General features: G+C 53.1%; 35 protein-coding genes across 35 annotated transcripts, besides 1 other annotated feature; 16 read left to right on the plus strand and 19 right to left on the minus strand.

The window, feature by feature from the left end:
* Nucleotides 1–3,182: 3,182 nt before the first annotated feature.
* On the plus strand, nucleotides 3,183–4,412 carry CORC01_01979 (uncharacterized protein; the record flags this gene model as incomplete). Its single annotated transcript, XM_022613632.1, has 4 exons — nucleotides 3,183–3,258; nucleotides 3,442–3,616; nucleotides 3,986–4,274; nucleotides 4,344–4,412. The coding sequence occupies 4 exons, from the start codon at nucleotides 3,183–3,185 to the stop codon at nucleotides 4,410–4,412; spliced, it is 609 nt and encodes a 202-aa protein (XP_022479723.1).
* A 274-nt stretch (nucleotides 4,413–4,686) lies between these two features.
* Nucleotides 4,687–4,758: a sequence feature (Short protein (CORC01_01980, OHF02584.1) was converted to a misc_feature.).
* Nucleotides 4,759–8,092: 3,334 nt separating this feature from the next.
* Nucleotides 8,093–10,444, plus strand: CORC01_01981 (dual specificity phosphatase; the record flags this gene model as incomplete). The annotated part of the gene is made up of 1 exon (XM_022613633.1): nucleotides 8,093–10,444. The coding sequence occupies one exon, from the start codon at nucleotides 8,093–8,095 to the stop codon at nucleotides 10,442–10,444; it is 2,352 nt and encodes a 783-aa protein (XP_022479724.1).
* Nucleotides 10,445–12,468: 2,024 nt separating this feature from the next.
* On the minus strand, nucleotides 12,469–13,923 carry CORC01_01982 (UAA transporter; the record flags this gene model as incomplete). Its single annotated transcript, XM_022613634.1, has 3 exons — nucleotides 12,469–12,701; nucleotides 12,813–13,606; nucleotides 13,694–13,923. The coding sequence occupies 3 exons, from the start codon at nucleotides 13,921–13,923 to the stop codon at nucleotides 12,469–12,471; spliced, it is 1,257 nt and encodes a 418-aa protein (XP_022479725.1).
* A 1,541-nt stretch (nucleotides 13,924–15,464) lies between these two features.
* On the minus strand, nucleotides 15,465–16,732 carry CORC01_01983 (KH domain-containing protein; the record flags this gene model as incomplete). Its single annotated transcript, XM_022613635.1, has 3 exons — nucleotides 15,465–15,602; nucleotides 15,657–16,267; nucleotides 16,324–16,732. 3 exons carry the CDS (start codon nucleotides 16,730–16,732, stop codon nucleotides 15,465–15,467), a joined length of 1,158 nt encoding a protein of 385 aa, XP_022479726.1.
* Nucleotides 16,733–20,544: 3,812 nt separating this feature from the next.
* On the minus strand, nucleotides 20,545–22,755 carry CORC01_01984 (uncharacterized protein; the record flags this gene model as incomplete). The annotated part of the gene is made up of 1 exon (XM_022613636.1): nucleotides 20,545–22,755. One exon carries the CDS (start codon nucleotides 22,753–22,755, stop codon nucleotides 20,545–20,547), a length of 2,211 nt encoding a protein of 736 aa, XP_022479727.1.
* A 1,173-nt stretch (nucleotides 22,756–23,928) lies between these two features.
* Nucleotides 23,929–25,644, plus strand: CORC01_01985 (DEAD/DEAH box helicase; the record flags this gene model as incomplete). The annotated part of the gene is made up of 1 exon (XM_022613637.1): nucleotides 23,929–25,644. One exon carries the CDS (start codon nucleotides 23,929–23,931, stop codon nucleotides 25,642–25,644), a length of 1,716 nt encoding a protein of 571 aa, XP_022479728.1.
* A 512-nt stretch (nucleotides 25,645–26,156) lies between these two features.
* Nucleotides 26,157–28,067, plus strand: CORC01_01986 (uncharacterized protein; the record flags this gene model as incomplete). The annotated part of the gene is made up of 1 exon (XM_022613638.1): nucleotides 26,157–28,067. One exon carries the CDS (start codon nucleotides 26,157–26,159, stop codon nucleotides 28,065–28,067), a length of 1,911 nt encoding a protein of 636 aa, XP_022479729.1.
* Nucleotides 28,068–28,596: 529 nt separating this feature from the next.
* On the minus strand, nucleotides 28,597–29,625 carry CORC01_01987 (uncharacterized protein; the record flags this gene model as incomplete). The annotated part of the gene is made up of 2 exons (XM_022613639.1): nucleotides 28,597–28,719; nucleotides 28,873–29,625. The coding sequence occupies 2 exons, from the start codon at nucleotides 29,623–29,625 to the stop codon at nucleotides 28,597–28,599; spliced, it is 876 nt and encodes a 291-aa protein (XP_022479730.1).
* A 1,702-nt stretch (nucleotides 29,626–31,327) lies between these two features.
* On the plus strand, nucleotides 31,328–32,338 carry CORC01_01988 (uncharacterized protein; the record flags this gene model as incomplete). The annotated part of the gene is made up of 1 exon (XM_022613640.1): nucleotides 31,328–32,338. The coding sequence occupies one exon, from the start codon at nucleotides 31,328–31,330 to the stop codon at nucleotides 32,336–32,338; it is 1,011 nt and encodes a 336-aa protein (XP_022479731.1).
* A 1,097-nt stretch (nucleotides 32,339–33,435) lies between these two features.
* Nucleotides 33,436–34,748, plus strand: CORC01_01989 (uncharacterized protein; the record flags this gene model as incomplete). Its single annotated transcript, XM_022613641.1, has 3 exons — nucleotides 33,436–33,531; nucleotides 33,603–34,574; nucleotides 34,632–34,748. 3 exons carry the CDS (start codon nucleotides 33,436–33,438, stop codon nucleotides 34,746–34,748), a joined length of 1,185 nt encoding a protein of 394 aa, XP_022479732.1.
* Nucleotides 34,749–35,076: 328 nt separating this feature from the next.
* CORC01_01990 (peptidase M76 family protein) lies at nucleotides 35,077–36,000 on the minus strand (the record flags this gene model as incomplete). The annotated part of the gene is made up of 2 exons (XM_022613642.1): nucleotides 35,077–35,304; nucleotides 35,398–36,000. 2 exons carry the CDS (start codon nucleotides 35,998–36,000, stop codon nucleotides 35,077–35,079), a joined length of 831 nt encoding a protein of 276 aa, XP_022479733.1.
* A 1,187-nt stretch (nucleotides 36,001–37,187) lies between these two features.
* CORC01_01991 (glutamate 5-kinase) lies at nucleotides 37,188–38,858 on the plus strand (the record flags this gene model as incomplete). Its single annotated transcript, XM_022613643.1, has 5 exons — nucleotides 37,188–37,236; nucleotides 37,291–37,478; nucleotides 37,537–37,647; nucleotides 37,701–37,971; nucleotides 38,068–38,858. The coding sequence occupies 5 exons, from the start codon at nucleotides 37,188–37,190 to the stop codon at nucleotides 38,856–38,858; spliced, it is 1,410 nt and encodes a 469-aa protein (XP_022479734.1).
* Nucleotides 38,859–39,102: 244 nt separating this feature from the next.
* CORC01_01992 (uncharacterized protein) lies at nucleotides 39,103–41,003 on the minus strand (the record flags this gene model as incomplete). Its single annotated transcript, XM_022613644.1, has 4 exons — nucleotides 39,103–39,753; nucleotides 39,821–40,360; nucleotides 40,427–40,649; nucleotides 40,978–41,003. The coding sequence occupies 4 exons, from the start codon at nucleotides 41,001–41,003 to the stop codon at nucleotides 39,103–39,105; spliced, it is 1,440 nt and encodes a 479-aa protein (XP_022479735.1).
* A 409-nt stretch (nucleotides 41,004–41,412) lies between these two features.
* CORC01_01993 (uncharacterized protein) lies at nucleotides 41,413–41,595 on the minus strand (the record flags this gene model as incomplete). Its single annotated transcript, XM_022613645.1, has 1 exon — nucleotides 41,413–41,595. A coding segment is annotated over one exon (183 nt), but the record flags the coding sequence as incomplete, so codon positions are not given.
* A 1,282-nt stretch (nucleotides 41,596–42,877) lies between these two features.
* On the plus strand, nucleotides 42,878–43,899 carry CORC01_01994 (helix-loop-helix DNA-binding domain-containing protein; the record flags this gene model as incomplete). Its single annotated transcript, XM_022613646.1, has 2 exons — nucleotides 42,878–43,514; nucleotides 43,568–43,899. 2 exons carry the CDS (start codon nucleotides 42,878–42,880, stop codon nucleotides 43,897–43,899), a joined length of 969 nt encoding a protein of 322 aa, XP_022479737.1.
* Nucleotides 43,900–49,888: 5,989 nt separating this feature from the next.
* On the minus strand, nucleotides 49,889–51,896 carry CORC01_01995 (uncharacterized protein; the record flags this gene model as incomplete). The annotated part of the gene is made up of 5 exons (XM_022613647.1): nucleotides 49,889–50,625; nucleotides 50,676–50,912; nucleotides 50,972–51,460; nucleotides 51,516–51,717; nucleotides 51,771–51,896. The coding sequence occupies 5 exons, from the start codon at nucleotides 51,894–51,896 to the stop codon at nucleotides 49,889–49,891; spliced, it is 1,791 nt and encodes a 596-aa protein (XP_022479738.1).
* Nucleotides 51,897–53,778: 1,882 nt separating this feature from the next.
* CORC01_01996 (uncharacterized protein) lies at nucleotides 53,779–54,340 on the plus strand (the record flags this gene model as incomplete). The annotated part of the gene is made up of 2 exons (XM_022613648.1): nucleotides 53,779–53,875; nucleotides 54,141–54,340. 2 exons carry the CDS (start codon nucleotides 53,779–53,781, stop codon nucleotides 54,338–54,340), a joined length of 297 nt encoding a protein of 98 aa, XP_022479739.1.
* Nucleotides 54,341–55,312: 972 nt separating this feature from the next.
* CORC01_01997 (uncharacterized protein) lies at nucleotides 55,313–56,011 on the plus strand (the record flags this gene model as incomplete). Its single annotated transcript, XM_022613649.1, has 2 exons — nucleotides 55,313–55,347; nucleotides 55,756–56,011. 2 exons carry the CDS (start codon nucleotides 55,313–55,315, stop codon nucleotides 56,009–56,011), a joined length of 291 nt encoding a protein of 96 aa, XP_022479740.1.
* Nucleotides 56,012–56,443: 432 nt separating this feature from the next.
* Nucleotides 56,444–57,116, minus strand: CORC01_01998 (uncharacterized protein; the record flags this gene model as incomplete). The annotated part of the gene is made up of 2 exons (XM_022613650.1): nucleotides 56,444–56,656; nucleotides 56,790–57,116. Coding segments are annotated over 2 exons (540 nt in total), but the record flags the coding sequence as incomplete, so codon positions are not given.
* An 11,399-nt stretch (nucleotides 57,117–68,515) lies between these two features.
* CORC01_01999 (ABC transporter transmembrane region) lies at nucleotides 68,516–73,815 on the minus strand (the record flags this gene model as incomplete). Its single annotated transcript, XM_022613651.1, has 6 exons — nucleotides 68,516–68,850; nucleotides 69,181–69,249; nucleotides 69,391–71,898; nucleotides 71,953–72,568; nucleotides 72,623–73,429; nucleotides 73,504–73,815. The coding sequence occupies 6 exons, from the start codon at nucleotides 73,813–73,815 to the stop codon at nucleotides 68,516–68,518; spliced, it is 4,647 nt and encodes a 1,548-aa protein (XP_022479742.1).
* A 3,945-nt stretch (nucleotides 73,816–77,760) lies between these two features.
* Nucleotides 77,761–78,933, plus strand: CORC01_02000 (uncharacterized protein; the record flags this gene model as incomplete). The annotated part of the gene is made up of 1 exon (XM_022613652.1): nucleotides 77,761–78,933. One exon carries the CDS (start codon nucleotides 77,761–77,763, stop codon nucleotides 78,931–78,933), a length of 1,173 nt encoding a protein of 390 aa, XP_022479743.1.
* A 1,537-nt stretch (nucleotides 78,934–80,470) lies between these two features.
* CORC01_02001 (uncharacterized protein) lies at nucleotides 80,471–81,532 on the plus strand (the record flags this gene model as incomplete). The annotated part of the gene is made up of 1 exon (XM_022613653.1): nucleotides 80,471–81,532. One exon carries the CDS (start codon nucleotides 80,471–80,473, stop codon nucleotides 81,530–81,532), a length of 1,062 nt encoding a protein of 353 aa, XP_022479744.1.
* Nucleotides 81,533–82,256: 724 nt separating this feature from the next.
* CORC01_02002 (uncharacterized protein) lies at nucleotides 82,257–82,769 on the minus strand (the record flags this gene model as incomplete). The annotated part of the gene is made up of 2 exons (XM_022613654.1): nucleotides 82,257–82,655; nucleotides 82,722–82,769. The coding sequence occupies 2 exons, from the start codon at nucleotides 82,767–82,769 to the stop codon at nucleotides 82,257–82,259; spliced, it is 447 nt and encodes a 148-aa protein (XP_022479745.1).
* A 5,709-nt stretch (nucleotides 82,770–88,478) lies between these two features.
* On the minus strand, nucleotides 88,479–91,018 carry CORC01_02003 (stress-activated map kinase-interacting protein; the record flags this gene model as incomplete). The annotated part of the gene is made up of 3 exons (XM_022613655.1): nucleotides 88,479–88,595; nucleotides 88,666–90,937; nucleotides 90,996–91,018. The coding sequence occupies 3 exons, from the start codon at nucleotides 91,016–91,018 to the stop codon at nucleotides 88,479–88,481; spliced, it is 2,412 nt and encodes an 803-aa protein (XP_022479746.1).
* Nucleotides 91,019–91,404: 386 nt separating this feature from the next.
* Nucleotides 91,405–92,613, plus strand: CORC01_02004 (uncharacterized protein; the record flags this gene model as incomplete). Its single annotated transcript, XM_022613656.1, has 1 exon — nucleotides 91,405–92,613. The coding sequence occupies one exon, from the start codon at nucleotides 91,405–91,407 to the stop codon at nucleotides 92,611–92,613; it is 1,209 nt and encodes a 402-aa protein (XP_022479747.1).
* A 292-nt stretch (nucleotides 92,614–92,905) lies between these two features.
* CORC01_02005 (uncharacterized protein) lies at nucleotides 92,906–94,424 on the minus strand (the record flags this gene model as incomplete). The annotated part of the gene is made up of 2 exons (XM_022613657.1): nucleotides 92,906–93,710; nucleotides 93,775–94,424. The coding sequence occupies 2 exons, from the start codon at nucleotides 94,422–94,424 to the stop codon at nucleotides 92,906–92,908; spliced, it is 1,455 nt and encodes a 484-aa protein (XP_022479748.1).
* A 5,444-nt stretch (nucleotides 94,425–99,868) lies between these two features.
* Nucleotides 99,869–108,063, minus strand: CORC01_02006 (ubiquitin carboxyl-terminal hydrolase; the record flags this gene model as incomplete). The annotated part of the gene is made up of 9 exons (XM_022613658.1): nucleotides 99,869–99,966; nucleotides 100,043–100,099; nucleotides 100,151–103,143; nucleotides 103,196–103,928; nucleotides 103,977–104,334; nucleotides 104,387–105,006; nucleotides 105,058–107,087; nucleotides 107,139–107,304; nucleotides 107,355–108,063. 9 exons carry the CDS (start codon nucleotides 108,061–108,063, stop codon nucleotides 99,869–99,871), a joined length of 7,764 nt encoding a protein of 2,587 aa, XP_022479749.1.
* A 3,374-nt stretch (nucleotides 108,064–111,437) lies between these two features.
* Nucleotides 111,438–112,358, plus strand: CORC01_02007 (uncharacterized protein; the record flags this gene model as incomplete). The annotated part of the gene is made up of 3 exons (XM_022613659.1): nucleotides 111,438–111,502; nucleotides 111,554–111,604; nucleotides 111,734–112,358. 3 exons carry the CDS (start codon nucleotides 111,438–111,440, stop codon nucleotides 112,356–112,358), a joined length of 741 nt encoding a protein of 246 aa, XP_022479750.1.
* A 1,440-nt stretch (nucleotides 112,359–113,798) lies between these two features.
* Nucleotides 113,799–115,395, plus strand: CORC01_02008 (uncharacterized protein; the record flags this gene model as incomplete). Its single annotated transcript, XM_022613660.1, has 2 exons — nucleotides 113,799–113,988; nucleotides 114,038–115,395. 2 exons carry the CDS (start codon nucleotides 113,799–113,801, stop codon nucleotides 115,393–115,395), a joined length of 1,548 nt encoding a protein of 515 aa, XP_022479751.1.
* Nucleotides 115,396–116,153: 758 nt separating this feature from the next.
* On the minus strand, nucleotides 116,154–118,265 carry CORC01_02009 (nucleolar complex-associated protein; the record flags this gene model as incomplete). Its single annotated transcript, XM_022613661.1, has 1 exon — nucleotides 116,154–118,265. The coding sequence occupies one exon, from the start codon at nucleotides 118,263–118,265 to the stop codon at nucleotides 116,154–116,156; it is 2,112 nt and encodes a 703-aa protein (XP_022479752.1).
* Nucleotides 118,266–118,702: 437 nt separating this feature from the next.
* On the plus strand, nucleotides 118,703–119,430 carry CORC01_02010 (60S ribosome subunit biogenesis protein NIP7; the record flags this gene model as incomplete). The annotated part of the gene is made up of 3 exons (XM_022613662.1): nucleotides 118,703–118,928; nucleotides 118,999–119,087; nucleotides 119,176–119,430. The coding sequence occupies 3 exons, from the start codon at nucleotides 118,703–118,705 to the stop codon at nucleotides 119,428–119,430; spliced, it is 570 nt and encodes a 189-aa protein (XP_022479753.1).
* A 936-nt stretch (nucleotides 119,431–120,366) lies between these two features.
* CORC01_02011 (uncharacterized protein) lies at nucleotides 120,367–123,401 on the minus strand (the record flags this gene model as incomplete). Its single annotated transcript, XM_022613663.1, has 5 exons — nucleotides 120,367–120,725; nucleotides 120,788–121,431; nucleotides 121,488–122,230; nucleotides 122,285–122,830; nucleotides 122,883–123,401. Coding segments are annotated over 5 exons (2,811 nt in total), but the record flags the coding sequence as incomplete, so codon positions are not given.
* Nucleotides 123,402–127,033: 3,632 nt separating this feature from the next.
* On the minus strand, nucleotides 127,034–127,150 carry CORC01_02012 (uncharacterized protein; the record flags this gene model as incomplete). The annotated part of the gene is made up of 1 exon (XM_022613664.1): nucleotides 127,034–127,150. One exon carries the CDS (start codon nucleotides 127,148–127,150, stop codon nucleotides 127,034–127,036), a length of 117 nt encoding a protein of 38 aa, XP_022479755.1.
* A 1,484-nt stretch (nucleotides 127,151–128,634) lies between these two features.
* Nucleotides 128,635–130,446, minus strand: CORC01_02013 (Pro-kumamolisin; the record flags this gene model as incomplete). Its single annotated transcript, XM_022613665.1, has 1 exon — nucleotides 128,635–130,446. The coding sequence occupies one exon, from the start codon at nucleotides 130,444–130,446 to the stop codon at nucleotides 128,635–128,637; it is 1,812 nt and encodes a 603-aa protein (XP_022479756.1).
* Nucleotides 130,447–131,814: 1,368 nt separating this feature from the next.
* CORC01_02014 (uncharacterized protein) lies at nucleotides 131,815–132,772 on the minus strand (the record flags this gene model as incomplete). The annotated part of the gene is made up of 5 exons (XM_022613666.1): nucleotides 131,815–131,832; nucleotides 131,893–131,942; nucleotides 132,019–132,167; nucleotides 132,263–132,494; nucleotides 132,592–132,772. 5 exons carry the CDS (start codon nucleotides 132,770–132,772, stop codon nucleotides 131,815–131,817), a joined length of 630 nt encoding a protein of 209 aa, XP_022479757.1.
* Nucleotides 132,773–135,563: the final 2,791 nt, after the last annotated feature.

Raw genomic sequence — 135,563 nt, forward strand, 5'->3', positions numbered from 1 at the left:
AAGCCTAAGTTTTTTTCAAAATTACAAAATGATCAGTAATAAAGTCTTTGGCCCTATATGACGGCCCTACAAATAACTATTATATATTTAAAAATACATGATACCTATTTTTAAACTTTGCAACTTACTTACTGTAAGTATAATAATATTTAATATAACACTTACAATGTTAATACTACTAGGTTTTCTTTTTGAAGACCCAAATAATCAAATAGTAATTCCATCGGATTATCTATTTAAAGGAACAACACTTAGCCTATATTTAGGTATACAATATTTTTATTATGTACACCATAATAAAAATCCATCTCTTTCTGGGTATAGTATTTTAATTTTAAAACAGATTTGTCGTATTATTATAATATTCTCAATACTAAATATTATAAACGAACAAAATTATCTAACTATAAAAGACGATAATTCATTACAATACGTATGTGCATTTATTAGCTTTATATTTATTGCTTGTTTATTTTTTATTAAAGTCCAAAGTTATGGTTTAAATAAAGCATTATTTTACCTTTTTTTTCAGCTATTAACATTATATCTTCTTCGTTTAAATTTAATTTTATTTATACCGATGATTTTACCTTTAGCTATTAGCCAACCAGTTATTAATATACTAAATACCCAGATTAATTTAAGAACATATATTACTGAGGATATTTGTAATCTTAAATTATGATCTTGAATTAAAATAATTTTATTCTCCGTAGTACAGGATCTTAAAATTTTACCTTCAGGCGCAAGCTCTAAATTAATTCTTCAGGATATTCATCGGATTTTAGTTAGCTCAAGCACTTTATATTCACGTATCAGGACCCCAGAGTGAACTGATCACATAGAAAAGCAGGAAGTAAGTGTTGATCGAACTAAATCGTTAAAGGATATTAATTTTAACCAAAGTTATATTCTTGGAGCTATGAAGAATTTCGTAGTTGCGGAACAATTTTATAAAATGAAAATTAACACGGAAGAGATGAAAGCTCTACTTTTTTTACTGGAAAAGAGGTTTTACTCAGATAATATTGTGACTTTAATGTGCAGTAATGAGCGAAATCTGGATGTTCTCCCTATGGCGTATAATAGAATTCTACCCTCTTTTAATCCAAAAGATGATTACTTCCACGATTTTCCTTTTCCATATGCAAAAGATTTTAAATTAGCTACTTTTAAGAAGCTAGGTAAACTTGATTATGCTGAGGATATATCTTCTTTTATTAGCAAAAACTCACTAGCGGAAAAATTTAAAGAATATCTAGTAATAGGGCTAGTTGTGGATGGAAAAGGGTATAAATGACCGGAGGCTTACCATCTACATCTTTATGGTTTTGAGGGACATGTCAAACCTTTTATAGTAAATAATTGAAATTTCAATGACTTAATTTACATAAAAATTCAAGATGATGTATTTGTTAAATTTAATCCTCATAATATAACTAATGAAATGATAGATAAAAAAATTTGCTTAAAAACACCTGATGGTAAAATGGAAGAGACCCTTATTAATGTACGGAATTATGCTAAACCTTTTAAAAATAGTACAAATCCTGCAAATATTGAAAATTCGGATTTAGCTTCGTGTGGAAAAAATTGTAATATACGATATGCTAAATTAGTATTACCTATTTCAACCGATTTAACCTGAGATAAAATGGATTGAGTAGCTTCTAGCTGTAGTGATCCGTCAAAGGTTCAAAGTAGTTAATATAGAATTGGTTCTTCTATTTTTATTTTGATAGTGTTAATTGAAATGAGATAAACCTAGGGTAACCTCAATATACCAAAATATCTCATTTCAAAGTGAATTTTCTATAATTCCTTGCCGCTTGCCGAAGTCGCCGCAAACGTGGTCCTGCTGCGTCCAACCCGTCGAGGGACGACGGGGGGGAAAAAATAAAAAAAACATACAACGGGTACCGCCTGGGTTTAAGCAATGATCCAACAGTTCAAGCAGGGGGAAAACAGGAGGCTCTGCTTGTCGTGAATCCAGGGAAAAGATGTTGTATCAGCATCCGAGCGTCTTATTTCTCCGTTCCCCATGTGACCAACGCGTCCAGACTGCGGCGTCAACGTCCATCTCCAACTTTAGTCGCGATGATGCAAATGATGACGCCGGCGTTCCCATTCCCACCATCAATTCTATTGTGGGATGGGGCGTGATGAGTCAATACATGGGACGAAGGGCAGTGGATATCCCATCTATATCGAGAGAGATTGACGAACGGTGAGTGTAGGCAAATAGAGTACCTCACATATACGAGCCATCGGCTATAGCGTTCCTAATTCTGGCAGAAAAAGAGATGATATCGATCGTTATGGCCGTCCTCCGTCAGGTGAAGGTATCATCCATGGAGGAGCACGATGGCTCTGCCCTGCCTCGGCATATCCCATACGAGGACGCGCAGGGATCGGCTGGGAAGACAGGAGGAGGGGTGTCTCTGGTTGTCAAGGACGGAATTTCGTCCACACGCAAATGTTAAACGAGCAGTCAAAGAACAGGTTCCCTGACAAGACAACCCTTCCCCCCGTCTGTCCCCCCCTCCCTCTTCGGTTTCTCTTTCTTTCTGGCCGCCCGACTATGTAGAGACTCTGGAATGTTGCCTTTAGGTGTGGCTTGTCAATCTTGTCTCTGGTTCCTGGTATTGCCACGAGGTTGGGGGAGGCCGGGGAGGTTCGATTACCTAGCCGTTTTCAACCCTTCGAGCGGATACCTTGGGTGTCAGCTGGGAGATTGCCTTGTTTTTCCCTTTTGAAGATCAACCCACCGAAAGAGAGGATCTTCTCTGTGATGGGGCCCTTGGGCCGAGGAAAGATGCAGCGAGCCGTCATCAGTGTAAAATGTGAATGAGTGACTGACGGCCTGATCCCTGGCACAACGAGGGTCCCGGAATGGAGACGAACGTTGAATTTTCCCATGGACGGGCTGCGACGCGTCTTCCCCTTACTCGGTCAGCTGCCGACAAATGAAGCCTGCGCCGACAGAGGGGACAGCTCTTTGTACGCAGTAGTATAGGTCAAACTGAGCCTCAAGTCGGACCTCCAGTCTTTGTCCAAAGGTCCCTTGTTTGAGGAGAATGGGGAGCGGAAATCCAGATCGGGTACAGCTCCATATTGTCTCTTACCGAGTTTGGCAGGCCCATCACTCTACTGAGTCTCTGTACCTGTTTCCGGCAAATGAAATGAGTCTCCATCCGCGCGCAACTGAACACCGCAATTGGGGGTCCGACGGCGAGACCGACAAACTTCGACTGACAAGTAAGAGAAAGAGAATGGACTATGGAGTGAGTTGATTGATCCATGTTCTACAGGCGGCCGCAGCGTTTCGTTGCCGCCGACGCAGCTTGAGGCTGGGGCAGCCACAAAGAAGGCTGTGCTGAGCTATTCAGAAGGGCAAAGATGCGAAGAGAAGAGGTGTGCTGAGCTTGTTTGGCGGCTAAGGCCGAGCCGCGGGCACAAAGGGCGGCGGCGGCTTTTCGAAGATGGTGGTTCAAACTGAAACCGGTGGTTGGCTGGTAACGGCCGCATCGAGAAAAGGGCACGAACGGGCAAACGCAGCCAGTGGCAGGTCGCTCAAGGCCATCGCCGGCGGGCGGGAAGGAAGGGGTTTCTGGTTGTGAGTGGTTGAGAAACATCATGTTCTAGACTGTGCTCACAAGGTCCCTTGTTTTACGGTGGATGGTGAGTGGTGGGTTGCGTTGATGACTGAGACCCAATTGTCGGTAGGGATATTGTCTGATTCACAGATTGGCTACACGTCAAATGAGAAGCACGGTCGGTGGTGATGGTTCTCTAGTGGGCGGCTTGGAATGATGAAATGATCTGCAATCGACACATTTGCAAACTGACTCTTGACGAACCCACGAAATCCACGAAATCCACGAACCCGGCCGAGAGAGGGAGATTTCGGCCTACATAATTTGAGCGGAGGATATTTTGGGTTTCATGAGGAATGTGAATGTGGGCTGAAATGCTGACTATACAGACCACCTGAGCAAGGAATCCTGAGCACAGCACCAAGCAGCACCATAGTCTCGGTATTTGGTGCAAGGATGGAGGGAGCAAGCAGGGAAAGACAAGAGAAAGCACAGGACACCAAGAGGCTCTCGCCTCAACATGAGCCAACCGCCGCAGCCCCAGGAGGCCAGAGACACTGGGAACAGCTAGGGGGGCCCCAGGGCAAAATCTGGCAACCGAGAGGCGAGGCCGTCAATGAGGGACAGGACGACGGCGGCTGTTCGGTTCCAGAGTTCAGACTCTACAGCCTCAGTAAGGTAGAGAGAGGCAGAGGACAGGGGTTGCCCAGCAGAATGGAATTCGCGCTGACACTCGGGTAGTAACAGGAAACGTGGCGGTGGTTGGGCGTCGCACACCACAACTTGCGCCTCAGCCCAGCGGCGTTGAGAACTTGAGCTTTGTCTTTTTGACATGCCTGTCATTTTCCTTTTACTCTCTGATTCCCGTATCAACTATTCGTATTACGGGTACACATGGTTTGAGAACCGTGTCCGAGTGTTGGTTATAGTGTGTATGATCGCTGAGACCTATTTGTATGTGTGTGTGTGTGTGTGTGTGTGTGTGTGTGTGCGCGTACGTGTGATTTGGGGGTTTGCTCGCCTTGTGTGATGTGTAAACATGGCACTGCATATCGCCGGTAACCCAGCTTGATAGGGTGGTTCGTAGCTCTCAGGTCAGCAACTTCAAACACATGGCGTTCTTTTCGTAATGAACTGGAACAACCAACGCACAACTTACCATGAAGGAGGACGTGCAAAGAGTGAACCGGAAGTAAGCTGCCACTGCTCGAGGCCGACTCCCGCCACTGCGATGGCGAATTCCCATTTTTGCGAGTCTGCGACGAGAGAAGAGAGTGTTCCCCTGGCAGATTCATTTCCGTCTTGGGATTGAGACGCAGCACCAACGCCGGCAGCAGCATAAAGACCAGCTTTAATCAGGGACAAGAATCCCAGCAGTGGCCATAAATGACGGAAACACCTCATATCTGCAGCAGGCCAGCAGCTTTAGTGTTGAATAGTCTCTGGTCAACAACTCTAGATGCGCGACTATGACTTTGAGTGAAGCAAGCAACCGCACGAGCCAAATAGACATACATATGTCCCTACGATTAAGTCAGTCGGGGCATGGATAGAAATCATGAGACCAGCCAGGGTGAACTGGCAAAAGTAGGATAAAATAAAAATGAAATGAATCCAGCAAACCGATACGTACCCAGCCTGCACGGCAGGATTGACCAAATTGGAACTCCCCGATGTTCCATTGGTCCAGAATTGGCGCCGACCTCTAGACGACGGGCGACTACGAGGCGCATGCACGCGATGGACCAACATGGGACTGCGGACCTTTTTTTCTTCTTTTCTTCCTGTCCTGGGCTGGCTATTAATAGACCCCGGTCGTGTTTCGTAACGTGCGCTCCAGTCACGACGCAGTCCCAATGCCCCAGTGGCCCCACCCCTGAGGGGAACCCAGGGGATCACTCGCACCAAGCCAAGAGTCCACTTTTTCCGTCCTGGGAGAAGTCTTGATGGGGTTGGCCGGCTCCACTTGCGCTGGCGGCCCCTCCCCAATCCTCTCTCTTTCTCTCAAGACTCTTGCACACACCACGCTCTCTTACTGGCTTTCTTAATCGCGGGGGACCACAGAAACTTGGAAGACAGACAGAAGAATTGGTGAATCACACACAAGCTGACAGAGATGTTAGAAAGAGGAGAGAAAGGCCTAGAAGGCCGATTGGACCAGTCATTGCCGTTCGTCTGCATCTTGCAGCACAGCAGCCAGCGGCAGCGGAACACCGGATTCTCGCCTTACCCCTCCACCCCCCATTTTGCCATTAGTAGCATCAGCCAGGCCAGTCAGTCAATCTAGCCAGCGTGCTGCTGCTTTTCGGTTGCTTCTGTGCTGCTTGCTCTCTGCATATTGCAAGTGTCAGGTCAGAGTCACCACATTGTAATTGGTGTCTGTCCGTTGTTGCGTATCCACAACAGCCGTATGTCTGGAGCACGGGGGTTGGCCATGGCAGAGCGGGCAGTCGATACAGAGTAGGTATCTGTTATGCCACTGCCCACGGCTCTAAAACAACAGCAAAATCAACCCAAGGACGGGCACCAGTCCAAGTCCTCTTCAATGGCGGCGGGCTAGTCGACGGCTCGCGCGTAGTTACCTCCGGCCACGCCCTCAGGTGCTGGAGCTAAGGGGGTAGCGCTGCGCAGACCAGGCCGTAGAGGAGGCCGCACTAACAATTCCCGATCCGACCCCCAGCCAAAGTGTCGAGATGGGTTCCAGTTTGTTGCCTGTCTGTGTGCCCGTGCCTTGCCATCTCTTTGCCATGCCTTGCCTTGCCTCGCCTTGCCCCTCTAGCCTGCCTGAGCTCCCTCCTCTGTCTAGGTATCCGTACGCGCGCGATGGGTTCTGGACAACAATCTGTGACGAAAGGTGCTGGCCGGTGACCAGACAGGGAACTCTGTCGCTTGCATGGCGTCTTCTCCAGTCCTCTCCGATTCCCTGCTCTCTCTCCACTACCTTACCACTGCGGATACTTGCCATCGTTGCTGGTATTTGCTCTTCGCCATCGTACGTCGTGTCGTGTGTCTACTACTATGCCAGATACAATGGTGAGAACGACATAGGTAAGGTAGGGTAGTCACTTTGCAGCGATGCTGGGTGTTCTATTCGTAGTATGCTACGGGTACATGCTTGGTAAAGCACCTTGGTGCCAGAGCGAAAAAGCAGAGGGAATAAAAAGGTACGTACCTCGGTCACCCTTACCACCCAGACACTTTGCCAGGTGAACCTCAGACAGAAGGCGACAGAAAGGGTGGACGAGGCATGGAAGGTACGTATTTCAGTACCAGCCGCAGAGGAGGTGTAAGGCAAGGTGTAAGGTACCTCGTGCCGCATGCTTCTCTCCTGCGGTACCTTGGCCACTAGCATCCCAGGGAATGGGAGGAAGGACCCCTGCCCTGGTCGCCCTTCGCCCTCAGCCAGCGACTGATCCTGGGGACCCTCCCACCACCCGTTGGCCTTGACCAGCATCTCCAGGCCAAACCCAGCCCGTCCATGTTCGACGAGGGCAACTGACTGGGCGACCGACGACCTTTCACTCCAGTCGCTTGCGTGCAGGCCTTCGGCCCTCTAGGTACCACCCACCCCCAGTCTCCTTCGTTCCCATTCCAGTTGGCTCATTCCCAACTCTCTCGAACCCTTCCCGTCCACCATTCACCTCAACTTTCGACCACTTCACGTCTCTCTTCCACCATTTTCCCTTCTTTTCACTCCAATCCAACCACCACCCCCCTCTTCTCTTGTTCCCTACCTCTCCTCTTCTGAGATTCTACTCTGGCCTTTTTCAAAGCAAGAACGCTGCAGTATCTTTCTTCCTTCAACTACCTTTGCCCGCCTGGCCATACCATGCATCCGTATTGACCGGACCGTGCCACATCTCTTCCCACCAACAGCATGTGCTAACCCCGAGCCGCCGTTTTCGTCGAGACCACTAGCCATTCTTTTCTCTCTTCCCCATTCTCTTCCATCACCAACAACTTACTACTCTTCTTCCCCTTCGTCCTCCTCTACCCTCTTCCTACCTGACGACCACGACGACGCCTCTACTACTCTTGTCCAAAACCCACAAGGCCCCCCGCCGCATACGAACACTCTTCGTCGACTGATCTATTCCTGTCGCGAGACTGGTCACCTGCCCTGCGCACCCTTCGGCAGCGCCCCGAGTACGAGGAGGAAAGAGAACAGAGAGGATTCGGTCCTGCCGAGAGATTTGGACCACCAACCCGCCGACGACAAGGACTAAAGCATCCACGGGATTCAGCAGCGCTGTCCTCCGATCTACAACCAATCGCCCGCCCACCGGGTTTTCCCTTCCGTTCTTCCAACATCAATCGCGACTCCCGCTCCCTCCACACCAAACGCCGCAACCATTTCTTTAATCATTACGCCAACATTGCCCCTCGCGGCCTATTCAGTCTCGCCCCCCGAGACTGCCGCCAACACGTTTCCCTCGCGCAAGAGAAGAGAAAGAGAGAAGGGATTCGGGCAACCCATTCAAAAGGTACACAGAACCATGCCTTCCGCCGCGGCAAGAAGGATCTACGAGGATCAAATACCCTCTTTCATGTCAGTCTTCGACCTCGACGCAGAGACAATCGCCGCCCAAGAAACCGTAACGCTCGTCGACCCCAAATTGATTGAAATGGAGGCCACTGGGAAACCCTTGGCCAACCCGGTCCAGTCCTTGCGACCGACCATGGATCACTCCCACAAGCACCATGATAGTACCTCTACTCAGGCGTCTGAGTCTGCCGAATCCTCGCCCACGACGACCCTTTCAACAAGCGATTGCTCCCCGCTGTCGGACCCGTCCCCTTCATCATCCCCGGATTCTCCCGTCAACTTGATACCCCTCAATTCTTTTCCGGCCACCTCCTTTGGCGGTCTTGGCCCGTTGTCTTCGATGAACACCCTCTCAGCCACAGAAACCACTAGCTTCGGTCGTCCGATGACGTCTCCTTCGCCGCGCCGCCCCAAGAACATGAAGGGACTGTCCATTCAGCCGCCGTTCATGGGGAACAGTGCCTCAACACTGGTTTCCGAGCCCGCATCCCCCTCTTTTATTAAGCCCACAATTCCAGCAATGAAGCGCAAGCCCAGTCAGCTCAGCCTCAAGACGCAGACGTCAGATCTGGTCATGCGAAACACCCTCGAAGTTCCCAGCACCCCTGGTATGGCACCTATTCTGCAGAGACGAGCTCTCAAGCACTCGACTTCATCCCCCCATATGCTACCCTCTCTGAAGTCTGCGACTTTTGGCCCCCCGGGTGGAATGACTTTCCCCAAGGTGTTGGAAAGGAACGAATCGGGCCTTTCAGAGTTTTTGAGGCCGACAAAGACTGGCATGGGCCAATCGTTCGACACCACAATCGTCGAAGAGGATTCCCCCATCAGGACTCAGCTCGCGAGCCGCGCCGCCCTCGACTTCGAACCGTACCACGAGAACGAGAACAATGAGGACCAGAAGACGCCGGGTTATCCGGATGGCCCCATTGCTATCTACGAAGACAATGTCTACCTTTACTTGGAGCCGACAGCAGATGAAGCCTCCAAATTTGACACCGTCATCAATGTTGCGCGGGAAGTCAACAATCCTTTCAATTTCTTGCCCAAGTCAGACGAGGTCATGTCGGATTCTCCAGTTGTCCTCAGCCCAATCCCCGATACAGCTGTGTCAAACGCCAGCTTTTCCACCGCCTTCGAGTTCCCGACTAACGACAAGTCGGAAACACCGACAACGCCCAAGGCCATGTCATTTTCAATTAAGCGCCCAGAGTACATCCACATGCCATGGGACCACAACACAGATATTGCGCAGGATCTGATGCATCTCTGCGAGACAATTGAGACACGGACGAAGGAGGGAAAGAAGGTTCTCGTCCATTGCCAGCAAGGCGCAAGTCGATCCGCCAGTCTCATTATTGCCTACGGCCTGTACCGCAATCCTGAGCTCAGCGTCAATGACGCTTACTACGCCGCCCAGGAAAAGAGCAAGTGGATCAGCCCTAACATGAAGCTCATGTACTGTTTGCAGGACTTCCAGAAGCAGATGTCTAAAAAGAAGACTTCGCCTGGATTTGCCTTCCGCCCGCGAACTGGACGCAGCCCCACGAAGCACCGCTTGACACTCTCTGCCGATGCGGCCATCGATATTGCACCCAAAGAGCCTCTGACGGCTCCTTTGCCAGGGGAGAAGGAGGGAAGCTCTGGTAGTGCGAGCCCCAAGAAGGGTAGCCCTACCCGCGCCAGGGGCCATTCGACACCCAGCAGCCAGCCAATCTCACCCGGACCGTCGTCAGCGCCATCGAGCTTCTCCTGGTCAGAAAAAGAAAACGACGATTCTGCCAAGTTTGGAAACTTTGATGTTGATCGCTTGATGCCGTTCAAGCCGACGCCGCCAGTTACGGGGCTTGCACCAATCTCATCATCATTCTGTGGCAAGCCGCCGCCGTCGCCTGGTCCACCCCCTTCGCCTGGATTTGGAGCCCATCGGTTTGGCCCTGCTGCTGGCTTTGGATTTTCCAGTTTGAATCTTGGTCCATCGCTGGAACGCCGAGAGGAAGTTGCACCCTCCAAGGATCGACACTTCATGGTTGGCGCGATTCCCGACGACGCGGCTCTCCTGTCCCCTCGAGCCGAGACGATGACGAAGAACCCGCTGCACAATACCAACCACGAATTTCCAGGCATGCGATTTGTCGAGGTTCCGCCAACTCCAAGCGAAGGTCTGTTCTCGCCTCGAGAAACAATGTTCCCTAGGGATCCCTTCTATCCCTTCGGACGCCCCACCCAAGTTGCCGACCCGCGCAGTCCGCCTACAAAAGGTGAAACGCCAATTTTGAGGTCTATTGACGAGCTGCTATGACCGCAGCCAGGACGGGAAACACCGCCACTAGCGACTAGCACCAAACGCCCCGGGACCGAACTACCTCGGCGCTACTTGGCCGATCTTTGACCATTGTTGCTGTTCACTGCGACATCAACTAGTCAAATACGCGTGCCCTGCGCAACAAAGCATTAACGCCGACTATCGACCCTCGTTGCGTTCAATACGAGGTTTACAGACTTCGGAGGCTGTGGGCGATTTTTGAAACATGCGCACGCCAAGCGAGCCAAGTGTTTCTTTCAATTCGTATGGAACGTTTACAAGGCATTTACAGGCGTTGCATCGTCCATGGCAAAGCACCAAAAACACAGAGATTCTGCGAAGCAAAGTTCGGCAGCAGGAAATCGCCAACGACCATAAGGAGGTGAATGGTTCCCAAACCACGCCGAACACCAGCTGAGCTCAATGGTACAGCCACCTTGAGCTGGCTTCTCTTTTGTCATTTTCGAGCCTTCTTTTCAGAGCGCAGCGAGTGGCGAAACAATGACGGGTTTCGCCACATCACCACTTTGCGGAAAAAAGTACCTTACAACCATAAACCAAAATGTGTAATCTAGAATTGCGTGCTCACAACGCAAGTACTGAAACGGAAAAGGTGGGAAACGACTTTCTCATCACTTGGACATGGACAGTCAAGGAAACAGGGGATCGGCCATCTTTCTTGCAATCGTTTACTTGGCACGCCCACGTTGGACGAGGGAGTTGGAAGGGATTTTGGCACAGGCTTTTCATCTCATGAGGCACTTTCCCTATGGGGGCCAGCTCACTTGGAAAGAGGGAACGGTCGTCAGGGACACTATCTCTCATCACAAAGACACCGTTATGCTATTTCTTGTGTCTGAGCTTGGGTTTTTCTTTTATTCTTTAACGCGGGTCCATCTACGGATGAGTCTGCCGCGACGCACATGGAGTCCAAAGGAAAGCAGGAGAGGCATCGGGAGAGGATGAGACGAGGATACCATAACTGCATGCATGGATGGGGTGGAGGATGAGCGAGGTAGATGACTTGTAAAAAAAACAAAGCGCCATACTTTGTATGCGTCAACAACGGATTGCTGCTCCTGCGTGAAGGTGATCAACCCTAGAACAATCAAGTGGCCGGATACTAGTTCAACTTCTCATCTTGCCTTGGTATAGGCAAAGAGGTGGACGAGTCTGTTGTTCGACATTGGACCAAACTTCACGCTACATCATCATTACACGTGAACTTGACCTGGACATACCTAGTAGCACTCCCTATGTGTACCTCACAGTCTATCTAGTGATATTCATCTGCTGCCTAGTTCCTGTTGGTGAAGGAACAAGCTTCTCGATATCGGATTCTCCCGGTGAGATGGTGTAGATAAAGGAGAGAGAAACCAATTGAAAAAAACATACACATACACACCAACAACCTCCAGCCTCAGAAAGGAGCAGAATCATCATGATGAAGACTTTGGGACTTGACAACCGGCCGAGGACGACAGAGCCAAAAAAAAAAAAAAAAAAGAAAAAAAAAATCGACTTGCAGAGTGAAAGACAGATGGGGATGGGGAAAGAAGGACGTTCCATATAAGAGTAGTTTCAGAATTTGGTGTATATTGTTCTGTGTATGTCAATATCTGTTTTGATCTATATGAGGGAAACGCCAACCAACGCCAGCCCAACTTGAAGGCTACTTTGTTCGTCTTTTTATACGGGGGTTGTATTTACGTCGTGAGACGTGTCCTTTCTTATTCGGGCCCCAAGAAAGGAAATGAGTGGCTTTGTGTCAAGGTGCCACCTGATTAACAGCAAATGTGTGGATATCTCAAGAAACAAAAGAGAAAAGAAGGGGGGGAGGGGGTTGAAAGGAAACAGAGTTTGAAGAATTTCAACATAGTACCAAAGGTGTGATGAAAAGAAGAATAGCACGTTGTTGTCCTAGTCAAGAGTCCTTCAAAATAAAGGAGCCATACAAAGTCAAGCAACTTCACTTTCAACGTCCCGAGCTTCCAAGGGGGCACTCAAAGACGGCGCCTCCCTTACTGCGTCTTCCCAGCAGCCGCCGCGCGCTTCGCAGCCTCCTTGGCCCTCTTCTCCTTGGTCGCGATCTGGGCCTCGGCGCCAATGGCACCAAAGACGAGGGAGACGCCGGCCCACTGCATGCCCGTGAGGCTGTGACCAAAGGCGAAGACGGAGAGGGCCATGGTGACCATCTTGCGGGTGACGGTGACGGTAACGAGGAGGACCGAGGAGAAGGTCGACAGGGTGTAGACTAGGAGAATCGCCGCGTTAGCTTATGGGATCGTTGACGCAAAAGAGCGTGTTTGGGGTGAGACACTGGGCTGTACGCGTTTTTGGGGGGTAGGGGGAAGAGAAAACATACAGATAAAGACCTGGCCGACGGCGCCGCACGCCGCAAAGCCCAGCACATCCCACCAAACGGCGGGGTACCGAGCCATGAATCCCAAGGCGGCCGTCAGCTCGCCCGCGCTGCCGGCGACGTCCATGCCGAGGTACTCGCCCAGGCCAGTGTGAACGAGCCAGGGGCTGAGCACGAGGTAGCCCAGCGTCACAGCCGTGCTCATGAGGTTGTTGGCGCACATCATCTGCGGTCCGGTATACCCCTTGAACGTCGTAAAGATGTAGTCCTGGGTGCTATTGGTGAGGCCGTCAAAGAGCAGGTTGATGCTCAGCAGGAGCATACCCCAGGGCATATTGGCGTCCGGGTTGACGACGGACTTCTTCTTCTTGCTGCCCGAGTGCAGCGTGAAGACGGCGACGCCGGCCGTGACGCCCGCGACGACGAGGTACTTGTACAGCGGGTAGCGCTTGCCGAACAGCGTGGTGTGGAGGAGCATGACGGGGACCAGCTTGCAGGACTTGGCCAGGAGGAAGGTGATGTAGTCAATGTGCGCCAGGGAGGCGTAGCCAAAGGGCGAGGCGAGGGAGGAGGTGACGGCGACGAGGGCGAGGGGCATGACGATGCCGCGCGAGGGGAAGACGGGCGGGAGGGAGGCGGCGTTGCGGGAGGAGAACCAGAGGTAGAGAAGGCCTGTCGTCGCGGCGAAGAGGGACTGGATCGTGTTGAGGAAGACGGGGTACTTGAAGACCTCGGGCTTGGACGTCGGCCCGTAGGGCGTCGTCGTGAGCTTCTCTTGGAGGTAGGCCCATGTCAGACTGCGCGACGAATGAGATGTGGTGTCAGCCAAAGCTTCGGGCGAGGATTTTCAAGGAGGAGAGGAGCGAAGACAGTCCAAAACGTACAAGGAGGCGTAGATACCGCCCACGGCAATCAAGATCTGAAGTGCGCCGGCCTCCTTGGCCTCAACAGGCACAGGCGCAGGTGTAGCAACCTTGCCGTTGGCCACCTTCGTAGTCACCGGCGTCACGGCTCCATTGCCGTGGCTGGGCGTCCGCTTGAGGGTGTCCGCTTTGCTAAAGTACTCGGAGGATGTCTGCCGACGGATGGGGGTGGCCTGCTTCGAGCGCGCCATTGTATCGCGATCTTTTTTTTGCTGAAATTCGATTCGCTCGATGAATGCGTAGTGTTGCGCAAGCTGGCGTCGATAGACGGGAAAAGAATGTTGGAGTGTTGCGCGACTCGATGCCGTTGAGCGCGAAACGGAGACGCGCAGCTATGGGGGAAAGGGAGGAGACGAAATACTGTAAGGGAGCGGCAGCGACTGGATGCGCGGCTTTCAACAATGCAAACTCAAAAGAAAAGGTGTAAGTTGAAGAGACAGAAGTACCACAAGACCCCAAGTTTGAGCACAGGAAGACAGAGAGACCAAGATGTGGACACGGAGACAAGCGAATGCAGACAGTAAACGTCAAAGAGCAGCTGGGCAAATGACAGGTTGGCTTCATCCCAAAATAAAAATAAGGTGGAGAGCTTACCCGTTGCATCTCCCCCGAACCACCACCCACGCTGCACCCGTTCCGCCCAAGCCTCTTCAGGGTCCCTCCCCTCCACTGCTTGTTTGCCGCCGCCCTAACCTTATCAGGAATCCGCCCAGCCCGGTGTCTCCTCTCCGGATCGGCATTACAAACAGGTCCCCAAAACCCCGCCTGACATTGGCCAATCACAATATGATCGCATCTTCATCCTGGAAGAGATTCGAGACCTGCCAACGGCTCAAACCCGAAAAATTCACTTGATTGAACTTCTTTAGAAAATGAACAACTCGGGCTATGGGAACCTGGGTCGATGAATCAAATCATACAGTGCTCATCTGTCACTCCCCGTTTTTCCATTTTCAACCATTAGACTACTGAAAAGTGAGCTTCGAATAACAGACTCTCCCACAGTCTACGGTTTCGACAATTTTCACAGCAAGTTTTAAGAACACAACGGCAACAAGACATGAATTTGTGAGCGGCCTTGCTCAAACGTGTTCATTTGCCTAGCTATGGGTCGGGTATACTATCTAGAATCCTCCTGGCATTGGATGTCAATACCAAGAGCGTAAGAAGTTCCATAGCCCAAAAAGCGGCTGAAGAACACAGGCCGCTGAGGATATCTTCGGTCCAGTTGGAAGTCGTGGGGATTGGGGATGAGTAAACAGGGTCGGGTGTAGAGTTGCTGGCCGATTTTCATTACTAATGTTTTTGAAGCAAGCAACTCTGCTTCAAAGAGGTATCCGCATGAGGTAATCATAAGTCGTGCCGTATGTTCGGTTTGGAAAGGCTGAATACAATCCCTGTCCGTAGACCTAGGGACCTCTGATGCCTGCCCAAACGTAGACCGGAGGACCATCCTCCCAAAAAGCAACTTAACGTGTTCGAGAAAACGGGAAAGTGAAAGTTGTTGTGGTCCCACCCCGGCGACCATTGTTGTGCGCACGTCTGGGGATCCTAGGCCCAGATATTCGAAAGTTGGAAAAAAGCAATTGAAAAAGTGTTTTGTCGCGTCCCAGAGATGATGTTTTGAAGTGTGACACTTCTCATCTCAGATAATGGGCCTTGCGGCCATTGTCTGCAAGTACCAGCACCTTAGGCCTGACGAACTGAAAAGGGACGATTCTGAAAACGCTTTTTACTCAGGAGAGTTAGCCGTCTGGCGGCGCATCTTCTCCGCCTCGAGGTTCTCATAGAGAAGGAAGAGAGCGGACTCGTTAGCCTTGGCAGTACCCATAATGGTGAACATGCGTTCGCCACTCTCGTCATGAGGAGCCTGGACAGGTCAGTTATCTTGGGCACGGACGTGTGTGGTAAGGAGGTGTCGTACCTTGGCAATGGAGATGCGGGCTCCAGAGGTCTTTCTGATCTCAGAGATCTTGCTGCCAGCACGGCCAATGATGCAACCAACCATGTCAGCAGGAATGCTGATGTTCTGGGTCTGAAGCTCCTCGCCATTCTCATCGTGAGTGGGAGGGCCGCGGGAGGCAGCGTCAGAGTCGGAGCGGCGGCCGTAGGGACGACCGCCACTGCCGCCACCACTACCACCGTTGTTGGTGGAGCTGAAGTCGGCACCGTTCCCAGTGCGCATAACGCGAGGAGTAGAGTACTCCGAGTTGCGACCGCCACCGGAAGAGTAGCTGGTCGAAGTGCCACCAATGGTGGAGGTTGTTCCTGGCTGGGTGCGCACAACCGGGTTGTAGAGGACAGTGCCAGTACCTCTCTGCCAATCATCAACCAGGCACTTACAAATCTCCCAGATGGCTCCCTTGATGCCTTCGGGAGTGCCTTGAACCTCGACAATGCGCTCGGTAGACTGAGGAAGCATCTCTTTCTGAGCGACCATACGGACGCCAGAGACATCCTGGATGTGCTTGATCTTCAAGCCTTGACGACCGATGATGGTGCCCATCTGGTTGTGAGAGATCAAGAGCTTGATAGCTGAGATTACAACGTTAGCGACATTCTCTTATGCGCACCACAAGAAACAAACTTACGATGAGTGCCGGTGTTGGAGACGACACCTCCCATACCCATAGCGGGAGCACCCTCAAGAAGAGCGCGAGCGACAATCGCGTAGGCCTCAGAAATGGCTTGGCAACCACCGGTGATAGTGAGAACACGGTCGTGAACACCCTGGACAACCTTGCTGACACCAGCCTTGACGCCAGTCTCGTCGCGAAGTTCGGCAACATTCTTGCCCGCCTTGCCAATGATGACACCGGCCTCCTTGGAAGAGACGATGGCTCTCAAAGTGAGCTGAGAGCCGGCGTACTCCTCATCGGTGCGAGGAGCAGGCTCTCCATCAGGGCCGAGACGGGTCTCTCCATCATCGAGCTTGAGTTGGTCAAGGGAGCCGACAAGGTCGTTGCCGTTGGAAGCGATGTTATCCTGGGTAGCAGACATCTTGAGTGATTCGAAAATGCGATTGGAGAGAGTGGTTTGGACGAGGAGTCTGAAAACAAGCCGTTAGTACTCGTTGCACATTAACCCAACATGACACAAAAATGGGTCAACGTTAGAAGTTCTGTGGCGGAAACAATCAGTGCAGGGCAAGGGAGGGTAAAGGTCCGCAATATTGCAGAAGTTGTGTTTTTCGACCCATCCCTAAGGACGGCCAAAATAAGAGGGCAAGCGCAATGATTTCCACACCAGTGGACGTCTTGTAGTCAATCGATAAGATTGCCCAGTGACATCCCACAAGACACCATGGCCATGAGCGTATCTCATCTCACCCATGGCCGCGGCCATGACACTGGAGATGGTGTCCGGTAGAAGAGCTCTTGCGGACAGAAAGTGGGGTGGGGGAGCACTGGTGGTGCGCGGGGTGGTTTTGTGTGGTGCTACTTACCTTGGTATTTTCCTGAACTTTTAAGCGGGAAGGCGCAGGCTTGAAGTGGTAACAGCCAATGTAGAAGTGTGAGATTTGTGGAAATTCAGCTGTCGAGCAATAAAGCAGGACGTTAGTGAATTGAAGCGGTAGAGTAGCAGCTGCAGTCTCTAGAGGTTGGTATGTTGGAATGCTTTGGTGCAGGTCGTTCGCGGCGGCGGATGTAGTTGCGCGGCGGCGGGGAGGATGTGGTGGATTGAAGTGGGTGGTGGATCGGGAAAGTTGGGAGATGGAGGGGTAGAGGTGTAGATGGGTGAGGTAGAAGAGCTCGGGTGGGAGAGCGGATGGGAGTTGGAGTGAAAGAGTTGAAGAGGCCGATGTGAGAGGAATTTTTGTGGAAGAGTTGGTGAGGTGAAGAGGTGAAGAAGAGGTGAAGAGTTGGGGGCCGGGAGAGAGAAGTGAGGTCGGTGGTTCGTGGAGAAGTGAGGTGAAGGAAAAGAAGAGTGGGAGTGGAAAATGGGAGGAGAAAAAGTCGGTAGGTAATTGTGACAGAGATGGGAGGGAAAGTGCGCCTCAGTATTTTTTTTTCCCTACTTCTCTTCTGGCTGGGCTGGGAAAAGCAAAGGTAAGGTAGAGGGTACTTACGATAATGTGAGGTGAAGGAGTAAGACAGGTGTACCCGGTCTGGCTGTTGAAGGTCTTAGGTGCTGGCCGTTTGGCTGTCCACCAGTGGTGCAAGTAAGTGGTGGTCGAGAATGGGCCCTGTAAGTGTGCAGGGGAAAGAATTGGGGGAGCTCGATGGTGGAAGAAGGGACTGTCTGTGAGGGGCTTGAGTGGGCGGGAAGACAGGGCAGGTACGAGAGTGAATAGAGGCAAGCCCGTCCAGACTCCAAGGCTGGCTACTCTTGACCCCACCCGGACGCAGCTGATCACGTGTACCTCTCAGGCGGAAGTTGGCCGTAGTAATACATCTCGCAACGCTAGGGCCATCGTCATGGCAAGTATCTTGCCCCTCCTGCACATGCTTCCCGAGCTGTATCTGGCCTGTACACCTTACTTTACCTTGGACGGGACCCCTCCACACGACATGGAGCTTACCCAGCACTTGGGCTCCTTCCTCCCGAGGGGCACTCTCATTCTCCCGTCCGGGCGGCGTTAAGAAACTGGAAACACATTTCATTGCGATTTCTTCCCTGGGACTCACGGATGCGACTTTGGACATGCGGCAAAGGCCTTGTGAGGTCGCGACTGGAGAAGGAGGAGACGAGACACCAAGCAGCTGCATCCAAGCTCTCCCCTTCAAAACCCCTCGACTGTCTCAATCTTCCGTCACCTACCTTGCCTTGCCTTACCGGCCACCACCGCTCCTACGATGACCGAGATCCTTCCCTCAGCACATGAGCGTGAAGATATCTATCTCTCCCTCTGCTCTCACACCATTTACACCTCATCGAGGGTGGGGTGCAAACTTTGGATCAGGGCCCTTACTTCAGGCGGCCTCTTGGAGTACATGTCAGTACCCTTATTGTAGCCCTCTGTCGGACTGACCCCCGTCAGGACATACGACAGGGAAGAAGCATTCCCGACCGTCTCGAATCGTCTTCCATTCCAGGGTTGGGTCTTCCAACGTAATGCGCATTGCTAGCCTACCCGGGATCTGGTGGTGCCTGACCCGGCCGCATCGGGGCTTTCGCTGGCGAGCATCCAGATCGAACAAGTGTCCAATCGAAGTTGCCATAGTTTGCCCAACTTGCGACACGCGACATGCGACCAGACGGCTCTTGTGGCCCTCAGTCATCTCGCTCGGATCACAATCGCATCTGCACCTCAATGACATATAGTTCCTCAGGGCTGTCGCAGGCTCCAGCCGCAGCGCATCAAGCGTCCCAAGCTCCAAGAGCTGACCAATTCTCCAACACCTCGGAACGCCCCGATCAACAAGGGAACTTTGCTGCTCCACCCGTCACCGCGCTACAGCGTGCGTCAACGGTGATCCAGCGCGGGTACAAACGATTTTGATTGCTTGGCTCCCCGCCATCTTTTCCTTATTGACACGCCGCGCGGGCGGCCGGTCAAGTTAGTGCGGCCAACAGTTTGGCGAAACGGTACAGATAGTTCCAGCCTCCCCCTCGTCCCGGTCTCAAAACGCCACTCGTCGCCTGTCAAAATGGCATGTCAGAAATCCCATGGGAGCCTGCGCCGTATTGACTCAGCGCACACAGAGCATCCGTACATAACACCGGTATACGGATATCCAGCAAGTTTTTTTCTTCTTTTTTTCTTTGGCTTTCCTGTCGCTAAAGGAGAACTCTTTGTAGTACGTAACTCGATGCCGCATCCTCCGCTGTCCGGACTACGCGGGAAAAGCAATCACGACAGATTCGCTTAAAGAGGAGAGCTGCAACGTGCCCTCACCCTGTGCCAGCCTCCCCGCTAAATCACCACACGATGCCGTCGCAAACATTTGACTAGTTCCCGGCCATCCGTCGCTGCTGGGACCCTAGCCCTCAGAACCGCGATACCAATGGGCAATATTCGAAGACTTTACGTCTTCAGCATTCCGGATTGGCTAACAGAGGCACCCTAATAGCGGGGTCAAGCGTGCCATCGACAAATTCACGAGCAACCCTTGCGTAGCATTTGCCTCGAGGTGGCCTGTTCACTGACCATTGTCCCTCCTCCTCTCATTTGATAAGCTTTGGCTCGGCGTTGATTAGATGGGATTCAATTTAGAGAGCTGGCTCATCAACGGAGCCGCTACAGAATTTCGGCCTGAATCCTATCCCGCAGCCCCTCGCGTGCAACCCTCGAGAGCCACTTCACTACTACCGCAAAGATAAATTCAACCTCTTGCGCCTTTGCAAATTTAGGCGTCGTTAAGCTCGAGTGCTCCGCCAAGTGATGATTCAACACCGGTTGACGTATTGCACGCGACCATTGCCGCGGCCGGGATACCCTGATGTCTGATAGGCGACACTGGCGGGAGACGCGCATAATGGCCAAAGAGACTTAGCAAGCGGTAGAACGTCTAAAGGGACGACGTGGAGACCGCGAGGTGAAAGATTTCCAAGTTCCTGCGGGTAACGATTTGCCCTGAAAGGAACCCAAGCAAGTTGATATTCACAACACTTCATCGCGTAGAAGACGTGTCTTGGCAGTTGGCGCCTGTTGAAGCGACGTGGCTGTGGGATCATGAAATGGTGACACTAACGTTATCTTTGGTTGCTTAAGCTGAATGCTCTTGACATTGAAAAGATGGCCGCCCGTTCCATGCAAATGAAGAACTCGAGGTATCATGTATGTGCAGCGCAGTATGTACAAGATGTGGACTAAATCCCGTCGGCCACTCCAATAACGTCTCTCTCCCTCTCTCTCTCTCTCTGTTTCTTCACCTCTGCCGCAACTTCTTCTCGTGCTCAACCCAAAAGTTCTTGCAGGCCCTGTGGCCCCAATGCTCAACCCACCATTCCCCAAAGCTGTCCTCGACCTCAAAGTCCACCTTGCTCACACGCTCATCCCGCTTCAGACCGCAGATCACGCACGGCTTGGGCGCCGTGGGCACGACCTTGGCCGTGGAGACGGGAATCGTCTCGTTGAGTTCGGGCACGCGGAGCTGGTCCCGCGGATTCTTGGCGGCGGCGCCGGCAGAATTGGCCGCCGCGACGGCGGACCGCAGCCTGCCGACGTGCTCCCTCCACACGCCCACCACGTCCGTCGCCTCGCGTTCCTCGCGCGCAGCCTGCGCCTTGTCAACGCCCGCAAGTTTCATGCCCTTTGCGCCTGCGGCGGAGATGGCCATGCCCTGAGACAAAAACTTGTCGCGGTGCCAGCGGAGCTTGCGACCGGCGATGACGCGAGCGGCAACAGTAGCGAGGAGGAGGTAGCCGCGGAGGAAGGTCACCGTGCTCGGGTCTTCGAGGATACGTTTCCTGATGGGGGCCGCCATTTGGGATGTGGGCTTGAAGAGTGAGGAGTTTGCAAGGTCGAGGAGCTGGGGGAAAATGGAGAGGATGACGGAGGGAGGGGGAATGTTGATGGGTGGCGGGGCGTCGTCCGGAATTTCTGAGAGTGGTGCTGGTGATGCTTCTTTCTTAGGTTTAGGGGCTTGTTTCTTGTCGTTTGTGGTGGTTTTTGGAGCCGGAGCTGGGGTTGATGACTTGACACCGTCGATTGCGTCCCAGTCCCAGCTCTCCGGGGGTCTCGACGAGTCAATCGCCGAGGGCTCGTCGTCGGGGAAGTCTTCAAAATCTGGCCAGTTTTCCTCCTCCTGCGTCTTCGGAAGGTTAGTGGTAGCGGTGGGCTTCTTGGCGACGGCGGCAGTGGACGGCTTCGTGGGCGAGGTCTGTCCGAAAGCCGGCCAGGCCGTGACGGGCGTGGGCGACTCAGGCTTCTTGTCCTTCTTGTCCTCCTTGAAATCGCCATAAGTCGGCGTGGTGAGGCCAAGTCCCGGAAAGGGGTTGCGTTCCTGGAAGGAGGGGGACTTGGGCGCCTGAGGATACGGTGAGGCGGGTGCGTTGAGGCTCAAGGAAGAAAGCTGAGGCTTCTTTGGCGGAGGCTGCGAAACGGGAAAGGGTTCGTCGGAGAGAGAGAGGAGGTCTATGGAAGGCGGCTGCTGCTGTGTGGGTTGCGGCGGCGGCTGTCGTTGAGTCGGCGGCCTTGAGTCTAGAGTCGGGCTCATGTTCGCGCCTGGGAAGGGGGTCTGAACAGTTTCGAAATCCCCAAATTCGTCATCATCGTCGTCGTCGTTACCCCCCTGAAGCTCGAATTCCTCCGCATCAAAGAGGATGTTGGGATCCGACTGTTTAGCCGGCTCCGGGCTCGGCTTCTTCTGAGACCCATACATCTGACTGGAGAATCCAGGGCTCGGCTGCGGCTTTGCAGAGGGCGTCTGGGATGAGAATCCTGGGCTGACTGGAGGCTTGGTGCCTGCAGCCTGCCACGACAATCCGGGGCTGGGTTGACGGTTTGTCTGCTGCCATGATGGCCCTGAGCTGGCCGCGGGTTGCTGGTTCGGTGACGGAAGGCCGGGACTGGGGATGGGCGACAGGCCCGAGCCATAGGGCATGTCGACAACGTTGATGAGGTTGTTAGTCATAAGATCAAACGTCGAGGCGCGCGCGATGCGGTTCCGAGGCGGCGGTGACGACCTCGCCTTGTTCGTCTGTGGGGGCATCACGAATGAGCGCTGGGTCGGCGTAGGTTCCGCAACCTCGAATTCACCCCAGCCGTCGTCGTCCTCAGCAATCTGCAGAGTCTGCTTCGGCTGCTGCTTCGCGGTCGACGAGGAGGTGAACCCCGATGAGAATGCGCCGAAATCACCCCATCCACCGCCGCTGCTGCTGCCGCCACCACCACCACTTGGCTGCTGCGGCTCAAAGTTGGGCCATGGTACGGTTTGCTGAACCGGAGCCGGAGCGGCCGTGGGCCTGCTGCTGACGTTATTGCTGGTAAAGGAGGCAAAGTCAAAGAGGTCCGTCGACGATGCCGTAACCTGCTGCGGGCGTTGCGGCTGTAACTGGCCCTGCTGGCCCCCCGTTTGGTTTTTTTGTGACGGAGGGCTTTGATAAAAGCTGTCGAGGTCCAAGAGATCGGCGCTCATTGCATCGGCTTCGTCACCTCTGGATACGCATGCTTTCTGACCCAAGCTGATATTGGGATGTGTCCTCACAGGACCCGAGGTCCGAGTGTGAGAGAGAAAAAAAGGAAAGCAACGGCGAGGGTTGAGAAGACGCTGACGTTGGACGGGTGACGATGGGGGAGACAAAGGACGAGAAGTCTAGATAGGGCCGACGGGATAGATGACCTCTGAAGATCAGGTTAATCAAATAGGGGATCGCCCGCTCGGCAAGACTGACTGGTCAATGGGGCTGAGAGACCAAGGGAGGTTCCACGGGGCCGGGATCGATTGGGCGGATGACCTGAGCTGAAGTGCCGGATTGGGGGGTTCACGGTGACAGAGGGCCTAAAATGCTTGGGAAGTTCCTTGCAGTGCGCCACAGCCACAGCTGCTGGTAGTACCTATGCGGGACGTCCCTGGCCAAGACGTCTACATTGTACGGCGAGTCCGTTCGCTAGGGACGGCAAAGATCGGACAGCTGCCCAGCCTTACAACATGGCATGCTCTTCCCTCGTCACATAGTATGGATAGTTGGTCTTGCTCTTAGATTGCTTCAACTTATAGGTATAGTCAACTCCATTGATTGTGGTGAAATCGATCACTATGTATACATGTCTTTTTTGGCTTCATTGCAGACTGTGATGGAAACCAGGAGCCAACAGCTTACTGCTGTTATACTTTGATATAGAAAACTTCCTATTTGACCAAGATTTCAAGGTTGTCGACCGAGCTGTTCATCATTCGGCAGTTGATTAAAAGGCGTCGCCAAGTCGATGTGACGAGAAGAAGACGCTCAACTCAAGCCCAAGCCCGATGCCTATGGGACGACCCTCCAGGCAGTTTGGGTGGCGCTGCCAAAAGTCGGCGCGGAGCTTAGACCACGCCGATTACGTGGGGGTCGGGCGCAGAAAACTCCAACTGAGCTCGTAAAATTTCATGACAAGGGGATGGAGTCTGTCGGTCTCCCATCAACAAGCTTCAGCTCCAATTTCGATTCCTTTGCGATCGCTGACCATGTCGTCGCGAACGCTGGCATCGCTATGCCCCAAATGTCATTTGACATTGCGACCGCAGCCCTTCCCTCGCCTGACGACTTCGCCATGGTTTACCCAAAGCGCCGGGTTGCGCTCACTGGCTAGGGGGAAGCCATCACGGATGGTCCTCTCAGACGATGTTGCACGACCCCGAAACCGAGACGCGAGGCCACCGCGACGACAAGTTGAAGGGCCTTTTGGTGGCATGAATCAGAAATTTGCGAGAGTTCCGGAAGGCCCAAGGCGCACGGCACGTCCACCCAACGCGAGGGATGCGAGGGATTCGAGGTACTCGAGAGGCTCTTCAACCAAGTTCGGCAAAGGCGATTCCCAGACCTCATCCGACCCGAGAAAGGCTTTGAAGATGCAGCGGTCTCTGGCAGGGGTCTCATACGGAAAGAGAAACGTTCTTAAGGATAAGATGCAAGAATACGAATCGTTCGACCAATTCAACCTCCTTCCCCTTATCAAGGATGGCATCAAGGACGACCTGCTACGAGGAATGGTGGACATCAAGCCAACGCCCGTCCAGAGACTTGCGATCCCGGCCATGTTGGGCCAGTCTAGCGCATTCAAGGTCAGGGGCGAGAAGAGGCAGGACTTCCTCCTTGCAGCCGAGACGGGTTCCGGCAAGACGCTGGCGTACATGCTGCCGGCTGTCAACGCCATGAAGATCGCCGAGCAAGCCAACCCTGAGATCCGGTCCTTCATGAAGCGTTTCAAGGAGGAGAGGGCCAGAGAGGAGAAGGCCAGAGAAAAGTCATCCAAGTCGAAGAAGATGTCTACCTTCGACGAGCCACACCCAACCATGGCTAGACCTCGCATAATCGTCCTGGTCCCTTCGGCAGAGCTCGTCGACCAGGTTGGAAAGGTGGCAAAAACGCTATCGCACGCTGTCAAGTTCAAGTCGGAGAAGCTCTCGGCCAGCCTCAATGCGCTGACGATCCAGCGCAACTTGTACTCGCCTCGTGGCGTCGACATGGTGATTACGACGCCTCACCTGCTGGCGTCGATTGCCGACTCCGACCCCAACATCCTCTCCCAGGTCACCCATCTCATCGTTGACGAGGCGGACTCGCTCTTTGACCGAAGCTTTGCCCCAGTTACCACGACCATCATCGACAGGGCGATGCCGTCGTTGAAACAATTCATCCTCTGCTCAGCAACAATCCCCAAGAGACTGGACAACTACCTCGCAAATAACTTCCCCGACATGACGCGAATTACAACGCCGAACCTTCATGCTATCCCCAGAAGGGTTCAACTCGGTGTAATCGATGTTGTCAAGGACCCTTACCGTAACAACAAAAATCTGGCCTGCGCCGATGCCATCTACACTATCGGCCGAGAAGCTTCCAAGCATGAAGGTCCCATTCAAGGTGAAATCGACGTCCGCCGAATCATGGTGTTTGTCAACGAGCGCGAGAAAACAACGGAGGTTGCAGAGTATCTTCAGTCCAAGGGCATCGATGCCATTGCTTTGAACCGAGACGCAGCCGAAAGTCGCCAGTCCGAGATGCTGAACGCATTCACTTCACCAGAGCCCTTGCGCTCTGTGTCATCGCCAGAGACCCCTGTATTAGGCAAGCGATCGCTGCCCAATACCAAGGTCATTGTTGCCACCGACTTGGCTTCCAGAGGTATTGATACGTTGGCTGTCCGCCACGTTATTCTTTACGATGTCCCACACACCACAATTGACTTCATCCACCGTCTGGGAAGAGCTGGTCGCATGGGGCGACGTGGAAGAGGTATTGTGCTCGTTGGCAAGGATGACAAGAAGGATGTCGTTGCCGAAGTCAAGGAGAGCATGTTCATGGGTCAAGCGCTCATTTAGTGAGTACCCAGAACAAGGATAACAAAAGCCACTGTATAACAAATATGTAAAACACCATGTATATTGAAAAGGATACAGTCGAGGTACGAGGATGGGATGATACACAGATAGCTAATGAAACAATTCCTACCAACCAACAGATCAAGCTTGCACCAGCAACACCCCCTTTGGAAGGCTTGGATAACGTTCGATAACGTCATGCAAACTTGACTGCTAATTACTGCTTGTTGACAGCCTCTCCAACGCAAAGTGTGGCTGGTGCTGTGGCGCCAGCTCTCTGCTCTCAATTTGGGAGTGGGTCGCGAACTGGGTCCGAGTTCGCGACGCGTCCCGCCTGCAGGCGTTTCCCTCCCACACCACATCAAAATATCACAGACCCTCCGCCGTCCCATCCCTATCTCAGCCTGACGCCCCGGCCTGAAATTGTACAAAATCCTTCACGTCAAATTATACAGTAACAAATAGCTGTTACTCAGGGCGTTTGGTAGATTCCCTCGACGACAATCCCCGCCATGCCACGACCCAAGCGAGCGCGTCGCGCACCAACCCAGCCGGTCGCAGCTGCAGCTGAAGTAAGATCGAGCCCCGCGCCCGCCTCGGGCAGCGACATCTACAGCCACAGCGATCGCGAACATTCTGTCATAAGGAAGGAGCTCGAACAGGGAGATGGAAGCGGAGACACATCTCTTTTCCAGGAAGGCCCGTCTACGCGTCTAAGCAGGAGTTCCAGCCTGCGCCAGAGGCAGGTGCTAGACAAGGCGGGTCACGCATGGGACGAGACCACGAGTAAGCTGGAGGACGCGGTCGAAACGGCGGCTTCCAAGGCAAAGACCTCCAGCGAACAGCAGAAATCGGATTCTTCGGTCGAGTTGGGACGGAAGACACGCGCGACGCCGGTTCAGCAGCGCAGAGACACGACGGGGTTGGATCTGGACGACGAGATGTTTACGGGGCTTGACACGACTCTCGGCGACGACGAAGATGATGCCGCTGCTCCTCCGAGTGCGCCGCGGTCCGAAGCCTCGACTTTCAGCGTCAGCCACTTTAGACGGAGGGGTCGCGCGCCGAGTATCAGTATCAACAAGGACGATGCGCCCATTAGACCAAGCAGTCGTGGGGTCGGTGGTACCCCGAGTATTAGCTCGACCTTCAACATTGGTCTGTTCAAACGCCGTCAAAGAGAACCAAGTATTCTGGGTACGGCACAGAAGGAACGTGCACAGCGGCCGATTGAGTTATCATCCGGATCCGAGTCCGATGAAGATGGTGAAGACTTTGAACCTGAGGCGGAGTCGACGCCTCTCCAGAATCGCCGCAGAACACAACCTCCTCCCGCGACTGAGCTCGAATCAGAGTCCCAGCAGGTTCTGGCGCCGGATTCTCAGCCCACAGAGAAGGATGCTGAGCCAACAAGCGCTAGCTCACGAAAGCGGAAGAGCATAGAAAGCCACGAGGCGACTGAGCGTCCGGGAAAGGCGTCACGGACTGAATCTGAGCCCGCGCCTGAGTTGGACGATGACGACGACAGCGACTCGGAGCTCTCTGAGCTGCCTTCTCCTGTTCTGACTCCCACACGGCCTTCCGCTTTCCCGAGGCCAGTCACCCCGAACCAAGATGACATCATGGCGCCTCCTGAAAGCAGCGACTCGGAAGATAATAACGAGGCGTGGCCCGACATCCGCACACTTGCAAAACAGCGCCGGCGCCAAGCGCCGGCCACACCTACGAGAGATGGCAACATCTCTGATGCCTCCTCACCGCCCTCTCTCACCCATTCGCCCAATTTCCCGGCGACAAGGAATAAGTCGAAGCAGAAGAAGCAGGTCAAGGCGCCCAAGGTCACGACCGCGGATTTGACAGGGCTGCTGCCGCGCAGACGCGCCAAGAAGAATCGAGATCCTTATGGTATGGATGACTCTGAGGATGAAGACGCGCACAATTCCGACACCGCCCAGGACGACGACGAGCTTTCCTACGCGGATACTAGGACTCGTTCTCGGCGGGCAAAGGCGACGCCGCTCAACCGCAGCACAGCCAATAGACCACCATCCCGCGGTGGTCGAGCAGCGGCAGCAGCGGGAAAGCCGAAAGCAACGCCGCCAAGTACTCGCGCCTCAACGCGCACTTACAGCCGCAGACTATCGGACAAGGAGAACGAGGGTGAGGGCGAGGGCGAGGGCGAAGGCGAAGACGAGACTGAGAGCGCCGAAGCAGAGGCAGGAGCGGAGCCCGAAGCGGGATTCGAGGGTGACAGCTTCGCTCCCATCCGAGACGACGTTCCCGAGAGCCAAGAGAGCAGCGATCCCGCGCGGAGTGCCGACGAGCTGAAGAAGGCAACGCGCAAGTTCAAGGAAGTTGATCGCTGGGAGCTTGAGTTTGAAGAAGTGACTGAGGGATCATCGCCTCAGCGAGATGCGCGGTGAGAGGAAACAGGAGGGCAAGATTGTCTTCAACATGGGTATTTGACTGGGTTACTAGCTTGGTGGAATAAAACGGATGGCACGGTGTTTCCAAGGGGAAGGACGGGAGTTTTTTGCGCATGTTTATTTCATGAAGCCGGCCAGAACTTGTACCGATGGGGTTGGGAGGTTTTCTTCGTGGCTTCGCTGATATTGAGCTTTGGCGTACACGCTGTGTTGTTGTCTTTGCTGAATAGCTGGCGTTGATGTCCGCTTGTCATCATTTTACAACTCTCCAAGAGGGACTATAGTCAATTGACAGCAACAGAGCTTGATTCATATTTCGCAAGAAGTAGAGTATGTTTCAACTCTGTTCATGATGGTGGTCATTGATTATCTCTCCAGGCACCGTGATGCCTACCTACGATGCCGTAAGACTTTTTGCCCTCTTTGTCCGAAACGCCTTTCCTTGACCTAAAACGCCAGCCAGCCCCCTCACGAGGGAGGAGGAATGGTCATATGAAGCAACACGCGAGGAGCTTAGAGTTCTGTCTCATTGGTCGAGGAATACGCTCTGTACTGTCTGCTCGACCGTCGGCAGCAGGTTGTAGAGCAAGTTTGGGTCCCGCAGCGCAATGACGATGTCATCCGGCAACCTTCCCTCCATAAACAGCGACTACACAAAGGGGTATTTCTGTTAGCATTTTCAAATTTCACATCGAGGTTGACTTCGTATTGCCTCTCATAGAAGAGAGAAAGAGAGAGAGAGAGAGAGAGAGAGAGCCACCAAAAAAAGGAAGGAATAAATAAAATAAAATAAAAAACTCACCCGCTTGACGCTGTCAAAGCTATCCTCCTTGGCCGTGTACTCCCGAATAACCTCGTCCGTCTCAAAATCGACGTACACCCTCGTATCCCGGATCCGCACGATAACATTGTCGAGCCGCATGAACAGCCTGCAAAGAAGCAGCATGCGCTTCTCGTGCACGCGGACCTTGACGCTGACGATGGAGATGCCGTTGTCGTCGAGCTCGCTCTCGAAGAGCACCACGTCGTCAAAGAAGAGGATCGGGTCGCGGCGTTTGAGAAGCTCGAGGGGGATCTGCCTCGTCGTCGTGTCTTCTAGCCTGTTCTTGTTCCCGTTCTCGCCCTCCTCCGCACCCGCACTGGCTGTAGGCTCCTTGAGGGTACCGCGATACTCGGTGGAGTAGGACCAGTCGTACGGCTTGACGACCTCCTTGATACCCGCGCTCGTCTTCTCGCGCGACGAGGACCAGTCCCGCGCATACGCGACCTGCAGCATCTTTTTATCCGTCTTGTCGACGGCGTCGAGCGCGTCATAGGCGTTGAAGGCGATGGACCAGCCCGTGGGGACGTGGGATACCGAGACCAGGTTGTCGCCAAAGATCATCTCGGGTACGGGGATGCCGAGGGAGGCCGTCATCTCGTCGATGGGACCGGCTTTGGAGATGGGGAGCTTGCGGGAGGCAACGCGGAAGTTGCGCTGTGTGTGGGTTGTCGTCGCGGCGGCTAGGCTGGAGGGGGTCGGGAAGGGCTCGTTTGGGTTGGTTATGTGATTCATCTTGGGCGAACTTGTCTCCAAGTTTTTTCTTTTCTGTGTGAATTTTATTGTTTCGGGTTGGTAAAATCTAAAGAGCGATCGCGCAGGCGGTGTTCGCAGTGAGGCAAGGTGATGAGGATCGCGAGAGGTGGAGGTTGGAATTGCAGCTCGGATCGGAGGTAAGGTTGCTGCTGACTTGCAGTTGGAGCTCTCATTCAGTTGGGGGAGAGAGAGGTGGTGATGGTGGGGTTGGCGGGGAACACCTAAGAGTCTCGGGACCCGGATCCCTGCTTGTCTCGGTGACGAGAGGGGACTCGACGTCACTTTGGCTGATTCACCGAATCACACAAAAACCGTGTGAGCACAACAGGCATTGAAACAGTGAAACGGGTCAGTACCCTAAGATGGATATCATTGTAACTAAACATAGGTTTTAAAGCTTCAACTTTCAGCATCTAGAGATACTTAGATGTAAGTTCGACCTATCAATCATGTTTTCTGCAGTCGTATGTCACTTTGGTCAATGACTTACCGATTGAATGGATTGTGCGGTACTTCAGGTATGATGAGAGACACGAATGTATAACGTATGTACCGCACCGCATTGAATGATTATACATATACAATTGAAATAGATACAAAAATTGGTTCCTTTGCGCTTGATAAGAATTCTCTTAATGTTGTCTTCTCCGTAGTGTGCATATATATAGCTATCGTACGTTAGCAAGGTGATGAGAATGGAGAAGCCATCTATCTCAGAAGGGTGCCTTGGGTTCCTCCGATGAGACAACAATGAACGTTTATGCTCTACTTGTATCCGTAATTCAACGAGTCTGCAGCGCTGTGGTACGCTTAAACTCCGTTCTCACCGTTGAAGCCGGGAATTGTGTAGCAGGCTGGAGGTGACGTTCCCGTATCGCGATCCATAATCCTAAGACTGACGCCGGTAATCAACACCTAGAAGCTTGCATTCGGCTTGTGTAAAGTCTAGCTGTCTCCTTATCATTCCAAATGAATAATTAGAGAGTGATGGGAGAACATAGGCTTGACATCTTTGACAACTCAAGTAGGATTACAAACTGCGTGGAAACCATTCCGACCATTAAGTCATATCCATCTATTCACTTAAATTCAAGACGTAAGCCCTACTACCGCTCATCTTCCGATCCAAACACTAGAAGTTGGGACTTGTGGAAATATGGTCTGTTCTTGCAAGAGCATCCTTCGCTGGAAGGACTGAATAGGTCGAAGTCGACCATAGCCGCAGATCAGCAGGGGCTGCTTGACGGACTCAAACGAGCCATGAGAATAGAGATAAATGAGCTAATTGGACGAGTCATGGTTTAAATAATTCTCCTCGAGTCTTAAATTTGACTTTTGAAACCCGATCTCACGGCAGTCATAGACCAGACGTATCTCCGGTAAGCCACCCTAGTGGTGTATCAAGACGCCCAGCCTTTAGATCAATTCGTTTACCCTTTTTATCATCGCAACCGATACCATTCGAATTCCAGCAGCATATTAAATTTCCCGAGGACTTTTACAAATGGCCTACTCGCACAAGCAGCACAGAGGTCGACGCCCAGCTCCGTCCCAACCGCGATTCAACAGCCACTTGCCATGGCGCCATGCTGCTCCCATCACGACAGCTGCTATAACAACAGCAAATGGAAGGACCATTAATACAGCGAGTGTCTCCGACCATCGTCCCTCGCCTTTAGCAATGTTCATCGAGAACGCCGCACGGACAGGGTGCAATGTGACCATGCCAGCCAAGTGCGACAGATGCGAGCGGGTCATTCAAGTTCCCGTGCCCCAGCAATGGCTTAGCAAGTTGGATGAATACCAAGGCCGATTCCCTGTGCGTTCAGGTCGCTCCCATCGATATTGGAGCGACTACGTAGGAGATATACCCCTCCGTATCTCCTTGCAGGTTTGCCCTGGTAACGAAGACGGCAGCTGTCTTGCAATGCGCACCCTCGAGGACACGAAGACTTGGTGGGAACTGAAGGAGCTACCGGGAACATTTGCAGCGGACCAGACATGGCTGCAACTTGGCCTCCCATCCGATGTGGGACTTTTAGCGGCTCCAGGCTGGCAAGAGAAACTCCAATCCGCAGTGGAGGATGCTTTCAGAGACGATCCTCCCCACCTCAGGTTGAACAACTCCTGGGTTATTTACTTCCACTGGCGATGTGCTTGGCATTTCTTTTGCCTGCGCAAAGGAGGTATGAGGCACGAGAACGCAAAGCTTCAAAGGATGTGGGGTAGTATTGAGGCGGACCTATTGCTCTGGCAATTCGGTATGCTCGAAGATGCAGATCTAGAGGCGCTGTACTGTACGAGTATCAAAAATCTCATGGGATTGATATCTTGTCGTTGGGACTACGGACTGACGATCCTCGAGATGTTCTTTGGGATCAGGCGGGATATTAACAAGGATCAGTTCAACCCCCTGAAGATGGCTGTCCAGCACGCTGATACGGCCATGAGAAAATACCTCTCGGCCTGCGTCAACAAGGCCGAAATGGAGCGGCACGTTCGACGGCGTGTTGCTTTCGCTGCGTTCAGGCACGTTGAGCAACACTTGCGCCGGTACGCCAACCCGCAGCAACTTGGGCTGTTCAACAGCCTGCGCAAGTGGCCATCTTTGCCCCTGGACGAGCTGCGCGAGGTATGCGTGGTTGAATACGACAAAGGCGTACTCCAGCAAGAAGTGCTTCAGAAAAAATGAGTCCAACGAGAGTGGCAACAAGTCTAATTGGCGATTGAGTCAAGTCCAATGAAACAGATCGGTATCAAACTCACTGCCGGAGTTGGCAAACACTAGACGATTCGGACTGACAGAAGTGCTCAACCATCCTTCTGGCGAGCTTGCAGCGACAACCACCAAAGCCTTCCAGATGGGTTTCTGTCGATCTGAATCACGCTTAAAGCCAAAACACTCAGAGCTTGGAAAGGCATCACCTATTCGAGCGAGCTACAGGTCGTGCTTCTGGGTTCCAGTAGAAAGTTCATGGAGAAGCTGCGGAAGGAACTTTCTCAAGGTGCAAGGGAATAACTGTCGTGAAGATGGCCTTGAGTTCACAGGGTACGAGTACAGAAGCTTAAGACCTTCATTGAGGAGCATAAGTCCAGATATCGATGTTGGACTACAGTCAGTGTTAGTTGGACGCAAAATTGATCAATGTTAGGTATGCACAGCCTAGTCTTGGTGGCTCACTTGCTTCTCTCTCTTGTTTACCTAGGCACCGTCCACTCTTCGTATTTTCTGTTCCCGATTTCTTGAAGCGATAGAGACACGAACATTTGCATTTTGGAGAGGTCGTCATTTGAGAGGGTTGAGAATCAACATGTTGAATCTTGAGCATTCATAAGTGAGGGAGGCTGAGTTTGGTGCCTCCAAAACAACCTGGCTCAACCAAGCCAGGTCTGGAGCCACGTGCACGACGTGAAACACGACAGAGCGAAACGAGTGAATAGCTTAGTTGGATCTTGGATGAAGTGGGAAATGTGTCCATGTCAGACCAAAGCTGACAGCGGCTAGCTAAGTTGAGGCGGTCGTCCAGGGAGAAAGATGGGAAGTGGGGGGGATCTGAAAGAGCGGGGCGGGTCGCTGCCCTGGCGCCGGCGCCGTCGTTCCCCTGGCAACCATCCTCACCCCCGTTGTTTAGCTTCCACATCTAGCTTGTCCATCGTTACCCGAGAACCTTTCTTATTATCCTAACAACCAACTCCAGGTTCCTTGATTCAAAAACTCTCCAGTGCACTTTTTTCTAACCAACAGGGAACATTCGACTTGATACATCTCCATCACCAAGGCAAAGCAAGATGGCGACCCGGACGTTGGAATCGCGCTTTGAGCGCATGTCGGTAAACGACGAGAATGAGCCTGTCGACGGCGGCAAGCTCTATTCCAAGACTCAGGTTGGTCTCGTCATGCAGGCGCATGCACACATACTCGCCGTCTGATATCATGGCTGACGGTTGTCCCCTAGACTTTGGTGAAGACATCACAGCTCTCCCAGAGCTCGAGCAGACCGAACCTCATCAAGGTTGCCCTCCAGTCCCAGAGCACCAACGCCGTCGCCTCGGTAACGCTGCCATCTCAAAACGTACAACGGCAGGCCAAGAATCCTGCATCGCCCGCCCGAAAGCCCCTGCCGTCCAGCTCCTCGAGAACGTCCGACGAGGTCGTCGAGGTCGAGCGCAAGTCCGGCGTCTCCATCGTCCTCGAACCCTCAATGCCCAAGGTTTTCCACCTGGGCATGTTTGAGATCGGCCGGCCCTTGGGCAAGGGCAAGTTCGGTCGCGTGTACCTCGCGAGGGAGCGCACGAGCGGCTTCATCTGCGCCCTCAAGGTCCTGCACAAGAACGAACTCCAACAGGGCCGCGTCGAGAAGCAGGTCCGCCGCGAGATCGAGATCCAGAGCAACCTGCGCCATCCAAACATCCTCCAGCTGTACGGCCACTTCCACGACAGCAAGCGTGTCTTCCTCATTCTTGAGTTCGCCGGCAAGGGCGAGCTGTATAAGCACCTGCGCAAGGAGAGCAGGTTCCCCGAGTGGAAGTCGGCGCAGTACATTGCTCAGATGGCCTCGGCGCTCCGCTACCTGCACCGCAAGCACGTCATCCACCGTGACATCAAGCCCGAGAACATTCTCATGGGCATACACGGCGAGATCAAGATTTCCGATTTCGGCTGGAGCGTCCATGCCCCCAACAACCGTCGCAACACGATGTGCGGTACCCTCGACTACCTCCCCCCGGAAATGATCAAGCCCGGTAGCTCGGACAACTACTACAACGAGAAGGTTGACCTCTGGAGTTTGGGCGTCCTGACGTACGAATTCCTTGTTGGCGAGGCACCATTCGAGGATACGCCCGTGATGACCCAGCGGAGGATAGCTCGGGCTGACATGACTGTACCGTCATTTGTCAGTCCCGAGGCGAAGGACCTGATCAAAAAGGTTAGGCGGCACGAGTCCAATTTTTTCTTGAAGAGCAAATGCTAACATCATCTTTAGTTGCTTGTTCTCGACCCCGAGAAGAGAATACCCCTGGAGCAGGTCCAAACCCACCCGTGGATCGTCAAACACTGTGTGAAGGGCGAGAGAGCCGCCAACCGAGAGAAGAGCTCCTAATTAACGACCTTTATGATTCATGCATACATACCATCAAGGCATAACGGCCCTTGTAGGATTAACGGCGTTTTCTTCTTTGCGGTATTCAGGCGGGCTCTGATCTACAGCTTGGGGTTTTTCGGGGGGTTAGGTGTTTCCAATTGCATGTACGGGAGTTGGGTTCTGAAAGTCCGTCGTTTTGAAAATATCAAGAAACCAAAGAGCATAGTCATCATCCAAGCATTTGCTATTTGCCGGTGTTGCTTCCATGAGAGGAAATAGTACATCAGTAAAGGGGGGTATTGTTACACACGCTCGTGCCCGAGCCCGATCCTGTCTCCGTCGTCCATCACCTGTAGACCTCGTCAAAGGGCCGCGTATCGCTAAAACAGGAATCCCAGACCTGGTTGACGACCTTGGTCGCCTGCACGTCATCCTTACACCTGGGTCGATTGAGGACGGACTGTATTGCGCGCTTCCGCACGCAGTCCTGAAACTGCTGAGACAGGCTCCAGTTGCCTCTCGTGAACGCCTCCCTTGTCCATCTGCACTCGCCGCTGAGTGTTGATGCCCGAATCTGTCATCCAGTCAGTCAATTTCCCCTTTTCCCCTTTCTTCTTGCTTGTGCTTGTGCTTGGGGCCAGCAAAGCGTCGGACATGGAAACTTTACCTCTGTACACGCCGCATGCTTCAAATCCAGATCCCCCATCCAATCCACCTTCCACCTCAGGTGATCCCACGCGTGCACCATCTCGTGCGATAGCGTGTCCTCTAGGTGCTTCCTGTCCCTCACCTCATTGGCGCAGATCATGATGCCGTGAGCGGGGCTGAAGCCGCCGGATTGGCGATGCACCTCGCCGTCCTCGGTCAGGCGGGCCGGGCACCGGCGGCACTGGATGTTGGACGCATCGAGGGTCCCGTTGAGGGCCGTGATCTTCTCGTTGAGGAATCGCACGGTCGGGGAGAAGGCGAGGAGCCAGTCACGATGCTCCTCGCAGCGCTTGCAGTCGCGCTCCTCGTTGGCGCGGTACCGAGCCTCACGGTAGTGGAAGGCGCCCTCAGCGGTCATCCGCCCTGTAAGGACATTGAAGTAATTCATCCACCATTTTGTCTGCGGGTCGAAGCCGGTGCGGGCGGGATCGTTGCGGAGCTCGCGCGGTGGTTGTTTCTGCTGTTGCGCGGGTGTCGTTGCTGCTGCTGCTGAGGGGGTTGTCGCTGTCGAGGGGGCTTCGGTGGTCAGTGCCGAGGCTTGTTTGTCATCGAGGATCGTCATTTTCGGCGGCGTCTGTGGATGATGGATCAATTGTGCTTCGAGAGTCGTCGCTGATTCTGGGCGTTCACTACCTGAGGATTGGGTGATGGTTGGCCAAGGCTTGAGGTCGTTGATGGAAGATCGGGAATTTTTGGTTGTTATCGATAAGTCCACTAACGGGACGGTGCTTACCTTAGGTAGGAACCTTACTTGAGGTACCTTGGACATGCAGCAAAGACATTCATCCGCAACAGTCCGACATCTCATCATTCCATGACCGAGAGACCGCCCTCATTCTATCACTAAACTTTCAGGGACACAATCAGTCTTCCAAAACGGTAGTCTAGGAATGTTGAACGAGATATTCGATCAAGCTCCCTAACTAGTCTTCTTGAAACCAGGCGTTGGTGTTTTTTGCAGTTTGTCGCTCAACACAGTCCGGGCTGAACGCCGACTTGCCAAAGGCGCGCCTTATACCCATGCGATAACAACCTCGTAACGACATGACCAGCGGTTCAGCTCTATCGAGCGTCTTTTTCAAGACATTATAGTATGCCAACAACGAGCCATGGACGGGCAGGGATGATGGCAACAACCCGTCAAGGCCAACGGTGAAGATGCCCGCCGGGTGTGCCACGGCCTCTGCCCCGGATTTTAGGGTGAGGACATTCGCCCAATCACAGACCTCTTTTCCAGCTAAACTACCGGGCGTTCTCCCGCACTTTTCTCTACACCGGACGATCCCGATATCGGGCCATAGTTTTTTTACCCTGTCCCATCAACGCCGGCCCAGTCATAGGTTCAGCACCGGGTAAAAGAAAGGGTACTCACACTCAACATATCGAAAGACACGACAAAAGGGCGCGGTAAACCGATCAGGGGCCTTCCACATAGATATCACCATATCAGATCTAGGCGGATCCATTTTTCGTCCCAAAATTAAATTCGAACAACCGGGCTGGCTCTGACTGCTGGCAATGGCGGAAGAGGGCGGTACTACGTGTAAGAACGGGATCCAGTTATTTTTCTCCCCTCCTACGTAATGCGCCTGGTGCCATTTCTTTAAACGTCTTCTAGTTTGGTCGTGCCGTTCCGTTCTCGACACTATTTACACTTATTGGTCAATGTTGTTCTCTGATCTTGGAAGAAAGGGCCGGACGAGATTAGTGAAATTTGTTGACTAACTTGGGATATCATTGCCTGCAGATATGAAGCACCGCGAGGGCCGGAAACCTCTGACGGTGGTGCTGAAGCTCGGTGAGTCTTTGGCGGGGGCTGTTTCTGAAATAGTGCATACTAATCATCCCACAGGCACCAGCTCTATCGTGGACGAGAAGACACATGAGCCCTTACTCTCCATTTTGAGTCTCATTGTTGAGACGGCCGTAAAGCTGAGGAAAGATGGCCATAGAGTGGTCATTGTCTCATCTGGCGCCATCGGCGTCGGTCTCCTTCGGATGGAGATGGACAGACGGCCAAAGCATTTGTCAACACTACAGGTAAATCCAGACTCATGGCCTGGGCCTCCGGGGTGCTCAAGCTGAATGATACTCGCAGGCGTTAGCAGCCATCGGTCAATGTAGACTCATCAGTCTATGGGACGATTTGTTCAGTCACTTCAGACAGCCCGTCGCCCAGATTCTGCTCACCAGGAACGACATTGCAGACGTAGGTCGAGATGTGGAAATAGACCACCAAGTACACCGCTGACACAATCGCAGCGAACACGGTATCTCAATGCCCAAAACACGTTCAACGAACTTCTCGACATGGGCGTCATCCCCATCGTCAACGAGAACGACACCCTAGCCGTCTCTGAAATCAAGTTTGGCGACAATGACACCCTCTCCGCCATCGCCGCCGGCATGGTCCATGCAGACATGCTATTCCTAATGACGGACGTGGACTGCCTCTACGACAAGAACCCCAGAACGCATCCCGACGCCCAGGCGATCGAGGTGGTTGAGGATATTTCAAGTATCCAAGCAGATGGTACGCCAGCAGCGACTCTCCCCCCTCCATGTAGTAGAAGGGGGTGGCCAGTCTCACGTAAACTTCAATCAAGCTAACCCGACTCGCGAACTCAAGTCTCAACAGCAGGCTCCGCTCTCGGCACCGGTGGCATGATGACCAAGATCGTCGCCGCGAGATTAGCAACCCAAGCAGGCGTGACGACCGTCATCACCCGCTCCTCCAACCCGGGCAACATCGTCAAGATCGTCCGCTACGTCCAAGCCCATCAGAAATTCTCATCCTCCTCCCCGCGCCTCGACGCCACTCATCCGGACGGCGACGACCTCGATCACCACGACCACACCGAAGACCCGCTAGCGCAGTCGACAGCCTCCCTCCACCTTGACCAGGCCGTCGAGAAGCCCCCGCTGCACACCCGTTTCCTCCCCTCCGCGGACCCCATCCGCGATCGCCACTTCTGGCTCATCCACGGCCTAAAGCCCCACGGCACTCTCTACATCGACGCCGGCGCCCACAGCGCCCTCCTCCGGAAGGCAGGCCTGTTGCCCGCGGGCGTGCTCGACGTCGAGGGCAACTTCGCGCAACAGGAGGCCGTCCGCCTCGTCGTCGTGGACCGCTTGCACGTGCCCAGCACCAACGGAAAGCTGTGGAGCGGCACACCGGTCGAGGTCGGCCGCGCGCTCGTCAACTACGCCGCGCCCGAAATCATGCGCATCAGGGGCCATCAGAGTTCCGACATTGGGGGCCTGCTGGGGTACGCTGACAGCGAGTACGTGGCAGAGAGGCAGCACATTCGCATCTTTAGCCGGGAGAGCCGTCCGGTGACGCCGAGCATCGAGAAGGCCAAGGAGCAAATCGTCGAGGAGGTGATTTCGGGTATCACAGGGTATGAGCAGAAGACATAGACGATGTAGTTCTAGTAGACGCTCCGTTATGATCTACTTTTCTCCGTACAAGAGCTATGCCCCCAATGACTGCGTATCCTTATTCCACGCTCCGCCCCGAGAACTCCATAACCGAGAAAACCGCTTCAAAAACCAGAATGCTTGCAATCTTTGACGCTGTCTGGGACAAGCCCGCCAAGTAACAATACCTTGATAAAATATCCATGTCTGATGGATTCACGCACATACATACCCTGCTCGAGCCCTACGTGATGAACACTTTTTTAAGCTTATCCATGGGGTAAATTTCGCCGGTTCGCAAATCCTTAACCTGGTCTGGTGGTAAGCCGGACTTTTTGGCGTAGTCCTCGAGGCGCTCCTTGCCATATGCCCGACTATTCGGCAACAGCAGCAGGTCATGCTCGACGTAACTCTTTGTGTGATGCGCGTAAGGAACGTTACGGGCAAGGTCATTGAGTTCTGTTGAGCATATTGGACAAACGGACTGCGTGCCTGCGGTAGCCGAGGCATTCGTAGCCGTGTTAGCGTCGGCGGCGACGTGCGATGAGTTCAGGGAGTGGCAGGCCGGGGTCTTGAGGGCCGAAAGGCCCGACGAGAGAGCGATGTGGAGGAGGGGATATGAAGGTAGAGCCAGGAGACTATTGTGGGTGCGGGTAAAGAGGTCGGCGAGCGTGTTCCAGCGCTCTGGGCTGTAGAGGTCTGAGTACACGGCGTTGGCGGCGTTCGGCGGATAGGCCAGTAGACCGAAGGCCTTACGAAGCTCGTCTGGATACGTCGCCTTGAAAGGAGCTAGATATTTCTTCGCGTGGGTGATGGCCTCCAGGAGCTTGGGCTGGGATTGGGTGCGGACGAGCTCGATATACTGCTGGAAGCGAAGCATGAATTCGAGGTTACTCTAATTGCACGAGGTCAGTTTGCATATCAAGCGCGAAAAGGTGGGTTGGGCACAGGGCGAGACGTACATCCATCTTGCGTAGCTCCTTTTTGTTATCCTGGCACCAAGCGAGTGCCTCGACGACACTTTTTCCCCTGAGTGATTCTTGAATGCGACTCATCTGAACAAAGGTCTCGACGTCGACCAAATCATCCATGTTACGCTCGGTAGTGAGTGCCTGGGCGCTTTCATTGTAGCCATGACGAAGCAGGTAATCGACAAGCAAGCGGTCGAGGCGGGCGCGACTCCAGGCCTCGTACTTGACGTCATCGACGGAGTGCATGCCGTAAAGGTCGCCGAGATGGGAGATGCGGGCACCGGACTGACGAGTAAGACGAGCCTCTTCCTCGGCGTGGGCTGTGAGTTTGCGCTTGACGCCGCGCATGCGAGCGATCATGATATCGAGGTTGTGGAGGACATCGTCGGGCGATGCACGGCTGTTCACCGACGCTGTGGCGGTCTCCTTGAGCAAGGTCTTGATAGCTGTAGACTCCTTCTCGACGGTGAAGTGGGCGGAACGGAAGTTCTTGCGGAGGAGCTCGTACGGGAGGCGGAGGAGGGGTTGGTCCTGTCAGTTGGAATGGAGGTTAGTGCTGGAATTGGAGAGCTAGCTTCATATGACGCAGCGACGTACGAGGAGGAGATGGTCTTGATGCTTGATTGTAGCGTGCTCGTGGTCGCCCATCTTGGCGACTGTCACGGATGTGTCAATGGACTGCCGGACCTCTTTTGAATTCTCGTCTCTGCGCAGGATAGAAGTTGAACGCTGATGTCGTTGGTGTGGCTCAAAGAGTAAATCAGAGGTCGTTGGAGGCTGGTAGTTGGGAGGTCGGAGCACAGATACACTGATGCGGCCGCTAACAGTACCTTAGTTGACGTTATACTGCCGAACGTGGCGAGACCGGAGTCTCTCCGCACCAGACCTGCCTTTTAGGAAGTTACGGATACGACGATTACTTTGCTTCAGGTACCTTATTCTCGAGTAACCTAGACATTGGTGTCTGAAAAAGTGGCTATGAAGCACTGTTCATCAGACCTCCTACTAAAATCCTGACCCTTTGAGGTCGGCATGCTTGTCTCAAACCTTCCGCCTTACCCTCTGAGGTAATCCCTATCCATCGAATGACGGATCCGACGCGAAGTGCTCCTCAGCACAGACTACACGTGTGGCTCAAGGTCGCTTACATAAAGACAGAGACCAAGTCCTTCATGTGAATTGAGTGTGAGCTCGGTCCAGCCACAACCCCGCCCATCCAGCACCCCCAACTCAAATCTCACTTCCTGCGAGCAGTATAGCAGGATCGATGTGAGAGCCTGGGAGAGAGGCAGCGCTGGGGGAACGGGGCAGAGCGTGGCTAGTAAGGCTCGAGACTACTTCGGAGCCAGTGTGTAGTATCTGTCGTGCTTGTTTTCAAAGTGGAATGTCTCACAGTCCATCAGTCAAGTGATTCATGTTGGCAGCCCACGGGAGCATCAGGTGATTGACGAGGCTCGGCATTTCTCGACACAGACTCGTAGGGATGGATGTACGGGGTAGCTGAGGCTAAGGTAGGAGGATAAGCCCGCATTTTCAGACCGGTCGAAGCTACCCCTGCTATGGTCTAGTCTTCCAGTCCATCGCTAACATGAAGAGGACGAGTTGCGCCGGCCAACAGCAAGGCAAGTCGATAACGAGCAACAAGGATCACTCACATCTCCCAGGCTGGCGCGCTGTCGCAGCAGGTGCCCCTCTACGGAATGGGGATTGGCTCGGGGCAATCGGGGAAGGAGGCACCCACAGGCAGTCTGATGCCAGGAGGGGTGGCTTCCCAGCCTCTGATTGGCTTTCGGCCCTTCTTGCCTCAGGAGTCAGGCGCAATTCCTCCCTCACCCTCAAGCGTATTTATCTCCAGCCTCACCCACTTTGCACGTGTTCACCCTCTTCCTCCGCCGCGTGACCTGAGCTTCCCGCCGTCGCATCCCCCAAACCGACACGCCCAACTCAACCGGTCCCCTTCAACCTATTACCGCCTCGGGAAAATATTAAGATAAACGCAAGCCTTCGCCCGAGCCACGGCAATCTTCAAGAATCGCGATTTTCGAAAAAAAATTCGACGCGTTTTCCTGCTCTTCGTCCTACTTTCCACCTCAACTACTTACAACCAACTACCTTACACGGGCTCCATCCAACGAGGCCCCCCCCCAGCAGCCGCCGCCGCGCGATATCACGAGTTTGATCACGCCGACAACACGTGAACTCCAGCAAAACCCGTGATCTGGCTCTCACCGCCCAGACCACGCCCAAAGCACATGATCCAAAGGTATGCGACCTGTCCCATTTTTCTGACGATCTTCCCGTCTGCCCTATCGTCTCTTGTTGCTATCACACTGCACTGCGACGGAAGCCTGCTTCCGTCGCACGATTGCTTTTTCCTAATTGCGCCATTTTTGGGGATGTTGCCTCGTTCAAGTGCATTTCGCGATACGTCTTCCAGCCACAATCAAGCGATTGCACTGGATAGATCCTCATCTTTCATGGCAACCGCATCGGCAACTCGCCAGACAGAATCACTTGTCTGGTAGAAAAGTTCTGCAATCCATACAAACGATACGCGGTTTCTCTCAGATGAGCGTGACGCCTGTTGGTTGAAAGGCGTCCGCTGTCATGACAATCTCAGGACTCACCTCCGGCAGCCATACAGCTGCGAGTTTGTCAATGTCCAACTTTTCCTGCCACAAACCTTCCACGACATTGGAGAGCAAGCGCTTGAAGATTTGCTTGTGAGAAGCGGTCGCTCCTTCCGGACACTACTCAGCTCCGGTGAACTTGCGTCCTGCCTCCCGTCCCGGCTGGCAGCGCATTAGACATTCACTCACTTGCCTCGACTCTTTCTTTCGCGACTTGCAATATTCGTCGCCAAGCTGCTATCTCATGTTTCTTGATGCTAACCAAACTCACTCAGTTCCCGGGTTCTTTCAGTTGATTTAACTTTGCGTCGACGACAAATTCGCGGCAACTGCATACCAAAGGCTTCGCATATTGACCACCCGTTGTTCTCACCTCTGGACCAACGATCTCTTCCAACCATTCTCCAACACAGCAACAATGGCCGACGTCATGACCGAGCATCCAGACTTGTCGGAGCTGGCTGGTTCCCCATCTCCTGGCCAGAAGCGAAAGCGCGACGACTTATCAGAGTCGATGAGTCCAGGTCAAGCTAAGCGCGTCAGTGCTGGACTTTCAGATGCCGACACTGCAGCCTTCATCGAGAATGCTGTTGAGGCTGCTCAAGTCGCTGCACACAACGGTGTCAGCGCCGCCGATTTCAGCGCCCTGCAACAAGCTGCGGCTGCTGAACATTCCGAGGCAGCTGATCCCGCCAATGCTTCTAGTACTGCTGCCGCTGCCCTTGGATCGATGTATCCTACCCTCCATGTTCCTCCTACCACCGAAGAGCAGTTCGCCGCACAGACAAGCAACGACCCTACCCACGGTCAAGACCATGGCTTCAGTCATGCAGACCTGAGCCCGCCGGACGGGCTACCCGGCCTTCCCACCGTTCCCCAACCCACAAATGGCCTCCAGGCTGTGCAAACTCAGCAATCTCACCAGCCCCACCAGCAGCATCAGCCTCCCCCGCCGCAGCACCGTTACTCATCTGGATCAGCTGGCACTCCCGCTAAGAAACCGGATGTTGGCTCAGAAGAATGGCACAAGATGCGTAAAGACAACCACAAAGAGGGTAAGCACTGTTGACGTCAAGGTTAATCCACCTGTAGGCTGACCCAAACACAGTTGAGCGTCGTCGTCGTGAAACCATCAACGAAGGCATCAATGAGTTGGCCAAGATTGTGCCCAACTGCGAGAAGAACAAAGGCTCAATTCTTCAGCGTGCTGTAACTTTCATCAACCAACTCAAAGAGAATGAGACACAAAACATTGAGAAGTGGACTCTTGAGAAGCTGCTCACGGAGCAAGCTATAGCAGAGCTCAGTGCCTCCAATGACAAGCTGAAGCAAGAGTGCGAACGTCTCTACAAGGAACTAGAGACTTGGAAACGAGTTGCTCAGAACGCGGGTCTCTCATACCCTCAGGCAAACAAGGAGGAACCGGCGGGTACGACCTAGAAGGTCTCGGCTCAAGACCAGAACCCTTACCCCGTGGCAAGCGTGGGAGCAGCGTTGCCTCCCCACCACCTTCCCATCGACCAGACGAACCATCAGCATGGTACTCCTCAGTACCAACCCTCCGCCTCTTACGATCCCCCTTGTCGACAACGTGTGATTGTCCCCTGTACGATTGCCCCCCGGGTGGTTGCTCCCCGTGCGGTTGTTCCTCCGATTCCTCTTGGAATGGCCCCCGGAATGGCTCCGGCGAATGCTCCCAGCAGCTCCCCGTCGTGCCAGGACTCTGGATTGATCGCGCCGGTGCCACAGCGCATGGTTCAGAACCAGGCCCTGGATTTCATGCGAGACGGCCCTACTTTCTCCATTTCACCTTATACCCCCAGCCAGCAGTAAGCTGCTTTTCTGTTGTTTTCTCCGATTATAAAGGTCGGTGGCCGTGGTAGACAGGCTACATCATAATCAATCTTGCTCTCTAACTGTCATGTTTTCTCACGCGTATATAGTTTGGTCACAGCGTTGAACAAGACTTTACGCTGTGCTTGTAGGATTTGGGTGTTCATAACAGAGGCATTACATGGGCCACCGAGCTTTTCAGCGTTAGGGCACTAATAAGACGCCGGCTCTAGCCATGTGCAAAGATGAAGTTCCGTCTCGTGGCAATATGTGATGTCTGATGTCTTTGCTGGTCAAGTCAAGTAAAGTAGAGCAACATACTACCCGAGACAGCCAATTGACTACTGAGACCGGCTCTCGAAGGGAACGCCGCCACGTTCCGATGTCTAAGCACATTTATTCGATTTCTTGGTGGCTGGACCCATACCTAGCATGGGAGCTGAGTCCTCGGAAGAATGGCTTATTCCTTGGAAATTGAAAGCTACAGCGTCTGGGTTCAGACAGTTCCATCATGGACCTACGGATACTTTCAATCCCTTTGACTGACCTGTAGAAAAATAGAGCGAAATGAAAAAACCTCACTTGCTTGATTTTCAAGATACGTTGAGAGACAGACAAATAGAATACGATTTGGTCGTGTTGTGGGTGCGCTATGAGTGTCTGTTCTCTTCCTCCCTTAAGGTAGTTTCGAGGGCCCAGATCAGGGAAGGCTTGACGCGGGACTGTAAGGCCCCAGGTAGTAACCGTTCATCGGACAGAGACGACATTGTAACGCGGAGTGCGCGAGTCGGTCTGGTACGACCTTGAGAACATGGTAGGTGATTCTATCAAGCCTTTTCTTATCACCCAAGCATTGCTAAGGCATGTTCATGAAGCAGGCAGTGAAGAAGTGAAGACGCAGCTGGGTTTAATTAGCTAGAAAAGCTAGTTCAGGTAAACGTAGACAGACTGACATTTGCTGATCCTAGGTAGATTTTTCTCACTCTCGCGTGAGGAAACCTCCAACATAGTCGGGGTTGATCAAGAAGGCAGAGACGGGGGCGGCCATTGCATCCACTGTACAAACCAGGGCTATCGACAAGGTTGGAACGAGGTAGCAAGAGTGCAAACTGGTCTGTCCTCTACTCGTCGCAGGGCCAAATTGGAACGCCTTTGTGGTGCTTTTGCTTAGCCGCAGGAACATAGGGGACGTTGCAATTTACGCCTGCATTGGTATCCAGATCCCGTCGGTTAGCTTGGGATGTCGTTGAAGATGTGATTGGACTGTCCCCTTCCTGCCGTTCCGCAGGCTGTAGATCACTAGCACGAGCTGCCGTCGTTCAGGGATACACACCATATGTCACCATTATTAGCTGCAACCAGAAATTGGTAAGCCCAGTGCTTAACCTGCGTCAAGTCGTCTCATCAGTGCCGGGTTTAACGTTTTCAAACGGGCGTTTGCATGTAGACAAATCACGACCGTACGGCAGGATCACCTCCCTCGGCCGGAAGGGAACGAACGCAAGGATTCGATATCAAGGCCACGTCTGCATTGAACTCGCCCTTCTTATATGCAGTGAAACCACCCTCTCAGTCTTTTCCTCGTTTGCAATCCGCCCGCAGCCGGGGAACCGGAGACCTCGACCCTCCCGACAAAAGCACCAGTCCCGGGCTGGTAGTCCGACTCCGCGTGGCAGGGTGACGGTATGGCTCGGCGCGGGGAGGCGCGGGGAGGAGGGACAAAGCTCCCCGCGGATGGGCGTGCATCGTGCATGACGCAACCGCGCGTTTCCCGGCCGTAGCGGGGGTGGGGGGAGAAGGGAGGAACTAGCACCCGCTGCCGTCCGTCCGGATGCCGGATCCGGGTTCAGGGGTTGTGTGGTCGACGTAGCCAAGATTTCCCAACGTCCGCGCGGTATGCCCGTGAGGATGCAGTTTGCTTCGGAAGGAGAGACGCGGGAGAAAGGGGAGGGTGGGGTGAAGAGCGAACGCGCACTGCTCGGGAAGATCACTAAAGGGGGCTTTCTGTGATGGCGGCGGAAGCGTTGACGAGCTTTGCGTGGGAAACTCGGCAGTCGACATAAGACAGGCTTAGACACAAGCTGCCCACCACATAAAACTTCCCGTTTCGATGAGATAGGAATAGAAACTGGTGTAATAGTAATACCCCATTTAGCTTCCTCCATCTTTGAGCAACTCTCATCTTCAACAGAAACCTGGGATAAGTCTACAAGCTAGCAACGTAGACCAGTTCCATCAATGCAGAGGCCATCAATATATCACGCACGCACCATGTGCTCCCACAGAAAGTTTCCGGGGCGCGAAAAAAAAAACTAAAAAAACTCAAAATCAGACGAGAACAGTATTTCTATTTGCCAACGAACCTCCTTCCCGCTTGCTACGACAACATCCCACTGGCATTCTGCACGTCAAGCTTCTAGGCGGAAAACTCTATGTGCACATGTACTAACTATCTTTGTATGTGTTTGTTTGTGTGGTAGGTGCTCTGGGGCACCTATACCTCAATTCTCTCCTTCGAACCCTTGGACTCGGAAACACACTTCGTCCTTACCTCCCTCAGCCCTGCTGTCTGTCACCTCTCTCAAATTTTTTTTTCTAGACTTCAGACTAAGCTGGTGTGTGTGGAGAGGAGAGAGGGACGAGATGAAGAAGAAGGAGGGGGGGCGTGCGAGCATATTCACTCGGGCCATGAGGTGTATGTACAAATAGAGAGAGGGAAAAAAGGTTTCCGTAGCGATTTACTCTGCAGCGGGAAGCCAAAATCCTCGGGCCGGGCCAGTAGCTCCGTCTCTCTCTCAAATCAAATCAACAGGGAATCCCGCGAGCAGAATGAGGGAAGAAAAAGAAGGATAGAAAGCATGACACAGGTCATTTGTCAGGAGTCAGGGGGGGGTTTTGAAGGGGGGGATAAAACAATCGAACGCTGATGGGGGTTGCAGAATGGGATGGAGGGGCGTGCGATGATGGTCATGATGGTGACGATGTACATTCTTAATCCATGAAATAAGGTTGAGGCGGGAAGAACGGGGGGGAGTGAAAAGAGGCAATAGACACCGCGAGTGGGAGAGAGAGAGAGCGTGGATCAAACCGGTCAACAAACAAAACCTTGGAATAAGCTCTTGGGGTGTGGTACACACAGGCCGGTGACTGGCCGCCCGGCGACTCCACATCTTGACCGGTCAGCGGGGCACCGGTGACCGGGGTGCCATTTTTATTTTCCCTCCCTCTCTCGAACCTGACTTCTCTTGTGCGCTGGCCCGTTCCCGTAAATTTTGGACCGGCTTCAACTCTCCAGCATTTCACACCCTCGCGTCCCCCCACCCCACCCCCCTCTCCTCCCCCACCCCCCCCGCCCCCCCACACCCACCGCGCGCAACCCTCTCTCTACTCACACCATATGAACCCCACACAGTCCCGCCGGGCGCCGCGACGGCGCCCACCCTCGCCCACCCCCCCCCCCCTTTTTCTCTCTTCCTTGCCTACCACACCCGAAATAAGCGTTCAATCACATTTGACATGTCAAAAACTGGATCCTAATTACCGGGATCCGAGGAAGAGTAGCTCTACAGATACAAAATACCAAATCTACCCTTGCACCTAGTCATGTTCACCAGTTTCGATTTACCTTGGCGTCCGTTGTCTGTCAGATTTGCTGTCAAGACTATGCAAGCCCTAAGTCAATCCTCCACTCTCCTCCACTCTCCTCCCCGCCCCCCCCCCCCCCCCCCCCCCTCCCTCCACCCCCCCCCCCCCCCCCCCCCCCCCCCCCCCCCCCCCCCCCCCCCCCCCCCCCCCCACCCTCTCCCCCCCCCCCCCCCCCCCCCCCCCCCCCCCCCCCCCCCCCCCCCCCCCCACCTCCCTCCCCCCCCCCCCCCCCCCCCCCCCCCCCCCCCCCCCTCCTCCCCCCCGTTTGACATCTTCATTGACAGTTCTCTCACCCCCTACCCTTGCCATGCCCATGGACCCCTAAAAAAAATTCTCTCACTGTGAGAGCTATCTCTCAAGGGACAAAACGACATACGACGAGGCTAGCCACGAATTGGAAAGCTGCCGATTGGCATGCCTGGTGGCGGTGGTGTCGACCCAACATGTCTACTGCATTTCACGTTCCGTTTGACAGGGTTCAGCTCCCAAGCTCTCCCTCTGCCTCATTTTTTGAGAACATGCCAGGTTCAAACTAAAATCACGCACTAACCCCCTTAGATGGTTCCCGGCTGAAGAGCCTCATTGACGTTGGAATTCGATGAGGCTGACTGACCTAGCTGAGACAACCCAGCCGGCGCTAAGAGAACAGAGGAACGGAAGATGTTGACTACCTAATCTCAACGACATCTAGTACCTCACTAGTGCATTGCGAATGAGGAAGGTCTTGGGCAAACTGCCGTTCCATTACTGACTATCTATAGTTGGGCAACATTGTCAAGACTGAAAGTCAAGATAACCAACCCCATAGGTCGCTCAGACAGCCCTTGCTCGTCCCCTGACAGACTTTCAGAACATAACAGGGATAAATAAATAAAACTCCCGTCGTCACATCATATCAATTCTTACTTTGCCCCTTTGGTCAGCCATTGATAGCATTTTCTTTTCTGACACCCTTTTCTCCGCCTCCTTTGCAGCCGTTTCCACGATTTTCAATAACTCCCACCTCTTCTTCCAAGCGCCTCCTCTGGGATGAAATTCGACCAAACCAAAAGCACAAAAAAAAAAAAAAAGGGCCGAGGCCAGCAACAACACGAGAGTAGAGTGAAAAAGGGTAAGGACACAAGTCGTCCTTCCTGTGGCAGAGGCATCCCCCCCTCCGAGTGAACCAATCCGTATATGCTGATGCTCGGGGTTAATAAGAAGCTGAAGTAGGGAGGTAAAGAGACGTTGGACAAAGGAAAACGTGTCTCTCATGACAGCGTAAATGCCGTGACACGAGTATCGGAAAGCCACCGGGAAGATTGTAAAAAACCCTAGCCTCGACCTCGTTGTAAACCAGAAACAAAAACTCCAGCAAATCAGCACGCTTCATCGCTCTATTAGACGCGACCTTGGCCTGTCGTCGTCGTCGTCGTCGTCGTCGTCGAAATGACAAATGTTCCCGCCCTCCACATGGCTTTGCTTCAGCCTTTGCTAATTTGATCTGAAGACTGCTGTCGCCGGCTGCTGCGCTCCGAAATGCTTCCGTTGTCAAGTGATTGCTTTTTGACCCGCAGATGATGATACGAAGATAGAATTGCCGCTCCCAAGGGAAGTAAAAAATAATGGCCTTGCCGATTAAAGACCTTGAAAGCACTAGTCGCACCGTCGTTGAGTTTCTCGCTCTGATGTTCCGATGTACCTAACCTTGATGACATTGAGATTGTAATGGCTGGATAGGTCGCGCCAATGAGTGAATGCTGTGGTGGCTTGCCTTGGAAAGCCCGGTGGTCGTCAAGTCCAGGAAATACGTCCGAATCCCTGGAAAGCGCCTGGCCTGCTCGAAGATTGTGTAGGCTGTCGATTTATTGTCGTCACGCTGTCCTGTTGCTTCCAGCCCCTGTTGACATGCCAAAGACGTCATGATGCCTCGCTCTCATCAAAACATCTCAAAGGTCCACTGCGTCTCGTATCAATGCATCTGCCCTCTTGTGAGTGCTTCGGGTTTCCCGCCAGACCCAGGCATTCCGCGTGTATCGGTAGGTAGGTAACCTGGGAACCCCTGAGAGTTCTGAACCGGCGTTTGGTTGGCGCTTACAGGCCGGAAAACCTGATCGAACCCGCCCCGTGACATATTATCATACGGCGTGGGAATATACTGATTTTGGTTGAGTGGCACACTAGGGTTCGCAAAGTGTCCTTGTCCTTGTCCGGTTTGCTGCGGTGTGAACGAGTAGACGGGAGCGCCACCAGGAGCAGCTGAGCCCCCTTGCCATGGCTGTGTATACATTCCGGCGTTGGTAGTAGTAGAGTATTCCGTGGGTGAGGTGTACAAGGAGGCGCGGCGGTGCGGATCGTGTGTCGTTGGTACCAGATCCTGAAGTGGCATGCCAGGCGGGTGGATGCTACTAGTTTCCACGAAATGGTGATCGGGATGGATGCTCGAGGACAGCATCTGAGTCGAATATTGCTGGCTGCGCATCGGCATCTCGCTCATGTAAGCGCCTCCATGCAACGGCCCTGTAGGGCTGTGATCGCCCGTCGAGTTGTGCAAGAGGTCATGCGGTGCTCCTGTCTTTGATGGCGATACGCTGGATGTGATGGATGGATGTTCGTCCTCTTCCTTGACAAAGCCATTGTCTTCGTTATCCGAGGGATAGTTCTCTGAAAACTTGTCCTCTGACATGACGAAAACCTGTGCATCCGCATCTAAAACCTGTCAGCAGCGGGCCTGTCGGCGTAGTAAAAAATGCGCTTACCAACTTCGCCGTTCTTGAATCTCTCCTCCATCTTGGCGACTTTGAAAATCTCGTCAAGATACGGCTTCTTCTTGGCGTTTGTCTTGTTCTCCTTGTCCGCAAAGAATGCTGACATGGCTTCCGTCGTGGCTTCTTCAAGCTTGAGGATGCTCAAGTTCATCTTGCGGATGGCTGGGTGCTGCTTCTCAGGTGGTTCCACGATCATTCGAAGGATGTGACACAGAAGATGAACTCGCTCTAAATCCAAAAGTCAACAGGTGCATCTTGGGAAGGCGCTTGCAAAAGAAGAATTTTACCTCGCTTGTAGAGATGATCAGGCTCCTTGTGCCTGACTTTCTCTTCTTTTGTAGGCCCCCATGGCTTGGGCCACCAATCTGGAGCCTTTTCGTCTTGGCCGGTGTAGGGATGATTCGTCTGTTTCTTGGGCTCAACCACCTTGACCCAGGCCTTGGCGATGAGCTTGCAGGCTGTTTGCTGACAATTTTTGAACCGTTGCTCGTAGAGATTCCAGAGATCCTTATCGTCGCCGACTTTCAACGTCTTCTTGGAGCTTGATGCAACCACAATCGCAACGTCATCGTCGTCGTTTACGGGTCTACGATAGCCGCCTCCCATGGCTGCTCTGTGCCTCTTGCGCGTCTTGTAGGTTGCATCCTCATCATAGTTGTCGGTCCCAATTCGACGACGATCGTGTGTGCGATACCCATAGCTGCCGCCGCCAAATGCTTGGTGGTAGCCGTCACCATCGAGGCTGAATTCGGAATCATCTTGTATGGGAGCGGCAACTACATGGCGGGTTTAGCATACGTCAAGCATGGCGCGGCTTGGATAAGAACCCACCAGGACGCACACCACTCGCGTGGCTGACGTTGTTGACGTGCCGAACAAAATTCTTCAAGCTGAAGAATTTGCTGTAAGCGTTAGGTTGGTGTCTTTCTCCCGTGTTACCAAACACCTGTGTAGAACCATCGTCCAATACAGCTACCATGAAGAACTTCTTGGCTGGAATGTTGCAGTGATCACGCAGGGCCTTCTCAATATCCTAATAGAAGTCAGATATCTACGTCAGCCGTCTATAACGTTGCGGCTACTCACAATCGGAGGTCTACGAGCGTCGCGAGCTTCGTGGTATCTGCCATCCTCGGGGGGAGGAGGGTCAATTGGAAACCTGTCCGGATGCCATTGCCGAGGGTATGGCTCCCGATTGAAGTCGCGGACCATGGCCACAGCACAGATAGCGGAGGAATCAAGCCGACAGAAAGGAAAAGCGCATCCACTCGTTAAGCCTGGAGAACTGAGGCGTCGTTTGAGCGAGATTTAAGAGGCTATCGGGAGCGAAATTCGGCGTGTAATACTGCCGAACGAATACAGAAGGAGGGGAGGCGAATATGATGTGTAACTACGCAATGGTTAGACAACATTGAGATGCTAATATCTGCATTCGAATATCCTACAAGATGCGGTAGAGGGTGGGACTTCCGAGAGGTGATGGATGCGGAACGGAGGTATGTGTTTAGGAAAGTACCATAAAAGGCAGAACCCAACGTGACCTCGGAGTGGTCAAGCCTCGCACACGAGAAGATTGTGTTGTTTTGGGTGACACTCAAGCCTGATGCCCGCGGTAGGTCTTTGGGACTTGGCTGTGATATGTCGAAATGCCTGCGCGAGGGTAGATGCAGCAGAGAGCCAGACTCGCCCCGAAGTTTGCTTAGCGGGCTGCTCAGTAGATATTCCAAAGTCCGGCCGAAGAATATTAAACCGATTGGGGCCGGAAGCAGACCAACAGAAACGGAGCGGGATCTTGCGTGAGATCGTCGGTGTTGGCCTGGCGAATAGCTTTCGAACGCGGATCTTGAGGCAGAGAAATTGCTAAATGCTGTTTCGTGGCTGAAGAGACGAAATTGACGGTCCAAGTGAAAGACGCGACAAAGCAGAAGGTTTGTGACTCGTCAGGGGCGTTACTGGTATTTGGGAGAAAAAGACGACGGAGAGAGCGGGACCGGGTGGTTCAAACGGATCTATCAGTTCGCGAGACTGGGCGCCAGGACGGACCTCAAAGTCCTCTTTGTTTTCAAGACGGCTTGAGACATCGGGGGGGAGAGCCTCTCCACTGGTTCGCGGGTTTGTCTTAAAGCGCAACTCTCCACGCAATGTCTCGGGGAGGGGGATGTGTAGTGTAGACCAAGAAAGAGGTGATGTTGGCGACTGGGAAGGGGAGAAAACCAAGCCAACACGACGCGTGTGCTATCTTTCCAAGGTCGACACGAGGAAAAAGGATGCGGCTGTCTTCGGAAGAGAATCAGATGAGAAGGAAAGAGCCAATAACCACGAGCTGGAGGGTGAGGGCCCTAGATGAGTTCAAGGCTCGCGGGCTGAGGTGGATCTTGGAGGAAGGATGGACCTGCAAGGCGGAGGCGAGTTGAGCTTGTCGACGGGTCCCCTACCTCTCGTAATGATCTGAGTTAGGGCTTTTTAGTGTATCTCGATTGTTGCCGTGGTATGTGACAGCCAGCTGAGGAGTGCGGGCGAGAAGCAGCGTCCCGCAAGCGAGGGGGGCGTTTGAGCAGCGAGGCCGCGCAGATGACTTGAGGTCGAGGGGCAGCGAGACTGGCACCCGCAGTTGTGGAAACATGAACGACCAGAAAAGCAGGACGTCTGACCAGGAGGTACCCTGGTCTAGTCAACGTGAGCTTCTACCCTCCTTCAGCTCTTGGCTTGACTGCAATTTGTTAGTATAGAAACCGGGGACTAACGAGCCGCAGTAATGATGGACGTGTCCGCCTGGGTGCAATAGGAAAAGGCAAGAAAAACGGATTGATACCCGCCTGAAGCACAACAGCAAGTCTTCCGGCGCAGGACTGACGACAGTGGAGTAAAGAAGGGGGGATAGAATAAAAGGGCTTTCTCAGGTAAGCCTTTAGATGCGGTGGAATGTGGTCAAGGTACTTGTGAAGCTGTGCAAGGGGAAAGCGAGCAGGTACCTAGGTAAGTTGAAGACCCCCCCTGGTCCGCAACCCTGATAAGGTGTGGCAGGTGCCAGCCAGGAGGGAGAGGATGCTCGATACCTGGTCCCATACTCTCCGTACGGATACACCACCCTCCAATGCCGCAGCTCGACATCCCGACAGGTGGTCTGCAGGAGACGACACTCACCCCTCCCGAGGCAACCCCCCAAGCTCATCCGTGTTGTTTGCACTACTGTAAGTAGACCAAGTAGACCAAGTCGACCATGTACTGTACCAGACATGTACTATGCGCATCTCCGTACATACATGAGCTGTACCAAACCAAATACGGCCATATGTGGTCGAACAGAGACCCTCATCGTTGTCCTTCCGGCCAGAAACCCACCATGTGCTGTCACTGAGTGCGAGGGTTGTAGAGGGCGATCCTCGTAGCCCTGGTCACACTCCTCAAGGCCCCCCCCCCGGCTGCCAACCGTCTGCAGACTGAGGAATACTACAGCCAAGGCCCGCAAGTTGAAGGCTCTGTCCGGCCAGAGCCCGTATTGTCTGGATTCGCAGATGTCTCTTCATTTCTCTGGTTTCCACTTGCTCAAATATGTCGACGAGGTCGGCGTCTCAAGGACTGGACTTGCGGAAGATGAGGCCAGAGTGGCCACGTGGACCGCAAAGCGATGGGCGGATTCCATCCTGTGGCAATAGTAGAAACCCGAGCGCCCGTCTGCTGCAAGATTCAAGAGAGCACTTTTGCCAGTTTCGTCGAGCCGTCAACCGTTCTTCTCGGTTGCGCTGGGTTGCGCTGGAGAGCCATTGCGCAACCAAGAACAGATGATGAAAAAAAAAAAAATCATAATTTGTGTGAGTGCATGAAGGTGTGGGAGACAGACCATGTCCACGAGCAGGGGTTGAAGTGAGACAGCGGTGGGCCGGGCTGAACGGCGCATCGGTCGGCAAAAGCCTTGCCAGTCATACGGGTCCGTTGATTACATGGCATTGGCTGGGTCTCTGGATGGCCATTGCATCATTCGAGCCCGCGCTGTTCGTCTCAGGGCTTTCTTTTCCTCCCATGATGTTGCTGCACGCTAAGCAAGCCTTGCAAGACTCCCTTGGGGCCCGAATTACTTTTGAAAACCTTCATAGAGTAGGTGTTCGTATCATCGACTCTACATAGTAAAAGGCACGGCGCCTACGAGATGCCACGGTGGGGTTACAACCGCCAATGTAGGTGGTAAATTTCCATTCAGACTTTCCGGTTTGTAAAGCTAGAAACACTAGTAATGGGGATTAGGCGGTGGGTCATTATCAGAAGAAGGAAAAAAAAAACCGACCGGTACAGCAACGTAAGGTAGTTTGTTAAATTGGAGATGCTACACGCGCATAGTGAGGGTTGAGTAGCCACATCGCCTGCTTTGAGGGACAGTTGAGGCTTTCACTATTGTGTGACTGGCGGACTGTCCAGCGACAAGACGACAGCGAAGAGAGTGCTATCCCGGATGTAGTGTATGGCCCTTGGCAGTCGGGACGCTTCATTCTGGATGAGGATGTACATGAGGAGAACTGTGCCATCCACGACCGCCGCTTGGCTACGAACCGGGTTGCTTACTAGACAAATATTGCCCAATCTATTTAACGTAAGTTCAGGCTATGTGCACTGTTAGCTCAGAGCTCTCATCAATGGTCGATGACGAGAACGCGGCCGGTCACTCATAGTAAGTGTGACAATCAGCTGGGCCAAGTCACACCAGAACGGAACATACCCCGAGAAAACTGTGTTGATTGCGCCAGTGGGTTCACTATACGCGGGTGCATCCTGTTTAGCTTCATAATGTCAGGGTATTCGTAGCCTCCATCCCTAGCGGTTGGGTTCGCCCTTGCTTCTGGACGGGGTCGAGCGGGGACATTAGTACGCAGAGGCCGGTGTATGACTCCGTTGCGTCGACTAGAGTCTAGGTGCTTGACGAAAAAAATATTTGACAGTTCAGGGCCACCTGCGGGAAGCGGTACGGCGCGGAAGTTAGTACGTTGGCTGGCAAGCAAACAAAATTTGATGGGGAGCCAGCACCCCATCAAAACATGCGGGGAAAGCCTCTCATTCACCGTTGACCGTGGTAAAATAGCAAGGTGCATGTCCATCCAAAAGGGCTGTTTGCTCTTGCTGGTGCATGGAACGCCGGCACGGCACAATGGAAGAGGGTCGACCATGGCTGGGTGCTGGATTGCGAGCAAAACACCGCTCCGCTGGCCGTGCTCGATGGGACGTCGTCAACGGGGGTGGTCAGGGCATGCTGTGAAGCCGGGGCCGCAAGATGGGATGAAACCTGGGTAGGAACCCCATCGGCTCGTTTTACCAAGGGATTTGGCAACGGGATTTAGGTACAAGTTACAGATAGCATAGGTGCAGTTGATTAGACGTCGGGAAAGATCACCTGTATAGCTTTTTAACTTACGATTATTAAAGGCTTGTTAGTAAAATAAAAGTTAATATTTATGTGGTAAAGAAAAGAAATAATTTCTTTATTACTAATTATTAATATTAAAAAACAAATAATATAATATTTAAAGTAGTTAATATTAAATTATATTAAATTGAATTATATTTTTTTAGTTATATTTAAATAACTTAGTTTAAAAAGTAGTTAAAATTTTTAGAGAAAACTTTAATTTGTAAAATATAAGTTACTATTATACAAAGACATTTAATATTTTATTAGTTTTAATCTCTAAAAACAATCACCACATTAAGGCTTTGATTATATAAAGAAGTTCATACCCGATCAAGTATAGTAAACTCTACTAATTGGAAAATCACTTTTTTTCACCCCTGTCTGGGCCCAAATCCCGTTGCCAAATCCCTTGGGAAAACACGCCGGCCGGGCCCAGGGAGCGGATCAGAACCAAGCATGGCGCGGTCGGGGATGGGTTCCGAACGAGGGGGTGACCTGTTGGCGTCCTGCCCTGGCGTCCTGCCGCATGCCAGAGGCGTCTGATCCTTGACCGGAGCTGTTTGCACGTCCACCAGTGAGATTGTCAGCTCCGTCTACTAGGTAAGGTAAACAGCAACCTGGCACCACAGCTTTGATACGCCGTACACAGCAAACGGCGACGCAACGCGAGGGTATCGCCGTAGCTTGTTCGGTGCGGCTTGATCTACGTCGACGGGAGCGAGGCAACAAGCAAGGTGATGAGTACGAGGATGATTCGGGGGAGGGGACACTGAACGCAATTCAACGGCTTCATTCCAGGGGTTCAACAGGTAACGATATGTGGTGAAGGCGGTGCAGGAATGCAGTAAACGTTGAAGCCGAGAAATGCGTGTTTGCTCCCTCCTCGGAGAGATACAGGGAAGGTGGTTGGTGGATGGGCGATTGGCAGCGGACCTGGACCAGGCTTTGAGAATCGAGGGTCCGCGGTGCAGTATGTGGGACACAGGAACGTGGGCAGCGGAATGCCGGGGTGTAGTATTTCCGCACAGTACCCGATGGATGCTTACCAGCCATGGACTGTGGTCGGAAGCCAGAAGCGCCGGTGGGCGAGCTTGATTGATCCTGGGTGGGCGGGTGACCGAAGGAGGGAGCAGAAGCGTGATCCCAGAAAAGAAAATGCTGGAGGCCGATCATGAAGTTGCGTAAAATGGGGGGAACGAGGGATGAACTGAATTAGACTGGACTGGATTGGATTGGATTTGGGGGAAAAGCGGCAACGGATTGGCTGTTGTCCGGGGATGGAACGTCGCTGATGAGCTGGTGAACAGTGAGGCACGTACCCCGAGCAGGATCACGTTCCGGGTGGAGACAGGGTGCGGCCGCCCGGCTTCTCCACTTATGAAAAGGATAGACACGAATATAAAGTACTTCCAGAGTACCAATGCACCACTACTGCCCGCACTGGCACCGTCGTACTGTATTTGTAGCGTACCGTGCCGTGAGGTAAGGTATTATCCGTACGAACCTTGTTGTCTTGCTGGGATAAGCCATCCGCACCTCCCTCCTTCTTTCTCTACACGGTCCCCTTCCGTCAGCAGTACCTACATTGTAGGCATGCGCGCGCACTGCGCGTTCTGCCAGGTCTAGGGGACAGACTGGCACTCCCCCAAGGCGAATCAGAATCGCGACCCAAGACCAATGGCTTTCGACTTCAAAATAATTCCACTCTGATAGGATATCGTTCTAGGATTCGGACGGGAATGTGGGGGCTCGCCCGGCAGACAAATGAAGAAAACTTTTTGTTCCGAATCGCAACTCCAAGCTTATGTGTGGAAAAGTTGCGTGAGATACTCGCGCCGTCCATCTGAGGCGCGGGGGATGACTTTGGTAGGCAATGGGGCGTGGGCAAGTCGCCTCGGCCAATCCACAATCTCGGACGATATCTCCTGCATGTACGTACGTATAATCGACAATGCAGTGTGGGCGTTTAAGCTTCTCCCCTCACCTCAGAGTTGCTACTCCCTCTGACGATGTTTGGGTGCACCATTGAATAGGCTCAGGTACCCGCTTCCTGAGAGGCTCGAGAAACTTTTGCAAACGCCATTAATACCTCAAGCATGAACCGTGGTACCTACTGCATCTGATTGCATATCGGGAACCTTCGGGTTTCTTGTTCCCGTCTTCCTTTCGCGAGAGCGCGACCGGTATTAGCAGCGCACCCATCATCAACTAGTTCGTGCCGGCGACAGTAGTGGAAAACACTGGTAGGTAAATGGTTTTCCCCTGCCGTTTTGTGAACCTCCCGGCCTGGGCCACGGCGTCGGTATTGGTGTGAAGTAGACTCTGTGCTAGGAACGGCCCGATCGTCACGCCGGTGGCCCCGGCTGTCGTCCGACCTTTTGTTGCGGCGAGGTCTACCTATATTTTCCAGTCGAAGTCCGTCCCATGTTGAGTGCGCCTTTTGACAACTCTGTTGAGCGGAACCTTCGGACTGGAAGCAGGAATTGGGAAAGAAAAACTCTGCCCTAGTTTCCTCGGCCCCGTTTTGCGTTCATGGGGGAACGCATGGTCTGATATTTTGCAATGCCTGTTGCCGAGAGTTCGGCTCGCTGCCTGCATCGCCTGCATCGCCTGCATTGCCTGCATCGACGACTGCATGGAATAGGTCGGGTCCGGCGTGAACTTTCATGGCAAAAGGGTCAAGTCAACGATGACCACGGGCAAGATGTGAGGAACTTTGTCGACATCCCTTGCTTCTACTTGTTGATCGTCCTCATCTGCTGTGGCATGCTTCCGAGGTAGATTAGACTGGATATGGTTGGTCTCTTGCCAAATGCTGGGTATTTTTACCAAGTCTGGTGCTCTACTAATACATGACGCTGATGACCGGGACCACGTTGTAAGGGCCCACGACGTTTCTAGGGTCCAGTTTTTGGCCCAAAATTCAGACTCCCGCCCAGACCAGTTCCTTGTGTGCTTGCACAGCTCCAGGCCCGGTCGTGTCTGTTTTTTTGTTTCTCTCAAGGTGGGCCCTGCCCATGATCGACCCCGAGGTCAAAGATGGAGAGAGGTGTTGGGTGCATGGCTCATTCGATGTCCTGACTCTCTTTACCCGGGCCTACCTGCCCCAAGTCCCATCTCCATCTGCCTTACCTGAATAAGAGGCACAGTTGACCCAGACTGGAAGGCACCGAAATGCGCTTGTCTCTTTCGGCTTACTTAAGGGTCGAAAAATCGGTTAGACTACTGCAGGGAGGAAGGTGTCCTGCGACCTGCCACCAGTGTGCCTTCTCGCGCTTCTCCGACTATCAGCAGAGACAATCCCCCGTGACCCCTCTTTGCTCTCAAAAGTTCAAAGTCCAAGACGTGGACAAGACGACATCTCATTGGTCGCCGTGGTCTCACCTTTCTTTCCAGACAGCAGACAGGTGGTCCGCCTCTCACCCAACTCCGTGACCCCGCCAACTGCTGTTTCCTACATCACCACGTCGTGCGGCCTCTCGTCGCCATCGTCCGTCTGGGCCTGCACTACTGCTTTCTTACCCCGTCGAGACTCATGGCGAGAGCCATGATTAAGTTCTCTGCAACACCATCATCTCAGTTCCTCGTCTGCGGCATGCCCTACGCCCTAACGCCTAACTTATCGACTCGTTCCCCCCAGCACTCCAGTACAGAAAAGTTGGGGCGTCTTGTAACCGCCAGTCTTTTCGCCTGAAGCCACATATACCTCCGACCCAGGCACCGCAGATACAGCCAGCCACCTGCAGTCGTCGAGAGATGATGACGCCGTCCATTCCTGGACACATGTGCATCTGGTCGAGTCCAGTTACACAACAGGCTGTCCACGCTCCTGTGCAGAACCAACTCCCTTCATGGAAATGGCGCTGGAAATGCATTGCTTACGGGGTTGAGATGGTCAGCCGGGGGGCCGATCCAACCAGTTGATGCACCCACATTGGTCCGTCAACGGTTCGTTTTGATTGAATACTGCAGCACTCACACACATTGTCCGCCGACTTACCTGGAACCTACCGCCCTACTATAGTACATTGGAGGGCTCGCTCGGCCGACTTTGTCACATATTGCACCGGCTTGTCTCGACCGATAGCGTAAAAGCAAGATATCGTCACATCCTATCGATCCAAAACTGCCGGCCTGGACGAACCCACGACTCCACCACGCTAGAGAAGGTCTGGTAGTGCTGGTGCATCTATACATGCTCCGAGACCACCACCTTTCTTGCGGCCGCCGTCGAGATCCTCGTATACTCGTCAGCCAACCATTGATCCCATGGCCACCATGGCCAAAGGCATGTCTGAGGCAATGTGGTTAGTGGGGAATCTCGACGCCTCGGCGTAAAACACGAAACCCCCGTCGCTACAGCCCATCATAAAAGAAAAAGCAATAAAGTCGACGACCACCTGTTGTTTTCATTGCTTTTTCCTTTGAGACGGCAGTTGCTCCGCCGAAGAGCGCACAACGATCGCGTCTTTTTTTGTTCCCGATTGAATGACCTCTGCATCTTGAGCCAAGCAGCCGCTTAGGGCCAGTCGTCGGCTGCATCAGCTTAATGCTAGTTCATTCTTTTGGTAAAAACTAGTCGTGCTGCTGACGCACCGATTTTTGGACGACAACGCCTGTTGCAGAGAAGCGGCGATGAGTTGAAAAAGACCCGCACCGCTTGGATGTGTCTCGATCGTATCCGGTTTCGGTGCCCTCCAGAGACACCCCTAACATAATTTTGTCCAGATGCCGCAAGTGCCTGTTCCAGTCGACGGGAAACTTTGGAACAAGCTACTGCGACTGTTGCCAATGCATCGTCACCGATAGACACCATGCAGGATTCCCGAGTGCTGGCCAGCAGTTCGCTAAGGCAAGCTGCTGGGAGTGAACGCCTCGTGGAGCAGATATGTACGTTTCGACCTCTCTGGTCAACTTCCGCTGTCCCGTCTGCACAGAGCGGCCGGCGTGAAGAAAAAGACTCTACCACTCCCTTGGGACATTCGATAAGTCGGTGTTGGCCTGCCTGCCTGCCTGGCCGGCCTGGCAGGGAGTCCTACCACACCAAGAGGGTGGGTTACATCAACCATCTGCTAGCTTCGTCCTCGGCTTCCCACATCGCCCCCCAGATGGAGTTCCTTGGCATCCTTTCCCCGATAGCCTTCCCATTGCCTCGCAGCGAGCGAGATACCCTCGGAAACTTCGCGACATCATTCGGTGAAAATAATTACAGCAACATGGTCGACTACACGCCAGAGAACCTTGAGCACACACTGGCTCGACACTGCTTAGGTTGGCAATTCGGCGGCGGCAGCGGCAACACGGGCCTGCCGGATCTCAGAGACGAAGACAACTATATTTTTGTGCGAGTCGCAATCATAGATTGCAAAAGGAACGCCCAAGCGGGGTGGGTGTTCCGCACGCTTCAGCCAACTGAATCTCTGACAGACTGGCTGTCAGGATAACATCGCTCCAACATCATCTCCAATCTGTACCCCCCTTCGAACCTGAGAATGGGGTCTCGGACTTGGTTCAAAGTTGTGATTCGTAAACTCGTGGACATATCCCCTGGGTTCCACGCCGTGATTCGTCCTCTCTGCAGGGATCACTGGCGTCCAATTCCGTCACCACCACCACCACCACCAACGGTCACTCACGAAGCCACGCCCTCATCCAGCAGCTGCTGCGCGGATCAGGGGATAGCCCTGGGGAGTCTCCGGAAGACTGTTGGCATTCGCACTGGAAGTCCCCTGCAGGCCTTTCCACTTATAACCGTACCTTACCTGTCATTACGGATACAGCCCGGTTCTAACTTCTGACAGCTCAAATCACCTCACAATTGGAACCATCTCCACCCCCATTCCCTCTTTTTCGTTACCTTACTCGCGACCTCGCGGACGGTTCAATGAACAGACATGGCGGCTGCATCCCATGCGTCAATCGGGTTGTGTCTGCCCAGCTGCCTGCCATTCATAGATTGTGGTTGCAAGGTGTCGCTTGAACTCGAAAGTTTAGCTCAATGTCCGTGTTGCTGGGGGCGTTGCCGGACGCTTTGCTTGATCCGGGAGCTGTACGCCAGCGAAGTCCACGTCAACCTCACTTTCCCAGATTGACTTGACGCTTCTGTATTAGCTCTTTCTTGTCACTTTATACGTTCAACTCTATTTCAACATCGACAGCATTGCTAGACTCCTCAATTGTCAACCAGGTCGAGTTTTGAGGCTTACAGCAACACACTTGTGCATGTGATTTAGAGGTGCTTGTTTGCCACGCCGTACCCGTTGGTGTTATCTATCGCTCATTTACCAACACAGTGGTAACGAGGACTGCAAGCTAAGTGAGTCCGGTTCGTTGACACAACATAACCCAGAGCCAACCAGGAAGCCAGCCGTAGCTCACAGACCAGGAGAAAGGGGACAAGAGCCAAGATCAATCCCGAGTCCCGGACCTCCGATGCATTTGTGTTTGGTTTCTATAGGTGCCCGAAGCCGTATCAGCCATGGTCACTCGAAGTTTCGCTTCCAACTTCGGTGAAAGATTCTTGTCAGAGGAAAGATCGTATACTGCCTCATCGGGCGCGCTTGAACCGAGGGCTTCTGCGAAAGCTTCAGGAATAATTGTAGATTCCAAGAGGCCTTGGAGAGCAGGAAGACTAGATCACAATGCCCCTACCGTCGTAGACGCCTGATCCAATTAACGCGAACTGAACCAGTCTTCATCACTGTCACGATTGCCCCATACCCGCTTCTCGTAAAGCAACACAACATACGATTGTTCCTCATAGGAGATGGCTTCACAATGCTCATGGAATTGAACCAGATATCTTCAGGCGTCGAGTGAATCGCCTTGACAGACTCTCTCCGTCATAGGATAGGTAAATATCAACTAATGGAACACCTTTAACGAGCTACATGTACACCGGTTGTCTTTTTGGAATTTCAGCATTTCATTCTACCATTTGTCGCTCTACGCGCTACAATGTCGTCATCAAGTGAAAGATTATGCAGATGTTGCCATGTCAGGGCCGCATTCCGGTACTTCACAATTCAAGTCGCTCGAACAAAATGTGGATGAGATGAGACCGGCTTATTTGCAGGGCCCTCTAGGCACGATATCAAGAGACAAGGGCACAGGCACAAGGACGCCGTAACACAAAAACGGACGGCTTGACTTTCGCCCTCCGTCCCCTGGTTTCTTCCGCTTCTCCTTCTAGGAGTCCCCTCCGTTGTGTAATAGTGGTCGAACCCGATAATTGTCTGGCGTTGCACAGCATCGGCGGTGACACGACACCTTTAAGCGGCCGCCATACTAACCCTCATTCGGTTGTGGGAAACGCAACACAGCTCCAGCCGTTGGGCTTCATCACACACCCTCCCTTCCTCTCTTCCTCCCATGGTAACAGCAGGAAGGAGGTCGACTAGGCCCCAAGTTTGGCTCTTCTATGAGGCGGGTGATTCGTCGTTGTACTGTTCAATATCCACTGCTCGACCTTTCCTCCCCTCTCATCAAACCCCCCGGCTCTTAAACAGTGCATTAAGAACCGTGCTCAAGAGAGGTGCTGCCTGTTGCACACCGGGTTCATCATCATTGGTTTGATGTTAACCACGAAACGCATTTTCTGATCGTTGTATCGTGATATGGTGTACTTTCCACTTTCCGCACTTCTAATGTGTTTCGAGCCATTGTGAAGCGAAGCCTATGCAACTCCAAGATACGTTTCTGGTGGTCCTCATCCGTTGACACTTTTCTACACTTCTGGCCGGGACTTGTTCATATGCGACCACCACAAATGGGTAGGTGTCTCCGCCAAGCAACAAAAGAGTAGCGCTCTCGCGGAAGGGAAAGGCTTTGTCCGTGAATGATGCAGGCCAAACTCCTCCGATGGGTGGTTAGCGAAAAGGGGGTTGGTTTTGCTGATCCTCCTTTGAGATTTACCGCAATCGAGCAGGGCGTCGTCTCCATTGGGTCTGATTGGGATATCAAATAACCCAAGGTATGCGGAAGAGCTGGAACGGAGTGGAGGTGGCTGACGACCCGACCTAATACGGACGACCAGACAAGAACACCACACACACTCTGCAGCTGCTTAGCACTGTTCTTCTTTGCGCTTTTCTAGGCTGATAAATCTCTCCCTTTACTGTTATTATCTCACCTTGGGCGTCAGAATATCCTTGTGTACATGTACAATTACTTGCTTCTTCATTGTGACCGAACCGAGCCCGGCTGCTGCTCGCCGCCGAGAGAAGAGGTGTGTATGTGTGAGTCCAGACCAGCTCGAGAGACGAGAAGTCGCGGTGGCCACCCGAGAGGCAAGCTATGACGGGTACATGAAGAAGTATTCAGCCCAGATTCTTCTCGGTTGCCCAACCGCACGAAGTCATGCGCGCGCGCGCCCTGGAGGTTGCTTCGCTCCCGTTACCCTTCTTATCTGTGGCGCAAAGCCACACATTCATCATATGAAGCCACGGAGGGGATATGTTTTTTTCTTATGTTCAAGCAGCGGAAGGAGCGATGGCATCACACCGCGCCTGCGCAACCGGGTCTCTTCTTGCGTTGCGCTGGGTGGTACCCATTTCGTACGGCCTGGCGCATAGGGGTTTCGGGTTGCCGCCTCTTTGTTTCCCATCCCAATCGACTGCAGTACGATACCCGTTTTGAGATTTTGGGAAGTAGTGAGTAGTCCTGGCGCATCGAACAGCAGGGAGTTGGCTTTACGAAGCACCCCTCTCCACGGACCTCTTGTGTTGTCCACTTCGTAGAATGGCATTGCTGGAGAAAGAAGACCACAGAGAGTTTGATAGTGGTTTTGTCCTTGAAGTAGGTAGGAGAAGGACGTGCCGCCCGACATGTGATGTATGGACTTTGGGTGTCTTATCTGTCGTTATCGATTTCTCTCTGTGATTGTGTGCTCGCAAGAACTTTCCCGTGGAGTGAAAGAATATTTATCTCCTCATACTGTCTGATAGTCGGAAAGGACACTGATCCTGCTTCTATCACTACTTCATAGTCCAGCTAACTCTGTCCATCGCCGATGAGACTCTCTGTTTTTCATGCTCTCGCGGGTCCCAGCGCAACTACTCCGTGTCCTCTTACAAATCCTGAAAATGAGCGTCTTCTGCACAACAACCCGAGGCGGCCTCGGCCACACCCAAACCTTAGTATTGAGGTACGCAATTCATCTAATAGCTCTCCTTAAGAATATGGAGCTATGAAATGTGGACATCAAGCAAGGACTGGCGAGGAATTCGGACCGATTCGTCTCCTCATTGCTCCCGAGTCCATCCCAAGTCCACATAAGCATGCCTGTTCAACTCAGCAGAGTAGGAAACGAACGATTCACTCGCCCTTGTTTTCCTACTTGGCTCCCAAAAGAGCTTACTGCTTTGCAACAAGACTTGAATCGATTACTACTGTACTACGAGCTTTTTCTGGTACGAAGTAGGAATCCTCACTCTACTGAATATGCAAAAGCTACTTGGGAGGCGTGTATCCCGTCCACAGTACTCGGCCTCCTTTGTAGGACAATTGATCACCGTATCCCTCAAGCTTTATGCTCGGCTTGTGTGGCCCTCGTCGGTGTCTGAACGCGCAGCGCTTGGCCGCGGTCTTGGGGAGAAGGGGCGAGATGCGGTTCGGGCTCCTGCAGACGATGGCATGTTTTTGTGTTCCGAGTCACGACACCTGGTCCCGACGACGGCGGGTAGATGACATCCGGGTGGAAAGAGTGCGGCCTGCTCAGTCGTGGTGTGATTCGCGTTCGCGTGAGGAATTTTGATAGAGAGTATTGGTCATTTTCCGGGTTTGTCGGTGCTGGGCTTCGATGGTACTGCTGAGGTATGCTGCTTTTCTTGTCGTAGAGAGAGCGGGCTTCTTAGTCCTGTCGAAATCTAGAGCATTTTTTCCTGTAGACTTGAAAATACCGCGCTTCTTTGCCTTTATCATGGTATGATCTACTCAGTTGCAGTCTCGGAGAACTCTTTTATTCCATCAACCTTCATGGTCCTTTATGGTGGCTTGACAGACGAATATCACATGGATCAAAATACTCGCAAGGCCTCTAACAACATCGAGGACAAGAGGCGCGATACTAGCGACTTGGACCGGCCAAAAGCGAGACCCAACTTGGATGAAGCTCTCGACTGATCTTAGCATGGCTTGGATGACTCCATGTTGAATAGCGCAAGGTCAAACAGACTTGATGTACTTAGAAAACACAGATCAGAAGCCCATAGAGACAAAGAAGGCGTGGCAGGCGGGAGAGACATCAATCGCCAGCCGCAAGTATCAACATCCCTCAAGTCTTCAACATCACGATGCAGTCAATGACAAGGTCAACTCTCGTCTTTCCCCTGGACGTGGGTACCCCATTCCCCAGATCTGGGACGCAAGTCGGGCAGGGAACCAATCTTCACATACTCCTTGATCAGGAGGTGAGGCTCACGAAAATTTATATCGAAACAAAAAGGAACCTAATTCCGATGTGATCGTGTCCTCTTTCTTAGTCGGGCATCTCTGGGCTCCGAATATACTGGGCACCGACTGCTCGTCCAGGATTGGAAATGGGCCTGTTCAAGATTCAAGCTTATAGCGTCTATCAGCTTGCGGCATACATATCAATACCTAAAATAGGCATGCCCGTTGGCTATGCAAAGGTTGGAGACCACTTGAAGCGAAACAATTCAGTTTCCATTATCTGAGAGATCGAACGAACATAACGTCTCTGCTAAGCTCAACGCTCCGAAAGTAGGAATACGGAACAGAGAAGCATGTTTAGCGCTATTTCATCATACTCAACGCAGAAAACACGTTCCTAAGCTCGGAATCAGCAAAGGAACAGCGAGGATAACTACCGCCACTAAATCGAGGCATCTAGGATTCTGCAGCATTTCTTGGTCAATCAATCAATCATTTGGTTAGATGGGCAATACCGTTACCGTTTCCGCAATGCGGAATAGTCACACAACAATGGAACAGACGTCTAACGGTGCTCAATGTTCTAATATCGTGGTTACGCATACCGCCTTCCTCTGTAAGGCGTATCCCGCGTCGTCACACGAAGGCTTCAAAACTCCACGAAACGTGTCTTGCATTCCCGAAAAGTTAAGCACGAAACCCAAGCACCTGGATTGCTGCGCTCCTTCAGATCAAGCCCTGATGAGGAGCGTAAACACTCGCATGATACGAAGGAGATCCATATCGACGCTCCGATGTCTAGCATGTTGACGCAAAGCATAGAAGTCTGCCTCCCATTCTTGTCTGAATGACGTATACTGCAGCGGAGGCGCTCATGATGATACTGTTACGAGATATTCGAGCTGGAACGACAGTAATCAACCCTCGCATCTGTCGACTTCATAAAGATACGGGGATGTTACAAAGTCAGAGCATCTCACCCTTTCTTCCACGGAGCGCTCATCTCACCTGCCGGCTTGATATCTCTCACGAAATCATCACGAGACTAAGACAAAGATAAGGTAGGGTACACGCATTCCAGTCGGGTGAAAAAAAAAAAGGTGCACCAGTCTTTTTTTCACAGAAACTGATCTCCGCAATCCTATCAGCGATTTTTTTTTAAAAAAAAAATAAAAAATAAAAAAAGAAAGGGAAAAAGATATCCAATGCCATCGCACTTCCCAAAGGCATCACAACGCCCCCGCCATCCAATGCGCCTACCCATCCTCAACCGTTCCACAAACCGTATCTCTCCTCTCCTCTCCCCTCCCCTCCACTTCCCCATGCCTCTCGGCTTCCGTCGCCGACCTTCACCGCCCACCCCTCCTAGAGCCCATTGAGCCATCAATTGCCGCGTCTGCCCATCTCACGTTACGCGAAAGGGAAAACATAGACTTCCCCTCCCTCTCCAATCGCTACCCTCGCCAAGTACTTTCGTCGATAGAGGCGCGGAAAAGGGGGGCGGGGAGGCAGAGAGGAGGGGGAGGGGAAAACAGGAGGGTGGGCATGCCAGAACCTGACAGCCTGCCTCTAGGAATACGACAAATGGCTAGCAGATCAACGTCCATGGACGGATACTTATCCATCCATTGAGAGAGAGGGGGAGAGAGAAAGACAGCACAGGGGCTGAGCCGTGACACAGAGACAAGACACACAACGGTCGCTATCGCCATCGGACAATAGCGATCTCGCCGAATGTAACCGCTGGAAACATCACATTGTACAATCACGGTACAGTAAAAGTAGATGCAAAGTCTCTCCGAGTAAATCTACAGATGCCGGTAATGCATACCAATCTATGCTACCACACTTCTCCCTCCGCGCTTTGCGTAGCTTATCCATTTCAGTTCGGAGAGGGAAAACAATTCGGTGTAGTTACACAAAGACTACACGCTCTGATCCTCTCGGCTCCGCCGCCGCTGCCGTCACCACTTTTCCATTCGCCGAAATTTTCTTTTTCATTCGTCGCACAAGCTGCTGTCCCCCGTCTTCGTCCTTTTTACTACGATGACTCCGAGGTGTCGAGACCAGCTTGCTTTACAAGTCCGTAGAAGACACCCTGCTTCTTGATGAGTGCCTGCGGCGAATCAAATTCTACTACTTCACCCTTGTCTAGTACGACGACACGGTCGCTATCGAGGATGGTGTTGATGCGGTGAGCGACGGTAATGATGGTACGGTTTGCAAACATTGGCGAACGCAGAGTAGTCTGCAGCATGGCGTCTGTCTCGACGTCGACGGCCGCGGTTGCCTCGTCCAGCACGAGGATATTGGAAGGCGTCAGCATTGCACGGGCGAGCGACACGAGCTGCCGCTGACCCTGTGAGAGGTTGGACCCTACGCACGACTGAGTCAGCATCATTTTCAAAGTATGCGGCTTATCAATAGTCAAAGTCGGCAAAGCAATAAGGAAACATGGTAGGCAGAGTGAGATGAGCTAGCACGAGACTTTGACTGCATGCGTGGGAGATCATGCAGGGGACTCTTAACGAAGCGATGGATGCATGTGAAAGATGACGGTGCACCCGGACACTTTTGAATTCGACGCAGCAACTCGACATCTGTCGTGGCTGCGGAGCACACGACTGCGAAGAGCCGTAGACAATAATGTTGGATGACCCAAGAGTAGAGCCGACGAAAAGCGAATAAGAATTAGCCGTAACTCACCTCCTTCGTTGACCTTTGCGTCTAGGCCGCCTTCCATACTTGTAACGTGGTCCTTCAGTCGGGCGTGTTCTGTGATAGCGCTACGTGTTAGCTCCAATCTTGCTTGGTGGAGGGGCAGAGACGCCCTCTCATTGAGGCGTGGGCGGGGCATAGATGACAAGAGGGTCGGTGAGGGAGAAGGGGGGTTGGCCATCCGCCTGTATAACTTACCCAATACGCTCCACAGCTCACTGTCATCATGCACGTTACCGGGGTCCAAGTTATCTCGGATGGTGCCCTCGAATAGCGCCGCATCCTGTGGAATAATGGCCAGTCTCCTACGCAGGTCTAGCAATCCGATGGAAGATGTGTTAATCTGGTCAATGCTGATGTGGCCGGCAGTCGGCTCGATGATGCGGAAAAGAGCAAGGGTCAACGAAGACTTGCCAGCTCCCGTCCGCCCAACCACGCCAATCTTTTCGTGAGTCTTGATGTCCAAGTTTATGTTCTTCAGCACGTTGTCTAGGCCTTCGCGATACCGGGTGCTGTAGTTCTTGAACTCAAGAGAGCCCTTGGACGGCCAGGCGACAGGTGGGCGATTGCTCTTGATGATTTCGGGGGCTTCGCTTGGCAGGCGAGCATATTCGAGAACGCGCTCCACCGACACGATGTTTGTCTCTACCTCGACGGTCTGGCGCACGATCCAGTTGAGCGATGTCGTAATTTGCAGAGCATAAGACATGGCCAGACCGACGAGACCAGGGCTCAAGGGAACATGGTTGGCAACCGTGACGACGGCCAATCCGGCAGCCGCAAGAATGACGATACCACCAATGAACTCGAGACGGACCGCTAGCCAACGGTTCGCGCTGATGGATGGGAAGTAGGCTTTCAGGTTGGCATCAACACGCCATTCGTTCTCCAGTTCAAATCTTTCCTGCTGGCGGTAGGCTCGGATCGTCGAAATGCCTCCAAGCGATTCCTGGAAGTGGGCGTAAACAGGACTTCGCGTTACGCTATCAAGTCTCTTGAGCTCCCGAGAAGCACGCAGATAATATCGCTGAATCCAATAGTAAATCAGAGTAATCGGAATGATGAGTGGGGCAAAAGGAGGGGTCGTGATCGAGATGACGGCCAAAGTGAAGCCCGACCGAGCAGCGTTGACGAAGAGCATATTGAATGTCCTAGCAAGAACCTCGTCCACTCTGTAGATGTCACTGGAGAATCTGTTGAGAATGCGGCCAGTTGGTGTAGTATCGAAGAATGACATGGGCGATCTAAAGATGGCATTGGCCATCCGTTCATGTAGCTTTCTCGACGCCTCAATGGAGCAGAATATCCACAAGATGAGAGTTTGGAGAACGGTCAGGAGTGAAGAGCCGATGCCGAAGGCGAAATAAATCCCGATGTAGTAGCCCACGTTGTCGTTGCGATGTGATTTTGCGTTGCTTTCGGACCACGTCTTGAGCCATACCGAGCCACCAATGTTGGCCGTTTGGGAAGCCAGAAGAGCAGCCATATAGATGGCGACAGCAATAATGTTGCTGTTCTTGGCATACTCAAAGTATACATTCCACTTGACCTTCCCCTGTTCAATATGCTCCTTGGTTTGCTTAGTCTTGCTGCCGGCGACTTCCTCATCAGTAAGCTTTCCTCGAGGTCCCTTGAAGCTGGCGGTACTAGCGCGGCGCAGCGTTGCCATGCTCGAAGATCGCTTCTTGTTCTTCACCGAAACCCCAGTCTTGATTGGTTCCATTTCCGGAAGCTGCTCTTGAGCCTCTTCTATCTCAGCCTTTTCTTGGCTGCTGCCCTCGGCTTCGATAATCGTGGATGTTTCGCTGCTGGAGCCGCTAGAACTGGCGGGAGAGGAAGGGCCTGAATCTTGGCCGGCAGTCTTGATGAGATCGTTCACCATGCCCTTCATTGCCACGAGCTGTTTGTAGGTTCCGCGCTCGGCAATCTCGCCGTCTCTGATCATGGTGATGTAGCTGGCCTCCGTGAGCACGGCGATGGCGTTTGTGGCGAGGATCCGGGTCTTCGTGTTTAAAAGACCTCTGGGACCCAGTACGTTTTCGATGATGTGCCTTCCAACATGAGAGTCTACAGCCGAAAGGACATCGTCCAGGAGGTAGATGTCCGCTCTGGCGTAGACGGCGCGAGCCAATGCCACACGGGCCTTTTGTCCACCACTCAGGGAGATACCTCTTTCACCCACAACCGTTTCATCACCATCAGGAAGCTGGGTAAAGTCGTCGACGAGAGCGCAGGCTTTGATCGTCTTTTCGTAGAAATCCGGGTCGTATCGGTAGCCGAAGATGATATTCTCCTTCACTGTAGCGTTGAGAATCCAGGCTCCCTGTGCGACATATGCCGTGGTCCCGTGGACTTCAACTTGACCTCTGATCTTCCAAAGGTCACCGAGGATACTCTGCAAGAAGGACGACTTGCCAGCGCCAACTCTGCCGACAACGCAAGAGAGCTCTCCCTTGTAGGCGGTGAAGTCAATATCTTTGAGGACCTCCTTATCTTCATGGCGGTTCCACGAAAAGGTTCCGTTCCGAATGATAACAGTCTCCTCTCCCATCTCTTCCGGTGCCGGCTTGATCGTAATCGCATCAGGCTGAATCTCCTCGGCAACCAAGAAGGAGGTCAAACGACCAACGGCAACACTCGCTTCCACGATAGAGGTAATGACCATGGGGAGAACCGCCAAGGGGAATGTGAGAAGGTTGAACAGAGCTAAGTGCACAACAGTCAGCGCTTGACATTAAGTAGAAGAATGGCAGAGCTTACCAAGCGCGGGAAAGACAATGTCAGTGGTCAGTGGCTTATCCTGCGTCATGACAAATACGGCAAACGTGGAGCAAGATACAAAAAACGGAGCAGTACTCCATGTGAAGTTGGCGAAAGCTTGGGTTGCTCCTATCTTGCGAAGATTCTTGAGCTCAAGATCATTTCGAACGAAGTTTAGCTTGTTCATGAAAGCCGCACCCCAAGCGTAAAGCTTGATGCTCTTCATGTTGTTGATGATCTCGTTTATCAGGCGACTCCTCTTATCCTTGTTCTTCATTTGTTCCTTTTGCAAGTTTCTCATGATTCTGGCAATGAAACCATGCGCAGGCATCATGATAATCATAACACCAATACCAGCAAGCATAGACCAGCCAACGAGTTGGTACAATGAAACCATACAGATAATGATCTGGAAGGGAGCGGACCAGACCTGCTGGGCAAATTGGGTCAGATCTTGTAGACGTTGGGCATCGACAGCCATGTAGTTCACAATATCGCCTGTCGACTTGGATGCGCGTCCCTCGTTGGACAGTCTCATTGACTTCTTGTAAATGGCCGATGCCAGACCACCCTTGATCCGCATACCGGTTACGAATGCCAGCTGGAAATATTGATGCTGCCGGGTGTCAGTGGAGTTGCGTTTCGCTAGCTCTTACGATGTGGAACTCACAATCATGGAGGTTTGCAAAACGGCGCACGCAAACATTGCCAAGGCGATGGAAGCACCCTTGACCGGAGGTTGCTCCTTCTCCCCATTCTCAGGGTCGTAGGAAGCTATGAAAGCAATGAGATATCTGAGAAGTTGTGGCTGAAGATATTGCGTAACATCGTTGACAGCCTTGAAGAGCGCAGCTATGGCGTATGGGCCGCCGTAGGCGCGGAACATGGCCAGCCATAGAGATGGGTTCTTATGGTGCTTCAGTTCGTACTCCCAAGCTTTGTTGAACGCGTCACCAGTGCTTTTGGTTTGGTCTTTCCGAGCGAGCCCCCAAAGATCATCTTCAGTCAAGTATTGCTTGTATCCATAGCGCATCAGAGGAGTCATCCAGGAAAATGTCAACTGGGAGAAGACAGTGGCATATTCAATGGGGCACTCTTCCTCATCGATCAGAGCCTCGTATGCGCTGACCTTCCTTGGCCACAACCACTCGACCAGGAATTCAGCCACAGAGAGGCCGAAGCCGATAGTGTAAGTGATGAAGTAGGCCGGGCTAGTCTCGTAGAGCTGCTGAGAAATCAAGGATCGGAGCTTGACTGCGTATGCAATGAGGAGGAAGAGCCAGTAGAAGAGAACAACGCCGTTGGGGTTCCGCAGGCGCGCATGCTCGAGCCATTGGATGGCAAAGATAACGCCAAGAGATAGAATCGTCGCAGCCGTTGTCCAAAACCTAAAGTCGCCAAACCAAACACCAGGGTAATTGACGATTTGTAAAGCGAGTTGTACTGTTACGTCGGCAATGATCAATGCGAGAAGGGACTGGAAGGGCAGCGGGTCAGCTCCGAAGCGAGAGACAAGATAAGAGAGCACGCCCAAAAAAGCACAAAACTTACCTGCTTGGCCCAAAAATGCCAGTCTTTGGGGGCATCAGAAGGTTTCCGGCGTTGGACGAGCCATACAATGGCAAGGGATCCAAAGACAAGACCAAATGCTGCCACGGAGGCGATCCAGACATCGATGAAGCAGGGTGTAAAATCGTATCGGATGGGACTCAGCGGACCCCAACCCTCTTCGTTACCGCATAGCGGCTGCTTGATTTCTGCAGTTGCAGAAAGATAATTGCTACCGAGCTGTCCCAGGCGATGGAATCCGGTGAACGAGCCAGTGTGCAGGATGCGCTGCGACGAGTAATCGGAGTAGTCCATGGCGATTGCTCTTATGCAGTTCCTTCAGCCCGCCTGTTAACGCATGCTAGACAGAACTACTATTCGAGAGGGAAGATGCCGGTCGCGGGGCCTCTCGTAGGGGAGTTCTTCGACAGATCACGATTGTCGAGCACTGTAACTAGGCGAATGTACTAAGGTAGAAGTAGAATCAAAAATTGTTACGGCGGGGGACGTTGGGCGACGTGAAAAAGTTTTGAGGGCGGACAACCGTGTCGGAGCAAACGCATGCGACGTGCCGTGAATTGGACGGAGGGTGTGGTGGAGGCGCCTCGCTCTTTGCTCTTGCTCTTGCGGTTCCAGAGTGTGAGCGACGCTGCTACCTACCCTGGACGGTTTGTTAGCTTTCAACGCTGGGGAAGGAAGCACCTCACACATTCGGATTCGGAGGGCCACGCGCGGCTTACCCAACCACAGGGCTCACCGCATTTTAGCTCTCGGAAAAGTGGGGAGCTATGACGACCTGCATTGCAGCCTTGTCCCGCATTCGGCTTTTGAGCGATACATATCCGGTACCTCCGATGCATGCACAACTCAGTGCTTACAGAGGCACCAGTTGCTATCATCATGGACTAGGGGACATGTTCCTTGTAAACGGGGGTTGCGCGTGTCAGCGTCTTGCATCTCAGATAAGACGCTCGGATAGCTGCGTTCGGCTCTAAGTGCCGTGTATTGCCGTATTAATATGCCTGCATCGCTTGCCTCATCTTGCTTCACCAAAGGCACCTCGTCAACAAGGAGGATGCGATAACGGAGGAACATTGAACAATTGATGAGATGCGCGTAGCACAGACAGCATATACTTTAAGGTAGCTTTGTGAGCTCACCTTACATAAGCCAGCTAAGGTCTCACAAGGCTTGGTTCCCCGGATAGCCAAGACAGATACACATTGCGGGACGTTGCATGCAACATTGCTTATCTTGCTCCCCCAATCCATAACAATCAGGGTTCGGTGAAACCCTTGAACCTAAAGAAAGCTCCTTCGCGTTTATCGCGGTGCGCTCGTCGCGAGTTTCAACTGCTTCTGTTTCCCGCGACTCATGTGCAACGATGAAACGTTGAAACTAACATGGTCATCATGGTCTTTGGATGCGGTGATTGCCAGCAGGCGACCTCATCTAGCTGGCGCATCAAAGAGCAACATTGCGACGCCACCGAACGCTCTCCCGCCTGGCAACACAAAAGCGCCTTGACGAAGTATTCCCCAACTACTGGCAAATACTGCAGCACAAAGTTAGTGTACACCTGTGTTGCAGTCCCTGCAACCGCGGGTTAAGGAATGGGACACCGCGCTCAACAGTTCTCGTCTTCAGATCCGATCTGGCATCCAGCCAATGCCTGGTCGCAGAGCAGCATTGAAATCTAGACTCCTTCGCGGATCAAACATGTCTTGCCCGTTTCGTGGCGTTTTTGCAGGGAACTCGAACATCCGCAAGCAGGCGTGCCAGGCTCGTCCGCAATCTCGGTAGAGAAAGCTGCCCCCATGGAGCCCAGGCCACCCCCCACCCCATATTTAGACCATGACTTGCCGTTCCTCGCTCATCGGAGCCGCGATCCAGACGGCCTTCTCTGTAAGAAGGTCTGGGAGATCCACGGCTCTTCAAAGGACTTCGTGACCGAGCAGGCTTACAAGTATCGGCTTGATTGGTAATGATGTTTCCATGTGCGGCAATCTGTGGGCGTCTTTCCCAGTTGAACCAAAATTCTGGTTCGGCATCGCCAGTCCACCAGTAGCCCTGACATTATTGTCACGGCAAACGTCGTGAGAGATATTTCGCGATTCGGGCTGCCATGATAAATCAACATGAGAGTGAGAGCTGCGGCTTTGTGAATTTTCGATGCGGTCTAACCAGACGTCGGACGTATTTTCGGTTAGGCACGTGTGGATTCATTCTGAAGGCCTTGGCTGTGATTCAACAACGCCACGGCTCGTAGTCAAGGTGCCTGACTCGGTGCTCCTTGTGGGATAGCATGCTGTCAAGTGGCCCGCTGGAGGCAACCAAGACTTTGACAACTGTGCCGTGATCATTCCATGTACTACAGCCACGTTCGTCGAGAATGACCAAAGCAGTCTTGAGGTGAAGATATAAAAGTGTTGGCTTTTCGGCTTTTCTGGCTTCAGGCGATCAACCAGAATGGAATCCAGCTTTCAAGTGAAATCATGAGATGCAATACAAACACATCATATTAATAAAGCATTAGGACTATGGCCCAAACTCGTACGAATAACCTGGTGTAGTTCCTCAACACGCGGGATCGAAGGCGAAATAGCTCTGTCGACGGCTTTGGACGGAGAGGTCGGCCGCAGAGGTCGACGGCTATCATGGACTTCTCAAAGCGGATCCTCAGCCACCTTGAGGTGAAGATCTATGTCTATTTTACTGATTGCCGGGAGAAACTCATCTTCAAGAACGTTATTGGGACAACTGAACCAAATGGTAGACCCGCGGTGGATGGATCTTGAGGTCAGAAATCGAACTGAGGTCTAAGGTATAACTCGCATCATTCGATTTTCGCCTCTTTCGAATCCATCATTCCAAAATTCAAGCACTCGTGGCTTTGTAAAAGGAGACCCGGATGTCGTAGAACGGCACGTTACACATCTTGTAATTACCCACAAGCTCGTGGATCACAATATCTTTCTCCGAGCCTCTTGTCTTCCACGGCCTTGATTTCCCTTACGTGCTGTTTCTTCAAATCAAAGAAATTTTTTAAGAAAAAACCTTGAGAACCCAGCTCAACGGGCGAACCAACTCACCTGGTATCCACGAACAGCGTCCATTTAAAGCTGCTCGCTCCCATAAGCCGCTTCCCAGTATTTTCCTATCGCTTTCTGCCACAATTAGACCCTGTCATCAAGCTCTAGCGTCACTGAAGATCTTTCGACTTTTCCCCATCTCATCCTTGAGGTACGGACCCTGGGCATGCTCAGCTTTCGCAAGTAAAGTAATCCTATAGCGAACTCGATCACTTTTTGGCAGACGCGATGGTTTCTCTTGCAACAACGGAGATGCAGTTCCTCTCACGAGAAGAAATACTAAGATATCGTACTCTGACGCAAATTTTGGTCTTTGACAAATCACCTGCCCATCGTGTACCCATCTAGTCTGGGTCTTCTTAGGGGCAGAGATGGGACCTTGTCAACCGATGCCCATGCATATTTGAACGACTTCGCCAAACTCGTCACATACAAAAATGAGGTAGCTGCCACCATTTTCAGTATGGGAGAACGCATAATTCCCCCACGAGTTGTCGTCTTGGGCAACATTCCCGCGGCTACAAACACTTCCCAGACGGTGTCCACAGATACTCAGCAGAGCCACCTAAGGTGTAGAAAGATACAACTGACGGGGAAATCGTTTTCTCAAAATACAACGGCAGCGCAGTACTATGTCGACATGATCGAGGAGACGACCCAAGATGGAAAGCTGCAGTCAAGAATCACTTTTCCCATACACGCGAATAACCTTGTTGGTCTGTTGAGGCGGACTCGCATAGCTCAGGCTCCCAACGAACTGGACGCAGCTGCAGACAATTTGCTAGACTACATTTCTATCCTGAGCTGCGAGAGAACTCACAGCCAATTGTTTCAAAGTGGCATAATCAACCATGAGAAGGGAAAAGAAACTCTAGGGGCGGCGACGGAGGCGGCGAAGCAGAGTTCGACCAAGAGTTTTTACAATCTTCTTACCCGGGATGTCTCCAATCATACGTGGACCACGGTAAATCATTCCCTTCCGCAGATGGAACCTCTCACACAGTATCAATACAGAGTTTTGATAGGTGTCGTCAAATTCCTCCGGCAACATCGCCAAGATCCTAAACTAGAAGACTATCCAAGACCAGGCGTGACCTGGTATGATGAAGCCGGAAGAATGACCTTCCATCACATCATCACACGCCTTCTCGAAGGATTGGCTAGGGCAATGGACAATCTGTTGAAGCTAAAACGGGAGTGTCACCGCAGAAAGACCATCCTCCTCCAGGGTATTGGATGCAGAGAGCCCAATGTCCGTGGCCTCAACGCTGCCGCTATGCAAATGTCGGATTGGATGTATCAGCTCCTCCAGATTCGGGTAGAGTTCGATACGTTGCTGCTGGCTCATTTCAAATGGCTGGAGGATGGACTCAATCTGGGAGACGCGGACTTTCTCAAGCGGGATAACGTCCTTTCGGACACTGAATCCAGCTCCTCGGATGACACCGTTGAAGATTTATTCGGGGTCTTGGAGGCGGAGGAGAGACTCGACAAAGCAAACGCCGAATACTCTCCTGAACTCGCAAAACTGGCTGATCTTGTACAAGACAGCTGGGCAACTGCGGCTGTCGAGTACCTGGACCTCGTTCTCGGGAACCTCTTTGCGCATGTCGAACTTGGCAAGCAAGAGTTCGGCGAGGAGCCACACTGGAGGGAATACATATCGCACGTCATCAAAAAGGGCGACTTCCATCTGATTGAAGTTACTTCATTGCAGGAAGACCATGAGATGATACCCATTCGAAAACTTTTAGAGGAAGAATTTGGGTACGTTACTGAAGAGGACCCCCAGCACCCCAATCCCTTGACGGAGATACTATGGTGGGTCAATTCGGAAAATATAAAAATAAACCACACAGCTGGCGAGCAAAACTTCGACTCTACTTATTTCAGTGGCGGATACCACTGCGAAAGCACGATGCTCTGTTTGCAGCTCCTCGCCAGGGAGAGGGAGAATCTGAACCCAAATTCGATGGACAGCGGCATAGCCCTCCCGGACAAGGAAGTCACGGATCTTTTCCAAGAGGATATCCTCATCATGCCTTCAAGTAGGCTCTGCTGCCCTTCCTGCTCTCATCTTTTCGAATTCTTTTACTATCAAAACCGCCGCCGCCAACGACCCATCTGGGGAAGCGATGCCCACAAAGACTGGGTCCCTTGTTCCCTGCCTCCGTGGGTCCCGAGAAAAGCAGGGGAATGGATGCTGGCTCAAGCCAGTAACTCTCTGAAACATCGTCTGGAGGGTATCGTTGAGGCTATGGAGGCCTCCAAGGTTGATGCTGCTGCTGCCACAGCTGGCTGGGAATCCTACACGGCCACCGAATCTGGCATGAATGATTGAACGGTATAATAGATGAGCCCGCTCGGTGGTGCCTGGAGAGAAATGGTCAACAGAGAAACCGGCGTGATTGAATGGCTAGGAAAAGATGGTAATAGCAGACAACAACTGGTCCGTGAAATAGTGTCGGGTCACGGCGGGCTACGATTACGATATTGACCTCTATAGATCACATTAATCAAGTAGAAAAGCCCTTTGATTTGCGGGCACGTATTGGCAACCCGTTGTGGTCATCGATATGAACACACTAGATGGGATCATACGGTATAACCGCCTTCAGTTACTCGGGTAAATGGGGTACAGTACAGACCTTGCCCATGCGATACTGCTTTGACGGGCTTTAAGAAACGTGGAATGTTATTCCCCCGGTAGAAGGTGTAGAAGAGGACTTCAGAACTTAATGCCGCAATTGCATTCAATGAATATTCTACCTAGTCTTTAATGGTATGCAGTGTAATGGCTAGATATTGAATGTCCGTTGTGGGCTAAGACGTTCTCCCTGTGGAACTTCAGCTCTGAATCTAACTGCAAAGTTACAGTGACGCTTTACATCTGCTTGAGTCTCGATAAACCCTGAGGCGTAAGCGCACCCATCCATTCGTTCCCATCTCACTTTCCCGCTGGTATTTGCAACAACGCTTCTAGACAAGGGAGGAGATTGTGAATAATTCAACAGATTTTCCAGAAAATCCGATTTCAGAGCGAGCTACGTCAACATGCTCTTGCAAACGGCGGAAATGCATTGCGGCTTGAGTACGGCAAGGTCCCACGCTACTACCTCGACGCGGAAGTAATGCTCAAGAGGTATTTGGCCGTTACGAAAAAACACACACACGCACGACGGTGCTTCTGCAAAAAGATCTAATTACCCTGCTGGCCTGGTTTGCTTCTTCTGCTGGCCGACTGATGGTGTTGAGAATAGTAGCTTCGTTCCCGTTTTGTGTAGCGCAAGAGATCAACAAAATCCAGAACCTCTTCCACTAGATAAGACCCGCCTCATTACTCTGCCTTACTTCCCCTGACCGCGTGAGCGAGGGGGGGTTCACTCTCACTGCGTGAGATGTAGTGCATCCTGGAGTCAAGGCAAGGTAAAATGAGTCATGTGATCGGACTCCTCAAAGGTGACATTGTAGGCGACATGTGGGTGTTTCCCCGACACTATTGTCAAGAAAGAAACGTCTGCCAGAGGCCGTGCAGAACATGCACTTTAGCTTGGTAGACGACGTTGCAGTCCGCTGAGCCTCAAGATACGGAGAGAAAAGTACCTACCCTCCTTGTCCGGGGAAGGCGGGTCATCAGTGGGCTCATGGAACCTTATCTCGCGGGAGTGGCAGGAATAATCCAGGCACGGGAGATGCCAAGACCCCCCAAGGAAACCATCAACGCCGCACGAGATAAGATAAGCCAAAATTTAACGACGTCAACCCTGGCTGACCCCTCCAAGACCTTCCTTCCGGCAAACCTTATTCAACTTCAACTCGGCCGGGAGCGTTCTTTGCGACAGATTTCCCAGTGGCCGCGTGCTGGTGGAAAACACGCGATGGCCAGTTCACCGGCATCGCCGCGAAGGCGGCATATCCTATCGTCGGTTAATCCCAGCGACAGTCACGAAAACACACAAGAGCCAACCAAGCGCAGGTCATCGCCTGGCCCAACCCCGACGGACGCAAAAGACAAAGAGCAAGCGGCAACAGACGGCGGCGAAGACTTGCGGCCTAGATCATCACGCATCAGATTAAAATCTAAGCATTCCAAGTCAAGCAGATCGCATCGTCAACGCGACCGCGACCGCGACCAGGACCAGGACCACGACCACGGCCCATACGCCGATGATGACGATTCTCGCTCGAGTCGCCGCCACCGCCACCGCCACAACAGCCGGCGACATCGCAGGCGATCACGATCTCCGACACCGCCGAACCCCTACGAACCCCAGGCTCTCGACCCAGACGCTGCATTCCGCGAGTCCCTCTTCGACGCGATGGCGGACGACGAGGGTGCGGCATACTGGCAGGGTGTGTATGGGCAGCCGATACACGTCTATTCCAACGAGCGCCCAGGACCAGAGGGGGAGCTGGAGCGGATGACGGACGAAGAATACTCTCAGCATGTTAGGCAGAAGATGTGGGAGAAGACACACCAGGGGTTGATTGAAGAGCGGGCCCGTCGAGAAGAAGCACGGAAACGCAAAAAGGAGGAGGAGAAGCTCAACAGGAAGCTACAAGAGGACATGGAGAGAAGCCTGCGTCGCGGGGAGGAGCGCCGCAAGAAAAGAGTCTGGATCCAGCTCTGGGAGGCCTACGCGCGAGGCTGGTCAGAGTGGGCCAACGACGTGGACAAGATCCCCTGGCCTGTAGAAAGCGGTCTGCAGAGAGACATCAACGAGAAGGAAGTCCGACGGTTCATTGTCAACGGGCTGGGTGTAGAGGATACTGGCGAGAAGGAGTTTGCTGCAAAGCTACGCGAGGAACGAGTGCGATGGCATCCCGACAAGATGCAGCAGAAACTTGGCGGACAGGTGGACGATGCGGTCATGAAGGACATTACGGCAATTTTCCAAATCATTGACAAGTTATGGGCAGATACCCGGTCGAAGGCATAGTCGAGCATAGTGTACCCGACAAAGCCCTCGATCATCAATCATTTTACGGCGCAATACAGGAGTTTACAGGCACGGACTAATTAGCTGTCTCCGCAAACCTGGGAGCGAATAAGTTCGAACAAGATCGAACGCTATCGTATGTTCCACTTTGCTTTTAAGCGGTGAAACACTAGATGAGGCAGTCTGGACTATATTACGGCTAAGAGTGGCGGAAGCTGAGATGTACCATCGCTTTTCATGCCCCATCTGGTGAGGGGCAGGCTATGGCGTTTGCACTAGGATAAGTGCTTGTGCCAGGATACGAAGTATAGCGCAGGACACGCAAAGCCTGCTGCAACCCTGGGCCACCGGAGCAAAGCGCCGTTGTACACCTCGGGTGACCAAATAGTTCCGTCAGTAAACTGAAATCAATTTCCCAACAATATCACCCGGCAAACGCTGAGTGGTTGGAAAGGCGCAATATGACAAGTTTGCATTTGAAGACGGCACCACTGGATATTGGACAAATGGCGCCCGGCCACGGCAATGCGGTTCATAAACATGGTGAATATACAATTGATGTTGATTGATGTACAATTCGTACTGATATTACATCTTCATATCTTTAGTTCCAAAAAGCCCAAACAATGCTGTGTAATTCCCTTTACCGCGCACCGGAAGATTCAATCCGTTCCGCCAATCCCATTTCCGCAGATTTCCATAATGATTCTTGTTGTCTGTAAAATTACAGGTTGGCAACGAGAGCGGCACCACCGAAGAGAGCGCCAAGGGCAACTGCGGCAGTCTGGGCGGGAGCAGCACCGGGAGCAGATGTGCTCGCGGCGGAGGCGACGCTGGAGGCGGCGGAGGCAGCCTTGCTGGAGACGGAGGCGAGCTTGGAGGAGATGCTGGCGGAGCCGGCAGCGTCGGTGGCGGAGGTGAGTGCCTCGCTCAGGGAGCTGGCCTCAGCGCCGGCGGAAGAGGTGATGGAGGCAATGGCCGAGCTGGCGGCGCCAGCGGCGGAGGATGCGTGGCTCAGGATGCTAGAGGCCTCGGAGGCGAGGGCGCTGGAGGCTGAGCCGATCAGGGAGCTGACCTGCGAGGCGCCGGGAACAGCGGGGGTGGTGGAAGAGGATTCCTGGGCCTATGGGGGGAAGATATCGTCAGTATGTGTGAGGAATTGGTGTTGAGGGAGCGGGAATCAGCTTACAGCAACCAGGGAGACCAGGGCGAGAACAGTGGCGGCGGAGAAACGCATTTTGGCTGATTTAGATGTAATTGGTGTGTAAGGGTTGTTGTTTTTGATTAGATGTTAGGTGGTCGTGGACTTGGTATTTGGATGAGGATTGGGATAGTTGATAGAGTTGAGGAAAGGGAGATGTAAGGAGAGGGCTGATGGAAAGAGTCTTATATATCTTTTGATGGGACCATCCAGGGAGAGAGAGAGTGAACGGGTGAGTGTGTGAGAGAGAGCCAAGCCGCCTGTCCCGTTCATTCTCTCTCTCACCCTCGTCCTCTTCCTCTTCCTCACGCCCCCCTTCATTCGGACTGTTCGTCACCCACACCCCCCCTCGCGCCGAGAGAAGCCTGGCATCACCACAAGAATCCTCCACCAAACGCTGGGCACGCAAGCCTACTTGGCGCGTTGTGTGTTGTGGTGGAAGGTACCGGGGGCGCGGGCGGTCGATGATAGGATTCCTTTCTTCGTGCCCTTTCGCCTCCATCGTTTGGCGAAGGCCAGGAGGCGCAGGGGGTGGAGGCAGTCTAAGGAGGTACTTCTTGGTGCTAGTATGGCGGACCGCGGGTGGCACTCCGAGACTTGATGCTATGTACCCCGGCCAAGGTCGAAGCTGGGGAGGGGGCCCATGTATTCCAATCATGTAGGAGGTAGGACGGAAGGGCGAACGACAAAGATCCACATCCTCACGTCATCCCCGCGGTAACATGCAGTCTCCCCCAATTGCCGCTCCATCTTTCTGGCTCCTCTCTGTGGCTGCCAGCTGGACCAGCTGTGAGGCTTGCGAGGTCAGGCTATGGCAGAGCGGCAACCAGGAAGGCTGCATTGTCGGCATTGGCGAAGCAAAAGGCCCTCCTTGTTCCTTTGGCAAGCCTGCGTGTCTGAAACTGGGGAACTGGAGGTACAGCAGCTGCTGGGGATCGTGACCCAATCTGGGAAAGGAGAGGAATTTTGAGGTACTCCAGGTCTAGGTACTCATTCTGTGCCACCTCCTCGCCCTCCTGGTCACTATTCTGGGGGAGACTTTGCGGCAAAGATGCCACCTGGTTAGCAAACACTAGCACCCTGCAGGACAGAACGCTGGACTGCCACGCTTGACGAAGTTAGACTCCAGGTTCCAGGCAGTGAGAGGAAACCGCGCAGGCTGCATCGAAGAATCCGATCCCCAGAGAGGCGAGTCTCGAATTGGGGATGACGATGAAGATGATGTCGTCCGCTTCCTCAACGAAAACAAGCGCTAAACTAGACGGGATTTTTAGCCAAGCCGACTTGAATCTAGCCCACATTCAAGAGGTGTGGACTGTGGCTAGGCTCGAGCGGTGCGGTCGACGGCCGAGGAGACACGAGAAAAGCGACGAGGGTGGCGCGCTGCGTGGCTAACGGTTTGCTCCATGAAAGAATCAAGGCACGAGTGCCGTATCAGGGGGGTTTAGCCTGATAGCTAATAACTGTTAGGCGTCTGGAGTCCTGGGCACCTATGCTCCTTGACTCCCAAAGATAGCAGCAGTGATTATACTCGCAAGCCACGCGGGCGGCATGGCGTGGAGCAGGATGAGGCATTGACGGGAGGATGATATACAATGCTATCCCGCCATTGCCACAACGTCAGCCCTCGGTAGGATGCAATGTCGAGTGCATGTGTACATCAGTACCGGAGAGACGAGTCCGCTTTTTTAATGTATTCCTCTTGTCCGTTTTGTTTTCAGCCGGGAATCAGCAATGTATTGTGGGTTCGGATGAGGCAGTGGTGGCCGGGAGAAACGAGATCCCCTTACTGCCCAAGCAAACAAATACAAAGACGAATAGCAACATGTCATCAACAATAATAAAACTGGGGGTCGCTTGGTAATTACCTGGCCGTACGAGCTGGCCAGGCCGCCAGACAACAACCGGAAGGAACGAGACATCGACATGGGTGAGATGGTCACGGATGCAATGACACCATGGGCCAAGTACTCGGGGCGCTGCAGCGGCGAGGAGGAGATCGACAGGAGGTGGAGAAGAAGTTGACAAGATGTGATTCGCCAAAGCTCGCTTTCCCGCGTCTAGAGGCCCCACATTAGAGAAACCACCGACTGCCAGCCATGGAAAGTCGACCTCAGCTGGGGGTACGTACTGAGTGACTATTGGATATCTACCAACCTTAGGTACCTCTCTCCAACCCGGAGTAAAAGTCGCAACGAAAGAAGAAATGGAGAAGAAGGAAACGGTGAGTTGTCCCGACGATTGGCCCTTCTCCCCGTCCCTCTAAAGCTCTTAGTTGATTGCTTTCAATTGGACCGTTTCACGGCAGAGGCCTTCCATCAATGGACGCATGAGAGGACTCGAGCAGGAGGCTCCATGGAGCACACCCGAGGCCCGGAGGATGAGGCTTGTGGGAAAAAAGGGCGAAGCTGTACAGCCGATTGCCGGGTCCCCCAGATCGACATTCTTTCGCCGGGTGCTGTTGAGGCTGCCAGCTGCCAGCTGGCACAGCTGAGAAAGAGCTGAATGGCTCAACCTGTACCACAATACGGATAAGGCAAGGTACGGTACAAACACTGCACGCCTGTAAATCAGCCGGGCAGTCACCCAGTCTCACCCTCAAGGTCAGTCTGTCCATTCCATCTTGTCTACCCGTACCTACCTAGCCTGTCCAACAAGCCTATGCCCGCCTGCCAGCTTAAACTAAAACTCAAACTCAAAAAAAGTGTCTCCAACGACATGGGAAGGCAGAGGCTCTCTTCATTTTCCTGACAGGCCTGGGGGAAAAGATGAGCAAACTTTTTCTGCCCAACAATTCGATCGATCTGTCAAGGATTCTCATACTACCCGGAAGCTTGATGCACTGACGGGCTGGCAAGGTCAATGCAAACCGCCAGACACAACGGGCTTTTCTCGAATCCTGAATACCGACCTCAAATTATCATTATGAACCGTTTGAATCCAACAATTCGCAAAGGATTGATTATTTTGTCTGTCTCGAGATGGAGTTAGAAGGACCTCCCCCCCCGCGCGGGCCCAGGGTAAAAAGAGGACCGTGCCGCGAGCCGAACTCGCTGTACACTAGCAGCCGTCATCCGCGGAAGGGGGGCCGGATGCGTGCTCTGTTTGAATATCACTAGGGTATGACGTATCTGTGACTATGGCCTCGTCCAAAAGGACGCGCCCCCTGTCGCCGGCTATCCCACTCGCAAGGCGCCATCATCAGAATTAATACCGAGCGCGGAAATATTATGCAAGACGAGACGGAGCAAAGATGCATTTCCATTGTGCCGGTTCTAGGCTTTCATGCCGGTTCGCAACCTGGGTCATACAGTCACGTAACCACTAACAATTACTGCGCTTGGCTTGTTGGACCATGGAGAAGCCGGGGGGGTTTGCGGGGAGCTCCTGGTTTGGCGTTTGACCGTTGGAAATTGGAGCTCGCTACCCAAGGTGCTAAGCAGGTAAGGGGGCAGGGGGGTAATGAGTCTCGACCGTTGACTGGGTGGTTGAATTTGAGAAGCTTGAGAGGTGTGGTGTAGTAGTAGTCTCGAACCTCCCAACTACTCGCCTTTTCCTTGGCAGACCCCTCGTCTTTGGAAGTTTTGGCTTCCCGACGGTGCCAAACGCTTGGCGACAGCCGCGCCAATGCTCTGACGCCCTTCTTTCCATTCCGTCAAACAAACGCGAAAGGGGGAAAGGAAACTGAAATTCAGATCAGATGGGGTGGTGTGGCGTTTTCTGCTTCTTCCTTCTCTTCCTCTTTTTTTCTTCTTCTTGTTTTCCCTCGCTAGACGGGACTCATGCATCTGCCTGTAAGTTCGTGCACGCAAATCTCCTATCTTCCTCAGCCTAGCTAGGTACGGGATAATTGCATTGCACAGGCTGGCAAAGCGCGGTGAGGAGATTTCAAAGGAAGACTGGGAAATTATGTGTGGAAGCCTCGTTCGGGGTGGCGTGTGTGTTCCCAAGTGACAGATTCCCTAACCCCAGATTCGCAAAGGAACAGAAGAGAGGATCAAAATTGCGTCACAGAATGCCAATGTCCAAGGACACCGTTCGTTTCGACGATTTTGGCGGCATCTCAAAAACCTCAAAACCGCCCATCCCACGCTTATTCATTTGAAAGTTCGGATTAAGGCAAGGTTCATGCAGAAGGTTTTCACACTGCGATCAGGCCGCAAAAGTTTATCTCCAAACCGGACGACCCTGCCTCTGCGCACGATACCTGCATTCTTGAGATGATAGAAGCCATACGCATGTATATTGTCCACCAATTCAAGATTTCAGTGACCGAAAGGGGTTTTTTTATTATTAGTATAGAAAAAAAAAAACCACCAAGGAACAAAAGAGGAAGATGAAGCGCCCTCGAGAATGCAAACCGACTCTGGATCGTGTGCCATGCCCGCCCGTCGCGGACGCTGTTGTGCGACCTAGGCCTCCCTTGAGACACAGGAGACCCATCAAGAATGAGCTTCCACGCTTCCTACTTCAAAGTCCACAGCCGCTCGTAAGTATTTCCTCCCTTCTGCCTCGCTGGTGTCGTACCGTCTTGCATGTGCAAAGACAGGGCAAAAGGCACGGAAAGCAGTGGGACCGTCGAGCTTCGCCCTGTCGATGGAACCGTTCCACCGAACAGAGTACACCACCAGAACCTCGGGGTTTCTCCATCGGATGATTACACCATGGGGTGATATGGTACATGTATTCATGGAGCACCCAGCAGCTTGTCCGACCATCCCAGTAGCGCACAGCATCCATCGGGTATTACACAGGCATATCAATAAGCATATGTCGTACGCGCCTCCTCTAGTAAATAACCATGAATTGGGACAGTCGGTACACGCTGGTAGGCAGGCGAGGCGGCCAGCCTCGACGCGATCGCCCACCCGTCGTTTCGAGTCTTTCAAATCTTGTCTTTTGATTGCTTACTTGGTCTAAAGTAGTAAGGTACTCAAGGTCTCGGTGAAGAGAGAGAGAGAGAGAGAGAGGGAGGTATTTTCCTTAAGGCTCAAGCATCCGGGGACGAGTTGTCAGCTCATGTACGGATACCGACAATCCCCTATTGGCCTGGTCTCTGATTGCCTCATCCCGCTCATCCATCGTGCCATCATCCTCTCCCTGGCGTTTTGCAAGACGCGAAAAAAGGGCCATCTAGACTCTGGACCTCTTCTCCCAGACTTCCCCTTCATAAATGAAAAGTGCCTAGCCTTGCTGGGCTCGACCAAAGCAGGGAGCGCGACCGCGGCGCCAAGCATCCCGACCCGCAATTCCAATCGCACTGATCTGCATGACGCAGGAGCCAGGATGCGAACCTTAATTGGACATGGCCCCACACCAGCAGACCTCCCTCCACTGTTTGTCTCTCTCGCTCTCCACCCGCAGTACATATTACATAATTCTCGTTCCCGCGGCCGACATGAAGGCGAACAAGCAGTTCGCAGCCCAGTTTTCCCTGTTCAACTCCCCTGCTGAAATAAGCAGCGCGAAGGTGGCCACACCCCTTCGGCGGTGACGCGTAATCACCGCGTCCGGCATACGGCACAGTGGGCGGATTCATCCCGACCAACCCATTCCCGTTCTAGTCAGCAATTGGAGTGGATCGTCACTCAGCCAATCAAATGTTCAAGACCGCTTCTCCCTCAATGTCACTGGACATTTGCTGTGTGGCGGTGTATACGTGGCGTAGCGTTGTGGCGGGGACAAGACAGCTCATCCGTGACGCATCCCGTAATCATCAGATCATGCGAAATATCATCGAGTGGCTCAGCCCATAACCTGAGCAACTCCCTTCTTAAGTTCATTGACGATCTCATGCGCTTCTTCCGTCGACTTGGCCTCAAAGTCATAGCGCTTACTCTCAGTATCCCGGTAGATGAATAGCTATTGCAGAGTCTAGTCAGCTTATGGACGTGATGCGGCAGACCGCCTGGCTATCCGCCTGCCAACTCACCTTGAACTGATTTGGATGCTTGCTAGATACTTTGCATCCAATGACCTGGGAAATGTGCGCCGTCGTCGTCTTGGAATCCCTCGTCGTCGGCTTGATGTGCACGTACTCTCCATCAATCTCGAATCGCTTTTCAGATTGTGTTATCATCCGGACGGTGCGCAAACGCCAGACTACCCAAGCTTTGTGATATGCGCTGGTAAGCTCTGCCTGCTTGATGGCCTCCCGAGCCAATGGGTGGCTTCCCATGATATGCGGCTTCTTGGTCTTGCGGCCCGGCTGGTCGCCCACAAACGGAAGAAGCTTTGGTGAGGCACTTCCAGGGGATCCAGTCATGGCGAGTGGGCCGTCTGTCGCGAAACGGCGTCGATGCAACTCCAGATCCGACAAGCTGCCAATTGCTGCAACCTTGGTGTCAAGCAAGATCACGGGGCCTCCGCCAGGCATTTTGAGTACGTGATTGGCCTTATCCAGCTGCCTCTTGCGACATACCATGTCCAGGACCTCGGCCATGTACGTCTCCGTCGTGGTATCTAGCGTGACCAGCTGGCCCGGGGCTACGTCGGTCGAGTGGAGGTGCACGCGCAAAAGCTTCTGTTGACCCCGACTCATGTTGGGCGCCGCGGCCGGCGCCTGAGGTGCGTCTGCGAACATACTATGCTGTTGACGATATGCAGTATTCGTGACGGGGTTCAGGCGAGGCTCTGTGGCGACGGGAAGGAACGAGTTGAGGTTCGGCTGCGGCGTGTTGCGCGGAGTCAAGTCCTCGTCGGCCTCCTCAGCCGGCTCCTCCTCTGCTTGTGGGGTTATGCTCTGGTTCACGTCATATTCGGATTGACTCGCTTGGACCAATCCAAAGTTATCATAAGTCTTAGAGTTGGCTCGCATCCTTCCTGCAGCGCGGTTGTTCGCCGTGGTGAAGGACGTCAACGCCTTGTTGCGCTCGAAGGGCGGGAAATCGTCATCAACCTCTCCATCCTCTTCGACCATTCTCAATGTGAACCAGTTGATGTTGGCTTTATCGGCAGGTATGGGCGGCTGGCGTTTTTCTTCGTTATATCTGAAGAGCGCAAGACCGATGAGGTCCGCCACGGTGACGGGCCGATCGCCACCTTCGCCATGATGCACCATGCGTCTGATAGGGACTTCGAACGGTTTCGTGGGGTTGTCGGAGAAGGCAGCATATATGCGAACAGCGATGGGATTGTTCTCGCCCTGGCCAGAAAGCGCCGCAAATCCTTCAAACGGCACCTTGGGCTTCGTCTTTCTTGCTCTGAGAGCGGCAGACAGGAGACTCTTGGGTTGAATCATGCTCATAGGCCGGATCGTGCTCATGGGGCGAGGCGGCGGCAGGGCCTGCAAGATGCGAGGTGGCGCTTGTGACTTTCGGATAGTAGACGTCCTGGTGAATTCTCGAGGGGGCGTTCCAACAACTTGCTTGTGAGGTGGTGGCTCCGGATTCTCGACGGCATCCAGAATAGAGGCCGAGTCGATACTTTCGATGTAGGCGCCAGACATGTCTGATCCGTCCGAGTCATCCTCCTCCTCCTCCTCCGGCAGCAACTGCGTGCCAGTGCGCTTGATTCCAAGACTTGGTTCCTCCAGAATCTTAGCCTGAAGCTTGACTGACTTGGCCGCGGCTCGGGCAGCTTCTCTCTGCTTGTGAAAGCCAGAAGCGTCGAACTCGTTCTCGGACGACACCTCGCTGCTCGTCACCGTGTCCCTGCGCGCCCTCTCCTTGACGACTTCCAGTGCAGATTGCGAGCCTCGCCGTGCGCCAGGGGCTGCGCGAGGAGACATGGCTGGGGATTGTTTGATCTGCGACGATTGAATCGGACTAGAACCGGCCCTCGATCGGACGGGCATCTTGGCGAACTTGATCTGCTGAGCCGCTCGCTGGCCAGCGTCATCGTCGTCGCTCTCATCGCTCAGATCGCTACTATCATCGTCTTCCAAGTTCTCCCGCCGTCTCCTCCTTCTTGTAGCAAGACCGGGGCCAAGGGTATCGGTGCCTGCGCCGGTCAACATTCCAGCTTCGTCGGGCTCATCTTCGAGGGTGACCCCAGCCTGCCGCGGGGCTTGGAAATATTCAGAGGCAATTGCCGTTGGAATCGGAGGGGAGTAGCATCGCTTGACGAGATCGGGATTGGCTTGCCATGCGACCGCCTTGAAAGCCGAGGAGTTCATGAACCCCTCATTAAGGGTGATCAGTCGCTCTCCCACTCCATCTGCGATTTCAGTGAGGTAGCCGCAGCGCAATTGGTACGCAACTAGCCTGGATAAACACGATGAATAAGTAAGGCTTTTAGCATCAGATAGTATCGTCCACCTACTCTTCGTTCTGGATGACCGACATGATGGGCTGCTACCGGTCAACGGGGGATGAAAGAAATGGTCAATAGCGGATCATCCCAAGAGCTGTCAGATCGAAGTAATCCACGCCCGCGATCTGAAAAAGAACATAATTGCGAGCTCAGCTCACAGAATAGCAAAGAAATTTCGGTGGGAAGTGTGAGGAACAAGGAAGCAGCCACCGAGGGGTAGCTATGAGTTGGTTGTTCCTCCCTCAGCCTTGTGAAACAGCAGTGTTGAAGATGTGGCTCGTGCACGGCGATGACGCACGGTCCTAGAATAGGCGACCAGCCTTGCAGTTCTGCACTTTGCACCTGGATGACCTGCAGCACCCTATTGTATAATCTTCAACCCTTTCTCCATCTGCCAAAACACCAGATTTCAACAACGATGGGTCTGGTAGACTATTCAGAATCCTCAGGGTCAGAGAACGAGGCACCCGTCAAGCCAACCGTCTCGAAGCCCGCATCCTCCGCCACTGGCAAGAAGCCTTTCCAAAAAGTCGTCGACAGGTCGAACCCAGGCAAGATCGTCGTCAGTCTACCATCAACGCAATCCGAAGCCCCGACACCATCCCTCTCGAACGACGAACCGCCAGCAAAACGCGCACGCACCGGAAACGGCGGCGGTCGATTCAGCGGCTTCAACTCTTTCCTTCCGGCTCCCAAGAACGCCGCAAAAGCTGCTGCTTCGGCGCAAAGTAGCAGCGGCGGCAGCGGCAGCTCGTCGCGGCCAGCATTCCAGCTCAAGACGGGGGCAGAGCCTGGATTCAGCAGAGAGAGAGGGTCAGACACGGATGGATTGCCCGGTACCACTGGCGGCGGGATCAGGCTGCCCGCGCCCAAAGCACAGGCTCAACCTTCGATACCGGAGGGGATGAAACCCGCAGACGAGGTCAAACTGGTGGGGAGGCCGATGATGTTCAAGCCTCTCTCCGTGGCCAGGAAGTCCAAGAAGAAGACGGTTGCCTCAATGTCTCCAGCAGTGACGACACCGAAACCTGCGTCGGCAGTGACCCAACCGCTGGAGGCCAAGGACAAACCCGCATCGGCGCCGGCGCCGGCGCCAGCACCAAAGAAGGTCTCCCTCTTCTCCATAGAGACCGAGGAGACGCCAGCAGAATTCGACACCGCAGCAGGAACCAGCGGCGGCGCATACGAGCCGCTCTTTGAAACACAACAGCCGGCAGCGGCAGCGGACAACGGCTACGCAGAATACGCGGCAGAAGCAAACTTCACGGCCCCGACGACGGCGCCCAACACGTCAGACTCCCTCGACACCATCGCCAACGACCTGAACCTGTCGGCGGCCGCCAGGCGCGAGCTGTTCGGCCGACAAAAGGGCGGCAGCGCCGGCGGCGCGCCGCAGATGGCGTCGAGGGTCATCAACTTCAACACGGACCAGGAGTATAGGCACAACGAGGAGATCCGCGCCTCGGGACAGCAGCAGATCCACAACCCCGTACGAGCCATCGCGCCGGGCAAGCACAGCCTGCAACAACTCGTCAACCAGGTGCAGAACCAGCGCGAGGCCCTCGAGGACAGCTTTGCAAAGGGGAAGAGCAACAGGAAGGAGGCGTCGAGTCGGTACGGATGGTAGAGAGAAGAAGTATGATCCCAAAATTGATGAAAAATTTTTATTTTTGATTGAATTTTTGCCCTCCCCCTTTGGCCTTTTTTTCTTCTCCTTCTTTTCAGCGCAGGTAATGTACATGATGCCTGGCATAGCCCCGATTTAGTATCCCCAGGAGAAGAAGAAAAATGTACTCGTGAAGGTCATGGCACTCGGTGAAAAACTTATCTTACACACACAGAAGAATACACCAAACCGTTCTCCCACACCTTTGTCATGAATTAAAATACAACAAATCAAGCGCTAGATAAAACACCGCTCAGCAAGTCATCACAGGGGCGATGCGGCTGCTGCCCACCCCCGCAGGTCCCATGAGGAAACCCCACTCGCCGCGGGTGATGGGCGAGATATCATCATAGCCATTGGGCGTCATCGGGCCCGACCGGCTGCGGTCCTCGTGCAGAACCTCAGCAATGGAGATGGGGCTCCAGATGGACACGGGGGCCTGGCGCTCCGGCCGTGCCGTGAGGTCCTCGTCCTCCTCCGAGACCTCCTCTCTACGGACCTCCATCCGCGCGGCCACTGGGATTTGGGCGTCAAAGTTTGTCTGCAGCTTCAGGACGGGGCCCTTTGGCGGCGAAGGCGGCTTTGCAATGCGAATGGCGTCCATGGCCGCCGCGGTACGGGCCAGTGTCTCGTCGAGCTCGTGCTCGAGTTCCTTCACGGTCCGCGCCACCTGCGCCGCGGAGCCCACACCCTCGATGGCGCCGACCCTGTCGGGCCCGCCGTAGGCCCTGCGGTACATCTTGTCGACGTCGGCGAGGGCGACGTCGGTGACGCTGAGCCAGTCGTAGGATCGGAGTACGTCTGACTTGGAGACCTTGTTGCCCGCGCGAGAGAGGATGAGTCTGCGGAGCTCGTCGACGGCGTCTTCGAGGCGGAGAGGGGCGTCGGTGCGGGAGTAGCTTGAGAGGGCGGCCTTGAATGTGTACAGGCGGTCGAGGGAGACGAGGGTCAGGCCCTCGGAAGCGAAGAGGACATCGTTTTGGACGATAGAGCGGCGGATGAGGCTGCTTGTTAGGCCGCAGGCGGAGCCATCCACTACCGGGGGGAGCCATTCGGTTCTGGAGAGAAGTCACTGTCAGTGGGTGGTTAATGGGGAGGGATACTGTTGGGGAAAGACCATACCCGATGCGGAATTTCCTCTCTGCCCGATCAATGGTTTGGCGTAGAGTCCTCTCTTGCCTGTCTGTGAGCAGGTCGGCGTGGATGAGGCGGATGCCAAAGGGGTTGGGCAACATGGGTCCGGAGGCGTCCGTGATGGTGGAGGAGGCAGTCGAGGGCGTCATGGGCGGCGGCGAAAGGGGGATACCAGGCGACAAGGGCCACCTCAGCCTCGGGCCGTTGGTGTCCATGAGAAAGGAGGGCGTGAAGACGAGGCTCTCGGGGACGTTGCTGCCGGCGGAGGAGACGGACGAGGCGCTGGAGCCGGTGTTTGTCCGGACGAGCTTCTTTAAGGAGGAGACGGGCGATTTGGTGGTGAAGTTGAAGCGGGAGGACGAGGACGAAGACGAGAAGGAGGAGTTGCTGGACGCCGAGGCCGGGGGCGGCGACATTGTGGGCGAGGAGAGGGCGGAAGAGCAGGCCGAGGAGGAGGGGACGAGTGAGGGTAGCTGGTACTCGCGGCGGGCGACGACGAGGGTGACGTGGAGGGCCTTTCTGGCGAGGCGCATGGAGGCGTACTCCAGGGCTTCGTTAAGATGGGGCGGGAGGTGTTGGACGTCTAGGATGGAGGTGCCGGCCTCCAGAGGCGATGAGATGCGACTCTTGAGATCCATTGTGTTGTATATTTTGCTGGGGGGGTTTCCCGTATGGAAAAGAATAATGTAGTTAAAGCCGAAATAGGCGACGCCAGGTCGATGAAGGTTACAGTTTTTTTGGGGAAAAAAACCTATTGAAGAGAACGCGGAAAGAAGACTCTGAGCGCCAGGCTTAGATTTGCGCGGTTGTTGAGAAATACAAACACCAAGATACTACTGCTGATCTTTCTTCTGCATACTGGGAGAAGACGGGGAGGATGATGATGTTATATCAACAAACGGCCTGTTGGAGCTTGCGAGTAAACTCCAAACAGGGTTGACCCAAAAAAGATCTGAAACAAGACGTAGAGGAGCACACTCATATGCAGGAGGAGCCCTTCCCCTTGCGAGCCCGTCTCATTGTGCTGCGATGCAACTCAAAACAGCCTTGTGGGTAAAGAAGAATGGGCGTGTGTGGCTGCTCCTCCTTGGCGAGTGGTGTTAGTCCCCATAGTCCCAAAGGGGAAAGCAGCTATCCTGCCGATGTACACGAGGTGTGGATGAGATACCTCGGACGTTGATCCACTACTACATGGGTACCCGGGCGTGCGAGGGCAAGGGGTGAGTTTTCCCCCCGCAGATGCCGGCCGGCGAGATATTGTAGAGTTGCATGCCGCTTTACCACTTTGCGAGGTACCAATCGCATAGAGGTGCGGGTGAACAAGGAACTCGCGCAAGGTACGGCGGTGACGGTGGTAGGAGACATGGGAGACAAGGTAGAGAAAGAGTAAAAAGTGGGATAAAAAAAGGTTTGGCGTGGCGTGGCGTGGCGTATCTGACAAGGGAAACTCACTTGTCGCCTACGTAGGCTACTCATTCAGCGCCAAAGGAAGATGAAACCCGTCTCTACTAGATGACAATGTTGGACGATGTGCTGCGCCGCGTGCATATCATGGCTCTGGCTTTTGGCCGTGGTAGGGGGTACAGAGTAAAGGTAGGGGCAGGGGGGTTTTCCCAAAAGAGGGAGCTATGGATAGGTGGGCGAGGAATTGTTTCATGATCTTCATCGTTTTCCCGTCTTTAGGTTACACGCCACGCTCTTTCATCATCCCCCCTCCACGCGGTCATCTTTGTTAACGACTACGAGCTTCTGCCAAGGAATGTGGGAGACACGCGAGAGAGAGGGGTATGGGGGAACCTAGAAAGAGCAACCGAGAAGGCCCGCCTGTCATCTATCTCAGCCCGTCATCAAACGTGCCGCCAGCAAACCACGCGTTCTCGACCCTCGACCCAGCCCAGGCGTCAGGCCGTTGGCGTCGGCCGTCGTCCCCGATAGGTGAGGTGAGCTAAGCTCGATTATCTGACGTACTACGCGCACGACTCCATGCTCGCTCGATAAGCTGCCTGTGCTGCAATTCTGGTTCAAGTCATGTCTAGTTCTGGGTGATGTTCTAAATCAAGAGTCGACAAGTGAGTGAGAGGGGGAGACTCAATGGAAGCTACTGCACTTCCATCACACAACATACCCGCGTCCGTCCCCGTACCTAAAAATGAAGAGAAATCCCAGAAATAAACCAAGCTGGACAGGGTGGAAGAGCGAATCAATCATGCCCAACGTGCCTTATTCTCCGGACCAAGATACGTCGCAGATCAGAATGCACCGCTGCGAGCGCAGGTTCCCCTTGGGCAGGCCGCAGAACAGCTTGGGCAGACTCGCCCAAATGACAATTGTTCTTCTCCTTCTTCTTCTTCTTCCTCTTCTTCGTTGTCCCATCACCCAATCGTAGAATTTTTCCAAATGCACCTCACTGCTCTAGCGTCACCTGTCCCGTCCCTCTGGGCGGCTACGCTGCTATTTTCAGTAGTCTATCACTGGCCGTCAGCCCGGACAGGCCAATGATGGATCGTTCTGAGTAGCGCGGGGATCGAATTTTTTGGATCGGCCTTGGGCGTTGTGTGGCCGGTGCAGGGATATACGTGCATGATTGTGGGGGGCCTTTTTGAACCTTGCGTGGGCCCGCCGTTCTCGCCAGCATCGCAAAAATAGATTACTGCGTGCCGTGGCGTGGTATCGCATGGCACCTCACCTCTCTTTCTCGCTGTGTCTCTCTCACTCCAACACCAGCCTGCTGGGTAGAATAGGGGTTGCAACTTGCAAGAACCGTCAGCTAGACCCGCGCGTTTCTCAAGCGAGACTCGGTGACGGCGAACTCGTGGGAGCACAGCCGCCAGCAACGGCGAACTCCTTTGTTCCCTTGTAGAACCCACGAAAGGGAACAAAGGGGAGACCTTTCGTCAGGGTAATCCAGCATTCGCCAACGAAGAACGATCAAAGAACCATCTGGGTAAAATAAAGCGGGTTTCTTCCCAAAACAATGGCACAACAATCTTCAAACCCTGGCGGAACTGCACCCCAAAGTATGCTTCCGCGTAGTTTCCTTTCTTCTTGACTCTCCTTACCAGAGCTATTCGGGAATTTGGGGGCCAAAAAGGGTTACCGCTACTGCGGCGGGCAGGCGGGCGGGAAGTAGACTAATTTCGAAAAGATGCCTATCTAGGTGTCTCTAAAGGCACTGCCGAGACTCAATTTACCTGAAGGTTGAAAGTGACAGGAGTTCAAAGTCGGACCACGGGAAATTATCAGATATCCCTGCTTCCTTACTATAGTAGGTAAGTACCTACCTAGAAAGGGACAGGATTGAGAGGCATCGAACAATTAATCAATCTACCCAAGGAAAAAAACCTTTTTCGGCGACAAACGGCCACACTGTCGAGTCTCGAAATGCCGCTCGAGGTAAATTGCCCCCTCCACTTTGTTGTACCACGTTGTCGGACTGTCACAGGCCTCCTCCTCCTCCTGCTCTCGAACGAAGCTTGGTAGATACAACGCCCGATTACCGACCACAAATTTCACCAACAAAAGGATAGAAGGGAAAGGAAAAAAAAAAAAGTCAACCAACAGACAAGGAACCGAAATAGGAAATTTGAAAATCCCCGAGTCGATGCCAGAAAAGAAGCTTTTCTCGAATTCGTTGCGAAAGTCACGACTCCTCACCTTTTTTACCGCATCTACGTCACCCTCTCTTTCTCTTTCGCCTCGGCATGCTCTTCTTGGCTCAGGCAGCTCGCCAAGACGTTGTCAGTCGGACGATTCATTCAACCTTTCGGATCGCGAAAACGAACTGCGAACCACCTACCACCACCACCACCACCACCGGCAGCTTTCCCCGCGCTCATCCGAAGCCATCCGAAGCTCCAAGTAACAACAACCAACTACTTCTTTTGGACTTGCTCGCAACCTCCCAATGGTGTGGTACACCAAACCTCGCAAGCACGTCACCCACTGTTTTCTCCCCCCCAGTTCCCGCACCGGTAAACAGAGTGAGCCGAGCTTCATCCCATCCCATCCCATAAACCCCCTCCATTGATAGCAGCCACACGAAACCATCAAACCTGCTTGTCTTTCCCGTTCTAGTGTAGCTCCTCCCTTCCATCTCTCTCTACATTACCCCTCCATCAGCTGTCGCCCGCGTCATCAACAACCCCTCTCACGAACATCACCAACTTTGTTTCGCCCAACCAAACAAAACACCCACCAGGGAGAAAACACCCTCTAACCCCCAGCGATGACAATCGTCGATTTCGCAAACCACCAGTATCGCCGTCGCCACAATCTTCAATCCCTCCCATTCTTTCAGCGAACGACAGCAGACGCATCACGAGATCACTCACCACTGCTGTAGTGCCAGCATTACTCAATTCCCACATGTATGCCGACGATCCCGCCAAGTACCGGTCAAAACCCCCGTTCCCCGTCCGGAACCTTAGAACTCGCCGTTCTCCGACGGGCCCCCGATGCCGACGAGCGCATAGTCCAGTCCAACCCAGCCCAGGTGCATTATCACCCCAAACTTTTGCTTTTCACAAAAAATATATCAACGTAAGTTGTCATCCTTGTGACAACATCAGATGAGAAATCCCCAGGATTCTAAAACTATATTAGCCATAACCACCGTCATCGTGACAACCCCCCCTTTTCCCCTCAATATATGTCTCCATTGTAGGTATGTGCCTTACATCGCCAAGAGCCCGGCACTCATTCATCTCGGCCTGAGATCTCAACCTCCTCCTCCACTTCTGCAAGAGGAAAAAAAAAACATCAGTTCTCCGCCAGCCCCCTAACCTCCCATTTTCCCCTTCGGCTTTACCTCTCACCCCCCCCCTCCGGGCCGCTGGCCTGCGGCCTGCGGCCAAACGAGAACACCACATCCAGTAGTCTATTTCATCGTCCGTGTCTAATTCCGGCTTTCAGCCGCACGTCATGAAAGTATTGCCACGGCGCCGTTCATTCAGTCCCCTACCCTCCATCCCGAGATCCTCAACCAATCGCCAACCTCTCCTCGGCAAACCCAGAAAACGCCGATTTCTTTATTCGTACCCGTATCCTCGCCTCATCTACCCATGATCCGCAGACGCAGGTGACGATGTCTCCTCTCCGAAATAAGGAAAAAGAAAAAAAAATTCCCCATTATCATACCCTTGTTTACTCCTCCTCTTCCCATCCAAGTCTGCCTCCCAAATCATGTCATATCCCCCCACCCCCCACGTGTCTGTCCACTTGGTGAGCGTGGTGACCAACCCTGCCCCGAACCAATGGAATCCAGCCCGGACTTCCACTTTCTGCAAGTACCCTAGGCAGAACCCACCCCGGTCCGGTACTCCTCTCACTTGCCCCTTACCCCTTCCATGGGCCCGGCGGCTACGGGGACCCACCGATGTTACCGTGACCTAATCCTTCTACCACCACTGTGACTTGAACCTCCTTTAATAAGCCGCTTGAAAAGAAGTAATATTGGGACATTCCGTATTGCTACTAGTATTGACCGCACATCATCACATTACCTGAGCTGATATCCACTCTCTAGCAAAGCCGCCGGGTACTACTTGATCCATGATCATCCACCCTCACCAGTCAATTTGCACCTGGGCATCACTTTTCCTTGGACGAGGAGACTAGTGTGCCAAAAATAATCACTAGAGTTCATACCTTTCTATGAGACTCGCTGCGAAGGTCTTGCTGATAATTCTGATCTCGGAGGTAAGACGCATCTCACGTTCTATCACACACACCATCGCAATCGCTGCCTAGTCGTCCGTCCAATAAAGAGACCCAGTTCACAGCAATCCTTCAAAGGCCATGTATGAATCGGAACGTGACACCCTGTTCCTTCGGCCGTCATTGTCCATATGCTGGACTTTGAAAACTTTTACCCTTCCCTGGGCCCTCAAACGCCAGCACGCCATGTAAATGCAAGAAGCCTCCGCCGTCCCTGTATAGCGCTCTGTGCTGCTAATTCCAGAACCCATTCATCATCTCCTAGACGCCTTACGTGGTAAGATTGTTTCCTACCATGTCGCACCAGAGTAGTGTGTTCAAATAAAGTCGTAGTCGTTCAATTCGTCAGGGTTGTCGGTGGTTTCCGTCACTGGAGGGCCGACTCTGGTAGGTCGCCAGCCGCCTGCATGTTGATGTCTGCAATGCTTTCCAGCTGCTCAGAGGATACACACGAGTTCTCCCAGTCTTGACAGCCGTCCAGTCAGCCGTCATGGTTCTGAGCCGAGGGTGTCTGAATCACTGTAGAGTCCTGGAGACATACCGGAACCCTCATCCTCCAATTCTTCGACCGTCATGCGGCGCAATGGCTCGACCACAGCTAGCATTGTTTGTTAACAGTCATCACATCATCTAATACTTAATAACTTACAGTGATAGAGGTTTTGGAATTCTCCATAGGTAATGAGTCGATCATTGTCGAGTCCCAAGTCGACGCCAAAGAAGGGTTCACACTTGGCAATGATGGCTTGCAGATGTTCAGTGGAATGCTTTGCCACCTGAGCACGCCGCTTGACAAAGTATTCTTGAAGATATAGGAGGCAGTTCATAGCAAGCTTCCGTACCGTTGCGTTCACAGAAATAGCCAAGCCCTCGTCTTCGTCTTCGACCAATTCATGGTTTTCGAACCACATGTAGAGGAGTCCTTCCGTACCCTGTCGCACGTCTGCATCGTAGTAGCCCAGTAGAGGAGGTGCCCATGTGGGGATAGTTTCGACGTATTGAGGATACCGCATGGCCCTAATCTCCTCTGTTTCGTTCTGCAGGCTGATGAAAGCAAGTCGGAAAAAATCCAGAAAGGCCTTCCCGTCCGTGTTCTGCAGTGCCCTGCACTGAAAAGCTATGGAGCGAAAGAGGGTCTGGACATTGGCTGTATTCCTGCTCTCGTCGGAGAACACTGCAGCTGCTCTGATGTAGGGCGTGTTCGAATACTGGACCACGCCACCAGTTATCGTATTTTTGAGGAGTATGAAGACTTTGTCGTCCATCTCGTGGTTCAGGTGAATGATCCTTTTGATGATCGATGCTGTGCAGGCTGGCTCTTGGTCGATGTCGATTAGTTTTTTGACAAAGGTACTGCCTGCGTCGTATTTCCACTCGTGGGTCAGGACGTTGATCTCATCAGGTGTCCAGCACATTTTCGGCGCCTGGTGCTCCATGTATATGTCTAACCGCATCTCGGCACTTTCCACAATGGTGTGGACGTCAATCACGTCCTCCAAAGCATCCATAAAGTGGTCAATCAGTTGGATGATCATTTCGTACGATGTCGAGCGCGTGTTGCTGATACGACGAATGACATTTGTTAGCATTCGGGCGTAGTTATTGGGAAGGTCCATGTTGGCATCAGCAATGACAATGCGTAGGACCCTGTAGAACCAGGTTTCCGCCATGAGCACAGCAGTCTCCAATGGGCCCATTTGCGCGAAGGCCAAAATGGTTTGGAAAACTTCAGGCCATGACCGGATATTAGCGTGGAAATTGTTCCACAGCGCCTCGAGCAGCTGAACGCACTGCATGATGACAGGATCTTCGACCAGGTCGTCCTGTGACAACCCCCACACCTCTGGCTTGGAGATTTTGATCTGCCGCAGAGCTGTAATGAACAGACTGCCGATTGAGTATCTGATGGCGCAGTCCGGGTTTCTTTGCAAAAGTTGCCGGAATGCCTCGTGCCTCTCCTGGAAGTAATCGAAGAAATCCATGGCGCACTTAGCACAATTGACGACGGCATGCTCAATTTCGTCTCGGTATTCTTCAAAGTCGGGGAGGTCTTTGGTCCGGGATACAACTTGGTCAAGGTGGCCAAGAAACATGTGCATCGCACGCTGCTCAACGATGTGCGCGTCAGAACAGTTTCCACCGTTTCGAACCATGGCATGTTGGAACATCCGGAGAACAAATTTTGAGTGGCTTGGATCGTAGAGACAGTGTCGTCGTAGTAGCACTGTATTCTCGCCAATGATATGGTCGGCAACCTCGGGCGGGACCTCGACCTTTAATGGAGTCGGGACAGATTGGCTCTGCAACTTCTCCTGCTCTGCTTTCAAGACCGAAGACCGTTGGTAAAAGAGCATGTATGCGCTGTACGTCTTGTCGTAGGCTAGCCCAGTGTCCACAGACCCATCCGTGCCACCAAAAGTCGACTCTTCCATCTTGGCTGGATCCCAGGGCGACACCAGATCGTCGTTGAACTCGAACCACGCCTCCGAGGTGGCCATAGTTGGTCTCTCCCGGATGTATGAGTAATAATGGCCGGATTCTGCCGTACCAGCGTGAACGAGCACGCCGACTAGCTCGAATATGTCTTCTTCGCCAGAGTCAGAGGGAGAGCCAAGATGGTCAATGGTGTACGGCCGCATGTCGATTTTGGTGGGGAATGAAAAGTGGTCGTTGATCTTGCTTCTCATAAGAGTCCGCAGGTTGAAATCGAACCGTTTCAGATGGAAGATCAGATTATCAGGAATGTCCTTCAAGCAAGCCCTCTTCACTGCGTCCACATGCCGGTCGCAGCTCGAGCACTTGTACTTGTTGTCTCCTTCCATAATCTCACCGTCGACATAAGCCTGGAGACTATCCTGGAGTGTGCTTTTGCCCTTGATGTCGCACTGGATGGCCGAAAAGGGCTCTAGTCGCTCAGAAATGTGTTCGCATTCCTTGGAGGCGACTTGCTGCACGAGCTGGCCGCCATAAAAAGATCTCAACGCTTTCCTGTCTTCTGCGGTCGAAAGCTGTCCTTCCCAGCGATCGAAAAGCAAATTATAGAACTCATCGACATCCATTTGATTGTGGACATCGATGACAGTCTCCTCGTACGTCTTGATAGACCCGACAAGCAGGCTAGGGTCGATGAATTTCCGAGAGCTCTCCTGCATGAAAGCGAAGAGTTTGCGGGTTTCTCTGAGCAGACCGTGGGTGCTGGCTTGGCCTGGCACGCGAGCGTTCATCATGAATTGACGGAAACCGGTGTTCATGAAGAGTTGCGTGAAGAGCGAGTTCAGATAGCAAGTGTTGGACAAATTGCGGAGGCCTGCATAACCACAAGGAGCCCTCACCGCAGACATTCTGTCGAATGAAGGCTGCAATTCGTAGAGATACGGATCTGTCCTTCCGCATAAGTCGCGTGCCTCAGTGGTGAAGGGATGGGTGGACAAACCGTTATCGAACTCATCGAAAGGAACTAGGCTTTCAAGGTCTTCAAGCAAAGCGTGGAACTCGCGGTCTTGCTCTCGTACTAGGTCGAAGATGATCTCGGCAAGAATTCTTCTGGTATCAGTTGACAGGAGACTACATCGGCTCGAACTCAGGCCGTGTTGCCGTGGGGGAGGAAACAAATGTTTCCAGAACAGCTTTCGGCCAAGGTTTCTGCGTTGATGTCAGTATCAACGCCGAACGTTGCACGGTCTTGTTGACTTACGCTGGGAGGCCGCTTTCTAGGTCCACGTCCGATCGCTCGTCAAGGCAGCTTTGGAAGAGCTTCACCAGGCCGTTCGCCACAGCATCTTCAATTCCGGCTTGCCCGAATTGCTTGAAATGGTCAGCAAATTGATTCATGTAGAAACTGGCACTGTTACCAACCTCGGAAGAGTCGTGCTCGAGCAAGAGCCTGCCGCAATCTCTGGCCAAGACGGGCATGTCCACAACGGCAGCTTCATCGAATGCCATCTCACGTAGGAGGGCAAGTGACAGTTCAAACACCTGTTGACATTGCTTTGGGGATTTTGCGGCTCTCGGTATCAGTCGGTGCAACATTGGCCACAGAAATGCGCAGAAAGAGTGGGTGTTCATGTTGGACCTGTCAATTGTGTCAGAGCGTGGGAGGAACTCCTCGTTATGTGACACGTACTCGCAAGGCGTGATCACTCTTTCCTCCAACAGCTTGGCAATATTTGTACGGATCGCATCTGACGGTTCATCGAGGAGTAAGATGCCCATCAATTCTTCGAGATTAGGCAACGCCTTTAGAGAAGCCCAGAAAGCAGAGTCAACAGCCGCGCTTCGAAGAATGGCCGAAAAGGTCGATGCAATTAGAGAAACTTTGGCTTTGTGGCTAGGAGTAGACACCGCTGACCGGAGAATCTCGACTAGGCGGTCTGCAGGCGCCATAGCCACTGGCTTCGGCCGTACATCAAGCTCGTCGACTTCGGGGTCTATTACAACATTAGATGGACCAAGTACCAAAGGCTTCCGCAACTCACCTCTAAAAGTCAGTCCGTAGACATTCATCAAGTTGTAGGTCAGACGATTTTGCAGAGCTTCAGAGGCACAGTCGCCCAGAATTCCGCGATCGGAGATGGCGGCCACAATCAGCGCCCTCACCCTAACAAGCGCGTCCAGATACGCGTCGATATCTGAATCGACGGCATCGGTAATTACCATCGTATCCTCATTCAGTTTACGGACAGCAGACCCTATGTACTCCGTCATGGCGTAAAGGGCATACAGCGACTTGAATGGCTGACCCGATGGGAAGACTTGCCGATATGAGGTATCTGGCGAATCGAAGGTGGCTAACATGTGTGTATCGGCGGGCAATCCGGTGAGAAAGGTGTGCATCTGTGACTGTATTAGCTCAACAACACTAGGCCCGGACGATCAAAATACATACCTCTGTGGCAATGGCCTCTGTCATACTCAGATAGTCCCAAAGCTGCTCAAAGTGGCCCAGGATTTCTATTTCCAAGAGAGAGGCACCTGGCTTGATTCTAGACGCCATGGCTATACCTGTCTCCTCCCGCTTGACTAGCATGAGACCGTCGTGAATCTTCAAGTCTTCGAGAGACCGACATACGTCGTTTTCGTTGGGTGCAAATGGGCGGCCGCGGTAGTAGATTCGGTAGTTATCGAAGCCAGTTGCTTGCCTGATACTCGCTAAGAGAGAGGCAGCTGTATTCTGCCGTCCGACTTCGAGAGGGACAATGTCTGTCTGCTTGTCGCCATCGAAGGACTGGACTTTGAGCTCAGCTGACTCTCCTTCGGCTATGCTGGGTGAGCCAGGCGTCAAGGCGCGCAAATCGGGAGCGGAGAAGTGGGCCTTGGCTTGGTGCGCTTTCATGAAATGCCGGAGAACCGCAAGGGATCGGCTAAAAGTTCGCTCTTGCTCCTGAGTCTGCTTCTCGGTTGAGATGATAGCCATGGACTCATCATCGTCACTAGGCTTGCTACCGTCGAAAGCCTCCAACCGCTTCGCAGCGTCTAGCATCTGCTCGAGGCATCGGTTCACGAGGCCTAGATGGACTTGACAAGCTCTATGATGAGGGTATGCCAAGATAGACTTACTATCGACATAGATGTCACTCACGAGCGTCTGGATCGCGGCATCCACGAACGCCATGTCCTTGGCCACCATTACACCATCTTCAGCATCAAGAATCATCCGCCAAAGCTGTTCGACTCCGCTCTGCGCGAGACTCTCGACGTCGTCCAGTATGATATCATTGATATCGTTGACGCGGGGGAGGACCGCGTTTCTGACGAATTCCAATGCTCCTCCGCAAAAACAATCGCGGGGAAGATTTGGTAAATAGTCGCTGAAGCAAACTGATAGGAAAGGATTACCAAATGCTGTTTTGGGGACGGAGTTCAGGATCTTCCAGCCATCATCCCGATCGTCTTGACTGGCCGCACCATGGCCCACAAGCATATCCCATAGGCGTGGACCCAGGTCTGAAGTGACTGTTGACGGCTCATGAGCCAAGATGTTTGCAATGAGATCCCTGCGCGGGTAGTTGATCACTCCGCCGAGAATTTTTCTGATGCCATTCTGCTTTCCTTGCTCTATTGCATGGCCAAGCTCATCAACGAGCAACGAAGTCAAGTTATGCTCTGTCGTCAGGGTTCGTAGCTCGGAGGCCACGGGAGGCCGCAATGCCATTGAGAGGCACGACAGAGTCCCCAATGTCGTAGGTGTTTTTGCAGTGATGTCTTTGATGCAGTCGAGGTAGATTTCTTTCCGTACTTCGGGTTCGATACCATCCCTTACGAGCTCTCTGAATTTGTTCATGGCGAAATGATGAACGTCTGGGTGAGCAACAACCGAATCCGACACATAAATAGAGGACTCTCGTAAAAGCCGGATGCAGATGCTCAACGGCAGCACGCTCTGCGACTCGCCCGCGAACTGGGATTTGTTCTGAAGGGCCTTCAGACTTTGGTCGCAAAGTCCCCGTACAGATGGTGTGAAATTCTCAATAGGCAAGGTTCGCAGCTTCTCGCAGAGATAATGTAGCTCCTCCTTATGGAACAAGTTGGCAATACCCGTTGTCATGCGAATCAATGCCTCTGAAACTCGCGGGTCTTGAGTAGTCGTGATGGTTTGCCAAAGCAGATCAGTTTGCTCGCTGCGGTACAGCCGCGTAACCACCAAGAAACCAACGATATTACCGCTCTCGACTGTGATCTCAGGATGGCACGTTGGTCCCAAGATATAGTCGACCAATCTGGTCCGCAGGAGGTACTCCGCCACGTAGTTCAAGAACTGCTTGCACTCTTCATCCTCATTGTCATTGTATCTCTTCCAGCAAGTGACCAGATCATGACACATGTTAGACGCTGCCAGGACGCGTAACTGCATTTGACTCGACGTGATGAGCTTTCCGTATATTCCGAGCCGCCATTCCAGCGAGATGGCCTCTGGGATAAATTTGGGAGGCAACTCAGGATGCTTTTGCTGATACGCTTTGAGACGCTCTGTGGCCAGCCTGTGTTCTCCACTCAAGCAGATTTTGAGAAGCTCGGAAAGCGATTGGACAAGACCTGAGGTTGTATCGTTTGATAGCTGAGTAACCTTGTTTTCGATAGTTGTGGACAAGGCACTGGAAGCTAGGTTATACAGCAGATGGCCGTCCGCTACTCGAACTTTCGCAGCCTCCAGGCTCTGAGGAGAAGCTTCCGGGTGGATGCCCTGAACAACTTTTTGAAGAATATGCGCAGCGACGCCGCAGATCGGTGCGAGTACGTCCATCAAATGCTGGTATTTCGCCGTATTGCTCAAGTGCATCTGAGCTAGCTTGATCAATCCTTTGATGCCACCAATTCCGGCCTGAAACGTATTCAGCATGTCGGTGCTCAGCAGCTCTTCGTCGGGTATTTGACCATTCTGGGTCCTGCCGTGTTCTCTCTTAGCGAACGACGTCAGGGGCTGCAAATAGCGGAAGAGAAGAAATTCTGGTTGACGCCGTTCATCGCCCGGAGATGTCTGGAAAGCCTGAGCCGTGAGGAAATCGAATTCGACAAAATGGGCCGTCAACATGGAATACGCGTGAAAGAACTGGCCAATGGTCTGCCGGCTCTCCAATGGAATCGGATGCCTAAAAGATGTGAGCAAGTCATCATTTCACAGTAGTGATCAAGGTACTGACTTTCTGGTTGACAGCGCCCAGGCGATTTCAGGGAACATGTGCCAAAAGGTATAATAAGCCACTTGAGACTCGTAGGCAACCCTACCACCAACGACGCCAACGTATTTGACGTACGAGACCATCCAAGCACACAGAGACTCTAATACAGCTTCGTCCGGAGGCGCTTCTATACTCAGTTAGGACCGCAGAGGCTTTCTCGAGCTGTAGAACACTCACGAGAACTGAGGTAGTTAACTAGCTTTGCAACAGTCTCTGGCAGTGACTCATGGGCCTCATGGTACGGAAATTCGGGGGTCGGGTCGAACGATGTGGCATCCTCGCGAATGATGCTGACATCTTCGTCGTACGGAGCATCCTGATCATCGTCGGTTATTGCAACCACCTCGACCTCGGGGCTTTGTGGACTTGACGAGGAAGAAGGCGGGGTGTCTGTGATCTCGATGGGAGCTTGCGCCATGTCGACTTCGTCCAACTCTTCAACACTCTTCTTCACACCTTCTGAAGGTCCAGTTGGCTGGTCTGGCAGGGTCCGAGGTGTCGGTGAGACGGGGGAGGAGGAGAGAGGATCGGGTGGGGCGATGTTGCGCAGGTTAATCGTGACCCGGCTAGAAGAGGGTTCGGTCGGAGGCTCTCGAGCAGTCGACTGCCGCTCTGGTGTTTGCGGGGTAGAAGGATGTGTGTCTATCTTCATGGCAGAGTCTTGTGTGGCAGTTTCGTCGGGGTGTTTTGCAGATGGGGAGCTTGAGGTGTCGAGCCTCGACTTTGTGCTGTCGACAGAGAGGCTCCGGGAGCCACCAGACATAGAGGTTCGGCGTCGTTTCCTAGAAGAACCGTCGCCGTCGGTGAAGGGGTTCGGTCTCGTTGAGCTAGGCTCTGAAGAGACCGCGCGTTCTGGTGCTTCCGAGGATCCTGTTGGTAGGTCCATCTGGTTGGTGCAATGAAGTATTGCAGCGCGGGTCCTGGAGCTCCAGAGACGTCACTCGGGCGCGAGAGACGACTCGGTAGCAGCTGATCAAAATTAGCATGTGGGTTCTTTTTCCGGCTGGTAGAGATGATTGAAGTCGCTATGGAGGTATGTTTGTGCAGCGATGATGGGCTTTTTTCTTTCTTGGAGGAGTGGGTAAAAGATGGGCGACCAGGCTGCAGCAGCTTGATCCTTCGAAGTGGAAGAAAGAGGCAAGACGGAAAAGATTGAGAAGGTCGGCGCTAAGATGTGAAGGTGAGATGACAGTGACGATAGCAAGGTGCAGGCTGAGGTCTAACGCAGCAGCATCAAATGGAAGGTACCGGGCGTGTCTAAGGTGGGCTTTTTTGGGGGAGGGAGCAGGGGTTGCACGTCGGTCCTTTCGGGTGCTTAAAAGAGACGCGGTGCAGGCGTGGAGGACGTGAATCCACTAGAGCTTGGAGCTTTGGAGGGGGAGGGGATACTCGTCTGTTTTGGAGACGAGTGGATGGGGCGAGAGGGGGGCAGATGATGAGGTAATGGGGAAGAAGGCAAAGAGGCACCTGTGTGGCTTGGATTTGTGGGAGCAGCCGAGCAGGAAGGGTGAAAGGTGCAGGTAATAGACGGGATGTACCTTCCACTGGTGGTGGTAGGCGTGGTGGTAAGGCAGTGGCAGCTAAGGTAGGTGAAAGAGCTTTGAGCTTGCGACCTACCTGACGTTGCTTGATCTTGTTAAGGTACCTACTTGGGAAGGTGTGTAGCGTCGGTAGCTTGCGTACCTTGGGTACCTCAGGGAGCTGGGTTTATCAGGGCGACGCGCAGGTCGAAGAAGCCCGGGGGTGTGAAGAGCTCGGCTTTATAAGGGAGTCTGCAGAGAGGTGTTAGATGAACATTGTAAGGTGTCTGCCCTTGCAGAAATTTCTCTCTACATGGCAGACCAAAAGCAAACCTCTCTGGGTCTCTGGCTTACCTAGGCAGGGCAGCACCCGCAGGTCAGAATGGTTTGGAGGTGATAGGTTGGTAGAAGCTTTTGGGCGATAAGGCGTCCTCGAGATGATAGGTGCCGGTTGGGGTGCCGGTATTCGATGTCTTAAGTTAGGTTTGGTGTGGCTCAACCTCGAGCACAGTCACAGTCGGGGCACTACCTAACAGCAAGGCACCGAAGGCGATAGTGGGGACGGAAGAAAGGGCGGCAGAGGTGACCTTCCAGAGGTACCTTACCTCGACCGTTGAATTCTGGCGATACAAGGGGATCGCAACATCAAACAGCCTGTCTGGACCACCATCACCTTGTATTTAGGTAAGGTAGGTCAGCTGTCAGAGTCATCCTTTTCTCATTTTAAATAGCAGTTGCAAACCCAGGTATCACCAAAAGGGAGCGGCCAGCTTTGCTTAGGTAATGGGGCGAAGCAACAATCGTTCAGTTTGTGGCTGAGTGGCCTATTATTGCAGATTGTTGTCCACGCATAAATAGACGAGACAAGAAGGTGATGGTAACAAGGGACTATCAACTCTTGGATCATTTCTTCTTCAAAGAGACGATAAAAGAAGCTTTCTTTTCTAGACTAGCAAAAGGGAGTTCTTTTGACGAAATGCACCCAGCTCGATCAAGAAGCCAGGGTCTACATCCGGAGCAACGCAAGACAAACGATGAGGCATTGTAATTTATCAGTGCATCCAGGTGCCTGGCCTGATGGGCGGGTGACACAACGTTGCCAGTGAGGCACATTGCCAAGGAAACTTCATCGCCCAAACGTGGCTTTCAGGTGATGCCCTCGTATCTCCAGGTCAGGCTCAAGGTAAAGTATGGCCCGTATGGGAAGTTCAGATACCATAGATTGGTCAGTGCACTTAGTACGTGCCCACGAAATTTTGGATATGCTGTTCTGCTGACCATCATCTGACCGAAGCTGGTAATTTATTGCTTGGAATGTCCAAGATACCATCAGGCAGCAGACCCTACCTAAGCCTGGATAGCATCGTCTTCAGAGTCGATGTCACTAGAAGAGCACGAGGTAGAGCCCCTGATTTTGCATCCGGCAAATAGAATTAACTTCCTTGGGTGAAGGATGTTGGTTCATACCCTAGGTAAGGTAGATAGCTTACAGCAGGTAACAACTCAGGGATCCAGAAGAGAGGCTGAAATTGTCCGATCAAATCTTACCCTCACCCATACGGGTATTTCCTCGAAATGGGCGGGGTTCCCAGCTTGCTTTGATTTCGGCGACCTTGTTATGCAACGCATTCCTCCGACCCGGCCCGGAGCCGATGGCAGGTAAGAGGGACGACTAGGGGACGACTAGTCGTCCCGTATATCTTCTTTTGCAGTGCCACTGGAATCGAAATCGACCAGATGACACATGGAAAGCTCCCGCCAAATCGTGGCCACCATCACTCTCTTCAAAACTCAACGTAGCAATCGGCCTCTTGCCGACCTTTGCCCAACCCAGCTCCTCCATCCGCAGCTGTCCGTGCTCCCCGAGGGGCTTGGAGCTCATGCGGGGCCGGTGTTCCTAGTGGCCCATGTCCTTGCAACTTGCCTAAACGACCCCAACGTCGACCGTCCTCCCACTGCCGCATCGACATCGTTGGGAGAGATGCCTACTATATGGGTATCTCAAAGACGTCAAACAGTGTGGCCGAAGGCCTCCACTGAGTCAAGTAGCTGATCCCCTACTTGGAAGCTGTCCACCAAGCTACTAATCCGACTCATCATCACCCTCCAACTTTGGATTTGAAGCTCTTGAAACCCGTTCGTCTGTTTCCTTCCCCTCTTGTGGTTCATCATGTGGCGCTAGTGCCACCTCGCTTATCGGTCTATCGGCTGCTAAGGCCAATTAGTCCCACCCGTTGTTTCTGACTGACGAGTTTTATTTTTGTCTTTATTTCTTTTCTTTGGTCGACGACTCGACTCACACACGCTGGCATTGACCTGTTTAGCAGTACCTCGGTACTTTACTCGACTGCCTGGCATATACTTTGATTATCAAATTGACATGAAAAGCCCAAGAAAATCTCTTTGCAGACCCTCTTGTTGGCTTTATTCTATGATCAACGACTAGCAGCCTTAGAGACCAAGACAGAGCCATGCTTTGAGCTCCCCGAACACTACCTACTAAGTCTTACTTTGCCAGCCTCTCTCCTATTATCATTGGAATCAACGCCTCTGGTCTGCATGCAGGGTTTATGCAAGGCTCTTCAGATCTTCCAAACGTTCTGATTCAGCTTCATTCCACTCCATACCCCGGAACTGACCAACTGGAGCACGATATCTCGCTCAGTCTGGCGGTGACTCCTTGATTTACATTCCGGAAAATACATAGCAACGCCTAGCCACGTCGAAAGAGGCACACGTAATGGCAAGCCAACTAAGAAAAAAATTGGTGTACTCGATTGACACACCATACTCATCAGTACAATGGTGGGTTACCTTTTGCCTGGCCCATTTACCCAGGTTGCTAAAACATTGTAGGCCCGAGGTCACCTTTGAAGATCAAGATACCATTCTGGAATTGCTATGCAGGTATGTCTTTACATTCCTGTCAGCCTCGCTCATTATAACTTCCAGCAATGGGCATATCATGACATCCACCGCTCTCACTTGGTGTACTGGTACACATCTATGAGAGAATTGGGCTAATCAGACACGCAGCGTTTTAACGCCACTGGGACAACACCGCCAAAGGCACGTTAAGCCTTCAGAAGGCAAACGGGCTACCAAACGGAAGAGAAAAGAGGAGGGAGCTGCAAGCAAGGAACCCGAGAAGAGCGAACGCCCACCTCTGCCCGAAATCGCATCTTTCGTCGACGTTGGTCTGGCAAGCATCACTCGCAACCTGGAAAGGCTGGCGTCCACACAGCGAGGCTCAGAACAAGGCACCGAAGTCGCCGGCACTGTGACACTCCCTCTCGCTCCATACGCCCTTATTTTCGTCGCCCGCTCCGGCCAGTCGTCTGCCTTCAACGCCCAATTGCCCCAGATGGTCGCGGTCGCTTCCAAGGCTGCTGCGCCCGCGCCCGCGCCCGCGACAAGGCTTGTTGGGTACTCGAAGCCATGTGCAGAGAAACTCAGCGCTGCTGTCGGCATCCCGAGGGTCTCGTCAATCGGAATTCGGGTCGGTGCTCCCATGTCAAGGGCGCTGGTTGACTACGTTCAGCAGCACGTCTCGCCTGTCAACATCGCCTGGTTGGACGAGGCAAAAGATGCTGTCTATCGTCCTACGCAGTTGAAGGTGGACGAGAAAATGATGCCGGCCAAGAAGAGCGGCAAAGCGTGAGACGGTCGGCAACGTCAGTCTTCTACTCGACTTGAAAGCGTTCTTACAGAGAAATAGAAACGAGATTCCCTCACCCTGCGTGTCAATGCAAGTCGGTCTGCTCATGCGCTTCTTCAAGACATTGCCCTCTCTTGCCAAGGTGGATTCGCTTTCATGTGGTATGCATATGCTGAGTCTCCTGGCCAAAAAAGGGGCACCGACTGTCAGTCCATGTTCGTTTCCCTCTCTACCCATTGCACCGAGGAAGATGGGCAATACCAAGATGAGAGAATACTGGCGCTTCAATATGGAAATCGTGTTTTTGCTCGATATCTTGACTTGATGAGATTGTCTGCGTCAACATGAACTTCAGCTGACAGGTGCTACTATTTATCCAACAAAGAGCTTGGTGATTTCCCCATTTCTGTTATTTCTTCTGCAGCCACGCTCTAGTCCTTCACACCCAGCAGCCAGTCAAGTCTTCATGCGTGATTCAAAGGTCCCATGAGAGAAGCAACGTAGCATCCTCCAAGGACTCTTCAATGTCATCCCGTGCTAATCCTTCCACCGTCCCAACTTCCTGCCGTCCCTACTGTTCCCACCGTCACAACTACCCCTTCCGTCCCAAATACTCCTGCCGTTTTATTGTCTCCTGTATCCCAAGCTAGGCGAATCTATTGTGTTTCCTCTAGTTTCCTCCAGTGCTATGAGTCTCCAGGGCAATCCACCAGTGCCTGCCTCTTGACCTTTCGATTTCCTTCTTGAGCTCCTCCTACCTGCCTCGAAAGACACTTCTTCCAGCTATCTTCCCTTGTTTCCAGGTTAGCAAGGCAAGTTATCTTTCCTTCCTCAACAACTTGGTTACCTTCCTTCTCCGCCTATAGCCACGAGATAGTCAAGTGTGGTTTCACTCGGCTGACACCTTCAGCGTTTTCTTCCACCCTTCTATACCCAAGTCCCGTCCTGCCCGGTACGATTTTCCACTTTGGGTTCCGTCTTCCGCCAACGTCAATATTGACGCTGCAGGTAGCAGGACATCGCCAGACGAATTTCGTCTTCCTTCCAGAAACTGAGAAAGACAAACGGCCACCAAGTCACACAGTTGAGGCAAGGTCAGTACTTCTCGTCCGCTTCCTTGCCGATGTTCATCTCCTAGTTTCGAGGCATTTCCTTCAGACGGACCCCATCCAAAAAAACATCACCTATTTTCATTTGTCGATCTGCGCCTCCCCAATCTATCAGGTTCAATATCAAATTCAATGACTTCAGTGATTTCCGTATCTTCAACCTGTCATTTTACGCATGTTCCAGAATTCTGACCCATTGAGCTCGCGAGAGAGATTTCAAGCCATGGCCAGTTCCAAGAGAGAGAGTTTGGTACTAACCGAATCACCAGATACCCAGAGGAGAATACCAGCCTCATAGATCTGCAGAGGGCGTGCTGTCAATTTGTCTCTCAACATGGACAGAAATGCTCAGATGGAAGCAGCCAAGCTTCTTGCCTCAGAGTTCAAGAGAGGTGGCGGAGGTAGTGGTCGGGGCAGAAGCAACGGCCGGGGACGCACGAACAATTCTAGCAATGGCAGCAAGCCTGGCGGTATCGGAAAAGCAGTCACCCATTCCCGATATGATACTCATGCAGTTCAGATGAGTGAGTCAACTCCTTGACAGTATATCATGGAACTTGCTAATCCTCCAAGACCGTTCTGCGCCCGCTTCCTCGCGTCCCAAATTCACGCAGGCGGAAGTGACTCGAGCCAGAATCCAGTCTCCCACTACTCGTGTGGACCCATCTCTCTCGGGTTGGTTGACAGGATCCAACACTCCTCAGGCCAGCACCGCGATACCCGCAAAGAAGGCTGCTGTCCACTCTGACTCTCCGAAAGGAATCGACAAAAACCTTGCCAGCTGGCTCACGAATACCGATAAACCACAGCCGTCCGCATCTACCCCTGTTCCCGCCACTCCCAAGGAGGCTCCCACCAACCGTCCCTCCTCCAGTGTACCTGGCCCCAAGGTTCACATCTCCGAGACATTGAAGGACGCCGTTCCCGGGAACGTTCATGCCGTCTCTCAGACCAATGCCCTGCCGCTTTCGCTGAAGAAGGATGATGGTGCTCCTCTCGAGACGATCGCCCATTCGAAGCCTAATGGCTTGGGAAAGAGCTTGTGGGCCGCTCACGAGACGAACGCTGTCAAGGACCAGGACAGAGATACCATGGTGGAAACTGCTGCTAGCACTGATTTGAGCGCCCTAACTTCTGCTCTTCTTCTGTTCGATAAGGATCAGCCAGCCACTCGGCCGCAGTCCGACTATGATGAACATGCTGCTCGTCTTCTTGAGACGGTTGACACCAAGCAGGATGCTCAAGCCTCCGCCACAATGACTGAGGGCCCTGGGGTTCAAAAACAGCCAGAGATCGGTTCTTTCTTCTGGGCTCTGTGGCAGCTCGAAGCCGGTCGAGAGCTTCCTGACCCACTTGCGGTCAACGCTCAAATGGCAGAAGGTACCAGAGATGATAATGGTGTTGCGCCCATCACTGATGCTGATACCAAAGATATCAAAGATACTACATCCACGATGCAGAGACAGGAGACGGATCACATGGAGAATGCAACGGAGCCATTGATGAACGAAGCCGTCTGTAACTGCTCGAAGAGAAGCCACCCCGTTATTGGCTTGGCGGCTTCACGTCACAATACGGATGCTGACGGCAACCTTGACGTTTCTGGCCTGGAAACTGCGTCGACTGCGGTGAAGAACAAATTCGCTGTCAATGTTATCCTCTACCGACACTCCAACCAAGACTGCCCCGTGTTGCTCAAGTATGCTGCGAAATTCCCCCTCCACTTCGGCGCCAGCCCTGCCCTTGTGGACGACCCCGATGATCATCTCCAGGTCATCCGATGGGAGGATTCGAACAGCTCGTCCGGTCCCTCGAGCAGCTTGCCAGGTCCTTCACACAGCTCGCCCGTTCCTTCGAACACCTTGTCCGGTCCTCCGGCTCAGCAACTGCGCCGCGACAGAGGTCTCAATGCCTCGATCTGGGCCGCTTAGTTCCTTCTCGAGAGACGTGCATACACCACCACCGATTCTGGAATGTTTGAGTTGTTGCGCCCCATGATCGGGCAATGGTTCGAAATCCTCGAGGCGTTACTGCTATGACACGAACCCGACTCGGTAAGCAGAGGAGAACCTCCGCAACCTTGTCCCCAGTTTGTTGAGGTAATGGCAATAAATCTGGTCTCTTTCGGCTCTCTTTGATGATGCCATATATCGGCAAGACCTTGAGCAGTTACAGAGAGGGGACAAAGGCCTAGGAGGACGCCACTGAACATCCGCGTCAGATGATAGTTGGGATTCGATGAGCCAGAGGGAGTTTGATGACCGCACGCGAGAATGGTTTGGTTTGATATTGGCTTTGGGATGTTCTCGACTTTGGGGAACCGGAACGAGACGTCTCTCGCAGAAGCGGTCTCTTGCCTCTAGGGACGGTAGCCCGCTGCCCAGGTCACTTTGCTCAGGAATGATAGTTCGACCTCACAAGCAGTATAGGTACAAAGTCAATCAACAGTTTCTCAAAAATAAAAAACCATGAAGAGTGACCGCTAGATTCAACGTGTGAGAGACCGCTGCTGCTAGGTACCAAGATTGAACCTGAAGATGCTGTTGTAATCATGGGCTGTATATATAATATGTATGTGGTCTCTAAATGCCAAAGCCCGCAACACCCAGAAAAGGTACGCCTTTTTCTTTCCCATTTCCCAACTCCTTTTAACTTGGTCGACTGCCCCTGCTCTCAACCACTCTCCTCTTCATGCGCTATTAATTTCCTTTTCCAATAACTTGACACCTTCCCTCACCTTGGGAGAGAAGTGCCTCCGCAGCAGCTCGCCCTCCCACACCGTCGTGGCAAAAGGGTTGCTGCCCTCGACGCTGTCGCTGAGGGCGTTGTATGTGCCGTCGCCCTTACGCTCCTCGGTGCACCACAGCGCGGCAATCTTCTTGCCGTGGGTGTGCCCGACGTCCTGCATGAGCGCCAGCGCCGCCTGCGCCGACTTGTCGGGCATGTGCAGCGCGGCGGACATGAGCTGCTTGCTGAACGCCGCGAGGCGCAAGGGGGGGACGGAGCGGATCTGGTAGGCGGGGAGTAGGACGGCCGTGAGGCAGCGCAGGAGGAGGACGGTGGTGGTCTGCAGGTTCACGCGGTTGTCGCGCGTGGCGGCGGCCTGGGCGGGCCGGATGTGCAGGGATTTTGAGGTGAGTTCGAGGTCCGGGTTCAGGGAGAGGGAGGGGAGGGAGGTGAAGAGGTGGGTTACGAAGTGGGAGAGGTCGAGGTGCAGCTGGGCGCGGGAGTTGTGCGCGTCCTGGCCTGCGAGGAGGGCGAAGGCTGTGACGGTGCAGAGGAGGGCTTCGCGACTTGTATTGCGGGATGCGCCCCCAAGGTCGTCGTCGTCATCATCATCTTCTTCTTCCTGCTGGTTCTCATCGTCGTCGTTGTTGTCCTCGCGGTTGTTACCTTCCGCGTCCTCTTGTGCGTGGCGGATAAGATCCTTGAGGGCTTCCAGAAGATCGCCAAAGAAGTCCTGATTGATGAGATGGGCATACTTGGCCAGGCCTTCGAGCACGGCGCCCATAAGCCACGGCACGCGCATCTTGAGGATGCGAAAGTAGGACGCGAAGACGAGCTTCAGCGTCTCAGACTGCATACGCTCGCGCTCCTCGTGGCTGACGAGCGCGTCGGCCTGCTCCATGTCCTTTTGTATGGCCCTCTGCTCCTTGAGCATCTTGCGCTCCTTCTTGGTGCGGAACTCCTTTTTGAAGTTCTTGCGCGATTGCGGTGGCGGGGCGCCGGGGTCGCGCTCCCGGTCGACGCGGTCCTGCGACGCTTTACCTGCAAACTCGGATAGCAGGCGCAGGTGGAGGAAGAGGTTGGGCACGCTCTCGTCGACAGCAAAGTTGCGGGCCTTCATCATCTTGGCGAGCAGGGAGACGGCCTCCATCGAGGGCCGCCCTTCTTCGTCCTCGGCGAAGAGCGTCTCGAGCGCGCGGCGGCACTTGTGGAAGTCGGCATCGATCCTGCGCTTAGAGAGCTTGCTGACGAGAATCTTGAGGAGGTCGCTACGGAAGTTGAAGTGCGGGACCGCGTTGACGAGCGTGCACGCGCACGAGATGGCGACGCTCGAGATGCTCTGCCCGGCTTTCCGCGTGGTCGGTATGTCGGCCTTTGCCCACTTTGCGAGCTCCTTCACGTAGCCCTGGTACCCCGAGACGAGGGCCTGCTCAAAGGCACGTAGCTTCCGGACCTCCTTGGAGAGCTTCTCGACGGGGGCGTCCTCGGCTACGGGCCGGATACGATAACCCGGGATGACGTCCTTATAAACGGCGAGCTGCGTGGCCAGCGTGAGCTTCTGGATGGCCGGGATGCGCGACTGGCCAATCTTTGCAATGGCCTTGAAGGCAGCAACGTTCTCCTCCGGGTCCTCGTTCAGCGCCATGGCGATCTTGGCGAGCTCCTCCTTGGCCTGGTGGATCTGAACGGGCTCCGGCAGGTCCGACTCCTCCTCTTCTTTCCTGCGGTCCTGGCGCAGCCGTTCGGCGGCCGCTTCGGCCGTGGCCTCCTCGTCCTCACGGCCCTCGAGCCACTCGCCGTCGCTCTCGACCGAGTCGGCATCGTCGTTGTTGTCGCCCTGCAGGGACTGGTACTGCTCGAGGCGACCGTCGGCCGTCTTGATGGGCAGGCGAGTGCTCTCCTTCTTGTCCTTCTTGCCCTTTCGCGGGCGGTTCTCGTAGTCCTGCTCCAGATTCCAGCCGGCGGCGCTCTTGAAAAAGGACTTTTGGATCTTCTTTGAGGACTTGCCGGTGTGGTCGTTTTCGTCTTCGGGCGGCGGCGTGAGCCTGCGGCGTTTTGAAGCTCTGGAGGACATTGTGGACGATGGTATTATTGTCTGCGGCGTCGATCGGGAGAGACAGAATCTTCAAAGAGAATTAGGCGGTGTTGGCCAGCTCTGTTGGTTTTCAAAGAGTTTTCCTCCTCGCCCAAAGGAAGATTTAACGATGCACGGTGGGATTGAACGGGGACCCTTGGGACACAAGCAGCGGGAAGAGGGACCATCAAGAACTTTTTAGTGGAGATTTTGGCAATTGAGCCAATGGAAACCCTGGAACACCCTCAGACCGCCCGAAATTTTTTGGGTTTCTGCCGCTACTCCAACCCTTTCGCATCGCGAGTGACTTGCATCCCACCTTTTGGTAACGGCATCTCTACTGCACGTTCTCTCCAAAGAAGCTTTCCCTTTGATACCGAGTCCCAACACGCATTCGCCCCGAGTCGAAACACACACCAACGAGCCAATAACTCAAGATGCGTCCCCTCACAGAAAAAGAGACCGAGACCCTCTTCAACAAGCTGGCCAGCTACATGGGCAGCTCGCTGAAGAACCTCATCGCCCCGCTCGACAACGGCCCTGAGCCGGACCGTTATGTCTTCCGCATGATCCGCGACCGTGTCTACTACGTGCGCCTCTCCGTCGCCAACCTGGCGACCAGCATCGCCCGCGACAAGCTCCTCAGCATCGGTATCTGTCTCGGTACGTCTTGCGCGCCAAGCCACCCCCCTTCCCGCTTATTCTAACCACTGCTTGTCTTTGCGCAACACAGGAAAGTTTACCAAGACTGGCAAGTTCCGCCTGCACGTCACCGCACTCCCGGTCCTCAGCGAGCACGCAAGATACAAGATTTGGGTCAAGGTACGTAATAGAACGACTGGCTCGAGTTCAAGTCTGCGAATGGAGAGAGATGGGGGTTGGGCCAAAGGTGCTAACGAGAAACCACCAGCCCAACGGAGAGATGCCCTTCCTGTACGGCGGCAACATCGTCAAGGCCCACGTCGGTCGCTGGTCCGACGACTGCCCCGAGCACCAGGGCGTCATCGTCTACGCCATGGACGACAAGCCCCTCGGCTTCGGCGTCACCGCCCGCTCCACGGCCGAGGCGCGCCGTCTCGACCCCACCGGTGTTGTCTGCTTCAGGCAATCCGACGCCGGCGAGTACCTGCGCGACGAAGATACCCTGTTTGCGACGAACAGCTGAGTTGGCTTTTAATGGACGGGAGGAGACGATGGGACAATGGGGGTTGATGATGCTGCCTGCCCTCCTGGCTCCTCTGGGATTTTCATGTTTGGCACATTTGGAACGGCGTTTTGGGTTCACCAAAAAGAGAGCTTGAAGAACGGCAGGGCATTTCTACACGGCGTTTTACTGTAATTTTTGGTCATCGGCAATTTTGTTCTTTCGATCGTATTATTGGGGGGGGGGATACGCAGGTATCTGCTGCTGGCCACAGGCGCTTCACGGCTCAAATCTGCAAAGGCCTACTCTACTGTCCAAAGATATTGCAAAATGTAATTGGTTGCCTGACCAAGCTTTTTGCACGAGCAGGTCGAGAGAAAACCAAGGCTTTCTTACATGATTGTTAAATAGTAACCTTTGAGAGCCTTGTCACCGGCAATATCGGCTGGTCAAATTTTGACTCATTTTGCCCCTACCTTGCTGCGGCTCCTTGAAACTGGATTTTGAATAGGTGCTTCTTGGTGATGGTTGCCTATTTCCTAGTAGAGGCATGAACAGTTCGACATCAAGCTCGAGGTTCCTCTAGAGTCGGCCGATTGATCCTGCGAGGTCCTCAAATCAAGTAGCCAGATGCCAAGGAGATGGGACTGCAAGTCACTATAAATGTTCTCTAGCAAATTGCTTTAGTTATCTTCTTTTATTGGATATCTGTGGATATGCCTGGTATATAAATATTGAAAACATTAAATCGTGCTGTATCCATCACGGCTCGTCATCATCAAGACCAGATGAAAAGGAACAAGCCCGTGGCGTAAGTGAAGAAACCCATCAAAACGCTGCCAATAGTCTATGCCTCCATGGAGAAACCCTTCTGCCAAATTAAACTCCGTCTATAGATCCCATTTCTAGAAGGAAAGCAATGTTATGTTCATTAAATGGCCGCATAAAATATGCATTTTAGAAGGTGAACTTCATCAACGCGGGGTTGAGAAGCACTGGAAGCGCAAAGTGCGAAGTAATGCAGATGCCCACGGGGAAGATGGTCGCAAAGGTGCGAATCTGCCACTGGACGGGGAAGACGTAGTATCCGCAAACGATGAGAGCAACCCCAGCGAATGTAAAGACAAAAGTGCCCGCGAAGCTCTTGATGATCTTGGGGATTTCCTCGATGAAGTTGCAACGCTCGACTTCCTTGGAAGTGGCACCCCACTGGATATCGATCTCGAAGAAATGGCAGAGCAAAGCCTTGGAGACGTGGAGCGAAATTCCACCGAGGAAAATGGTGAAGACGGGCATCCACTTGAAGTTGTCCCAGACTACAGGTGGAAGGTTAGCAATCTTGCGTTGCGTCATTGCAGGAGGTGAGAGGAAAACTTACGGGCTCCAATGAGGGACTTCTGGCCAAGTCTATACCTAAGTACAGCCAAGGCGATGTTGCCGCTGAGAGGGAAGACGATAAGGATGGAAAAGAAGATGGCGAACGAATCGAGGTAGTACTTGTCGTAGTAGCCAAAGAACCATCCCGTTAGGAAATAGTTCATCAGAGTGAGAAGCCAAGACGCTCCAATGGCGTAGTAGGTACCGATGTAGGACAGGATCGTGATCTTCCTGTAGAAGGCAATGTTGGAAAAGATGAAGCGCTTGAAAAGGGGTGTAAAGGGGCCGCGGATGATCCATAAACGGAAGGGGTGGAACAGCAGCTCATTACAGCCGTAAGCATACTTCTCCCAGCGGGCCAACTCATCGTAGACCGTGAGAGAGACACCCTCTTGGAAGCCATCCCCCGTGTAAGCACCATATCGGATAGAGTAACCGGCAGTCTGAAGACGCAGGGCCATATCGAAATCCTCAGAGACGTGAGACTCGGACCAGAACTTCTCGTAGCCATCCTCCATGTAGGAAGCAGCATCTTGGAGAGCAGACCAGCGGAGGACAGCGTTGTGGCCGACAAACGGAGAGATATCACCGTTGGAGACAGCAAAGGTAATGATGGTGTAAATCATCTGCGTGAACCATGTGACACTGTGAAGAACGTTAGCTGGTGACGGGGACGGGGATAGTGACTCGAATCCACTTACGCCATCTCGAAGAACGAGTCCGAAACTTGCATGACACCGGAAGTGTACTGAATGATAGCGACCTCTGGGGAAGCCTCCATCTCGCTGACAGCATCCAAGAAGCAGTCGCGCGGGACACGGGTATCAGAGTCGATAAGAAGGATGTAGTCACCCATGCGAATGTCGCCCTCAGCCCAGGTTCGGCCCTCGGACTCCTCGAGAACCTCGGCAAGAGCTTGCTCGTAGGCCTTGTCCTCACTGTCCTGGCTCCATCTGCTTCCGCGGTTGATCTGCTTGAGCTTCTCCTCGACCTTGTTGCTAGTCATCAGGGCATAGTTCATGTTGGAGGCCTTCTTGAATCTGCCTCTGCGGATGAAAGGCTGCACGCTTGGGTCTGAAGGCTTGGGGTTGTGGCCAGGACGAGCAACCCATCCCATATTGTGCTCCTCGTAAAATTCTCTGCGCGCCGAGGCTTCATCCTCACTGATGAGCTGCATACCGTCGTCGTTGACAAAAATACTAGCGGAGCCGCCCTGCATCTCGTAGGTAGAGATTGCGGTCTTAAGAGACAGTACTGTGGGCTTGATGACAGCATTCAGACCCTCCTTGTAGACAGGCATCTGGATGGTGACGTGGGGAAGTTCGCCCCGGTGAGGGCTAAGGCGGCGAGGTGCTTTACCAGAGAAGTTCTTGGAGTTTGCGTGAACCGATGAGATTGGGCCGAAGATTTGGAAGATATTTCCGGCAATGGAGAGGAAGAAGAACTGGGAAGTGTGTTAGTGCGAAGTCATACGGCAGTCTCGCTTCATGCTACTGACCAAACTAATGAAAAGCGTAAACGGGGTAGCCACCACGAGCGCCCAACGCACGTAGCTGCCGTCGACGGCGGACTGCAGAGCCAGGTTCCGGTAACCGAGACCCATGCACATGACGGACAGGCAAAGGGCCAAGGCAACCATCATGGAACTGGTCAGCCGGATCGGCCTTGCCTCTGTCTTCAGGGCCTCTTCAAGTGCAGCAGGAGAGAGTTCCTCGACGTTGACGCCGGGCTGCTTCTCGTTCTTCTCGTCAGTCTCCTCCTCCTCGCCAGTCTCATTACGCCAAATGTAAGAAATGATCATGTGCTCCAGGCTCTCTGCGCGAGCATGAAGTCTGTTCGCATCGTCATCCCAGACAGTGAGCACAGGAGGGTCCAGGATAAAGGCTGCAAAGTGATGCTTTTGACACCTAGGGAGATCGGTCATCCTTTGAAGGACCTGAAGCTGCAAACCCCCGGCAAGAGGGATCGAAGTCAAGGGCTCCCCGCTATGTAGGAGCCCATGAATGATGGATTGAATGACAGGTGTGTTGACCGTCATGGCACACTAAGTTGTTGGTCAGAACTAGCCAATATCCCGAGACTCTTTGAAGACTTACGCTGACGTTCAGCTGGGTTACCATGTCGAAGAACCCATTCGGTACTGTCGACAGCTGAGGGGGGGCGCAGACATAATCGTTACGGCCCTTCTTGAGGACAACACCCTCTCCCAAGTTCCATGCCGAAGCATACATCTTCCTGAGCTGATCCTGGTAAATGCTGTGTACCGTGACATCTGCCCTGAGATCGATGATGCTGCTGGCATGCTTGTCCCTCATACCGGCAGTGAGCGCTAAGCTCACTGTCGACTGTCGAGCGGATGTTCTGGTGCTGTAGGTCCGGTAAGGAGCTGGTTTTTCGGCCACCTGCGGCTTCGGCTGCGGTGCAATGGGTTGCAGTGTACTCGAGTTCGACGTTTCGGTCACGGGTTGGCCCGACGCCTGGTCGGGCGTGAAGTAGGTCTTGAAAGCCTTCATCGTGTGGGGAGTGTGAAACGAACGAACCACAAACTGGTCAAACCGCTTCCCGTCTTTAGGTGAAGAAAGAACAGGAGGATCGTTGGTTGTAAGCGAATGGAATGCTGCTCAAGGTAACCAGTAGTCCAGGGGACGGGAAATCGGTTCAAGATATGTGAGACGGGACCAGCATAGAGACTCTGCAAGTGCGGAAGGCATCCATCCTGGGGACAAAGGTCTAGTCAAGCCGCATACACGGGGGCACCGGGAGCTGAGAGCAATATTGCCCGGTCTAGCTGAGTACGTCAAAACGAGATGGGCAGCCATGGGCGCCTCCAATGCAGCAATAAAAGGCGCTGGTCAAGGATTGTATCGGGGAGGGGGAGGGACAAACAACGGTTGGCGTCGCAAGCACTCGCCGTCGACCACGCACGCAAACCTGGGTTCCACAGGCCTAAGTCGTCCGTTCAAGACGGACTCTCAGCTTAGCTGGGACTGGTGACAAGCGGCATGATTCCTGACTCTGTGCTTGAAAAAGCTGGCGACACCCGTGCGTTGGGTGGGAAGCCGGTAGTCAGGTACAAAGAAGCAGAGAAGCTTTCCACCATCGTGAGGGGGTAGCGTCGATGGAGGCGACAATGGAGACTCGAGGCCTTATCGCATGAGCGGTGCCTCCCCAAGCGTTGCATGGCCAAGCCGTTAGACTGTGAAGCAGCCATCGACACCCCTGCGAAGCCAAAAGCATGCTAGCTCATCGGTGTTGCCTTAGTCGAGCACCATCATGATGATGCCGATCAGAGAAAGCGAGTTGATCATGGGCCGGCGGGATGACACGGGAAGATTGCACAAGAGTTCTCTTCAAGCCGAGACAATACCTGTGAGCAGACACCAGCAACGACAGTGTTGATCGCGACGCTCGCCCAGGCCGGGGACATGATAGTATGACCTGGTCAGAAAAGAATACAGCGTTAATGGTGATCAACAGCGTGCCGGCAAAACAAAAGGTTAGAAACAGGAGAACGGCCGATGATGGGCAGTCTAGCTCAGGAACGACCAGAACCGTCCTAACTTAGCGCGGTCTAAATCGGCCGTCTCCTGAGGCTCTAGGTTGTGCTTTCAAGAAAGTTGTGTAAGCAAAGAAGCGCAAGAAAGCTAAGTCATATCAACAACCGAGAGGGGAACAGGCCTTTTTCCCGTCCTTGCCTCTCTCAGCATAGCCTTGCCGCAAAGCAAGCCCCCGAGAGGTCTTGGACCATTGAAAACCTCCGCCCACTTGCTTGGTTTGCGCCGGCCAACTAGGGTGTAGGCGCTAAAATTGGCATACCGCAAGCTGCAGGACAGCTGATTCTGGGAGTCTAGCCACTTTCGACCCAGACCCCTGGTCACGGCAGGACCTGGCAGGACCTTCCGAGGTCTTGGTAACCTTATTCGTCAACCACTTGGGCGAGCAAGCCGGGGGGTTGAGGGAACATCTCGTACTGGGGAAAGGAATACCTAAAGCGGTCCGGCCCAATAATGTCTCTGAGCTTTCCGTTGTCTCTGCATCGTGGGTGGGGGTGGGGGGGGATACGCTCGTATAATAACAGTGATCTTCAGACCGAGTCCTGGCAGAGGGTTTGTGTGTTTCGGGTCTAAAAAGGCATCGGTCTTTTGAACAAAGTACGGTACAACGGCGTCTACATCTGAAGTAGGAGGGCATTGGAAGTTCTCAGCTGGGCACTAGCCGCGGTGAAAGTCATGGGCGGTGGTGAAAAATCACGTGTCGTGGGTCAACCTGAAGCACACCTCTGGAGGTGTGGGGGTAGATTCTTGCCTCATTAATCCCAATAGAGTTGGTTTCCTGTTGTTGCTTGCTTTTGGGAGCAACATCGTGTTTTCCACAAAAGTATGAGGCGATGATTTGGGCATGGTGTACACTCGGAATCTGTCTCGTCTGAGAGCCGTGCATCACGGTAACTTGCAGAAAGACTGGAGGGGATTTGGGCGTAAGACGTGAGACTACCGCCATCCCATTAGTGGTGATGTTCGGGCGGAATTGTTAACATGGGATGATTGAGACGGGATGGCCAGAGATTAGGTGGGCGAGAGTGGCTTGCTGAGCCTGTGACATTGCCTTGGCCTGCCGATTTCCAGGGGTCGTATGGCGTACAAACAGTGTTTGTGTGTACATAGTAGACCATGCCCATCCCATGTCTGTACGTCGTACTACGTAGAGAGATGTGTTGGTCGAACAGTGGTGGCTGAGAGAGAGAGAGGAGCCGGCAGAGGTCTTCGTAGACAGACAATGAAGGGGGGGTGGAGGGACGGGAAAGCTAGGCACGTTGGCACGTTGGTACGCTGGTACGCTGGCACGCTGCCAAAGGTGTTGATGCAGATTGCGATGTAGTCCTGATGGCAGCAGATCCTAGACGGCGTTTCCGTATATGGTTAGATGAGATTGTCTTGGTTGCTTCGCCGGCGCGGCATCCTTCACCGGCACCCTCCTTCCCGCCTGTGCCTTGCAGAAACGAAGGTGTCACTGTTCGGATATCTCCTTGTGCCGTCTAGCTGCACATTGATAGCCTGACATGTGCCATTTTGGATGACGTGATCCAGTGTACCCATGTACTTCGAGTGGAATATTTCTATAGCAGGTATAAGACACCTCGTCCTATCGGGCCAATCGGGAAGCGGCCGGCGTGTAACCTATGGTACTGGTCCTTTTCGCCTCGGGTCTCGACAATCAAACGACCAAATCTCGCGCCCGCAACACGCACTGCAACGCTGCAGATACCATGTGGCTGCATTCGACTATCTTGCTTTTCTAGGCACCAGACTCGACAATGATACGTCCAAAGTTCGATTTTTCAGCTGAGTTTGTGCTGCACAAGGAAAAATATTGTACTGAAGCTCTGTCGCGCCAATTCCCATTCATGCCGACGGTGGCGCTTTTTCGGTCTTTCCCATGGCATCCGCTGCTTCAATTCCACTTGGGTATCATCGCCTTCTCTTTCGAGCTGGGTCTATGCAGTCGTTTCGCCATCCCAGCGACATTCCGTCGCGCTAGCGGCCTGAGCAGTCCGAACAAGTTGAACAATAGGTGGGCCGAGTCACCACCAACAAAGACGCGAGCGACTTCGACAAGAAAAGCTCCAAGACGCTGAATTTGCTGAAAGGAAACAAGAAACGCAAGTGTCGGCGGTCTACCCCAAAAGGGCCAAGTCTCTGGGCTCTTTTTGGATCGACGCTGCCCAGGACGGGCTTGTATTCGGCGTCCGCTGTCTGTTGCTTGACAATACCTAGACGACAGGACTCCCAGCCCGGCGATAGTAGTCTCAACTCACGAGCAAAGACTTTCCAACCTCTGTAGGGTCCAGCTTTCCACCGATCACCGATCACCGATAGGTATCCGTATCTCCATTGAAATGAAGATGGGGGCCTCGGATGCCCTCTCTTCGCATAGCATGCCTGCCAGCCGTCCATCTGCGTCAGCTTCAGCTTTCGGCGTGTCTACACTGCCTATCTAGCCAACCCCTGAGCCTGCGCAGATCCCGTCTTCGACTATTGCCATCCCGCATATAATTGTCCTTGCCACGATATCTCCGCCCCTTAATCATCCAATCCAATCCTTGTACCGCCCCGTCTCGCCAACCTCACGAACTCATATTATTTCTCAGCCAGACAGATTCAGGTTGCCGTATCCATACGGCGTACACGGTGCAGCTGTTCAGTATCCGTAAATCGCGAAAGATTGCAAGGGTTGCAGCCCTGAACTCTCAGAGCAGGCTTCGTTCTTTCAGACCTTGGCTGGTCCCACGTCGGAATGCGTCGAAAGGTCGAGACCCGGGCGCGCGGCAACTAGCAACGCTGGGACCTTCAACGAGACCGCCCATGGAAACTTCGAAAAGCGGCAGACCCTGCAGGATTCACTGGTTACTCTTTTTTTGGTTTTTGGCGCCCAAGGCTGGACCACTGCCCTCTCCGAAAAAAGCCCACGGTGGCATTCGCAACACAGTCACATCAAAATGTCTGCATCTCGGAAGAAATACCGAACAGCCTTGCGGGAGAAAAATAGTGCACCCGAACGAAAGCAGGAAAATCCGACATTGGCGGTACAAGCAAGAACGAGCTCATCACATTGATAACGCGGCCGCCCAGACGAGTTGGTTTTGAGCTGCTGTTCAGGCTGGTCCCGCTTTCTGTGACCATCCGGTCTGGATCGTTGAGAACACATCGGCTATGTCACTCTAGCAGCCTCTTTCCTGCATCAGCCTGCATCTGAAGCAGGTTAGGAATCTGTTCTCGGTCATTGCCAATCCCCTCTAACCAGCAAAAGACACGATGAGCATGGCGAAAAGCAATCTTGCATCTCGCCAAAGTGTCAGCTCTTGAGAAGGGACTTTGGCAGCTGGCTGAATCCTCCGTCGTAGCAACGCGGGGGAATCGGATCAACAAAGCGCTGCCACGTCTTCAAAGGTGTGGTCTATTCCGTTCGGCAAGAAAGAGGACGGCAACCCCTCCATATCCGGAAAGGCTAGCTGAAAAGACAGCCGTATTGGAAGATTTTTGCACTCCAAGCTTCAGAAGTCAGAGGAGCCACAGGAGAATCGAATTTACCCCTGAAAAGCCTCTATTTTGGCGCCAAAACTTCAGCTGTCAGCCATCCGCGAGACTGGCGCGTGGCTCGGACTTTGCCACGCGCCGAGAGCACGCTATCGAAACTCGAAGACGACCTACAGTCAAATTCGGGAAATCAATCCGTCAAGCCTTTCCCATGGTTTTGGGACAGCATCGCAGGACCCTTGGTACTAGGGTTTTTCGGGGAAGTCGAGCAAGAAAGTTCTGTTTCATTCTGTCTATTCTCTTGTCTTTGATCCCCAGCTTCCCAGCCCTATATTGAGCAACGCTTCCTTTTCGTTGGACTCTGACGAATCAGAATCTGTATCATGGACGTCTGAATTTTCTCTGCCTATTCTTGGCCTGGTCGGCCATGGCCAAGCGGCTAGCAGACACGACATACGAATGGTCCGGCGAAGTTGCCTACGGCTCGCACAAGCCCAGCGTTAGTCGAGATCCATCGTAAGCGCGGTGTAAGCACGCGGGCAAGACCACCAGAAGTTTGCAAGTCTACTTGGCCTCGTAGTGAAGCTTCCATACTTTAGCTTCCATACTTCAGCCCTTCTATCCGGCGTCAGTGAGGCTGACACGTCATGTATCAACAACATGCTTCGCAAACGGAGCTTGAATGGCAGTGACGCTCCTTTCACAAACAATGAATTGATAACAGTGATTCGAGTGTATTTACGATTAGGCTAGCCAGCCTCTGAAATGAACCCCAAAGCGCAAATTATTCCAACCCTAGAGGAGGCGAGCGTTTCTATTTAGTAAGAGCAATCTTCTTCATCTCCTCAAAGTTGGGAAGACCGAGCCCCGTCACGGGATCCCAACCCTGAGTGCCGTTCCATGTCGCGAAGGGAATGACACCAGAGCCCTGCAACGGCTTGCCCGACTGCAAGTCCGTACCGCCGCAGCCCTGGGCGACACCGTCAGTGACGTCGGTGAGGCCCCTGAATCCTCTCTTGTATAGCCACGGGTTCATGAAGCCCATAGTCGGCTGTCCGTTGCGGATCCTGGCGTCGTTGAGAAGTCCGACAAGGCCGGCCATCAACGGGGAAGATGCTGATGTGCCACCGGTACCGACGAGCTTGTTGGCGTTGACAATGGCGAACGGGGGCTTGGCGGAGTGGGCTGCGATATCAGGGAACCCGCGGCCGGTGAAATTGGCAAAAGGCTGGTAGTACGCCTTCACGTCAGCAGAGATGCCGGTGTCTAGGTACTGGTTCACCATGGTCTCCTGATACCACGCCTGCTTGAAATAGTTGCTGAAGCCGCTGCCGGATGCGACCCATGTGGTCTCGGGTCCGTTAGCCTGGGTCCCGCCGACGGCGGTGATGTACGGGCACGACGCGGGGAACTGGGGTGTGAACTGGGCCGCGTTGCTGCCGTTGTTGGCGCGGCACGGCGCGCCGACGCCCGTGTCGCCACTGGACTCGAGGACGGTGATGCCGCGCAGGCCCATCATGCCGATGAGGTTGCAGACCCGCGTGGCGTACTCGATGGGGACGGTCTGCTCGTCGTCGCCGTATGATACGGAGAGCACTTGCGGGATCTGGTCGTTCTCCTGTGTCAACATGAATTGGTAAAATTCGAGGAACGGCTCGTTCTGATTGTCTGCTTCCATTGGCGTGCGGAGGTTGGGGATCAAGGGCGGCTTGCCGCCGATGAGGTACTGCGTGATCGGGAGGCTCTTGACGGCGGCGGCCATGACCTGGGCGTCGAGGTTGGCCTCGCCGATGTCGCCCTTTGAGTCCTGGTGGTCTTGGCCACCGTTGACAAGGACGCTGGTGAAATTTTGGGATGGCAGCTCGAATCTGGTCAGGAAGGTCGTGAGGTCCTCCTGGCGGGCCGACTGGTTGAGGAAGCTGGCGAAGCCGACACGGCTGCCTGCTCCCGGGTCGGCCTGGTAGGCGCCGTAGTTGTAGGACAGCTCGAAGCACGCCGGCGTGAAGACCTTGGAGCAGTTGGCGGTGGCGCTGGGCTGGGTGCCCTGTCTGCGAGCGAGCGGCGCGGGCATTTCCGGCAGCTCTGCGTTTGTGATGGCTGGATCGCCCTTCATGTTGCCAAAGTACGTTGTGGGCGTCACCAGCTCAATGTGCTCCGTCATCGCGTTCGGCAGGGAGTACTCGGTCGTCCGCAGCTTCATGGTGCCCTGGACGTCGTAGTACGCGAAGCTCGCGCCTAGCATCTTGTTCGCCGTGCCGACGTTGGTCGCAAAGTTGACGAAGCGGCCGTTGTCGGTGTACAAGACGTCGGTGACGTTCTCTTTGCTGAGCCAGGTCTGGATGGCCTTGACGGAGGCCTCACCCGGCTTGAACATGTAATTGACCTGAGCCGCTGTCAGGTACTTGCCGTAGTTGGGGCTGTCCGGGTCGGAGACATCCTTAAGCATGGGTTCCAACTTGTCAATATTTTGCAGCTTGATGCCGATCTGGAGGTTGATCTGATGGTCGTCGGTGGCCATGTTCCTCATCTGGACGCCGTTGGCGAGCGCCGCGGCCCTGGACATGAGGCGGGCCTCGGTACCGGCGAAGGCAGCCGTCAGGGCCAGAAGGGCTTTGAGAGGAGCCATTCTGGTCGACCTTCCCTTTATTGCAGTGAGGGCACGAATATGGTTGATGATATTATCGAGCGCCGATCGTTCGTGTCTCGCAGAGGCGCAGAGGTCCGAACGTGATGGGATTGCGCGGGGAAGAAACGCCAGATAGCCCAGCTATGGAGAGGAGAGGACGTAGAAGCACATGTGGATTACGGGAACGAGTTGTATAACGTCTGAGGGACACAGAGACAGATTGGGACGAAATGATCACGAGTCAACAGAGTAATTCGAGCCTACATGAATGCCCGTCTCGCCAAGTTGGAAGACTCGGCGGGCATTGGAAAGTTTCCCTTACCGCCGGGAACTGCATCTCCCCTCGAGGAACTTCATGCTCTGCTGCGACACGTGCGACAGTTGTCACAGAACTTGTCGTAGGATTTCACAACGCACGCTTTCTTCGTCCCAACATTTGCTCGCGTTTTGATCCGACTTTAGGTTACATGTTTCCAAAACAATTGCAAATCTGCACGTTTCAACACACGAACCCTGCCCCTTACCCGTCCCCACAAGTCGTCGGCGGGAAGAGTACTACCTAGTCAGGGCAGAGATTATGCCACAACGATTAACCTTCTTTTGACGAACAAGACGCAAATTCCCAGTAGGTCGTCGTAGGCTGCCCGTTATTCATCATCCTGGAACTCCATGGTCTAGGCAGGTACCCTTGAGTCTGAGTTTTGTGATGGGCTAGGAGCGCTGATTCAGAGCAGTGTGTAGTGCCCGCCGAATGTCGTACATATGATTTGTCGATCATCCGCTCCGAATCATGACCGCCGTATCTTTCGCTTTCCTTTTGGCCATGCTTGTCGTGGGGGACGCGGTGTCTTTCTTTGAACCGATTGCCAGCGTCATGTTCCAAACAAGCCAAGAGAGAACAAGACATGAGGTTGCATCTCTTGGCGAACCCAGAAAGCTTATTGATTGTAATTGAAAAGCAAATCTGCAAATTATCAGGGTTAAGCAATCGAGCTGCTCTCTAGTTCCGTCGATCATGTTAATAGCGTACGCGCGTACGGCCTCGTTCAACAACCCATCAAACCGACAAATTTCGGAAACGGAATGTTCATGCAACATGGGGGAAACTTTTGTTCCTTTCTCTCATAGAGCTTACTTACCTTTTCCTGGCCGCTTGTCTGGGAACACGGTAGACGGCAAATGGAAATCACGAGTCCGAGCTACCCTCAAGTTTGACGCCAACCCTTTTTCATTCCTCGACGCCCTTCATCGATGAGGAGGAGAAAACACATCTACCAATATGAACACCTTGCGCACGTTGAATTATCATCATCAGGAAGGGCAAACGATGCCTATTTTGTTTCCGTGCATACTTTGTTTCTTGTTTCCCTATGACTCCTCGCCAGCCTAGACATTAAACTATAGAATAATTGCGGGCAAGGATTGACAAACCATCTCAACTCTTACGACATGAGGCGGCTCTAAAACACGACGGAAAGTTCTTCCGACCGTGTGCCCTATGAAGAACCGACATAGCTTTGTAAAGGGAGACTGACGCGGTACCTCGAATGCCAACACTGCGCTATGACAAACCATCTGTGCGCCTCGAGATCGTTGCCGTTGCTATGAATTCAAATTGGTTCACGGGAGGCACATATGGTGACAACGGTGGAAGAGGATGAGCATCCGGAATGATAATGTTGACCAGAGCCTTTCTCCCGTCGTAGGGCGGTTTAAAGTATCTACACGGTGTCGAATTTGACTCATTAGTCGAACGAACGGTAAACTCTATGGTGACTTGCGAGAACGAAGAAGGTTCGGTTGGTCAGTCACTCACCGCATGTCCCTGTAAAAGTGATTGACGTAGATTTCAAAGTTCGAGGCGGAACGAAACTTTGCCACCCTGAACTGGAAGGCGTCTGAACCGGCGCTCCAGCAGAGGACGCCGTCGCTGGGGTAGTTGTTATCCGGGCCCTGGTTTGGGGTGATGCCGTCCCATTGCCAGGCCGCGCCGCAATTTGCTCCGCTTACTTCCACGACGCCCTCCGTGTTGAAGTCGTAGACGTCGACTGGGGACCGCCCCGGAAGTCAGTCCTCAAAACGTGTGGAAGCGGCCACGCACCGCGCGGTATGGTTGGGTGATCAACGAGTTGGATTACTACTCACATTTGAGAGTGCAAGTGTACCGCTCGCCTCCGTCCAGCTTACGACAGATTGACTCGAGGTTGCTCAGGGCGAAGTTTTTCCATGGATACTGGAACTTGGCAGCTTCTGTCGTTTCCGTCACTGGCAATGCTGCCGCCAGGAAAACCAGAGACACCAACTGGAATAATGCGAAGAATGTCATGATTACCCTTGAAACGGGCCTTGGAAACAGGTAATTTTCTGATGGATGCCCCGAGATATTGCAAACTTGCGAGGTCGAATGTTCTTGGCCCAGTCTTTGGGAGGGGGCAGTGGCAGCAGCACCGACGGGAGTCCCTGGGAGAGCTTTATAGAATCTCGGGAAGATCGCCGTTGACGACTTCGTTGGCCATGTTGGCGGTGGCATGTCACATGCTCTGACCGTGCTGAATCGCGTTGCCATCAAAGAGGGAGCATGATGCAAGCAACCGACGATATTCCCTAGCGGCCCGGTGCGAGCATCCGTGGTTGTGCGCGGTTATACACCATCACGATTGTTGATTATACGAGATGTCAACTATTGTCAAATAAAGCTGGCGGTATCACCACACATTTACTGACCGATGCGGAAGATACCAGAATCAGGACATGTGACCAAGCCCATTTCGGCCACTGTTCATCTTGGATCATCGTTCTACCATTTCTCATGAAAAATGTGCTATAGCAAGAAAAGAAAGTTGTCCGCGTTACACTACACTACGGCAGGTCTAGATGGCCGCTCACGACAGCACTTGCGATAGAAATTACAAAGGTTACTTATGTCGATCACCGTTTTCTGCCGTCAAAGTGAGGCGGCAGAAGGCACTGGAAGAAAGATTCTCAACACGAACACATGGGAAACTACGAGAACATCTATGACCATGTAAGACCGCTCAGGAGTATCAAGGCTCCACCACCTGTCACAACTCAAGGTCGTGCCAGCTCGGCCCGCGGACACGATTGCCTCCCCTCCACTAGAAGGTATCTGAAAATATGTACCAGGCCTAGCCGGTGTTGATGGTACATCTCCCATAGGATATCATGCGACTTCGGCCAAGGGGCATTACTGAATCAAATTGCAGGCATGCAGCCGCAGATCACAGATGATTTCCCTCGTGCTACCGGGACGGCAAATTACCTCTCTACCCTTCTCGTATCACTTCGCCTGGACAGCGGAAGAGATGCCGCAGTATTTATTTGCATGAGAAGACGCTCTTGACTCGTCCACCTCTAAAAATCACGGAACATCGGCTCCCCAACAAGAAGCATATCCAGTCTCCTGGGAATGCAAGCCAGTAGCGTGATCAACTGCAGCTATCCAGCTGACGATGCTGCGCCCTTGGGCTGGCACGAGCGAGCTAGAGAGCCGAATCTGGCCACCCTTTCCATCGAATCGAGTAAGTTGAACTGATACTGCGCGGTTCTGCCGAGAGAGTAGCGAGCCTCAGAATGTCGCTTCGTGGCCAACGCATCTTTGACGTGCTACCGCTCGCGGGCTTCGACGCTGTCGTCAGGGTTCGCTTGATGGTTCCGTTTCGGGTATCAGCGGCGGCGATCAAGCGGTGAGAAGATTGTTCAGACATCCAATAGATACGCGAGGCTGGCTCTAGCAACAGCTTGTAGTGTTTACTTTGTCGATCTCCGAGGTGAAGCCGTTGAAGGCAGTACAGGCGTCGTTGACTAGGTATTTGATTGTTTGGCCCAAAGCATGGCAGTCGACGACACTATATCATGTCTAACAAAACTTTTTATTCTCACTTTTAAGGCTAATCCTCATTTTCCAGAAGCACTTACACCGCTCTTCACAACTGTGTCAACTACAAGATGTGCCATGCCTTGAGGTGATCACGGCATCTGTGCAGAGGATAAGTGTTACCGGTTCATGCAACTGCTCAGAGAAACGATCCAAGCAACTAGGCTTCGTGTCGCCGGCCACGATGTGGCCAGAACCAACAGGACCTGTTGCCACAAGGATTGAAGGTAGGACGGTGGTATCTGGGCACAGGGCCTAGTTTTGTTACGGCTCTAGCCGTGACAGGCCAACGACAGACGACGTTTCTGATGTTGGGCGGCTTGAAGCAGCAGTTTAGCAGAGGTTAAACAGACCTCGCGCAGAATAACGCCTGCATGACGCCTTGGAATTTACCAGCGTCTACGTGCGGTTAGAGGTATGGGTATTTGTGATGAAACCGAGGCAATTGCCATCTGTCCCCGCTGTGTTTTCTAGATACCTTGTAAGAGACCGTCATCTTCCGGAATTCAATGTATGGCTGAAAGAAGATGATGCTTAGCCGACTGGGGAAGCCAAGAGTAATGTCTCAAGCTTTTTAATCTCTTCATCAAGGTAAGCACAGTCCAGTAGTCGAAGTGGAACCTGTTGATGGATGTTTATTGACATAACTACTCTCAATGAGGATGCTAATGTATCACTACTTGAGTTGCGGAATTTCGAAGAGGCATCTACTGAATTTGGGCGGCGATCCCACTCTGCTGATAAACTGGAACCACCAAAATGACTATATGACCAGAGCGATGAGCATAGCCTGTGACTATGTCATTCAACTTATATGTACACTATTGTAATGTCAGAATCATCCTTGTTCTTCTTTTCATGAGTTTGTATTGAGAGAGGCTATGGCAGCTCGTGAACATGTATGTGAAGACGAAGTACGAGGGGGCCCGTAATCCTCATCAACTTTTCAGTAAACTCACTGGTTGTTTAAAAAACGGAAAGAGCGAAGTAAACTTCGGCCTCCTTCTCCCTAGGATCGCCATGAATATGCTCAAACAACTTAGAAAAACAAACATCTCGTCCCTGTGGGGCAAAGAGCCTCATTGCCCACCTTTTGTCCCCAGTATCGTACAGTCAGACTCCTCATCTAGTGCGTGAACTCACAACCGAGATAACGGCCTGTAAAACGAGCAGAGAGCTGCAGAAGAAGCGGACTTATCGTATTGTCGAACTCAAGGTAGAC

Source organism: Colletotrichum orchidophilum (assembly GCF_001831195.1).
Source record: "Colletotrichum orchidophilum strain IMI 309357 chromosome Unknown Scaffold_11.1, whole genome shotgun sequence".
NCBI classification, from domain to species: domain Eukaryota; kingdom Fungi; phylum Ascomycota; class Sordariomycetes; order Glomerellales; family Glomerellaceae; genus Colletotrichum; species Colletotrichum orchidophilum.